General features: G+C 31.8%; 3 protein-coding genes across 6 annotated transcripts; 1 reads left to right on the forward strand and 2 right to left on the reverse strand.

Annotated features, from left to right (window-relative positions):
- Positions 1–66871: 66871 nt before the first annotated feature.
- On the reverse strand, positions 66872–81230 carry LOC148279974 (uncharacterized). 4 transcript variants are annotated; one of them, XM_088229120.1, is made up of 7 exons: positions 81144–81230; positions 77057–77143; positions 74912–75040; positions 74045–74410; positions 72432–72629; positions 69132–69563; positions 66872–67063 (listed from the first exon to the last, which is right to left on the reverse strand). In XM_088229120.1, exons 2-7 carry the CDS (start codon positions 77111–77113, stop codon positions 66998–67000), a joined length of 1248 nt encoding a protein of 415 aa, XP_088085246.1. In that variant the 5' UTR covers positions 77114–77143; positions 81144–81230; the 3' UTR covers positions 66872–66997. The 4 variants fall into 4 exon arrangements, with proteins under 4 accessions (XP_088085246.1, XP_088085248.1, XP_088085247.1 ...); XM_088229122.1 differs by having other exon boundaries at positions 77057–77119; positions 81144–81228; XM_088229121.1 differs by lacking the exon at positions 81144–81230 and adding an exon at positions 80840–81123 and having other exon boundaries at positions 77057–77119.
- LOC148279975 (telomerase reverse transcriptase-like) lies at positions 77673–79650 on the reverse strand. Its single transcript, XM_088229118.1, has one exon. It carries the CDS (start codon positions 79525–79527, stop codon positions 78052–78054), a length of 1476 nt encoding a protein of 491 aa, XP_088085244.1. The 5' UTR covers positions 79528–79650; the 3' UTR covers positions 77673–78051.
- Positions 81231–82573: 1343 nt separating the features above from the next.
- Positions 82574–99694, forward strand: LOC148279976 (thiamine transporter 1-like). Its single transcript, XM_088229123.1, has 7 exons — positions 82574–83466; positions 90511–90641; positions 91485–91629; positions 92892–93016; positions 95063–95221; positions 95994–96217; positions 99190–99694. The coding sequence occupies exons 1-7, from the start codon at positions 83232–83234 to the stop codon at positions 99461–99463; spliced, it is 1293 nt and encodes a 430-aa protein (XP_088085249.1). The 5' UTR covers positions 82574–83231; the 3' UTR covers positions 99464–99694.
- The last annotated feature ends 44485 nt before the right edge of the window (positions 99695–144179 follow it).

Below are 144179 nucleotides of genomic sequence, written 5' to 3' on the forward strand. Positions count from 1 at the left end.
TTTTTATTTTCAAAGAAATAAAAAATGATAAAAAACTATGACAGGTCAAGAACCTTGTAAATGCCAAGACTTCCATATTCTCTTTTCAAAAATATTTTCTTTCTCTATTCCAACAAATTTAATAAAAAATATTTATATTTTATGTTTCTTTTTTACTTTTTTGTTTTTTTTAAATATTTTATTTTCATTTAATTATTTATTTTTAATTATTTTATTACATTTCATATGATGTATTGCATTATAAATTGTTCACTGCTGTGATTACAAAAAGAAAGGTGAAATGTTCTTAAATAAATAAATGATAATAGTTTTGAAACCGGTCGATAAAAAAAAAAAAATGCGAGTATATGGTTAAAAACAAATACGTTTTTTCATTATTTTAATGTTAAAAATTTGATTTGTTTCATTGTATTTTATTGTAGTGTAGGACCAAAGACCCTGGCATTTTATTTTTACGTTGCTTAAGACCGCGACACCTTAAGCAAGACTTTGCGACCCAAAGGTTGGAAAACACTGTTATAGATAATGAGGTAGGTACTACGGTAGGGTTGCCATATTTCGCTAGGGTCTCGTCGGGACGTTCTGCAATTTTATGAAGTTTTTTCAGAAATATAATAGAAACGTTTTTCCTACATTTTATGTATGCTTCTTGCGGAAGAAGTACCGCTGGCCATACTTTTTCTATGACTTAATATTAACGTAATACTGCAATATTGATTCTACAGTCCTTGGCAGCAGACGACATTTTTTATCGTTTCTTTTTACTGGGCCAACATTGATGATATTATTTTTTCCACTATGGTTTTATGAACAGAAATGGAAATAAAATACTTACTCAATTTCAAAAATTGTCAAGAAAAAAGCATTATTATTTTACAGAACCTATCGACTTCAACTCTGTCGAGGCAAGATCAGCTACTATGAAGTTCTTTAGATACATCAATTGCTAAAACCATTTGCCAACTTTAAAAAAAAAAAAATATTTGAACATTTATTTATTAACCCTTACGGATTATTATTGTTAAGGATCTGGGCGTTAGATTTGTGAGCACTCTGACATTTCATGAACACATAGAGACAATCAGTGGTAATGCACTGAAGATGTTAGGATTGGTTCTGCGTACTGCCAGGGTTTTCGAAAATACCCGCGTACTGAGAACTCTTTACAACTCCTTGGTGCGAAGTAGACTCGAGAGTGGCTCGATGATTTGGGGGCCACATGAACTGAAGTACTCTCTTATGATAGAGAAAATCCAAAAGAAGTTTCTGAGATATCTCTACATGAGAGAGTGCGGGTATTATCCTTGGCTCCACCCGACTGAGTTTCTCCAGGGTACGCTTGGCTACAACAGTTTAGAGACTAGAAGGAATGTGTACTTGACTACACATTTTTATCGATTGTTGCGCGGTATGATCGATAATTCTGAACTAATGATAAGCATTGGTTTGTATGTTCCTGATAATTACCTAAGACAACTTCAGCATAGATTCTTTCATATTTCGATATACAGGACCAACCTGCCGATGGTTACGCCTGTTGGAAGAGCTACCGCTATGATAATATGTACGTATTGAATATATTTTTGTAATGTATATGTTATATTTAAAATAAATGAGTTGAATTGAATTGAATTAAATAATTTTCACATTCATAGTCAGTGCGGCCGTGTAAGATTTTTGTTGATTAACAGCGTTGCATTGTATAAGTTTAAATCAAGACATTATAGGTTTCATCGGGACGTCGGGACAGAGGGCACAATAACAGTGACAGTCCCGATATATCGGGATGGATGGCAACCCTTAACTACGCTTATATTATCACGCTTGAAATTATTGGTGTATTTGCGGTCACAAAGTGACGAAAATTTTTAAAAATAACACTTAAAAAACGCCCTACTTTTCGGTACCTACGAAGGTGGTTAAAGTTACAATCGCGAAACACTAATAAGTTAAAATTTTGCGTATGTTATAATTATCTTTGAATTCCGAAAGCGGTCAACTTGTTATGAAAATTCTTAAGATGAGAGTTTTCTAGAACACCCATAGTCTGTTTGTTTAAGGTAATTGATTAACTTTTGTGTGGCTGTGATGTCACACTAGTCGACATAGGACGCAAAACTTGATATATCTCTCTTATTTTTTTAAATGATGAATTCGTATTTTTTGTAATCTTCAAATGGACATTTTCACACCCAATTTGGAAAGTAAACGCACATTTGTATAATTATGATGAATGTTATTACAAAAAATATTTATCCTTGCTACGCGAAGAATAAATGTCCGCTAATTTAGCGACACATCTATACACCTTATACAAGAGAGAGCACGAAGATAGAAGTCATAACAAGGAAGACAGAGACGCTGTTCTGCGGTAGGTGTCGTCTAAAACAGATTTAGTATTCAGTCGGTTGATGATAATGATGGGGGACGCACGCGAGTACCACGAGCGGCGTATTTGTGATTTATTTTTCTATAACAGGGCTAAATTATATGTTTTTTTGCATAAATTATGGAAAAAGAATTTTTAAACAGTATTTCTATATGTTTTTTTATTTTTTTTCAACTATCCGAACTTTAGAATATTCCGTCTTTTACTAGTGGTAACACGATGTTACATCACCGCGCGCAAAGGGATTATTTACCACAGTCTTTCAAGAGTTAATATCACATTCTCTGTAGAGATAGTGCAGCTAAATGGCGCTCTATTAACATATTATCTTACCGTTTAAACATTCCCACCATCAAAAACAAATTTAATAATTAGACTTTTCACACCTTTTTTACTATCCCTTTTCATTTTTATAATTTTTTATTTGTTTATTTTTCCATACATAGAAATTTCATTACAAAAATACACTTAAAAAAATACATCTTAAAGAAATGCCCACAAAGACTTTAGCGTCAGAGCGTGGGCCATTCAGTTTTTAATAATTTATAAGTTTATAGCATATAAATATGGTATGACGTAACCATGACAAGAAAAACAAGATAAACATATACTGATATTACAAAAACAGGATTTATTTGTAGTATATATATATATATTTTTTACATGATTGTACGTATTGAGATGTCAAAAAAGCCGGCTTTGTACTATCTCGGTAGATAAATACCGACGAAAGTTAAGCATACCGTCCTGGTTATTGTCAAAAGTCAGATAAAAATAATGTAAAAAGTGTATATTTTGTAAACAATGTAGCGAGCGATTCGAATTAAACAATCTCTGTCAAAATTTATTGTGGTTCCAAAACTCAAAATTAAGTGAGTAAACTATGATAATTCCAAATTTAATAGTCTAAAATTCATAAAAATGTTGTTTTCTGATACAAGACTATAGCAACTCAAAATATCATAATCTTGAAATATCACACAATATGATTTAAGAAAATTCAAATTCAAAAATGCCAAATTGTTTTCAAAATGTTTTCGTTTTCTTGTATAAGTATAAAATGTTATCATTTAAAGACCCCTCCTATTCATATTGATCATAATGAGCGTAATCCATTCCGTATTCGTAAATAAAGGCAAAACTGAGAGACGTGAGCAAATAACGACAACCGGTAAACGTCAAAAAATGACGCCATCTTGATTATTCTACTAAAGTAAAATGTTTTACTCGCCAACGTTGGCGGGTAAAATTTTTAACTAATGGTTAAAGACTTTTACTATCCACCGTTAGTTGCTATGGATGAAACAACCCATTTTGTCCATTTTTTAATATTACTACGGATTTTTTACTATTGTGGCGCCTCCGTCATAAACAATCCTCAAGGACCTACCGAGGAGCGAAACCACGCAAGCGAACGCAGCTCGTTAAGTTACTAGCCTGCGGCTCGATACCCAGCCGGAAGTAGAGGGCGACAAGAACAAAGGCTATAAAAGGCGCGAAGTTCAAGGCCCGTCCTTCTCTCCTTGTCCGAAACTCAACTGCAGTGCTTCCTCACATAAAATTAGTCTTCTTTAAAACACGTGTTAGATATAAATTCGAAGTAAGTTAGATTTTATTGAACGTGTAATAAAATATCTTTGTATTACACGCCAGTTTTTCTTATAAAATAAATAGTGTTATCCATGTAAGTAAGCCGTTCTTATTTCTTGTGTGATAATATATATGTGAATCCTTTTCCCCGCCACCTTCTGAAAATAACGTAGTAGGGTGTTAAGCGAGAGGCCATAAGGCACCGACGGGACCGATTGCAGGCTCCAGCAGGGACGCGAGGCCCCGAGCGGACAGATGCAGGTAAAAAGGAAGATTGCCTAATCCTACCTCACGCACACGCTTGTGCGTATAAAAGTTACACACAGCGTGTACAGAGAGACCTCGACAGGTAAGCCAAACGCCACAACCACCCACACTATTACTAAGGATCAAACAACCGGGCCTTAGACTTGTAAAAGTTTTTGAGCTGGTAGTTTATCATATAATCAATACTTCTTCATTATTAACTCAAAATCCCACCTTTTTACTAACTAAACACCTTTCCACGATGATTTTAGTCTCTTAAAGAACGGTTGTCTTTTAAAAGTGACTCAAATTCCACTCAACTGATTTTTTTAGGGTTAGTGACTTTTGGGTGAATGGCGACGATTTGCTAGAATAACTCCATTGCCAGATCATTTAATTTACGTATGGTCTCGTGTTCGAGCCTCACCTCTTAAAATTTTCGTAGCCATCCACATCAAAATGGATGATTGATACCAATCATTACAGGGAAACCGTAAAACTGGCCGTGAGGTTTTATTGTAGGCACGTATATTTAATTGCGTAAAATTCCTCGTTTGATGTCAATAACAATTCGGATCAATACAAGTGCAAAGCTAGTCGACATATTGGTTAGCGAGAAATACTAAAACCGGAAACTGTAAAATCAAAGGACCCGGGTCGACTCCCAAAGATGGAACTTGTTTTATTTAATCACACGCATACCAAATTAACATTGCTCTACTATTCAATTCATTTATTTGGTTTACAAACAACAACACGACAAAAAGGGTTGACTTATTACCTCCATACGTTTAGATAAGACACTGTTAAAACTAAATACGTCAATCGAAGCTAAACTGGCAGTGAACAACGGAGTTTTAGTCCCAACACAAGTGGAATATGAAACTGGCAGAGGAAGGATGAAGGCCGAGTGAACGCGGTTGAAATGCGAATGTATGGGAAATCAATGTATGACAGGGTTACGAATAATGAAATTAGGCAAGAGTATAGATCTGAGTCAGTCATCATTGACAAGATTAAAAGAGGGTCTCTGAGATGGTTTGGTCATGTAGACGAAAGAATGGTAAAACAAGTATTTATGGCGAAAATAAACGGTAACGTGAGACGAGGACGACCAAGGGAGACGTGGCATGATCAGATAAACCAAAATCTTAAGTTTGTTCATGTCAAAAACAGGCGGAACCGAAGGGTCTGTATGACAAGATGTATGAATGTGGAAGAAACTGGAAATGTGTGCCAGGATAGACGTGGTGGTCCATTTGCTCTGCCTACCCCTTCGGGAAAATAGCGTAATGGTAGTAGTAGTAGTAGTAGTACTGTTAAAACAAAATTGGATAAGATTCATTAGAAAATTATGCCTTGATAATGAAGCTTGTGTTAATACTATACCAGGCGTTATATAGGCGGCATTTGGTTTTTACTATAAAACGCCTGTGAAGCATCTATTCTCCTCTACGGATGCGAATCGTGGTACCTCACTAGGGCTCAAAACAGAAAAATTCTGTGTTTTGAGATTACGTGTCTCAAAAGAATTTTGGGTGTGCGGTGGTTTGACTTTGTGAGGAATTAAGTAATAAGAGAACGGACGCAGCAAACTCCGGTGACAACTTTCGTCAAGCGGAGACGATACAGTTGGCTAGGCCATATATTGCGGATGCCTCTTAAGAGCCTTAACCACGCTTGCCTACTTTACAAGGCATCAGGCTCTCGACGTCCTGGACGTCCACTGCTGACTGTTGGTCGGCAGTTTGTGTATGAACTTCGGGACGAACCTGACTTGGAAGGACGCATAGGAGTTCGCAATTGGAGGTTTTTTGTGGATACTATATGAACGGACATGGAATGATGAAAGAAACTTGTGCTGCTTTGAAACTGGTCAACACAAAAATAAAATAAAAAAGGGTTTAAAAACAAAGTTACTTTACATTTATTTTATTTACTGTTAATATAATTTAGGTTAAGTTCGATGGTATATTATTTATTAATATTGGCAATCCAATGACATTTGTAAATCTTTGGACAGAGAAAATTCAAATAAATATTTAGGAATTTATATAGATGGGAATTTAAGATGGACTAATCAAATCGAACATATGAAGAATAAATTGAAAAAACAAATATACTTTTTGAAAACTATAAGAAATAAAATATGCCTAAAAGAACTTGTAAGAGTTTATTATGCAATAAGTCAATCAGTTTTGGAATATGGAATAATTGGATGGGGATGTGCAAATGACACACTGATTTAACAAATAATAATTGCACAAAATGCTTTAATAAAAATTATCTTAAGAGTCCCAATCAGAACTAGCTATCTCGGTATATTCGTAAATCTTAATGTTACATCTGTAAAACAACTTTATGTAAAAGCTCTGTTACTGTACGCACACAAACATTATTCTCTACCTTCTATAACTCCTTCTTCAAATACAAAAGTTACTAGATACTCCATCCTGATGCTGCTAAAAAAAAAAAAAATTAATACAACCTTCGGTCATAGAGGATTGGCCTACTACTCAGTTAAAGTGTACAATCTACTTCCATTATCCATAAGGACAATTAGTAAGTTCTCACAATTTAAAATTGCTGTTAAGAAATGGATAGTAGAGGTGGGTTGCACACGGATCGGTGAGTGGATCAAGCCAAATAGGTAAAATGTGTGTACTGTTTATGAAATTTGGTCTATTGGTCTATATAAATTTGTTATATTTTTTATGATTATTTTAGTTTATATTATGTCAATGATAATTAGGTTAATTAGATAAATTACGTTTGTTTAAAATTATTATTATATTAACTTTGTTAAACAACTAATTTAAGGCATGTTTCATATTTTGTAAAATGTTTCCCTCGGCACGGGACACCCCCCCCCCCGTGAGGGAAAATTATATTGTATAAAAAAAATTACAAACAATGTAAAAATATAAACAAATAAATTAATAAGGGCCAGTTGATAAGCTTTAAAAAAATTGAACGAAAACATTTCTAATAAGGGAATATGACGTTTCAGGCATTTATAGGGCTTGTAACTTGTCATAGGCTTGTTTAAATGGCCATTTTTCTCACTGCGTAACATTCACCTTTCACTCATATGTTTTGTTCAGATGTTTTCAATAAATGTCAAGTAATTTTTCATGGTAGATTACAGGCGACCATAAAAATAATTCACGATTTGATCAAGTATGTTTAACCTACATTTCAAAAGTAGTGAGATACATAATTATTTACCTACATATCAAAGGCTATTTGAAAATAATACGCGTATCACTCTACATAGAATTAGATCTGCAAAGTAGACTTTCCTCAGTGCGTAATTCGAACCCAGAAAGTGAAAATTTTACTCGGTTATATTATTGTTTCCACTGAACCAAATAGTAAATAAGCTTTTTGTCACGTTTTTTAAACAGAGTTCTATTTTTATTTTATTTTATTTTCCCATGTAAAACAAAACGCATTTAAGAATTATTATAAAATATCTCGCTTACATTTTATGAGCACTACCTAAGTGTAGTTACCTAGTAGTTATTGTACATGTTAGTAAGAGTGAGTATAATCTATATTATATACACGTCTATATTAAAAAAAAAATTTAAAAAAACACTTTAATTTTGAGTTACACTTCAATCGGTTTTGAGGTTACTACCTTGTCGTCAGGAATTAAACTAACTTATAATTACACTCGTTGCTATTTATATTATGTAATATTGTATGAAAGAGACAGAAAAATGAAAGAGAGAGAAAGAAGATAAAATGAATCATAACAGGAATATTTTTAAAAGAGGACTCACGTAAATTTAATGTTAGAAGTTAAATTCAAATGATAATTTATTATTTGAAGTTTTTGATTAATGGCTTTACTTATTTTAAATCGTTCTAAATTTTTTAACGAAAATTTTTTATTGATTTGCAAAATTTCTACACCCGTTTCTTGATGAAAGTCATGGTTTTCGAATATAAGATGATTTGCGAATTCTGAAAAATTAATATTACTGACACATTCTATATGTTATTTGATTCTAACTTTAAATTTACGTGAGTCCTCTTTTTAAAAATGTTCCCGCTATGATTCATTTTATCTTCTTTCTCTGCCTTTCTTTCATGTTTCTGCCTCTATCTGTTTATAATATAAATAGCAACGCGTGTAATTATAAGTCAGTTTAATCCCGGACGATGGGTAGTAACCTCAAAACCGGTCGAAGTAAAACTCAAAATCAAAGTGGTTTATACAAGTTTATAAACATATACGTGTAAAATGTCATACCGCAAAGTGAAAAATGTTTATGATCACAATAATATATATAATAATGGTGTGTGTGTGTCAGGCGCATGCGGTACTACTGTAATCAGTTGGAGTAATCTCCAACTCTTCAGCGTCCACGTCGTGAACCCTGGGCAATAAGATCACACTCATAACGGTGTGGTCACATCAGATAACGAGAAGATGAAAGCCGAGTTTCTGGCGACTCCAAACCCGAACCAACCAACTAAGGGAAGGTAACCCTGACGGAAAAATCTACCAGAGAAAGGAACGGGAAACAACTCTAGTAATCTTTTCCCAGGAATCACTATGGCGAGTACACCCAACACTCAGTTGTCCTACAAAGAGTTCTCAGTAGGTGGGTATTTTCGAAAACCCTGGCAGTACGCAGCAAAAATCCTAACATCTTTAATGCATTACCACTGATTTTCTCCATGTGTTCATGAAATGTCAGGGTGCTCACAAATCTAAAGCGCAGATCCTTAACATTGATCGTCAACGTCAGGGGGACCTGATAAGGCACTGCAAGAAGAAGAAGTATTATCCAGATTCCAGCATATACAACTAGATACCTCAATATTCAACATATAAATTGAATATACATTCATTGTTATTATTATAGCACACACAAGAATATGTTTATGTGTGCCCTACTTCAAAATTCTAAATAAACAAAAAAAAAATGTACTTTTTCTTGTACCAGTTGGTTCAATCAACAATGCCCAGACTTACATATTTCCGTCTTTAAAATGTTGTCCATCTCTTTTTTGAAATGCCAATCTTAATTACTCTCAAAAAGGTGAAATCCAGTCTTTATCTACAAACATTTGGCGAAACTCATGATACTGATGATATCGCAGAAAATAAAATGAAGTCGTTTTTGGCTGCAAAGGCCTAAAATTGTTTTTTATTTTGTTTTTATTTATGGAAAATAGATTATTAAACAATACACCCGCTATTTTTTTTAAAATTTAATATGTGTGTTTCAAAATATCTCGTATTTTACTTAATGTAAACAATTTAGCACCGTTTGCAAAGTTGATTATTTAGCACAGTCTCTTGAGAGTTGAAAATCAAAAGATAATTGAAAAACTGATTTTATTTGCGGAGAAGATTGTAATATCATCCAGAGGTAATTGAAATTATTATTAGTTATTCGATCACGTAGGCTTACCTGTGAATATTTTAAATCGCACCTTGTAATTATGTACCTTTTTAACGCACATACATACATATTAATGTACTCGGTTAGTTCTAAAAAATAATCACATAAATTAGTATGTATTTTGGTTCTAATATGATGGTAAAAAGCTCTTGTGGTCAAAAAAGTCTATTAACATGATAATTTTACCAAAAAATGTGGAAGATTTTACACACTAGACAAAAGGTGTAAAAACTCCAACATTTGTGGTACAGTAAAGAAAAACATGTTTGAGAAGGTAAAGTATTCATAGGCGCTATCCAGTTTTTCGGCAATCTTTTATTTTAATATACAAATTAAGATTGTTTGGCATCTGATAGTTTTGTGGAGTTACTTGCAGATTTAACTTTTTGTGATAAATAGAATACATGTACCCTACCTTCAGAGTGCAGAAAATCGTACTATGGAGAGTTTTATTGCCTACTTTAGAGTATCAGTTTAAAATCCGACGGTTGTGTTTTTCAAAAGGAATGAAGCAAAGTTTTCTATTGCGATCTTTTAAAACACAATATAAAAAAATGAAATGTAGATGAATAATTGAAGCAATTTATAAGAACCTGCTGACGAGTTGTATGTATATAACTCAGCAGGACTTTAATTTAAGACTATTTTGTAATAATTTTTTTCTAGTATTTATTTTAATAAATAGTTTGTGTCAATTGAAAAAAAAAAAATTCTTTTAGCACTAAGTTCAAATGAGTTAGTTAATCGGCATTGGGTGCCGACTTTTTTTTTGTAAAGAAATTGTTATCCGAGAATTAAAAATATATTCATGCAAGTTGTTGGTACTGTTTTTGATATAAAAACATTATTCTAATTTAAATATTTTAAACGATTTTAACTAAACACTAACCTAAATAATTATATTATCAAGCATCAATCAATCAATCACATTTTTTAACATCTCTTCAACAATCGAATCTGGGTAAAAATGAATACATTTATCGAGTATGCTTGTCATACGATAAAAATTTGAGCGCAATAGATCTTTTCAGCGAAAGAAAATACTGTTTTAAAAAATATATCAAAATTGGAATAGAGACGTAAGAAAAACGAAAATTTCAGTTACTATTTTTTTATCGTTTTACATATTTTTTTTGTTTATTTTTTTATTGGGGATATCAACAGTAATACATGTAACAAAAATATAAAATATAAAAGAAGAACCATAACATGAACATAAAAATAAACAACGAAACTCTTAAAGAACTAGAACATGTGACTTACCTAGGACTCACAATGGACAGACAATAAAAATGGACAAAACACATAGACGGACTCACTAAAGTAATGGCATCACTACATAGCCTCTTCTACAAAATTAAAGATTTTATACCAAGAAAGGAAAAAATTATGATGTACGAAGCCTATGTCAAAAGTAAATTGAGTTACATGATCGCCTTCTGGGGAACTGGTAACAATACAGACATAACAAGAATACAAAGACAACAAAATAAAATTCTTAAATTAACATACAACCTACCCTACCTGACCTCTACGACTGAACTGTACAAAAAAACACACCAGTTTGACATAAACTACTTGACTAAAATTGAGACCTTAAAAAATGTGCACAAAATAACACTGGGAAACATACAAGACGAAGACATAATATTAGTCGAAAATGCTGACATACACAAATATAACACCAGACAACAACAACACTATCATATTGAAAAAGCAAAGACAAACACAGGACAGTCAAAAATACTACATAATGGACTTAAACACTACAACGACCTACCTTACTACTTGAAAACTTTTACTGGAGACAAATTTAAAATCAATCTGAAAAAGCACATGATGACTGAACTAACTAGACTAGACGAGACATAAAATGACTAGACAATATTAAATTTCTAATGTAACCCCAACGGGTTTTTTAAAATTGTAAATAAATAAAAAAATAAAAAATAACAAATAAAATATACAGAGAATAAAACCAATGACAGATATCCACAGAAATACATTATATACACGTACAATACATACTAGTGTGTTTGTGTGAGTGTAAGTGAGTGAGAGGGTGGGTGAGTGGGTGTTATATTGGAATGAGGGTGGACATGTGATGTGTGTAAATATTGCACAAGTGTCAAGTATCGAAAATATAAATATATATATAAAGTATTAAGAATTAGAGATAAAATAAAATAAAATAAGATAAGACAATATAATATTTAAAAAATTTAGTTTGGTTTAATTAATTAGTAATTAATTAGTAAAAAAGTTTATATTAGTTTATTTAATTAGTTTACATAATTTTACTATTAATTATATATGATATGTAGGTACGCGTATGTATGTGCACTAGTGTATGCCTTGAGAAGTAGGAACCTGAGCAGCCTGGCAGTACCTACCGCATTGCAACAATTCACAGATTCCATTTTCAAATAAAACTGACAGCTGTATTTTTTCTTAAAACAAAAGATGTCTTCTGTGATCCGCACTATAAACTAACAACAACAAATAATATTCGTACCGCTATCTTGCTATTTAAAGTTACCGCTAAAGTGTCAGCATTATTATCATCACCGCATTCAATATCTAAAAAGACTGATGCACAAAGCAGAATAAGAAAAAACCTTACATCCGCATCATTCCCGCATTAATATCTGGTGGAGCAAGGGGGAACACTTCAACACAGGTGAGTCGATTTCCATTGTATATTAAGTGGCAGTAAACGTTCTTAATAACGTGTGTGTTGGCTGACCTTGTTGGACCATATAGGATCTGTTCATGCGCTCTCTAAGCTATCGAGGAATTAACTTTTGCGCCTCTCTCTCGCGTCACCAGTATGCGTATATGTTCATGTGGGTATATGTATGTATGTATGTATGTATGTGTATGTATGTATATATGTATATAAATGGATTTGTGTGTGTATGTATATGTATGTTTGTTGTATGTGTACATTTATTGCTCGTTTTTATGGGCACAACTTATGTTAATGCCTAATACATTTAACAAGATTTTTTTCTTAATTTGTTGCAACATTTTTGCGAATGGAATGTGGAAGTCTAGACATTTACTGTTCTTATAACCTGCCATTGGCTGGTTTAAGTGGCCATTTTCAAACTGTATAACATTCCCCATTCTGCCTATGTTTAAACATCCACATTTCCTCAACTCTTCCATCCGTTGACTTTTATGGAGTAAAAGAGCTGAAACCTATATCATGTGGGTGAGATTCATCCAGCTGAACCAATTAACATACTAGGCAAAGCTTGAAAACAATTTTTTTAATTTTATACTTCTTTTTTTACCAGTTAGTTAATTAAACAATGCTTTGAGTATGTCCAAATGCTTGCAGACTGGCTGGATTTCTTCCCTAGGGAGTTATTTAGATCTAAATGTGTTGCAACAGAGAGGAAAACATTTTTGAAAAGGGAATATGGAAGCTTAGATTAAAATAACTCCCTTGGGATTAAATCCAGCCAATTTGCAAACATTTTGACATACTCAAAGCAATGTTGAAGATTTTTTTAAATTGTTTTAAGAAAATCAATTATTAACATCAATGTACTTAAATTTACATAAAATTATGATATTTGTTTGAATAAAATTATTCCAATTATTTTCATGTGAAATACGTATTTATTCTCATGACATATTAAAGTTTTTTAGAGTCGCGAATAAATTATATTTACTTTAATTAATAACATATTTCAAATGCTAAAAAGAACACGGAAAATGACGCCAAATTTAAATAATTTGAATGACTTAATCTTCTTGTAAGCGTACTTTCTTTTAACACATTGGTTGCAAATCATTAGAAGCTTAAAAAGCTCAATCGAAACTTAAACAACAAATGATTTTTAAAAACTATAAATATATACAACAATATTTTTAGTATGTCCAAATGTTTTCAGACAGGCTGGATTTCCTCCCTAGGGAGTTATTCAGATCTTAATTTGTTGCAATAGACGGAAAACATTTTTGAGAAGAGAATATTGAATTCAAGGCATTTACAGGGCTTATGACCAGTCATTGGCTGGTTTAAGTAGCCACTTCACTCACTGTGTAACATTTACCATTCTGCCTATGTTTAAACATTCACATTAAGACATTCTTAAAACATGTTTGTTCGTTCCTTGAATTATAAATTACTTCGAAAAACGGACATTTAATTGCGTTATTCCAAGGTTGGTCAATGATCTCGCTTAAACCACCATTTACATGAAAGATCTTCAAATAAAAAAAAAACTTTTGAAATATCTTTTAAATACTCTATAGTGTATGTTAAACGGGGAAAAAAATGCGTAAAATATCAATGAAATAATGTAAAAAAAACCTGTCTTAAATAAATGTATCCTACCGAAAAGTCTTTAGACTTAGTAAGTAACAATTAAACGTAGTTATGCAGAAAGCAGCCAGTTTACAATTTAATCTAATTTATATTCATGTTATCGGGTGCAGTAAGGTCAATGCTATGTTCTGCTAAAAACATTTAGGCCACTTTTTTTACAAAAAACTGTAGTTATCGACTTCTAAAAAATAGTTTCTATCACAAAACAAGCATTTCTCAATTGGCAGAAAACACCCAAAGCACTAGAAAAATCTTACGGTACTCAAAAAATCATTAATGCTGGTCAAAAACGTTATGAGATTATTGTTTGTAATACACAAAAACTAATTTATTAATTAATTAATTAACTGTGGTGTAGATTTAATGATTCACTCTTTTCACAAACGTGCTATTATCTCCATGGCTGGCTGCTTTCTGCATAACTACGTTCATTTGTAATATGTATTTTTAAAATATCAAATAAGCGCTGTTCTGCAGCACTGAAACTGAAACCAGCCAATGACAGGTCATAAGCCCTGTAAATGCCTAGACTTCCATATTCCCTTCTCTTAGATGTTCCATCCTTGTTGTAATTTGATAATATTATTTTACAAATAAAAAAAAATATTTTACATATTTTACACAAACTAATTACGTAATTGTATTATTTAACATGGAGAATTACAAAGTTAGTGCCTTAAATATTAATTGCACCATTATTTCTGCTTTGCGGGTCTGAATAACTTCAATTAAATAATTTAAATCAATTAAGTATGTGAAAGAAAACTTCTAATCGTTAAGTTGACTGACTGTATTCATTTTATAAATTAAAATATTTAATACGAACTGTGTCACTAAACACATTTAATATTCGAGATTTTGCTGTTGCGAAATTAATGCAACTTATTAATAATTGTTAACGTTTTTCCGTGCAAACTGAGTTTATTTCACCGTCTATTTATTTCGCGTATACCTTTTTAAAACAAAAACAGCAAAAAGGAAAATGTGTCTGAATAATTTTATGTTTGTCTGCAAGCTCTGTATGCAGAATTACTTTTAGTAGGTCAAATTCATTATCATTATAATCTTAATATAAAAATCAAACACTGATTTGCGTCCATGCGTTTCGTTGAATTAAAAAAAATAAATAAAAAAATGCACAATTGTTTTATTCATTTATTAACGGACTTTTGACATAAACTTTTCATTCTAAAAATGGTAACCACATAGGGTAGGGTGGTATAAGAATGCGTGGTTTTGGGTTTTAAAATTAATGCATTGTATGGGACTCGTTGCACATTATTCACTCAGTGTGTATCAATTAAATTTTAAAATGCTTTTTTTTTTCAGAATAAGGTTTAGAAATTTACCATACTTAAAAAAAATATATATAACATTTCTCGTCTTAAATATTTACAAAAATATTTCGAAAGTAGAAATAAATTATTACTTTTTTATTTTAGTTTTTATTATCAAATTTCTAACCAATCTCTTTGCTGTACACTTTTCAATATAATTACAAGTTTTAAATTATTAATATTTTTATACCTACGCACCCACACATACGCACCCTCTCCTTCTTTTATTCACACACACATACATTCACATACACACGCATGAATACAAACGTCACACTCATACAATTACGTAAACATTTTCTCTTAAATATTATTAGATTAACAATGATTTTTTTAACTGACCTAGTATTGTTAATATATTTTTACTTATTGTTTTATGTAATAGCTCTAAAAACCCCTAATAAAATAAAATGAAATGCAAATTAAACTTAAAATTTGAGAAAAATAAAAATAAGTTTATTTTAACTCTTCGCTATCTGGCTGTTACAAGAAAAAATTCGAGAAGTCTAACTCTTACCCATTACAACACATAATATAAAAATGTTAAAAAGTCAGTCAAAAAACATTTAAAATACGGACTATCAAATAACTATGGGACTTTAATACAAAAAAAATGTAGAATATTGAATGGAAAACAATGTATTTACAAAACTTTCTTAAGGCAAAAACATTAAATTACGTGCCATTAATGAAAACCTGCATTTTTATGAAAAAAACAGGTAAATATAAATTTAATGACATTATATTAAAAACGATAAAACAGTAAATGAAAGTAAACAGTATGTGAAAAAAAGCATAGTAAAATAATAAAATTAACGACAAAAGAAATGACATAATGGTTACGTATGGTTGATTATGACAATGAGACTTAATCTTGTGCAAAATCCCTCGCTGCTTCAGAGGTAGTTTGTTATAAACATTGTGGAATTTATTCGGTATCCACTGCTTTAATATCAGCAAACCGTTGAATTTCGTTGAAAGCAGAGTATTATTACTGCCCTACAGGAGTACTGGTGTTTTAGAACAAGCTTTTTCAGTAGTATACCGGAGGGCTCCAATATTAATAACATGAATATATGATCAAAATGACATTCATAACTCAATTTTGCCCAAAATGTGACTTCCAGCCTTTCAGCTTTAAGGTACAGATATTATAATACAATTTTAAAAAGAACGTTTATTTATATTTAATATAAAACATGAAAATAGTTTTTTTAACTTACAAGGCTCACGTTAAAAAATGTTGTTAGCATGTCGGTTCGCATCAGTACTACTGGTAAATTCATGTTGTACTAATGTAGAGCTCTATGTACCATTGAGATGAGATGTATTAAAACGATTTCATTATAAATAAAAAAAAACACATATATTTTATTTTATTTTATTAATTTTTCACGACCATAAGGCTTTTAAATACGTGAAAGTTATATAAAATATGAGTATATAAATAACATAAAATTTAAAGAATACAATATAAAGCAACAAAAGATAGAACAGTGTTTAGAAGTAAAGTTAATATAAAAAAAAGAAGATGAGTTTACAAACAAAATAAATTTTAAAAAAAATACTATATAAAGAAATAAAAGGTAGAAACAGTGTTAAGAAGTATAGTTGGTACAAAAATAAAAATAAATAGATCAGTGAATTAACACCTTAAATTTGAAAAATACAATAAAAGTATTAAAATATAGAACTGTGTTAAGAAGCTTAGTTGGTTTTAAAAAAAAAAAAATTTTTTTTTTTTTTTAAATAAGCTAAAAAAATGCAGTCAAAGGTTTAATGCAGCTTAGTACATAATGTTATAAAATACAATATAAACATAATATTAAGTTCTATTTTATATGGAACATATACATTGATATTTAAAATTTACAAGACTCACGTTAAAGACATCGATGTTGTGAGCATATTGGTTCGCGAGTACATGCATCCGCACTTCTGGTGAATTTGCGCTGTAATTGGTCCATGATGGACCGCAGTAGAACAGAGTATTACATCGGGTAACTCGACCAGGCACTCGCACATTAATCAAATTGATAAGTTCACAACAATCGAACATTGATATTATTATTTTAAACACAAAAATTAAGTCATTTTCGTCTGTTTTCTTATGTTTGGATGTTTAAAAAATCATTTAAGTATGTTTAGTTTATGTATTCAATCGGTATACTTAATTTAAAATTGATAAAACGCAAAAATTTATGCTGAACTCTTTCGATGTCCTTAACATGAACCCTGTAATACGGTGACCATATAACTGAGTTCTACTCGAGTTGACTACGCACTAGGGCAATGTACAATATTTTCATTATTTTTATAGACTCAAAATCCCGCATTGTTCGCAGCAAAAATCTCAAGGTTCTCATGCTCTTATTTGTAATTTTTTATAAATGTTTAATAAAACTTAGTTTTTCGTCAAAAAGAATACCTAAGTTTGTCATCTCTGTAACTTTTTCTAACCGTAATGAATTTATTTTATAAATGAAAACGATGAGATTCCTGTTGCGGCAGAATGTCATAATTTAGCATTATTCAATATTAAGACATTAATTATTTTTTTCACACCAATTATACAAATTATTAATATTTGATTGCGGAGTTTCACAATGATTAATGTCCGATATTTTTTTAATATTTTTTTTAATGTTTTTAAAACATCATCTATACCTGCATCTACAAACATTTATACCTGCATCTATACCTAAAAGCATCTATACCTGTATTTACCTATTTTATATAATTTAAATTTAAATATCACTCGAACTAATCCTATTTGATGGTGATTTGATATCATTATGTGAATGAAATAATGGTATGCAGATATGTTTGAAATAATTAGATTAACTGTCATTACCTGGTGCGTCTATTTACAGCACGTAGAACTAGAAATATGCAGATATTGAAAATTATTTTGCATATAGTAACACCAACTCGACATTGGGCATGATTTTTTTATTTTATTTGAGTAATAACTTCATTATATATATATATGTGTATGTCATCACTGTCATACGTATTATTAATATAACTTTTGATCCCATTTTCGACATGTATTATAAATTTTTATTATTTTTATTTTTCTATTATTATTTTGTATATTTTGTAAATTGTTTTGATTATTTTGCATATTGTTTTGATTACCTGTATATTATTTTAATATGTAAATAAATATTTTTGATTTATATATCGAAGAGTCCCGACTTAACACGGAATTTTCTAACAAGTCGGGACATAAAAAACATATGATTGTGTCTATGTAAAATTGTGTATTTTGTGCATTAAATAAAAAAAATAAAAAATAAAAATAAATTAAAAAATTAAAATTATTGTTATTCTTAATTTATTTACGGACTTGTTCAGTCTTTTTATTTACAATACTATACAATAATGTTTTTGGTTTGTCCAAATTTTTGTGAACAAGAACTGGATTCAACCCCCTAGGGAGCTGTTAATAATAACATATTACAACAGAGATACAGAAAAATTTTCGAGAAGGGAATATAGACGTCTAGGCATCTACAGGGCCTATGACCTGTCATTGTCCGTTTTAAGTGGACAACTCACAAACATCAACAGATGGAATAATTGAAGGAATATGGATGTTCAAATATAGGCAGAATGCTGAATGTTACACAGTGTGTAAAGTGGTCACTTAAATCAGCCAATGACAGGTCATAAGCCATGTAGATGCCTAGACTCCTATATTTTCTTCTCTAAACTGTTCTCCATCTCTGTTCTAATATGATAAAAATATTATACAATGAGGGAGTTCAGAGATTTTTGTATTTGTTAATCAAGCTAACCAAAAAAAAATAATATTTTTATTGCTCGTTAAATGCAGCCCTGGTTTAAATAAACAGTACCTTGTAACTATGGGTACGTTTTCGTGTTACTACTTTTAAAAATATTTTACTTTATAGGGCATGTCTATGTACGAGTATTATAAGTCAATGATTTACTTGCATCAAATTCATTCACAAAAGTCTATTTACATGAGAGTAGTTTTATAAATTTAATAACATTAAATAAAATAAATAAAAAACAAACAACTTAAGCATTACGCCGTTTCCCTGTAGGAGTAGGCAGAGAGGATAAAATGCCATATCAAATTACATTACTTTCCTTTTTCAGGATTTTTACCTGAGAGCAGTCATCGAATTAAAAGCCTTCTTGACTCCTACGACTGAACTATACGGCGAAAAAAAACGCTAGTTTGACATAAAATGCTTTTCAATTATTGAGACGATAAATAATGTACATAAAATAATAAAGCAAAACATTTAGGACGATAACACACAACACAGTATGGTGACATGCATAAAAATGATACAATACAACAAAAATAGTACAAAACTAAGGACAATTGCAGGACAGTCAAAAATACTATGCAATAGACTTAAACACTACAATGACAAACCTGACAGCTTAAAAATTATGTTATACAGAAATTTGGGCGCCACTTAACACAGTAGAAATATAGGATTTCCTGTTGTTTTACTAAATTCTTTTAATAATTAAGATTAACTTTAGAATTTAAATCAGCATTAAAAAGTACATGATGATATTTTTAATTGAATCGGCATTCACTTCGTAACACTTCATTGTAAATTATTATGAAAATAAAACTTTGTTATCAGTGTTACACAATTTTATTATTTTACAAGAACACAACTATAGTTTCGGGAGAGCACTCCTCCTATCGACGGGTGATATAAAACGTTTTATAAGAGTTTTGTATCACCCGTCGATGGGAGGAGTGCTCTCCCGAAACTATAGTTGTGTTCTTGTAAAAGAATAAAATTGTGTTACACTGATAACAAAGTTTTATTTTCATAATAATTTAGTACATGATGACTTTACTAACCAGAGGAGACATATATTATGTCTCGATCTTACACCATGTTTATATAATCGTATCGAGTTTTAATAAATAATAATAAATAAATAATTAAGTCTACTTTTCAAGTGTTCATTATTTTTTGGCCATTAATTACATTTAATGAAGCATGAATAAATTAATATGTAAATAAATTAACACATAATCGAACATGCGTCTCCGAAAAGGCAGTCGCGTGTACAAACACATATCTTAAATTTTAAGCAAGATAACATTATTTTTAAGGCAGACTAAATAGCAAAGTGATATTCAACTGATTTGCAAGTTATAACGGGTGTTTTTTTATCGCGAATAATACTTAAATTAATAATGGGACATCTCCTAAAAACACTTCAGAATTTTGAAAATATTTAAATACTTAACTACTTTTTTGCATCGTGTTAAATCCTTTAAATAAATTTAATATGCCGTCCCGATTCAGAATATAATTATTTCATTCCAACTAATATTAAAACCGCACTTTATTATTGTTAATGTGGTTAATAATTTAAATAGCGCCATTTTTGTGAAAATCACCTCAAGGTCGCTGTACAATAAATATCCCAACACATCTTGCAGCAAGCTACATAGCGCATAGACGGATGGGGTTCTATATTCTCGTTTCCAATTATAATTTCATTTAGTAATATATATTTAACAGATAAGAGCTAGATTACAGCATGTCTTGCGGCTACAGAGCGCATAAGCGGTATGAAGCTTATAGAAACGAAAAAGTAAGTGGCAAACTCTGTTGTCAAACATTTTAATTGATGTTTTTTAATATAAGGAAAAAACCATTTACCGAATTTGATGTATACCGGTTTCGAGACGTCGAACAAATGAGATGTTGAAATTGTAACGATTTTTCAGAGTTTGCCAACATTAGAATCACGATTTTTATAAGGGTACAAGACTTAAAACTTTGCATTCAAATACTAAAAAGGACTTAAATTAAACAGCATGGAGGTGTTTCACATTAAAAAGCTTTGAAAAATAATAATTCCTTAATAAATAAATCAAATGTTTCAATATAGCCCCCTTTTTTTTATTAAAAATTAACCAAGCATGTTACTTTCGTCGGCCTCGTGGTGTAATGGTCAGCGCATTTGCCTACCATGCGAGAGGTCTTGGGTTCGATTCCCGACATGGTTGAAATGAAATATATATTCAAAAGGGCGTTTTCACACCAGAATATTTCAAAGTCCGCGGACTGGTACCTGAAGCGTAAGACTGATCATCTTACCTTCATGAAAAAAAAATGATCAAAATACGCTGCGATTATTGTACTAATGCAGTGCCTTATGCACCGTTAGATGCGAAAAGGGAATGATGATGATGATGATGTAGCTTTTATCTCCTAGCCCCTCCTTTCTTAACCTCCCCCCCACATTCTGCAACATATCGCTAAATTTTATTAACCTAATTATAGTGCATGTTCGGACATGATGTTGTTTGCATCCCATTTAACTCTGCATGCAATTTGTGTTTTTTCATAAATACTATGTGTATACTACGGTGATCGGAAAGGTGAAAGTGTAGTTTTGTATTTACATGTTGGTGTAGTGAGTGTCCTGACGAAAAGACGGTACGTTTCGAAACCGGTAGACGTAAAAATCGTTTAGTGGTTATATACTAATATTTACTAACATCTCATTAATATTTGCTTCCTTCATCTCAATTAAAAGTTGTATCAATAAAGAAAACACCCCGATATTGTTAGCCTAAATCATGTTGTTTTTTTTTTCTAATTAAAGTCAATCTTAATATATTTCGTGGGAATAATTTTGTTAACGTTAAATTTATACTTCTAGGAATTTTTAATAGTTTTTGAAAGTGTATTTACCGTCATTATTCTTGCAAAATGTTACTTTATTTATTATAATTGTTTTTCTTGGCCTAATAAAATATTATATAAATCTAAATATAACGGGAACCAAGTAAATACTTGTCTTTGCACCAGTATTATATTTATATCGACCTTGTTGGGCGGTCTCTGTGCCCAGGCAGAAGAAGTTTGAGTGTGAAATAAAACCAGAAAATTGGACGAGGCTTCTCGACTTTTTGACTCGATGGCTTTTCTCGGGTAAAAAAACCTGAATAAGTAATATAAAGAAACAAAAATACTTTATTGTAACAATAGCGACCTATCATTATCAAATTGCACCCTTAGAACGAAAACGGTTTAACTAAAAAAAAGTTTAAAATGAATTAAGATCATAACACGACTTTAATTAACATTATCCATCTTTCTGCAATTAAAAAAACGCATTATTCGGGTGGGAGTAGGACAAAACTGTTACATCGGTCAGAATTTAGATTTCGTGTCAGTACGGAAGCGACGCTATTAGTGTTGTCTCGATATTGCTGTGTGAAGGACGCAACGCAGACAAACACATAGTGACTAAAAGCCGGTTGAGTTGATTTTATTCCGATCCAAATAACAAGTTTTTTATTTAATGTCAAAACAACCTATTTGGCTATGAGTTTGTTTCGTTCGGACTAACCGATAATCTTAGCGACTAATTTACGTTCATGTCGTTTTGTGAATAAATAAAAACATGTGTTTGGTGACCTGATCTGACCTATTAAAAATGATGTAATTACCTTATTTATCAAAGTGCTTTTGTTTGTTAGTTTTTCATCAATCGAATACTCATTACAAAAATATCTTGGATAAACTTATTAAAATAGTTTTTATTGTGCTTTTTTTTTCATAGATTCATAGTTGAATGCCTTTGGTATAATTTTAAACTCAAAATTTGGTGTTTACGACGAAAGAATACGAAGGTGTCACAATTTACATTCTTCTTTTGCAGTTTCCCAAAAAGTAAATTTTTTGAGTTGAGTCGTTTTCATCCTAAAGGTGCGATATGGTGTCCACAAAGAGCCTATAAGCATATCTGTCAGATGCTAGATCCTTTGCGTCCGACGAGGTTAGGTTCGCGTCCCTTAGTTCTGACATAAACTTCTGACGAAAAATCAGCAGCGGACGTCCAGGACGTCGAGAACCTGATACTATTTAAAATAGGCAAGCGCAGTAAAAGGTATCTGTAGGCATTAGCAGTATATTGCTTAGCTGATCGTACCGCCTCCACTTAATGACAGTTCTCACCGGAGTTTGCTGTGTCCGTTCTCCCATTCCTTCATTTTTTACAAAGTCAAACCACCTTCTCAAATTGTCTAGAGAGATCTATTCTCAAAACTCAGTATTTTGCTGTTTGGGCCCTAGTGAGGTGCCACGATTTGCATCCAAAGAGGGAACTAGGTGTTATGCGCACGTTATGTAGGCGTCATTTGGTTTTTGCTAAGGAAATATCCAATCTCTAGACAGCCTTCGAACTGTTGAATGTGGCGCCTGGTTATCCTAGCCGCACTTACAGTTATTTTTTAAAGCTGCCATTTTGGAACTATTGACCCTTTCGACGACTTGGTTTGACAGTCAGGAGAATTTGACGAAGTGTTACTCAGTACATGGATTTTTACAATATTAATTTTAGAACCTTCGCGTGCGGAGTACCTATTTATTTTATTTTATCGATGAATGAATCTCACTCACGAGATAAAGGTTTCAGCTCTTTTACTTCACAAAAGTCAACAGATGGAAGACTCAAGGAAATGTGGTTGTTAAAACATAGGCATAATGGTGAATGTTACACAGTGTAAATTATTATGATAAAAATTATAAATAAACTTATCAATGAAACTTCTTGGTGTATTTCCCACTTTGTTGTATTTCGCCATGTGTTCTTTTCTTGTTCTTTTCCCACATTTAAATAATAAAAGCTTAATCCCAATTTCGGTCCCAAAACTCCCAAAAATGAACTGTTTAGCAAACTAGTTGTAAATATTTATGTTTTCTGTCCCCTGTTAAAATAATTATTTGATCTTATCTCCAAAAATGTTAAGAATAGTATAAAACTGTAAACGTTGTAAACAATGGACCAGTCTTGAAGATTCCTACTTAGGCGAAAGCGCTCGTTGATAAAAATTACAAAATGTAAAACGTAACCAAGAATTTTTATTGATAAGTTTATTTATAATTTAATCATAATTATTAATTAATTAATATTTATTAATTTAACTTAAATTTGTCTTTTTTGCTTACCGTAACATTTTATTTACTTTGTTTGCTTTACCAAATTTATTTCATAAGCTTAAATCTTTTCATTTTTTGTTTATATGATAACTGTTTTTTTAATACCTTTGTTATAATTGTTTTTTTTTTTTTACTTTTAAAACTTTTTATTATATCCTTTCCTACTAATTTCACATATTTTTTCTGTATATTCTGTGTTTATTATTAAGTACGTAATCATGTATTTTATTTTTATTTTTTTGTAATAAATAAAATGAAATGATATTTTTTTCAGAATACGGTTTTGAAATTTTACATACTTTTAAAAAATACAATTTATAACATTTTTTGATTTAAATTTTAACAAAAAGGTTTCAAACTTTTTACCAAGCTCTTTCTTGTACCCTTTTAAAATAATTACAAGTTTTAAACAATTATTTTTTATACTTACGCATCCACACACACGCACCCTCTCTCTCATTCATTCCGACAAGCACATGTACCCTCTTCCTCATTCATTCACGCATATACACATTCACATACACATGAATACAAACGTCACACACATACAATTACACACACTCTTTTCTTATATATTATGTGTCATTGTATTTACAGTGGATTTTTTCAATTGGCTCTAGTATTGTTAATATTTTTCTACTTATTTTGTTTATTTAATAGCTGTAAAAATCAAAATTAAATTAAATTAATTAATTTCTTTTGGGCGTTAATGAACAAAATAAATAACTATTAACTATGGAGTTTTATCGAGAAATATCAACAAAAAACATCAATATTGTTACACAATGTATAAAGTAGCCAAATAAACCAGCCACCAAAAGGTTTAAGCCCTGTAAATACCTAGACTTCCATATTCCCCTCTCAAAAATGTGTTCCCCCTCTGTTGCAACAAATGCATTCATATGTTCGTTTCAAAAACAGAAAATGACTGTACGATAAGTAAATCATGGCAAAGCGCATTGTGGGAACAGTATGTAATTCCATTGCAATTGTATGCGTTATTATGTGGAACTTATCCTTAAATTATATTTCTACGTGACCAATTTTCTTATGAAAGCATAATGTATAGATCAGAATAAGTGGTAAATGCATTATACAGAGAAATCGTTTGAATATGTAATTAAGTTTACACATGCAGTGCCCTATGCACAACTGGGTGTGAAAAAGGGGAATGAAGATAACGCGTCATACGCTTTGGGTGCAAGCCAGTGGACTGAGAAATAATAATTAAAAAATATTTTAACAGCGAGGGAAAACGTTTTTGAGCAGAGAATATGGAAGTCTAGGCATTTACAGGGCTTATGACCTGTCATTGGCTGGTTTAAGTGGCCACTTTACACACTGTGTAACATTCACCATTCTGCCCATGTTTGAACAGCCACATTTCCTCAACTCTTCCATCTGTTGACGTTTGTGAAGTAAAAGAGCTGAAACCTTTATCACGTGGGAAAAATGTTTTTGTTCTCTATTGAAATAATTTTTAAATGAATAACTTCCTAGAAAGGATACCCAGCCAGTCTGCAAGCATTTGGACATACTCAAACATTTGACTGTTGAATTAACTACCTGGTAAAAAAAGAAGTATAAAAATTGGAAAATGTTTTCAGGCGTTGCCTAGTATGTAATTTGGTTCAGCCGGGTGAATCTCACCCACGTGAAGTCATTTGAACACATAGGTTAAATATCTTAGTTTATTAACCATTCTTAAGTTAGTTTATTAACATTTGTTAATTGAAGTAATTACTTCGAGGTGATTAGTCTATTTAAGTTGACAGTCAATGATTACTCCCAGGTATTTTATGCACCATTCAGACTTCATATTTTCGCAGTTATTACATATGTCAAGATTACAATATTTATTATGAAACATTACATTAAGGGAAAAAGAAGGGGAAGATGATTTTGAGTTGTAAAATGGAAAAAAAAAATTTTTTTACAATTTAGCGAGAGACGATTTCGATCTAACCACTCTTCGATAATAGTTATACATATTTTTGGCTTTTTTGAAAGTATTTTCCCAGGTATCACTTTGTACAATTATTGCAGTATCATCTGCATAAGAAACTTATTTACCAGGGACAGCTATATTACAAAGATCATTAATATATATATATATATATATATAAGAAACAACTTAGGGCCAAGAACCGTTCCTTGTGGGACTCCATGTATAACAATCTTAGTATTACAAACATTAATTCCGATCCTGTTACATTGCAGTCTATTTGCTAAGTAACTTTCAAAAAACAACAAGCGCTCATTTTTTATGCCAATTTGACGTAATTTACTTTTTAAAATTCTTGATAACTTATTTTAATTTGTGTATATTTTTTTATAAATAAATAATAAAAATTAAATTTAAAAAATTCTGACGCACTGACCATTTGACCAAGTGAAATAGAAATATTGGATTTAAATTAATTTCACGAAATTAAAAATTATTATCGCTAAAAAAAAACTCACATCTGTTTAACGATAATTGCTATGCATTATTTACAATAAAAAAAACTAGCCCACCTGTGGAACTAGAGTGGTTATAATATACTTGTAGGTAATAAACAAATCGGCTTACTAAGCATCTTTATGTAAATTTGGCCACATAAAACGCATGATAATATATTGAACTCGTTATAATTTAAGCCTGTGGTGTGATAAAAGGAAAATAAATCATACAAGTTTGCCATTATCAAACGCCGCGCTGTTATTTCAAAATCAAATAAATTAAGATTCAATTAAAACAATCATTTTCTGGGGTATTTTCGATAAAAAAATACATTTCAAAGCTTAAAATACCTAAAATATAATCCTTTTTGAGCAACAGATTACGCGTCTTGTAATTAAGACGTACATTAAAAAAAATATTGATATCAAGACACATGCCTTACTGACAGGATGCATTAAATCATTAAAACAAGTTCCGAAATAATCGCATTTAAAGTTTTCTTATTATTTCAACACGTTATTGCTCCCAAGTTTTTATATTTTACACTTCTCCTGAAAATGGCCTTCGTTTTAGATAACTTAATGTGTTCATCCAGGACATTGAACACCATTGGGGCCACAAAAAAGAAATTTCTCTGAGCAAAAGGCCTACGTATTTTCGGTATTATATAATTAAAATTACAGGAAAACCTCGTACGAGCATTCATTGGTAGATATATAAAAAACACTGTTGGTGTTAAGATAAGTTGTGTCTGTTATTTTCTCGTTTAAAAATAAGCACCAAAAGTACCTAAAACAAAATGGTAAAAGTTATAAGTCATCCGAAAGAAAATTATCTACTCAAGGAAGGAAGTTAAATTATTATTATTATGGATAACTTATATAGCGCCATTTTCGTAAAAAAAATACCTAAATAAAGGGCGCTTTAATGTTACGGGAAATTGCGTATAGCAATATTTTCTTACACACAGTAAAAATTAGAATATTTTATTTTACGGCAAAGTTTTTCGAAAAAGTATGAAAAAAAATTAAATTAATGGTTTTAATAAAAATGACATACTTTAAAATGTCACAGGTTCTTGTGAACAATGACAAATCAATTATAACGTTGTTTTGTGTTGTGATTTGTGATAGATTTCCGGTTTCCGGGTAACAATTTAAAAAAACTTTAAGTGTATTTTGACAGCTACGGGGTTCTACTTTTAAATGTTAGCACAACACTGCGACGACAACTCGTAACGCCACGGGTGGAGTAATTTCTAATTACAATGTATGCGAGCAAAGTAAGGACTTGGAAAAACAGGGATGAAAGTAGGCTGAATGCTGTCAAAATGCGATCTCTCAGGCGAATGTGTGGTAAAGCTGTGTACGATAGATGCACAAATGTTGAAATCCGTACATTATGTAAGGCTGAGACAAGCATTATCGACAAAACCATGAAAGAAGCTCTGCGCTGGTTTGGACATGTAGAGCGAATGGACAGCTAAAGAACGGCTTAGAATATTTACTGTGCAAATGTTGATGGATGCAGAAATGGAGGAAGACCGAGAAAGACATGGCATACTTGAAGATGGACATGTCAAAAGTCGGAATAATTGGCGCGCGTGCATGAGAAGATGTATGAATGTAGAGAAAGCGAGGTCTGTATGCAAAGATAGAGTGATGTGGCGTTCTATCTTCTCTGCCTATCCTTACGGGAAAACGGCGTGATGTTTTGCTGTTGTTGTGGTACAAAACTTTTCAAAAATCATAAATTTAAGTTTAAAACATTTTGGCTTAGTCTAAAACCACTGAACTTATTCATTCTAAATATTAATCACGAAAAAATGTCCGAGTTCATATTCCTATCTTGCAAGAGTTACATCGCTACGTAATGTTGTGTTATAATTTCTCGATATACTATATAATTTCAGTGTTTATGTGATATTACATACTCCGATGTCCAGATCTTGCATTACGTGTTTTTTTCTGCCTCGTGTATGTAATTTGGGCTAATATTATTTCACTTATTCGTTATAAAACTGTACCTCAATACTTAATACGAGATGAACCTCAGAATGTGGGTTACATTACTCGGAGGCTCACGGCTGTCTGTTTGATCGTTTTACGAATAACTCTAAATATTACGCATAAAACGTGAATATAAAAATGTTGATCAAATTCGTGATTTCCGTTTAAATATTGGTCAAAGTTCTTTCAAAACTCTCATTAATTTGTGATGTTTTCAAGTCAAAGTTTACAACACTTTTTTTTACTTTGACTGTTATTGCGTAGATAAAAAGACATTTATTTTTAAGTAGGATTAATTTTCTTCTTCTTGCGTCGCTCTCATCGGAGGCGGTCGACCATCACTTGAAACTCGTCTAGATCCTGGATCATTCCGAAGAGCATTGTAATATCTGGTGATTTGGTATGTATTGCAAAGTACTGCTTAAGATTCTTGAGCCATGATTTTCTTTTACGTCCTATACCCCGTCTACACCCAAGTATACACCCTTTCGTTCTTTGACATATGTTAACAGTTCTCAATATTTTAGAATTGAATGCGAATTAATTATGTTTCATTACCGGTGTCATGTAAGGTTTTGCCTCAACCAATATTTGGGTACTTTTAAAGACTTCGTGTGCAAAAACTAAAAGGATTATGTATGCAGACAATTGGTAGAACTCCATATTAAATTTGGTAATATATCTAAAATAGAACAAGTTTATTGGATTATAATTCTACTTTATTTTTTTAAATATACAAAGGGTATTTTGTGACGCGTTTCGTCTTGTTACTATATTTTCAAACAAACTAACATAAATATATACAAAGTTTCATTAAATACTAAAAATATATGCTGTTTCATAATTGTGGATACAAGCCAAAATAAGTAGAGTAATTATTTATTCATTTTAAATTACACTAGTTTAAATATTAATGAACTTATTAAGGCTTTTTAGGCTATGCCAGTGTCAAGGCACAATAAATGACAAAAAAAATACATGGTAAAATTAATTAGATTAAATTATAATGACATGTGATGCAATAGAATAACAATCCAAGAAAAAAGGTTTTAGTAATAAATAATAAAAATTCCAAAGAAAACAATTCAAAAAAGGTTATCAGAAATAATTTTTAAAATATAAATTATACAAATTAAGAATCACATATAATCGAATATACAAAATAATGGTATTAAAATCAACAAAATAATAGTAAAATATAGTAGTATTAAAAAAAAAACAAAATAAGAGTATTATTGAAATCAACAGAAAAAGAATATATATATAAAAAACATAATTGAAATGATAATTGAGATATGTTTTCTAGAAACTCACTCAATACAACGTAATTAAGTAATAAGTAATTAAAAATCAATTAGGGTATACTGAGTATATTTTAGAGGTATATTTTGGTTATATTGTGGAAAGCCTTCCATTATTTAGTTTGTTTGAAAATGTCCTAACAAGACAAAACGCATCACAATATACCCTTTGTATATTTTAAAATATAAAGTAATATTATAATCCAATAAACTTGTTTTATATTGGATACATTACCAAATTTAAAACTATGACTGGACAGCCCGTTTTATTGACTATCGGAAATATGTTGTCACAAGCGAAAAGAGGGTTGCGAAGTGACGTCTTAGCGCTGCGCGTAGGGGTCTAAATTTGGGCCTGTGTGGGCACGGCGCGCTCTCTATCGCACGATGATTATACTCTACGTCTCTTATATTAGTTACCATCTAACAATTCTTCATAGGTTAGCTATTTGTCTTTATGATTTCTATGAATAAATGTTACTTACTTTCTTATTGGGTCCGGACTTCAGACCTTGCCACTCCAGTGTGCAGCGACAGATATCACCTTGTCAGAGGCCATCCTCAAATCATTTACATCACAAGTTAACTGCATTTGTGGACACCGCAGCAGATGAGGATAATCCTGGACCTCTCTACAATTGCAGTTCATATCATCTCCCTACAGAAAACCCCACCTCAGCTGATTGTATTTGCACCTAGACACCCCTACCCTTAGTCTATTGAGAACTTTCCACGTAGGAAAGTCCAAAATGTGGGCAGTTTTTGTGCTTTCTGGAGGCATTATCTAGAGCCTATCGCCAAGTTCCTCTCTCCACGGATCCTTTCTGCGTTTTTCTGCAGAGATCTCCAAATCAGTTGTGGCTTCAAAGCCAAAAAAGAGTTTCCTCAAGGAAACTCCTTGATCCCAGTCTCGGAAGAGCTATTCGATGGCCATAAAGGGGGTGTTTAAGGTCATGGATCTGTTTGTCTCTCTGTGTCCACTGCTACGTTTCTTCTGGTGTTGGGTGGAGCAATTCCTATTATAGAATAAAGTTTGTGCACCGGTGTGGGTTTTGTGGTGGGGTGGTATGGGCAATAAATGATATGTATACTCGTTGCGTTATTTTCTTTCTTTCGTTTCAAATTTATTTTTGACCAACAAAACAAAATAATCTCCCAATAATACGAGCAACGTATGTAATTTCGCATTCACGAAATCACGATCCAACGTGAGTATCAAGAATACCTGTATTTTTCCATTACATTCAGTACCATTTCGTTGGACACTCGATCAGTCCATGAGGTACCCAGCCTATCCACCCTTCCACTATATACAAGAACACAGAAATCCGCCCGGACACAGAAAAAGTCATCAATATTACAGTTTAATTATGAACGCTTAACAAGCTTATCGAGATGTTAGATCGGGTCATGTCTCCAAGTATGAAATTCGTTTTTGAAGGCGCATTTTTTGCACCTGATAATTTGATTCGATACCCTAGCAAATGGGTCACTGGGATTTAGAAACGGGTCCCAATATTTACGGTGTAAGTATAAATATAATACAAGTCACGGTGAATTGGAAAATAGTATCTAAATTAAAATTTTATGAAATCAAGATATGATGCTCATTCGTGCTTGTCAAATCGTTTAGTAGACGAGATTATTACTAAAAAAATCTTAACTCTGTTGTATACAACAAAAAAGTGATCAGATACTGACACAGAAAATATGGTGTCTTCAAATAAACTTTAAAGGGAAACGCGGTCTAAATTTTCTTCATACAAACGTATTCCTGTATTTTCACCCTGGATTATGGTACTTTTGCAATGATTTTTTTACACACTATCAGAAACAAAAGACAGTGATACTCTAATCCACAAATTTCATCGCTTTCGCGACATCTTCGAGACAGGTATCTTTATTATGAAATTCAATCTATTTATACAAAACAAAGGATAGAGAATTTAGAATTATATGACAGTTAATCAAATAAAATTGTTTTTATTTTAATGTTTTAACGCTTAGATCAACTACGTCTACGGCGAGAGAAAAAGTTCACTTAAAATCCACTTGTTCTCTAAGTCATTTGAATAAATCCGTTATTGTTTGAATTAAATTACAAATGAAAAAGCTTCTATTATATTTATTTATCGATATAATCACTTTTTTAAGCGCCCTTGAGGTATTATATTACTAAAATGGCGCTATATAAGTTATCCATAATAATAATATTGGAAATCAAATCCGAAACCTCATGCAGGGCAATAAATGCGCTAACCAGGAAAAAAGCGAACATGCATTAGTAATACTTTTAATTTCCCACGCTAAGTTAACAAATTTCGGATGCTAATGATATTTGATAAAAAAAGAAATTACGTCAATCACTTTCATCCTATATTGAATTTGAAAAAAATGTTGGTCTATTTTCTTATGTTACCCACTAATATTTATTTCTAAATTCATTAAAAAATTATGGCGTGTAATCGGCACACTTAATGATGTTTAGTTTTATATTTTAATAATGTATTTATAAGCACCATTCAAAGCAAAAAATACTCTTATAATTCGTTCAAGTCGCAGCGGCCATGTCAAAGATATTCGAAGTGGTAAAACTGATATATTTTTTTACATTATATTCTTGCACGCGTCTAAGATTAATTTTGAGTGTGCGTCGGTTTTATTTTGTAAGCAATTGTATCACAAAAGATTGTATTACTATCTAACATAACTTAAATAAACTATTTTTATGGTGCTTGACAAATAAATTCGAAATCAATGTGAAGAAACGCCAAATCACGAGATTTCACGGGACTCGGGGTCCAATAATGTTTGATTATTCTATTGGCAATCTTGTCTCCGTTTCCAAAATACGTGATATAGGTATTATTTTCGATACCAAATTATCCTTCATCAGTCATATAAATAGCATTAGTAATGGATCACTGAAAATGTTAGGTTTCATAATCAGAAGCACTAAAGATTTCAAAAATATTGGTGCACTTAGAATAATGTATATTTCAGTTGTTGGAAGCATTTTAGAATACAACTCTACAACCTGGGCTCCTTAATATTTTAGGGCACCAATACTGCATTGAAAAAGTCCAAAATAGTTTTTTTTATTTTCTTGATCAATATATTATTTCATAAATGGTACGTGTTTTTTTTATTCTATACAAATCTACTTTTATTCATCTAATAAAAGTTATAACAACAACAACAACAACAACAAACCATCACGCCGTTTCCCCGTAGGGGTAGGCAGAGAGGATAGAACGCCATAACACTCTATCTTGGCATACAGACCTCGCTTCCTCTACATTCATACATCTTCTTATGCACGCACGCCGATTATTCCTACTTTTGACATGTCCATCTTCAAGTATTTGATGGAGTTATAACAAATAAATATATAATAAATAACCACCGTAACTCTCTAAAAAAAAAGACTAGCTCTTGTGCTTGGAGAGTGACTTACGCTGTTGTTAACATTTTACAACAGAGATGAAGAACGTTTAAGAGAAGGTAATATAGAAGTCTAGGCATCTACAGGGCTTATGACCTGTCAATGGCTGGTTTAAGTGGCCAGGGAGTTGAATCCAGTTCTTGTCTACAAAAATTTTGACAAACTCAAAATATTGTTTACCCTGTTGTAATTATTTATTTATAAGAATTTATTTAATTTTGAATATCCGAAAAAAACATAAAAGATTTTTAAAAAAAAACAGAAAATAATAATGCATACATACTGATTGAAATTGAATGCGTTTTTTACACTGGTTCAAAAAATTTATTTTGAATTTATTTATTTACATATATTAGTTTTAATACTTTTTAGTTCATTGGGAAGATTATTGGAATTTATACACCTTTGAAGGTTTTTGTCTTGCGATTTATTAAAAAAGTTATAATACCTCCACGCAAAGTTAAAAATATTATTTCAAATCCGATAGAAAATAATTTAGGAGTACCCCAAGGCTCAGTGCTAGGGCCCATATTTTTTATCAAATACATAAATGACATCGGTTAATCTCTAAAATATTGTAAAATCCAACTTTTTGCAGATGATGCACTGGTTTACATATCAGGAGATAATTATGATACAATGATAAATACAATTAATTACGATTTATCAAATATATCAAAATGGTTAAAAGTAAAAAAATTGAAATTAAATATATCAAAAATTATATTTCATGTGCCAGCAGTTCGTACGAACTATGCCCAGAACTCTCCACTTATACGTTTTGCTAGTGAATATAATTTGAACTTTCCCCTTATTGATCCATTTGATTGTAAAAAAATAACATTTAAAATGCGCGTCTTAAAACATTCTTTTTTGTCTTATACTTAGTTTCAATAATAAAGTTTTATTTTATTTTATTAAATTTTATCTCTATTTCTTAATATTTTATATATATTTATATTTTCGATACCTGACACCCTCTTTCCAATATAACACCCACACACCCACCCTCTCACTCACTTACACTCACACAAACACACTAGTATGTATTGTACGTGTATTTAATGTATTTCTGTGGATATCTGTCATTGGTTTTATTCTCTGTATATGTTATTTGTTATATTTGTATTACATGTATTCAATCAATATTGATAATATGGATATAAATTATGAGAACGAAATAAAGTATCTCGGGGTCTACTTGGATAGATATTTAAATTTTAAAAAACATACTCAATATGTAACAAAAAAAAAATCATTTATGGGAAGATTACGAAATGTAAAAGATTTAAAAAGTAGTATTCTTATATATAAAACAATAATATGTCCCAACATAAATTACTGTTCTTCCATTCTTTTTTTATGTAATGAAGGAGAAATTCAAAATACACAAATTCTTCAAAATAAGGCAATGAGGATTATACTAAAAAATACATATATTCTAATGTATAAAGAATGCCCAAAGAAATTGGCTTGCTCACATTAAAGCAACAAATTTAATATAATGTGGCAATTTTTATACATAAAATAATTAAGGAGATGAATAAAATAACAACAATAATAAAATTTAACCAACAATGTCATACATATGAAACAAGGTGTAAAAAAAAGATAAGATTACCAATGAGGAAAAAAAACAGAATCTCAAAACTCATTGTACAAGGGATTGAAGCTGTACAATGAGTTACCTGAAAAAAAAATGTAATTGAGAAATTTTGATAAAAAAATTGTAATATTATTAAAAGTTTATATTATTTCTTAAAATGTTATGAACTAACTTAATAAAGCATAAATAAATAAAACGACGCGCTAAATTCGGCGAACGCGCATTTGCGGTCGCAGGCCCTACGGCATGGAATGCTCTCCCAGCAGAGGTGCGAGGCTGTGAGAGTGAAGCGATGTTTCGAAAAAAACTTAAAACCAACATAGTCTCTAATATCAATAAATATTATCAACATCATCATATCAGTTGTTCTCTAATATCAACAGAACAAGACTCCATACCACATTTAATTTGCCAGTACCTAGGACTAACTCAAGGAAAAACTAATTTTTCTTTAGAGCATGTCATTATTATAATACTGTTCTCTTCGGTCACGTAGACATTTTTTATCTCTCCTATTTGAAATATAGAAGATTTCTTACAGACAAAACACCCGTTTAGTTATACGATGTCAGTAATTATTTATGTACTCGTATGTTCATTATTATATTTTTGTACCTTTTACATTATTTTTTTTAACTTTTTTCTTTTCTTATTCTTTAAATTTAAATTTATCTTGTTTCTATTTACTTTATTTTTATAATTGTATATAAGTATATGTATTTTTATTTTATTTGCAACTTTTAAATGCCTAACAATTGTTAATTGCTTTTATTTTGATACCGATAATGTACTTACACCACTGTGGAAAATTTTTATTGACTGTTTTCACAATTTTCGTTTATATATATTTTTATTTTTTGTATGCAATGTATGTAAAAATTGTTGTTTTTTTCAAAAAAAATAAAAAAATCATTTGAGTAAATCCGTAGCATGACATAACAAAATAAATTGTTTTTGTTTAATTACAAATGTAAAAGCTTCAATCAAATTTATATATCTATAGAATCACTTTGTAAAGTGCCCTTGATATTAAGAAAATGGCTCCATATAAGTTTTGCATAGTTTTAAATAATACTGCATAAAATTATATTTTAAATTTTTTAAATTGTTTGTTAATATGGCGTCCCAGTTCATGAGAACCGGCGCTGTCAGTTCATAAAACATTTGTTATCCTTTATGCCTCTGACGGTGGAACTCAAAAAATGTTCTACATCTTCAGTCTATAGCCACCACTGGACGAAAACTTCTTCCATCCTTCTCTACGTCAAACAGTCTAAAGTTCGACATCTTTTGTTCCAGAGAGATTTTAGCATTTAAACGCCACGCTGTAGAGCGGGTTGGCGTAGCAGTTTTGTTTGTTTTTAGCAGTACTGATGTTGATTCTGATGAAGCTGCCGCCGTTATTCAGATTTTCTTCTAGTCAATTTGTTCCCAGTTTTATGGTGCTGGAAGCTCACCATTTGCCCTCTTCCTATCTGCTACAACACTGATGATAATATCAGTGGTTTTGGCCGGGGTTTACGGGGTCTATGACCACTCTAGTACGATAGGGAATAGAACTTATTAGTAGACTTACTGGTGTTATATACAACATGGCGTTTCTTATCATTTTTTAGGCACACGCTTGGCTAAAGATGTTCTTCAGGAGCTCAATCACAGATGGCTATCGACATGCTAAAAAACGTGCTAAGTATTTGAGCGATCACCACGAACAATCATGAACACGCTGAAGTTATCGCGGTCGCGTTGCAAAACGAAATTCAACTTCGGTCAGTTCAAGAGGATTGGTTGAATCTCGCACACGCCTTCTTTCAATTTTTCTCGAGTGCCGTATTGCATTTAGCCGGCGGTCGGCAAGCCAAATGTTAAGAAAAGCAGTCGCCATAGTAATTGTTTGTAACTTGAAAACGAAATAACAAACCGGCACGAGATTACACGCGTGTTGACTTTTTTGATTTGACGTTTGACCACGGACTACGGATACGGAACTTATCTATGGCGTTTTGCAACGCGACCGCGATAACTTCAGCGTGTTCATGATTGTTCGTGGTGATCGCTCAAATACTTAGCACGTTTTTTAGCATGTCGATAGCCATCTGTGATTGAGCTCCAGGAGCTCAATCACAGATGGCTATCGACATGCTAAAAAACGTGCTAAGTATTTGAGCGATCACCACGAACAATCATGAACACGCTGAAGTTAAAGCGGTCGCGTTGCAAAACGAAATTCAACTTCGGTCAGTTCAAGAGGATTGGTTGAATCTCGCACAGGAACTTATCTATGGCGTTTTGCAACGCGACCGCTTTAACTTCAGCGTGTTCATGATTGTTCGTGGTGATCGCTCAAATACTTAGCACGTTTTTTAGCATGTCGATAGCCATCTGTGATTGAGCTCCAGGAGCTCAATCACAGATGGCTATCGACATGCTAAAAAACGTGCTAAGTATTTGAGCGATCACCACGAACAATCATGAACACGCTGAAGTTAAAGCGGTCGCGTTGCAAAACGAAATTCAACTTCGGTCAGTTCAAGAGGATTGGTTGAATCTCGCACAGGAACTTATCTATGGCGTTTTGCAACGCGACCGCTTTAACTTCAGCGTGTTCATGATTGTTCGTGGTGATCGCTCAAATACTTAGCACGTTTTTTAGCATGTCGATAGCCATCTGTGATTGAGCTCCAGGAGTGTACTACAACAACTCTACTAACATAATTGTAAAAAACTGCTAACATATCGCTTATTTCAAATTTCAAAGCAGTTTTTCGGCATTTATAAATAGATTCAAATTATTTTATACCTGTACTTGTTTCGATACAGACAATTAACAAACAGAAAAAATGATTTTTTGTAATTTCCCTGTCATTCATTCTGTAATTGCGTCAATTTTTGAGCAATCATTGATGATCGGTCATTATAAAATTATTTAAAATTAATGAAAAAAATCCTTTGTGATTAGCGATAACCGTTGTATATTTAACGTATTTGATAATCTTAAATAGTTTCTGTCTCACCTCTTCTAAACGGAGACGAATCGACGTATGGCGCAATTAAAAATATTTGGGTCATTTTCGAGCCTAGTAAAACAGAGATTGACAACAATATTTAATAATAAAATAAATGTTTGCATTCTCGGTGATTTTTTTTAAAGTCGTAAATCTCAATCAAGCACTGATTTTTGAGCCCACCAGTATAATTAACTTTTTTTTTAAATATAAAATCATACTATTAGTTTGCCTATTTGGGGAATTTTCAAACGAATAAGACTAGGAATTTAAATTTATTTAAGTAGACTAGGAATTTAAATTATAATTTAACGCATCATGCTTGGAGTGTGCACAGATTATAATTATTAGAAAAGCCGATAGTTGAGTGTAAGACAAGGCGGTTACTTAATGATAGGAAATTGATAATAATTTATTATATTTAATTATAAATTTAATGTATGGTGTTCTCTAATGCTCTTTTCTCGTACTTTTTAATTTATTTAAACGCCTTGTAGGCTCTTGCATGTTTTACATATATAAATATAAAGTCAGACATGTATTTTGCAAAAAGGAAGCAAATAAAAATAAATTATAACGAATAATGAAAATATCAACAAAAAAAAAACAAGTTTATACTCGTAGTAAAAAATATATGGGTATATATGGAGTACAGACACATATATATTGCATTATTGATACATATTATGGAGCTCATAAGTCAAAAGTTTTTGTCATGTTGTTTTTTTTAATGACGGGAAGTGTGAAGTGAGATAGATACGATCTTCAAAACTAGACGGGAGTTAACTTAAGGAAATATTGTTTATTTGTTTTTTCTTCTTGTTTACGAATCGCTTTTTTAATTTCTACGATTTGCACCGTAAACTCACTTTAATTTTCATTGTTAAAATAAAATAGGATATAATTAATTAGTTAAGTATACCTTGATAAAGAAGCTTGTGCAGTTTTGAGACCGGTCTATAGAAAAAAGAAAGTGGTTAAAACATGGTTATATTTTTGATGTTTGAAGCACTCTGTGGAACATTATTATTTAATCTATTAAAATAAAATCAATTTGTTTTTATGCATCGAAATTTTACATACAAACAAAAAAGGATATTCACTTAAATATTGGAGATTAGAGAGGCTGTAAATCAAAATATAAATATGATTAATAATCAAATAAATCTTAGTAATAGTCCTATTTTAAATCTGTTCCCTCTCCCTAAATTCACACACAAACCCCATCTCCTCTCTACTTCCGTAGCTACGCCCACTCTACCCTCACTGTGAAAATTTTCTATATATGTTATGTTAGTTTGTAATTAACCCTGAAGAAGGCATAGTATTGAAGAAACTAGTTGTTTGTCAAATTATAAAAATATAAGTGGTACATAAAAACAAAGTGATTTTATTTAAATATATTAAAAAACATGGTTGTTTCAAATTTATTTCATTAAAATTATATAGTTTTTTAAGCTCGCATACCAATGTTTGCCTGTCTCATTTTGTAAGTGAATAGTTGTTTATTTTTTTAACGTTTGAAAAAACTATCTCGTTTAGTAGCAGAATAATAATGATCGTTACCTATAATCATAAACGCGAAACCGGAGGAGCCAGAAAGACATTGACAAATATGTTTCAAATTATATATTACCGGCAATTTAATTTGAAGAACCTTTAATTGCTTTCTTGAAATCAATTTTGATACCTGTTTTTTTAGTTTTCTGCCACACAACCGGAACAAATAGAACATATAATTAAACCGTTATTATTTCATTTTGATCAAATATACGCGAGCATATCGATAACCGAACAAATAATAACAATAAATATTAAGGAAATAGAACACGCAATCGGAAATATGCGGATTCCGTTTTAAATTTTATCAGGATATAATTAATTACTAATTATATATTATTCATATTTATTTATGGTTAGGCCGTTTGATAATGTGCCTCAGCGTAAATAAATTCCTATACTGGTCTCCTTTTCTCTCGCCAACTTCAATCCTGTCCCTTTCGCACCTGTATGAAGTTCCGAAGACTATTTAATTTATTATTGTGTCACCTGGGCTGTGTTTCCGCTTGAAACTCAAATTAAATACACGTTAATCGCCAAACCAAATTCTATATAAACGCATCGTTTAAAAATGAAATATAATTAAAACACATTTGAAAAAATTATTTAAAAAAGGTTGACTGAATTAATAAAAGATAATAAATTGATTCACCACAACTAATTTGGTTTTATGGAAAATAGAAGCACTCAGGATGCTATTGCAAAATTATCCACACATATTCATAATTCATTGGACAAATCATTAACATGTATTGGTATATTTACTGACTTAAAAAAAGCATTCGATTGTGTATCACACAATAAACTTATATCAAAATGAAAAGATGTGGGAATGGGTGGCAAAACCATTGCATGGCTAACAAGTTATCTATTCCAACAACCACAAATGGTAAAAATAAAATATACATAAAGTCAAAAGGAGACTTGCGATTTCGGGATACCTCAGGGTACGGTGATAGGTCCGCTTTTATTTATTATCTATGTCAATGACATATTTTGTCAAAATTTAAATTTAAAAAAAATATCATATGCCGATAATACGTTTGTTTTAGTTGAGGGAGTTAGCTGGAACTCAGTAAATTTAGTAGCTATTGACAAAAAAATATTATCTTTAAATACGGAAAAGACAAAAATCATCCTATATTTTATTAACAAAACAAATTTAGATTCAGTAGTAAAATTAATTATTCACCAAAGCGGTTGCAACAAAACTAACTGAGATCTTACATGTTCAGTACTTGATACAACATATAAAATTAAATATCTCGGTGTATACATAGACCAAAACTTAAAATGGAAACACCGTATTTGTAAACTAGTTAAACAAATTAGAAAATGTATGTACATATTTATTTGATTAAGGAATATTTTAAAAATCAATAATTTAAAAATAGCTTATTATTCAATTGTATAATCTTTGTTATAATATGGTATTGTAGGGTGGAATGGTTCATACGCCAATATTTTAAAATCTCTTAAATTAGTACAAAGATTAATTATAAAAGTAATTTTATAGGAACTCTCAACATTCAATACGGAAAGTCTATTTAAAATATTTAAGGTTCATACAGTAGACACTCTTTATAAAATAAATTCTATTACACAAATTTATAAAAAAGAAAAAATAAAAGAATTTGAGATAAATAAGTCACTCAGATACCAACATAATATTAAAATTCCTAAATTCCACACAAGTCATGATTAAAATAGCTTTGTCTTCAAAGGTGTAAAAAAATATAATAATCTTCCCAATGAACTAAAAACTATTAAAAATAATGTATCAATAAATAAATTTTAAAGTAAATCCAAAGAAATTTTTTGAACACGTGTAAAAACTACATCAAATTTTAATTAGTATAATGTATTATTGTTTTATGTTTTTTCTTTATATATCCTATTTTTTAATTTTTTTCTCATGTACTCGTATTTAAAATTACATAAACTCTTAAAATAAACAATAAACAACTACAACAGTGTAAGTCGCTCCAAGCACGAGAGTTAGTCTCTTTTTTGGAGAGTTACAGTGATAACATTTACTAGATGTGTAAAAGAAGATATACATAGATTTTTTTTTTAAACATGTACCTTTTAGGAAATTTATTATTTTAAAAAAACTCTTAACTTAATTTCTGTGATAAGGAAGATAACATCAGTGTGGAGTTTTGCCGCTATTTTCCAGAATACAAGTTTACATTAAATAATAAATTGTCGTAGTCACGACGTACTGAGTTAGGAATCTAATTTTAATGTGTCCTGGAACCAATGCCAATGTATTGGGTTATAAAGTGGTATAATAATAGCTTCAGTTAAGAAAAGTGCAATTTTGAAAAATCGCAAGATATATCTAAACAATAGGATGGGGAGGCACTAATAAATCGATATTAAAACCTCTCGAATTCGCTCAAAAATCAATCATTAAAATAATTCAAAAAATGCCCTTTAGGTACCCCAGCGTCAAGTTATTTGAGGAATTTGATATCTTAGATATAAGGCAATCATATATTTTCAGAATAATAATATTTGTGAAAGTAAACTATTCTATCAAATCCCAAAAGGAACACTCTCACACTACCATAAATCAAGCAAGAGGATGGGTCATGGGGTCTATCATAAACTCTAAACTCGGGAAAAGAAATTTCAGGTTTCTGGGCCCCAAAATATTCTATATGTTACCCAAAGATTGCAAAACCATGACCCGGATTCAATTTAATAAATTTGTAAAAAATTGGTTACTGGGTTTAGATCGATAAAAATCGGAAAATTTACTCAAAATACATCCCTAATTAATAAATTAATATTGTATAACTGTATAGTAAATTAACAAGTTGGTAGCAAAATTCTTGATTATTTTTTGCATAAAAATGTCTGCCTTAAAACAGGTTATACCTAGATAGGCAGACTAGACATGATCCAGAGAAATCTATTACCTAAGTGTGTAGTAGATAAAGTAATTGTTATTTTTGTTAATTAACTATGATTATTATTATTGTTATTATTATTATTAATATCGAACAATCAAAATGTTAGCTATTGAATTATTTGAATGTAAAATTCTTAGAGCTTAAAGATAAAGAGACACCTCTGCTCTTTTAGGCATAAAAGATAAATTTGAACAATATTACGTCAACGCATTAAGACAATAAATTATTAGCGTGTATAAGTAGATGACCACTAGAAATAACCACCGAAAAAGATGTAATAAATCATTATTGTGTGAAAGAAAAAGGAATACAATACACATTGGTAAAAATGTTTTTGGCCAAGATACAAAATTGGCCTTCATATTAAATATAACCCAGCATAGCCATAGTTTTTAAAATAATAAGAGACAAAAAAGCATAGAATTAAGAATAGTCCAAAAGGAGCGTAGAATCATATTTGAATACATCGGACTGTGTCCAAAAATAACCCCACTTTGCGCCACTTTAACCACGCGCATGCGCGAAGGCCGCGTAATGTTGCCAGATCGCAAAAAATAGAATCATAACACAAATGTAGATAATCGTATTTTTTTATGTTAAGTTCTCTAAAATTTTATTGTACACGCGGAAACATTGATTGCACAACAGAGTAGATAAGTAAAGGGTCATTTAATAAGAGTAATTGAATTAATGAACCTTGAACTTTAAAAATGTAGCAAATTTTATTTTACATAAAGCCGATATTTTTATGTCATGTTAAATAATATTTGATGAGCAAAGTAGCGTAAATTAAGTACCCTAGCAACACTAACAAAATGTCCATTTTGTTTTTTTCGACAATCTGACAGATGGAAAAATAATTGAATATTTAAGTAATGCATTTGCTACTTTCATATACATTTGCTACTTACACATGGAATGTGATCCCACCCTGTTTCTTTTTGATCCTAGCAGTATTTATTTGGCACACAAGATTAATTTGAAATATTTTAAGGTTTTCCATTTTAGGTAAATCAAGGTTCAGTTTTAATCCCTTGAACAATGAGTTTTGGGACTCTATTTTTTATGATTTTATTAGATATTATGAATTAATTTTTGCAAGTAAATCGTTATTTTGAAAACCAATCCGGATATTATGTCGCCCGCTACTGTAATAAATATTCACATTTATTTCCAACAAGATTGTGATCCATCTTGCTTAGTACTATTTGTTGTGCGCTCATAATAAAACACATTTTATAGCTAAATTGGAATGCGGTTCCTTGAATGGGCTTTCATCCTCAAATTAAAGTTAACCCTCTTGACGCTGATTTCATAATGATTATTTTTAGCATAAATTAAAAGTAGTAATAAAGTCAGTAGTCTCCGAACGTTTCAGCCGAAACCGAATTAAGTATTTTATTCTAATTTCTGCCGAAACCGCACCTAAAAACACCTAAAATTACGGGTTTTTATTATTAAACTTTATGAGTACTTTATTAAATAAATAAAAGGCATAAATGTTATTTGTTTATTTTTAGCGCTTTTTGGTTTGTTCTTATATTATACATATTACTTATAAATGCAACACTTCAATTTACGCTATAGGATCATTAACTTATTAACTTTAAAGGAATTACAAAAATGTAAATATGAAAGCACGCAACTACACTGGCTAAGTATCAGTCATAGAAGACACATTCATTTGTTATCATTTCTTCTTCTGTTAGACCAGTTAATTTTATTCAAATTAATAAATAATAAAAACGATTCTCCTAACCTACTTGAAAGACTTCCATTCCGTGTGTCATCTAGACCGACAATACAAAATCTTCAAAACGCGTCAACAATCTATATAAAACAATCTACAATACCTAGAATATGCGACCAATATAACAATATATTTACCGAGGCTGATATTTTTTGTGACAATATATGTAAATTCAGATCGAAATTGTAGAAATTTTGAAAGAAGCAGATATTTAACTTTATTATTTTTATTAAATACATATTTTTTCATTTCGTTTCTTTTACATTTATTATATTAAACATAATTAAAATTATTGTATTAAATGGTGTGTGCATGAGTTTCTTACACTAATATACAAAGAAATTGTGCAATATATGAGTACATACTGTTTGTTTACCTAATACAATAAATAAATAAATTCACAATATGTTTAATAATCCCATTTCGCCTGTTTATCTGAGAGAGCTCTTCCAACCTCTATCACAACATGGGCTATCTCCTCGTTTTAGTAACGAGAGAACCCTTTTAATACCCATTCACCGCTCTCATTTTCTTGCTTCCTCTTTTACAGTAGTAGCTGCTTGGTTGTGGAATAATCTACCCACTAATGTTCGAGATGCCCTTCTTTATTGAAATTTAAATCAAGATTGAAATGTCACTATCTAAATGTTTAGTTTGTCCTTTTCTCCTTCTTCTTTCCTTCCCATCCCCTCACACTCTTCGTTGTATAGTGTAGACTTTTATTTGAATTTTATTTAAAATTATTTATGAAATTATAAAATTCTGTATAATTACGTAGAATATGTCTATGTACTTGTTATTTTCTCAAACTGAACGGTTTGGATAGGTTGAAAAAAATTGCCTTAAGGCAATATGCCTGGCCTTATATGTAGGTATATAAAGCATTGTTTAAATAAATTAATAAAAAAATATCATAGACCTCACGAGAACTTAAAATCACGAGCCTTAAGATGCACCCGAGTACAGCCAAACGTAATCCAACCGCAGGTTTTGGCTGAGCCAAAGTTTCGGCTAATTTTTTCCGAAACCAAAGGCACCGTCGGTCACTTAAAGTTAATATGAAATCACAATCAAAGGGAAATCTTGTTTATCGGTCTTGTAAAATCTTCTTCTTTTCCACATCTCGCTCTTAGGAGCATGTTAGCTCTGTGGAGCATGTAGACATTACCAAACGTCTTCAGCAGATCCTATCGACTTGATGCATTCTAGGTTTTTGATTTTAATCTCAATTATGTTTTTTGTGTTACTAATACATTATGTAAATTTTATTTATAGCATTTTCTACATGCTATAATTATGTCGGCCTTAATTCAATGTGGTGGTCAATGCGTTTACCTGCCACGCAAAAGGTCTCGGGTTCGATTTTCTACATGGTTGACATGACATTTTGATTTAAATCGGTGTTTTTACACATGAATATTCTCATAGTCCCTGGACTGGCACCTGAAGCATTATACTGATCATATCAACAAAAATGACCGCTGCAATTTTTTTTTTTCAAATAATTAAAGGTTAGACCAATCAAAGGTTACCGAGACACGAAGAATATTTTTTTACCCTGCCTCCACAGGAACAATATGCTTAGTTTAATTTGCCGCACCCCTTAACTCCTCCTACCGAGATACCCATGATCCCACAAATTGTTTAAACGCCTTAAAATTTTCTCTGTTAGAGAAATGATTTATGTTATAGACAGATCTCATTACTTGACTCATAAATGCGATCATAGTGTCTTTTTCATCTTTCATAATGCCACACTGCCACAGGATGTTCTATAGAGTGGCGCCCATCACCACACAAACTCTCCATGACCCGAAACCATTTGTGCAGTGTGATAATCAAACGCCAAAAAAAAATTATCCATTCTGTCACACAAGTCCGGCATGAAGGACCACATCCATCTCCCAACTTTGCTGCCACTCGTGCATGGATCTTTTCTTTATTTTTTTAGATAATAAATAGCTTGTTGTTTAGACGAAGAAGCCATTTGCCTTCTTTCGGGCCTCAGTTCAACTTCAAGAGTCAAAGGTATAATAAAGCCATGTGTTGTGGCCAGTAGTTTGATTTACGCGACAGTTATTCCCGGTTAAGAAAGGATAAGTAAAATCGACTCGTACCTACACAATAATTACATTCGTTAATTAATGTGTAGTTGAATGTCGCGCCGATAGATGGCGAGATGGTTTTTCGCTTGACGGGCAATATCGCCTGATTTGCGGCGGATGGGTTGTTGTTGTTTCGAAAACTCGTGAGAGAGATTTGTGTTTATCAAGACAGGCTTCCTCTTAAAGATATTCATCGCTGCATTGTGCTAATCCAACCCAAAGAAATCATCTCAGTGAAGTATTCACCAAAATAAAGATCATCACATACGCCATAGGATATTCTAAGGTCAGTTTTTCTTCATCTTTTTTTGACGGGAAATAATTTTCGTATGTTGAACTGCTGGCATAAGAACAACTAACGCATCGCTTTAAATAAAGTATAATAACAAATTACAACAGGGATGGAGAATACCTTAAATAAAGGAATATGGAAGTTTAGGCATTTACAGGGCTTGTGACCTGTCATTGGCTGGTTTAAGTGGCCACTTTACACACTGTGTAACATTCACCATTTCGCCTATGTTTAAACGTGCATATTTCTTCAATTCTTCCATTTGTTGATTTTAGTGAAGTTAAAGAGCTGAAACCTTTATTGTTGTGAAGAAAATCATCTGACTGAATTATTTCACATACTAAGCCCTGTAAATGCCTAGACTTCCATATTCCTTTATTTAAGGTATTCTCCATCCCTGTTGTAATTTGTTAATCTTAATGACTCCCGAGGGGGTGAAATCCAGTCTTTTGTATAAAGACTGGATCTTTTGTCTACGAACATTTGGACAAACTCAAATATTGTAAAGTATAATAAGTTACACGCACCAGAGCTTATTATACACCGTGTATTGATAAAACATAGCATTGAAAGGGTTACGCATAGAAAAACAAACAGAAGCGCGCCTAACAGACTAACAGGGTCAAACACGCGGTACACGCCTAAGTTTGAAGCAGTTTTTATGCCTGGTTTTACGATCGTACCTGCAGGCTTGATCACAATTATTATTCACCCAGTCCTCTATAAAAACTTGATTCGATGCTCCATTTTTTAGCCGCACTTAATTTCTGTGTTTGTGAATTATCATTAAACTCTGATGATGGTCGTTAAATTTGTTAAAAAAGGAGCTGAGACCCGAGTTTGGAGGGACAATCGTTATGCGAGGCTGGAATGGAAGTAATTGAATATAACTAACTGTAACGAGCCGACTATTTCCCCTACCGATAATTTTTTTAAGCGTGTTCTATCAACTTTAACACTAACAGGCCAATGATGTTCTGAAAAAAAATTATATCATAAAAATAATGTATGTATAATTTATAGAGCGCCATTTTTGTGAAAATCACCTCAAGGGCGCTGTACAATAAATAAATATCCCAACACGTCTTGCAGCTACAGAGCGCATGGGCGGTTGGGATTCTAGTTCCTCGTCTCCAATTATGATATAGAACAATTATGATATATATGAGCTAGATAACAGAACGTCTTGCAGCTATAGAGCGCATGGACAATAAGAAATCTAGCTCCTATTTACATTTTTTTTTATTTGACAATGAAGTTTGGAGTTTAAGTGATATTTTAATAACGAAATAAAAATCGAATTTACAAAGTTGGAAGTTAGATAACAACAAGTCTTGCAGCTACTGAGCGTATGGATGGTTGAAATTCTAGACCCCATTTACTAAATTTAGATATTTGATAGTTGATAACATTTACATAATATGATAAAAATAAAATGATAGTTAACATCACAAAAAGTCTTGCAGCTTCAAAACGATAAGAATGATTTTAAAAAGTTAATAATAAAAAATAATTTTTAAAAGCGCAATAATAATACATTGAGCAAAGAACTAGTAAGTATGGCAATTAAGTGAACATGTAACAGCACAAAAAGTAAAATATAAAAAAACTAAACAAAGATAGCATTCCTTAACTTATTATTAAGGTTAACAACAGGTTTGGTGTGCAGTAAACAGGATCTATTGTTCTTTTCCTAGTAAATAACTGTAAAAACACTTGGTTCACATTTGGCTGTTCCCTGGGAGATGATAGTAGAAACGCATCTGTGGGCGTAGTGTAGAGTGTAGGTACCAAGGAATATATCCGCTTCTTTTTAATTTTGTTTTTTATTACTTATTATTATTACTTTACTTTGATTAAGATGTCAGATAAACTTGTGTATTACTTTTGATATTCAAGTAATTTTACGTGATACAGGAAAAAAGGTATCATTTGTATTTTTTAATGAACATAGATAGGTAGCACTTTATCATACAGAAATTGTTTTATAATAAATAGTTAAATTTCGGCACTTGATCTTCGCAAATAAATACTTTTTTTAAACAGTTTTAGCAGAAGCACAGTTATAAAATCACTAGAGTTTGTGGCGTTTGAATATATTTCGGTTAGGTTAGGTTAGAACAAAGCGTTGAATATAATAACGTTTATAAAACAATGCTTTAAATTAATTATCTCACTCTTTGTTTATAGCATTTTCACACCTTAGCGACTAAACTCAATGTTTATAGTAATTTAACACATATTTGTGTATTTTAAATTAAAGTTGCAGAAAGGAACTATATTTCACACCCAGCCCGCTCGGAGGCTGGGTGTATACGACGATATCGTGGTTATATAAGTAAAAGTGACCATATGCAAAAATGACGAAATTGAGATTATTGACTTTTTGTCATCGTATTAGCATAATGCTTGACTGGTAAAAATGCCAAGTCGATCCGACACTCCAAAAAAAATATTTTGTAAAATATGTGACCATTTGATAGAAGCTCACAGATTTTTCACAAGTAAAACTGACCAACACACATAGTCACTTTTATTAGTAAATTTAAGACCCAAAGAATTGACCAAGTAACAGTTAGTCCATTTTACTTGTAGGTGATGTCACCAGTAAAGAGTTAGTTAGAGTTAGTAGTAAGAAGTTAGTAAGTTTGTATACGTTTTGTATTTGACAGATACGGTTTTTTGTAGAAAAAGTTAATTAATAAAATTTATTGTTTAGATTATTACGTAACACTTCTTAATTATTTGTTCCTAATAGCCGTTGAGGTTTTCACCCGTAGCCCTAGGCGTTTAAGAGATCGCGTTATATCCCGCAATACTGGGTCCTCACCCGAACTTAGCCACCTAAACACTTCGATTTACTGAAATAAAAGGTAGGTACCCACCCGCGCGACGTGGACGCCCTGAACGAGAATAGGGAAATATCACGTTTTTTAATACATTTTTAAAGTAATAAAGGTCTATGAAATACTGTCAAAAACAATTGGCTAATTATAAGTAGCATAAATAATATTTTTTAATTTGTAATTTTAAAACCCCGCAAAAACGGTCATTCCATTAGCCACGCCCTTAATACGTCACGATTTATGTTTATTTGTTCCTGCCATTCAAATTTGTTTAGAATATTGTCACGAATCCTGACGTCACAATTGTCAAGGACAAACATGTTGCGTTTTTCTAGCGACCTATTTTAAAAAAAAATGTACAAAAACATTGTTCCACAATATCCAAATTGATTTTGAAAATACAATTAATTATTCTAAATCCATATAATATATTTTTATCGGTTATTGTAGTATGTGCTATTTTCCTAGTACTGCAGTTTGAAATTAGTCCGAAGAAGGTGACTCAGTCCTCCAGAAGCCGGATTAATGGTCTCGTTTAGGTATGACAGGTAAATATATGCCCACAAACTATCGCCCGTGACCAAGAGTTTTAATTTTCTTTCCATTGAGACAATATCATAATTTATCGAAAAATCTATTGCAAGGAAGGAGCGGGTGCAGCGAGATCTATAAATATTATAGATCTTGCTGATAACGGATGTTTAAAATGGAATTAAATTAAGCTGGCAAGGGGAATACATTTTTAGTGCCATTCGACATAGTCTACCTATGAAAAGTAATGTTGGTTACTTGCGTCTCAAAAATAGAACCACGATTCGACAAATGGTTAAAAAATAAACAGGCACAGCCTTCTCACTGAAATAATTGTTGTAATGTAGGACCTGAAGCCCTTGTTTTTTTTATATTTAGAATAACACTGCTCTCCACAATAATATTTACGACCACAGTCAGTTGCCCGATACGGCTTCTTTGTCACGCAAACTTGAGTGGATTTAAGATAATTGATCAAGAATTTAAACTCAATAATTTTCGTGCTTTTAAAACCACCTGTGAAAGGACTCCCTTAGATTTTTTGATTGATCCGTTGACGATTAGGAAACCGGAAATCTTCCACAACTCTCTAACCATTGGTTGATTTACATGAACAAGTGACGTCGTTCAAAGTAGTTCATTTTTGTTAAAATATTTGAAATTATTTTTTCATTCATTTTTGAAAAACTTTGCTGTACAATTGAATGCTCAATTTTTTACCGCGCGTTAGAAAAAAAAATTGTAATCAATTTCCCGTAGAGCTGAAGTAGGTACGAAACTAAATAATACCCCGACGCATAAGAAATTTTTATTTTATGAAAATGATTAATACCATTGCTTACCATTAAGTGCGACGTGCAATTACCGAATTAATTTACCCTTTTGGGGATTATGACGTCAGTAACGTTATTGCACGAATTTTATGACCCGAATTAACAACAACGATATGTCGTTGTTTAGCAGTCTAAGGGTTAAACTTTCATCATCACCAGTGGTGCTACAGCCCGTTGTGGGCCCTGGCCTCCTCCAGAATTTGTCTCCATTCGTCCCTGCGCCCCGCGGCTCTTCTCCAGTTCGTCAGGCCAATCGCTCTAATGTCACTTTCCACATTATCCAGCCATCTTAATTTTGGCCTGCCTCTGCTTCGTCTGCCTTCCGGAGTGGTATAAAGAATCTTTTTTAGGGTACGGTTATCATTCATTCAGTGCACATGGCCCAACCATTGGAATCTTCTTATTTTGATGAATTATGCAATTTTGGGTTCGCCATACAGTGCCTCTAATTCATGATTGAGCCGTCTCCTCCACACTCCGTTTTGTTTGATAGAACCAAAAATCTTCCTTCATATTTTTCTTTAGAATTTCGAAGGGTTAAACTTTACGTAATTATAAAATAAATGAACCTTGGAAGGCATATTCTAAAAGCATGAAAAGACTGATAAAAAAAAAGATAAAATTTTTAGTTTTTACGTTTATTTTTTTATATGAATTAATTTTTAAAAAGACATGCTTAAAATACCCATAATAAAAAGTTAAAGAAGCGATTGTTTGTTTTTTAAGCGATTTTTCATATAATTTTGTTTTTTTTTCACCAGAAGCTAGTGGGCCCAATTATAGCAGTGAACTGCAGCACAAAACACTTAAGCTTGAGAAAATCACATTAATTTATGTTTTGTTTTCATCTGGAAGCGTATTAAACAGCTAGTCACCTCGGGCAGCAACAAACTGGTGTAAACACCTAACTCAGTACGACTCCAGGAGAGGTGGTAAAGAAAATTTAGTGAAGATATTAAATTAAAAGTAATAAAAAAGCAGTTTAAAAGTGCGTGAGCAAACCCGTGGTGGCTAATAAAATCGCGATAACCTAAATTTAGTTTTTAAACTTTTTTAATCTTTACAAAACTTGGCTCTTAAATGAATTAACAGATCAGCTAGAATTGATAAGGAAAAGGTACCCGAGCTTTTTTAAAATCAAGGATGCCTGTCCGTAAATGATTTTCTATGGCTCAATTTTGTTACTAAATATCGATTTGATAGTAACTACCAGAAAAGGTATACAGATACAAGGCTAGCGCGACGTGAAAGCTTGCCAGTACCAAGGTTTGTAAACAAGTATGGCCAAAGAAAACTTCATTATAAAATTTTCAATAGGATTCCTAAGCAGATCTTAAAAGAAAATGTTGAAAAAACTTTTATGAAAAAAATAATTAAATGGCTAATATGTAACAAGGCTTTATTTTGATTATTCTTTTATGTTAACAGTCATCTATCTAAATATTTGTAAATAAATTTTGTGTAAAAATACGTATGCTTTTAGTTCTTAATAATGTTTTTATTACTTTTTAAATTTATATAATTTCTCTAAAGTATTTCTTTGTAAAAGAAAAAAGAAACCTGCTGACAAGCCGGTTTCGCGGTTTAGTGGGTTTCATAATTTTTCATTTTTTATTTTCTGTTCGTATTTACCTTCTTATATAAAATAAAAAACGAGTTTATTGACATTGCTTTTTTGTATAAGTGAAACCGATAGGAAGATCCAAGGTCTTCAAAACGTTTTTCAGTTATGTGGAGGAAATACTTTCACAGTGGTGTAATTATTGTTAGTGTCCTAAACGGGTACGTCTTGAAACCGGTAGACGTAGAAAAGTCGGTATGCGATTATGTACAAATATTTATTAAAAATTTTAAAAAGGGCTTTTACAAAATGGCCAAAATGCTGCGCGTGTGCGTACAACGCATACAAAAAAGAAAAGCGTGCCGAATACGGAAAAAACTGAATTCTTGTAGAGCAGTGATGGGTAACCTACGACGCGCGTGTCAGTTATGACAAACCAATACATTTTTGGTGACGCACCTCATTTACGGTCGATATTCAACCAAGAATTTAAAGACAGCATCAGGGCCCTGATTATAATGGAAAAATTGGGAAGTTTTCGAACAGATGGAAGAGTTGAGGAAATGTGGAGGTTTAAACATGGACAAAATCGTGAATGTTACACAGTGAATAAAGTGGCCATTTAAACCAGCCAATGACAGGTCATAAGCCCTGTAAATGCCTAGACTTCCATATTCACTTCTCAACAATGTTTTTCCTCTCTGTTGCAATAAATTTAAATATGAATAACTCCCTAGGGAGAAAATCCAGCCAGTCTGCAAGCATTGGGACATACTCAAACATTGTTGAAATAATTATTTTTTTTCAGTTTTTAATAATAATAAATATTCAGTTCTAAAAGACAACTCTTTCATTTATAAAGGCAGCAAAAATTATTTAAATTCTTACATCTGAACGTGACACGGCACCCGGGTCAAGTCATGTTTTTTTCAGAATTTTGATATGCCGCGCCGAGCTAAAAAGGTTGCCCGTCACTGCTACGGACTGTGGAATTTAAATTAACTTCAATGTGTACATTTGTACACATTGAAGTTAATTGTATTTATGTTGCGGTTATATTATGTTTTTGGAGAAGTGACCACAGTCGTTAGTTACAATACAAAAATAACAATACTTTTTTTATGTCCGTAAACCGATCGTACATCAAATAATGTTTAGCGTTGAAAGTAATGCTGAGAAAGTGCTATTTAGAATACACACAAAATAAATTTACATAATTACTATGAGAACATTGGTAGACCTACAAATAATCAACTGTCTGACAGACGTTTACATATATTTATAATGAGAAATGTATCTTTTTATATACAATTCTTCTGTACGTGTGATGTCACTGAACTCCTAAACGACTCAACTTATTTTGTGCGGTTTTCAGCGAAATGTAGAATTTTGCGCTGCGTGTGTTCGTAGATTTAAAATTTTAATCGAATCGGTAAAAAAGAGGCTAGAAGCATAAATATTTTTTTCATCTAGCTACCAGGGTTGCATTCGACGATAACGCACATACAAAAAAAATGGAAGGATGTTGTTTTTTTTTGTTTAAAAAAGTTTTTTTTGAAGGTTTACAAACTGCTGCAAAACTATGCAGCAAACATTCAATACATTTTTGAAAATTGCATTCATGAATAAAGTGCATCCCTGTTTGTGAGAAGAGCCGATTCCAACATTTGCAAAAAGAATTCTATATTTGAAAATAATTATTTTATGTTTTGGAATTCAACCATAAACAAGTACTTTGGTACCTACTGAAATTTAATATTTGAAAATCAATAATTTTTGGTTTTGGAATTCAATCATAAACAAGTATCTAGATGCCTACTTATCAATGAAAAGTCTTTTTTCAAGCTAATAGTAGGCAAGCCGACGTTCGGGTAGGACAACGTCTGTCGGGTCCGCTAGTTTCTATAATAATCAATAAACTGTTTTTAATGTGTTCTTTTTTTTATTTTCATGTATTTCTTAAGTTTTGCTTATATTACATAGTATATAAACAAATATTTACACTTACTAATTCTTATTCTTAGTGGTGGGGGTCAGTGCTATGCACGCTCCTGACGTCACTGCGACGTGTGAAGATTTATTGTGACGGGTCCCTGTGAATAGTTCTCACCCTCCAAGCCCAGGTCTATAAAGAGCCTGGCTACTGTGTGGAAGGCGACAGTTTATATTTTGCTAAATCTTCCCCTCCAAGCCCAGATCCGTAAAGTATCGGGCTATTGGGTAGGGGGCGAGCTCTTTAACATCCTCAGGTTTAACCAGTGGTCCTCCGAGGATGAGGCTCTTTTTATGATGTAAAGCATCACATTCACATAATATGTGTATAAGTGCTTCCTCATCTGCACTGCAGAACCTATGTTTAGAAGTTTCGGAAAAGTTCATTCTAGCAAAGTGTTTATTCAATCAACAGTACTCTGTAAGGGCTCTAGTGATAACCCTCACTTGGTTTCAGCTAAGCAGTTCCATTGCTTACCTATCTATTTATATAATTTTACAGTAAACACAACATTTATTTTCAAATTCATTCAAACTCTTTTCATTCTTCATACATTCAGGCATCTCTTCATACATTTTCAAACCTTTTTACAAAATACAATTTTGGGATACTGTTTTTTTTTAATGGCAGTCTTACTCTATCCTTATTTCTAGTAATATACTTACGAAAAATATTATTTAACACTATCTTAATAATGAAGTATTTGGGCATTCGATTGTTAAAAATGTAAATATGAAAACAAGCATATTACGTATTATATCAGTCTTTTTTTTAATGCTATCCAATCGAGTTCTTCTCGCATTTTTTTATTTTTTATTTGAAGGAAGGATCGAAGGAAGACGCAGTGCAGGTAGAAGGCGCATCTTTTGGCTAAAGAACTTGCGTGACTGGTTCCATTGCAACAAACAGTCCTTGTTTAAGATAGCTGCCAACAAAGTGAGAATTGCTACGATGATTTCCAACCTCCACCTGGGAGAGAAACAATAAGAAAAGTAGGTAACAAATAATGATTTATTTCACCTTAAGTGAAATATACATCTTTTTGAAATATATACACAATGGTTACTAGTTTAAGAATTAAAGTTGTTATGCAAATTATTACAACGTCTTAATTAGTTATAGTACTGAGAGGTTGTTAAGTTCATTTATTTCCAAATGAAAACATCCATCTAACGAGAGGAAGCCGGTATTTTTTAAGAGTTATACAATTGTAGAATTGAAAAGAGGTGTTTTTAAATATAATAAATACATAACAACTCAAACTCAAAACTTTAACTTTTTTAGTCATCCCTCTGTGGAATTTCACAAAAGTCAACAGACGGAAGAGTTGAAGAAATGTGGATGTTTAAACATAGATAAAATTATCAATGTTACACAGTGTAAAGTGGCCACTTCAACCATCCAAAGACAGGTAATAACTTTTGATTTTGAATTGAACACAAATAAACAGTAATTCAAATTATTTGTTAAAAAATTGCTTCTGGATTTGGGTCCTAAAAACTGCTTTGAGATGGTCCAAACACTAAAATAGTAGTCTATTTGAACTCCAAATTATTGTTACGTGTCTGTTTTTTATAATTTATGTTTGTATCCAAACAGTTTTTTTACTATCATTTTAAACATTGTTGCATATAGAGTTTTGTGCGGATGTTGGATGTTGGATGACCGGCAGCTGGCCGATGTAGAGGAGCCAAAAAGCCCGCGACGCGACGGTGGCATGCTTCTCGGCTCAATATCTGCACAGTATATGTGTGTACGACTGATCATCTTACCTTCATGTGACAAAAATTAACAAGATACGCTGCGATTGGTGTACCAATGCAGTGCGGAAAGGGAATGATGATGATATATGTGTATTATGTTACTAATATTACTAAAATTACGAGTATGTGTACAATTATTATTTCATTTATTTATTTTATTTATTAATTTACACGCCCTACGGGCTTTTTCATATATTAGAAATTACATTCAAGTGCAGCAGTGAAACATAAGTATGAAAATTTAGTTAAAATTAAAGATAATATAAGAAAAGCTAAAAGATACAATAATAAGTCAAAATCAGGAAATGTACCAACATAGGTGTAGGGTACATAGAAAAATATTTAATAAATTTACGTATGAAAACATACACACACACATATACATACATGCATGTACATATATATATATATATACAAACACATACATGCACATACATATATGTACATACATATAAGTTTATACATTATTATAGAGATACATGAGAAAAAAAAAAATAAAGAACAATATTAAGAAATTTTATACAAATTAATTTATAACCTTTTGAATATTTAACCTATATTTATATAAAGACAGACGAAATATATTAACTTAACCATACTCGTTACCTAGCCGGTGTAATCTAGGTATTAGTGAATTGTAATAATAATTGTGACTGCCAGAAGATTCAAAAAATAACGTTAGCTGCCGAGTATTTGTATTGATTTTAATATTTATTTATATATCCATGTGTACATCTATGCATACATGTATGTGTGTGTATGTATGCGCATATATTATTATATATGCCAAGTACTGTAACTGGAACATAATATAAAAATAATGTAAATTAATTCCTCGACACGGATTATGCCCAGTGAGGTATTCTTAAGAAAATGTGTATAATTTTATGAAAATTTTAAGCATTTTCGTTGGTAACGTGTAATTGAACAAGTTTAGAAAAAAAAATTGCATATTCTATTCTTCATACAGAAAACCTAATTTTACTTTGTCGATAAAATTGAAGATAAGTGTTTACTTCCCATTGTAATACAGGCCCTGAACAAACACTCTTCATCGGTACACATCGAGGCGGTTTAAAGTTTAAACTATCATCTATATTTATGAAAGAAAATGTGTATGAAAATTCAAAGTATCTTCGTCGGTAACCTGTAATTGAATATGTTTGTAGGGTCCATAGTCCATAGTCGATGACACACACGTGTTAAATAAGTTCACCTAAAATAGACTAATGACCGACGATGCAATGTCATCATTTTCAATCAAATCCAATACATTCGTAAAATGCAACTCTGAGTATTTCACATGAAATCGGAGGGCATCGTTCTACAGTACATTCACATCTCTTCAGTACTCTCTTACGGACGTTACTATGTCCGACATCATTTTTATCAAATATTTAATGTGTAATTAAATGGGAAATAAATAATTGTATCAACTTCTAAGGCTATTTTTTCTGGCTACGCTCCGACTGGTGTAGAGGCTCCTCATCACGCCAACCGCGAACATCTACATGTTTGTAAGAAAAATCTAAACATGTTCTATTTTTCATGCACAAAAAACAAAAAATCACGCCGTTTACCCGTAAGGATAGGCAGAGTGGATAGAACGCCACGTCACTCTATCTTTGCATACTGATCTCGCTTCCTCTACATTCATACATCTTCTCATGCACGCGCGCCGATTATTCCGACTTTTTGACATGTCCATTTTCAAGTATTTGTTAGATTTAGTCATGCCATGTCTTTCTCGGCCTTCCTCTATTCCTGCATCCATCAACATTCGCAACGTTAATATTTTTAGCCGCTCTTTCGCTGTCCATTCGCTCTATATGTCCAAACCAACGCAGAACTCCTTTCTTGGTCTAAACAAAACTTAATTTTACTTTGTAGACAAAATTAAAGATATATTTTAACTTCACATTAAAATAGAAGCGCTGGGCCCCGATTACAATGGAAACTTAACATTTATTTAAATTTTATTTAAAAAGTAAAACCTATATTTTTACCGACGCGACGATAGGTTACCGACGAAGATAATTTAAATGTTCATGCAAATATACTAATTTTCGTATAAAAATATCGTTTTTTTTTTATAGACAGCTTGACCACCACATACATACCGCACACCGCATCTGAGGACACAAGCTCCTTGGCGGTGCCCACATACACGGAAAATTTGGTCGTTGCAATGTAGTAGTCTTAGCATCTTTGTGCTGAAAGAAAGTAATCCAGAAGTACATAATATGCACTTCATTGGATTAAGAAAAGAGGGAAGTGAATTCTTCACTGACTGGGATTAATTTGACATGATCGATTTGCCGAAATGATTACAAAACTTCATAAAAGCCTTGAAATTATTTTTAGAAGCCACCAGATCTGTCCACAGGATTCGACAGTACCTATAACAGGGCCATGGATAGTAGCGAGCAGCTCCATTCGGTAATCATAGAGAGGAGGAAAGGGACAAGACCACAGGATGTGTTCAGAAGACTGATTAGGATATCCGCAGCAGCACGAAGGCGAATCAATAATTTTGAAAACAAATATTTTTTTAATAAACTTACCGTGACCTGATAAAAACTGCGTAGTTCAGTGATCGGGGATAACCCAAGAAGATTTTAAGCGCTGACGGATTGAAGGAAAAAAAAAGGTAACTCTGGAAGATTCCCATTGCGATTGCCAAGCATCAAGACTATTAAAAGACATTATTTTTTATATTCGATCAAGAATTTCATCTATTTTTGATATTTGAAGCACTTACTTTGTGGAACATTATTATTAAATATATTCAAATAAAATAAAATCACTTAGTTTTTATGTAATACTAATATTTTTTTATAATTAGACAGCCAACTAGTTTCGGCAATACTATGCCTTCTTCAGGGTTAATTACAAACTAACATAACATATATAAATTTTTCACAGTGAAGGTAGAGTGGAAAAACATCACGTACTTTTAAAACTAGAGTTAAAGAACATATGAGATGTCTTAAAAACAATATTTTTTCTGAGTTTGCTGACCGTATCCCAACAAATAGTCACTCATTCAACTTTGAAGATGGCATCGAAATTCTACATACAAACAAAAAAGGATATGCACTTGATTATTTTGAAATATTGGAGATTAGAAAGGCTGTAAATAAATAAAAAATATTATTAATTATCAAATATATATTAGTAATAGTCCTATTTTAAATATGTTCCCTCTCCCTAAATCCACACACAAACCCCCTCCCTTCTCTACCCCCGTAGCCACGCCCACTCTACCTTCACTGTGAAAAATTTATATATATATATATTATTTTTTTATTCATAACAAATAAAAATACAATATTACAACTAATTACATTTTTTTACATTAATCAAATACATATATTTACATAACGTTTCCCATTACGTAAAAGAAAATAAACGATTCTTGTGTACATAGTGGGGAGTGACTTCTTACAATAGATTATTTTATTTTAATCAATAATATTTTTAGAATAACATAAAAAAATTACAAAAAAGATATAAACGATGTTTTCAATCAGTGTTGCATAAGGATCTGGTCATGTCAAAAGCAGACAGAACCGACGGGCATGTATGACAAGATGTATGAATGTGGAAGAGGCTAGGATTGTATGCCAGGATAGACGTGTGTGGCGGTCCATTTTCTATGTCTACCTCTACGGGGAAATGGCGTAATGGTAGTAGTAGTAGTTACATAAAGAAGAATTATAAATGTAATTTTTTACTTCTTTCTTAAATATATTGTATTCTTGACTGTACTTTTTATTATCTTTGTTCATTTCATTAAAGAAAAATATTCCTCTGTAAGTATAATGATGTTGTGCAGTAGTTGTTTTTAATTTAAGAATTAAGATATTAACACCTTGTTCTAGGTCGCGTACTTACGTTTTGAGACCTAAAAATACCACTATTTATTTTATATTAATGTATTTGAAGCAAACAATTTTTTTTTATATGGCAATTTTATATCTAAAACCTTAATTTTTTAAAATAATTGAACAGTGGGAAAAGTAGACGGTTTTTTCAAAATAACTTTTATAATGAATTTTTGTATTTTTTCAACCGGTAAAATATTTGTCTTAAAAGCACCACCCCATCCGATTATTCCGTACTGTAATATGGATTGGGCGAATGCTAAGTAAATTGATTTTAATTTTTCGATGGTTAATATATTCCTTAATCCAATAAATGGAAATATAAGTTTTCTCATTCTATTTACAATATCATTTATTTGCTCCTTCCATTTTATATTTTTATCAATTATAATGCCTAAATATTTAATGCTATTTTTTTCAGTGATTTAAAGACAATTATCATTATGAAACTGATATCCTTAATTGCATTTTGTTGTGTGGATACAAATATTTATAGGAGGTATAATTTGTTATTTCAATGTAAAAGTGATGTAATATGTTTTTTCAGTATTCAGAGACAAAATATTGTCATCAAACCATTTTTTTAATTTATTGATATCTATATTTGATTTTATATTTACTTCGTCCCATGAAGATCCCCTTATAATATGTTCTGTTAGTTTGTAATGAACCCTGAAGAAGGCATAGTATTGCCGAAACTAGTTGGTTGTCTAATTATAAAAAATATAAGTGGTACATAAAAACAAAGTGATTTTATTTTATTTTAATATATAAAGAAACATTTATATTTTCATTTTTCATTTCTTTATAGACAGTTCATTCTTTCCATTGTAATCGGGGCCCTGGGCTGGTATTCCGAACGCGTTTACGGCGCGCTATAACGCGTATATAGTACATAAAAACGCGCCATACCGCGCTATAATTGGGTTCGGAATACCAGCCATGGTGGGTATAAATCTTATCCTGTAAAATGAGTTGTATTAATTACCGGAGCACGATATACCTTTTGTACGTATTCAAGTCTATTTTCCATTGTCAGAGAACAAAATAAATGAATAAAATGTCAATATGCATTATAATTTCAAATAAAAATCCACTTTCTGCGTCGGTTGCATTCTTCTCATTGTCACATCTTTTTACTTATGATAATGCTTCCGGATTTGCTAAGTTCGGTTTAGTATGCCAAATGGCCGCTTTTTGTGCGGATCGGTAAACCACGAACCAAACTCGGAAAATGGGCCACCGGTCAACTGTTTTCGCTCCAACTTATACTTTTCACAAAAACGTTAATTTCTTAATGCTGAATCGTACAATAAAGTAACAAGCAGAAATCGTCAATATTGCGGGTGGAGTGTTTTTAAAGTTGGTTTATTTGTAATTTAAAAAAACTTTTACAGATTACCAGGAAAACATACAAAATGATAAATCAATTTATACACGCGTTTGTCTAATGTTAATGTAAACAAGCGATTTGAAACGGAATGTTGCGTCTCATAAAGCGAAACAATACGGACCAGAACGGACACCAAGTCGTTGGAACAATGGGCATCATCCCTCCAGAATCCCCTTCCAGGAATTATCAAGCAGCCACATGGCGGTGGTATCTACCTACTACCTACTGTCTACAAAAGCTACTCTTCGAACATATATCTTTATTTTAAATTTGTTAACCATAATGTTGAAACAGTGCTTTATTTTTGGAGTTTTTTTTATTGTATACTTCTTGGCATGAACACTTGATAAATTTACTACTATGCTATATATTTTTTTTTTAATATTGATATCGTTTTAAGTTGCTAGAATTCTACTCGTCCGTGCGCTTTGTAGCTGCATAACGATTGGTAATCTAGCTTCCATATGTAAATGTTATCAACTATAAAATACCTAAATTTTGTAAATGGGGTCTAGAATTCCAACCATCTATGCGCTTAGTAGCTGCAAGACGTGCTGTAATCTTACTCCGTTTTACTATTATTATTTACTTTTTTTTAATTCCAGCAATTAACTAAATTTCTTGGACAATTTTTAAAACGTGTAAATGGGGGCTAGATATTTTACCATCCATGCGCTCTGTAGATGCAAGACATGCAGGGATATTTATTTATTGTAAAGCGCCCTTGAGGTGATTTTCACAAAAACGGCGCTATACAAATTATCCAACCATGTTTATATAAAATAATAAAATGTATAAATTGTAAAAAAGATTCAATGTGTCTATGTATTTGTAATTTTCTCAAACTGAACGGTTTGAGTAGGTAGGAAGAAATTGCCTTATGGCAATATGCCCGCCCTTATATGTATATGTATCTTAAATAAATAAAATACCGACGCAATTTCATTCTGATACTCTTCCTTTAAAAAACATCAAAATCGGTTTAGTTTTGGGGAGCGGAAAACAGGACTCGAAATGTCGTTTTTTGGTCTTTACCAAATTTAATATTTCCCTCTTTGCATAAGTTCTGTGCGTAACCTGAGATCTGGACGAGTGTTTTCGACTCGATGGAAACTCGGGTAAAAATAATGAAAAGGGAAATCGAGTGCAGATATTCGTGGAAGATCCTCGATCCTCAATAGGAGAGCCTCGTGACACGTTCGCCTACCTTGTTCAATTGCTGACACAAATTGGCAATCGTTGTATATTACAAAAACTGACCTTTCTCATTGCCGTTTTGAATTTCGTCAGAATATTATTTAAAAAGATGTTGCAGAGTCTAGTGAGATGTCGAGAGTATCTATTTGATTGTATTAAAGTCAGGGCACGATCAATGGGTGAATTTTTTACTGCATTTGTACTGTACTTCTGTAAGTGTGTGAAAAAGTTTGGTGTCTTGTCCGCCTAGGAGGAATATTCAAATTAATCGAGGAGAGTAGGTCTGGGCAGTCAATTTGGCCGTTGAGTATTTTATGTATAAATAAAAGGTCTGCCAGTGCTCGTCGTTTTTTTAAAGACGGAAGTAGGTGACACGTATTACTGTTGCCATATTTGAAATGGAGATATTTTACGAACTCGTCTTGAATGTGTTCTATGCTATCTATTGTATATCATGTTTTATATTGCGGATTCCATATTGTAGATACCCATTGACATGTTAATACACATAGATATGCCTTGTGCCCTCAAAAATGATGTCACTTAATTCCAGGGTTGCCAATTTGTGGGGAATTCCCGGAACTGCTGAGAACCTCAACTCGATTGAGGATTTTGTAGGGATTGCTATTATGCGAGGAAAATGCAGGAATTTTAACATTTTACGATTTATTAATTTATCTTTATCTAACACATCGACAGTTTGATGGTAAATGACTAAAACATCAATTATGATTAATGAAATCGATATTTTTTAATAGCAACACAATATTTACTTATAATAGTAATTCGGATATCCTCTTTTTAATGGAAAATGAAAACATTTTTTAATTTATTTCAACAGAGAGGGAAAACATTTTTGAGAAGGGAATATGGAAGTCTAGGCAGTTACAGGGCTTATGACCTATCATTGGCTGGTTTAAGTGGCCACTTTACACACTGTGTAACATTCACCATTCTGCCCATGTTTGAACATCCACATTTCCTCAACTCTTCCATCTGTTGACTTTTGCGAAGTAAAAGAGCTGAAACCCTTCATCACGTGGGTGAGATTCATCCGGCTGAACCAAATCACCTACTAGGCAACGCCGGAAAACAATTTTCCAATTTGTATACTTCTTCTTTTAATGTAATTCAACAATGTTTGAGTATGTCCAAATGCTTGCAGACTGGCTGGATTTCCTCCCTAGGGAGTTGTTAACATTTAAATTTGATAAATGTAAATGCCTAGACTTCCATATTCCCTTCTTAAAAAGGTCTTCCCTTTCTGTTGAAATAAATTTAAATATGAACAACTCCCTAGGGAGGAAATCCAGCCAGTCTGCAAGCATTTGGACATTATCAAACATTGTTGAAAATGAAAACAATGACAATCAAGTAAGCCCATTAGGTATTAGTACAAACGACTGCTTACGTTTTGTTTTATTCTCCTTCAAAATAATAACGGTTTTGTGTAAAAATTTATAAATGGTTGTTAAAAGTTTTTGATAAAAAAGCGCGAGATAATCCTAAGGTAGATTATTATCTAAATTTGTTTAAATTCTTCTTAAGAGCCCACAAACGTCCCCTCGAAATATCAAGGATGATTAGGCCTCAAGTCTATTTTGTTTGAATTAAAAAATATTGAAATATTATATGTCCATAAATGGCAAAGTTACCGGTAGTGGACCCTCGCTACACTCACCAGCCAGTTTGTATTTCATGTTATAATATCTACATTATATTAAAACTGTTCTTTCTTTCTTGAGATAATTATGAAGGAAATTTGTGGGGAATCGGGACTTTATTTTCCCCCCATTTGGGTAATTTGATCTAGATTTTTGAGGAATTTGGAAAATTGGCATTGGCAACTTTGCTTAATTCATACCTAACGCGTATTCAGTTGTTTTTCGATCTCCAGCCAGGCGTGACGTTTAAAATAGCAACCAAAACGCCTGCTTGTGTCACGAAAGTGTGTAAAAACAAACATTTATTTATTTATTTAACACTTTATATACATATACAATATATATACATATAAGGGCGGGCATATTGCCTTAAGGCAATTTCTTCCTACGTACCCAAACCGTTCAGTTTGAGAAAATTACAAATACATGGACATATTGAATCTTACAATTTTATACAAAAATTAAGAACAAAGATTAACAAAATAAAAATACATAAAAAAATCACACCTTACTATGAAGAGAGGAGAGCTACATTCTCATGTAGCCATTAGGTCTAGGTAGGTACATTACATACCTAGATTCCCATGCATTTTTCTTTGAAGTGATTTTGGTGTTAATATCTGCAGTGATAATAAATTATAATAGGTTTAAGTAACCACGGCGTAACAAGAATCGTGAGGAAGTTCAGTGCTACGGATACAAAAAAGTTTTTTTCCACACGGTAAAAATTAGAGCATTTTATAAAGAACTTCAACCCTGCGGGAAATTGGATACCTGCACTTTTTTTTCTTATGCGCGGTAAAAATTAGGCAAAGTTTCTTGAAAATGTACGAAAAAAATAATGAAAACAAACTACTTTGAACGACGTCACTAGTTCATATGAATCAACCAATGATAAGAGAGTTGTGAAAGGTTTTCGGTTAACGGTAAGACAACGGAGTAATCGGCAGAACTGACCGAGAAGAAGCGGAAGAGGACTTGGAACGTCACACGCGGAGTAATTTCAGAAACACACAACTATAGCGCTGATAATTGTCTTCGTTTAATAGTATTTTAACTAATGTTAAAACCACTGAACTTCCTCATTTTACGGCGAAGTTCTAAAACGGATGAAAAAAATTGTAAAAAAGAACTACGTTAAATGACAATAAGAGATTTTGTGAATCAACCAATAATCAAGTGTTGCAATAGATTTACGGTTTCTGGGAAGCCAACCTACCATCTGGACAACGTAACAAATCGTAGCGATGATAATACGTGACACATGAAAATAAAAAACGTAATTTTTTAATTAGTATGATAATCAATTAACAAATAAAAAACCACTGAACATACGCATCGACGAAATTCGTTATGAAAAGCGTTACTACTGACATCTGTTGACAATTTTAAGAACTAATCAATTGGTAACCCAAAAAAAAAAAAAAAAAGGCTCAAAACTGTTTCTATTGAATTATTTATTTATTTATGGAAATCATACTTTTAAATAAACACTATATATAAGTGAACAATTTGAAGAAGTAAGACCAATTACAGATTCTACATTTATATTTATTATGAATATAGAAGGAGAGGTGAAAAAAATAATACTAAAAAACGAAATATTTCAAAATTAAATAAAAAGTGTATAAAATGGAGAAGACGTGGTATAGTGCCGTCCCTACTCTCCTCTTCTCTTCTCTCCTCTCCTCTCTCTCTGTTTCCATGAACATTTATGTTTATAACTAAAATTTCACAACCGGTAGCCAATCACAAACAACTATCGACGTGCTTAAAAACATGCTAAGCATTTGAGCGATCACAATGAACAATAATGAACATGCTTAAGTTATCGCAGTCATAAGTCAACAGGTGTGTAATCTCTAAGTCAACACTCAAGTCAGTTTGTTTTCTGTTTTCCTTGTAAATAAATACAGTTAACTGGCGAAAAATCAGCATTTACTATAAAAGATAATACAATACATTGAATTTGAAAAATAGTAAGAAGTATCTAATACAAAAAAGTGAAAATTAAATTACAATTACTATGGCGACAATATGCAATGCAATAATGTTCTTAATGAAAATAATCATGTTTTATTTCACGTGTTCATATTTATTTGACATTTAATCATCAGTGTGGCCAGATATGAAGCAAAATGTAAACGCATGTAAAAAATTAAAATCCCTAAATTAATCACTCTCTGGGGGGTACAGAAGATTCAGCATACCACCTGGTATTCTGACCGGTATTGCGCGCGAAGAGATCACTCTATTAACGTGTATTTATTACATAAATACGCATTCTTTTGCGTTCAGAATATCACCCCAGGAGTATTATTACTCTGATGGTTAATCCGTTAATGTTATTTTGACCATAGAAAAAATTCATAAAATTAGTAGAATAACCAGAAGAGTGAGGTAACAAGTAGAAATTAAAGCGAGGATCAAAAGGCTGTAAAAATAACACAATTTATTTTTTAAAAAAAAATTATTTAGTAAAATACATAGTACAAAAATAAAATATATAAAAATCTGTAAGCTTCCTCATTCTTTGAATCACAAATGAATTAATGAATCACAACTGGTACTTTTCAATACTCTTTCCAATTGTTTATGTCTCTGAATCTCCACTGTCCATTTGCCAAAGTAGATCTATTCGAGAACATAATGTTTTGACCTAAAAAAAAATAATTAATCAGTGCGTAATAAAAACAAGTTTCGAAAATAAAGCGTGAAATAATTTGTATGAATCTGGCGCACATAAATAAGGGATAGGTCTTTTATTTCACAAAAATCATCATCAAACCCTTACGGCACCTGATGTTATTAGTAAAGTGCAGCATATCTCAATCACAGGTTACAGGAAAGCCAGGTGATCAGTCTTACGCTTCAGGTGCCAGTCCAAAGAAAGTGAAATATTGCAGTGTAAAAACACCTTATAAATTATACACAAGCGTTTCTTATAATCTTGTTTGTTATAATATGTATCTAACTATGCATTTCTTTCAATTGTTGTGCGGTACTGTCGTTAACCCAGAAATTATGCGGAACATTAGCTTATATGTTCTAGATACCTTAGACAGAGTCAAAATCGACTATTCCACATTCCAATATACAGGACCAACCTATTTTTTTTTCTTTGGGAATAACCTGCTATTTAGGGGCTTGTCTGCAGGTGGGATAGGGGGAATATGGAAGGAGGTAATGAAAAATACACCACAACACCCGGACCAATTAAGAAAACAAACTTTCTTGGATTTTTTTCTTGCAACTGGCGGAAATCAAACCCGCGATGTCAGTTTCACAGTTGGCCGTCTAACCAACTACGCCACAACCTGCCAACGGTTATGCCTGTAGAAAAGGCTACCTCTAAGTTGAACACTATTGCTTTGGACATTGATATTTTTCACGTCTATGAGAGAGTTTTTTTTTACAAAATTCTCGTATTTTTTAAATTTTTTTTTAACATGTTCTCAAGATATTATGTATGTATGTATATACAAATGTGTTATTTTTTAAAAATATGTATCATCATCATCATCATTCCCTTTCCGCACCTAATGGTGCATAGGGCACTGCATTGGTACACCAATCGGAGCGTATCTTGATAAAAAAAAAAATTACATGTAGATAAGATGAGGGACTATGAAATATTCTGGTGTGAAAACACCCTTTTGAATAAATATTTCATATCAAATATATCGGGAATCAAACCTCGAGACCTCGCATTTGGTAGGCAAACGCGCTGACCATTACACTACGAGGCCGACACATCAAATAATTATAGGAGATTTATATATGAATATATGATTTTTATTCAACGAAAAAAAATTAAACCAATGCTAGAAAAAATTAAGATCAGTATTGGGAAACAAGGACGGTCAAGAATGTTGAATAAAACCAGGATGCGTAAGCATCTGAAGCATCAAACTCGATTTAAAAAAATTAATGAAAAACCAGAGCGTGTCAGTATTTTTTTTTTTTTTTTTTTATATGGGAGTTGCTTTATTATTTACCTTGCTTATAATATACAAGGTTTATATTTCAAAAAGTAGATTTTTCTGCAATTAAATATCTTAAAATTTATCTAAAATATTGGGATCAGGAGGGATATATTAATGTGGGCTAATCGGGAACTTCTCAGCATTTGCTCACGTGGAGAGGAAACCAATTAAAACTCTTCAGGAGAAGCCGGCCTGTTGGCAGTAGTCAACAGGCCTGCCGTTCCACTAGAGGAGTGTTCGGCATTTTGTTCCCTACTTTGGTTTATTTTACCAATTTCCTGCGCTATATTTATCATGTATGATGAGGATTATCATGTAGTAGGTGATTTGGTTCAGACGGATGAATCTCACCCACGTGATAAAGGTTTCAGCTCTCTTTCTTCACAAAAGTCAACAGATGGAAGAGTTGAGGAAATGTGGATGTTCAAATATGGTCAGAATGGTGAATAATACAGTGTGTAAAGTGGCCACTTAAACCAGCCAATGACAGGTCATAAGCCCTGTAAATGCCTAGACTTCCATATTCCCTTCTCAAAAATGTTTTTCCTCTCTGTTGAAATAAATTTAAAGGATTTCATTGGACTAGAACTGCAGTTATTTATCAAAAAATGAATTCAATCCAGATGAGACTTAAACCGTCCAAAGCCTGTGTAAAGCCTAGACTTCCATATTCCATTCTTTGAAATGTTTTACCAAATTTATAAGGTAAATGAAGACATTTGAAAAACTAAAATAACTCACCTTTAAGAAATCAGAGTTTTTTGTAGCCATACTGTTGCATTTCATCGAATAGAAGAATGACACTATCCAACTTTTTGCATTTTTCTCTTTTGTTTTTTCCATAGAACTCGGATCCAACATCCATTTTAACTCATTTACCAGCTTCAGCATGACGTACTGTTCATAAGCCGATAACTTAGCGATGTTTTCACCTTTGGACAATACATTTCTCACTTCAGAATACCTACTGCAAGAATTACAACCGTCAATAGAATACCCGACAAGTTCACAAAGTGTACTGTGAAGTATTTCTTTTGCTAGTCGAGTTGGGAGGAATGATGGATCCGTTTCGATATCCACAGGATTACATTTTATAATCATACACTCCGCTATATATAGTCTATTGTGGAAATGCGTAAAGTTCTTGAGAATTTGACTCAACAATCCGCTGACCTAAAAACAACAAAGTAAAATTGTCAACCCCCAGAAAATAATTGTCAGTTCATTTATTTATTTATTCATATTTTTTGCTTACAAACAATAATTAATAATAAAAATAATGTGACCTCACTGGGGTTTCCCGTGCCGAGGACACTTAACAATATATTTTTTTTAAATTACTTTTGAGAATATACAAAGAAGACTAACTTAAAAAAACGAAGATAATTAACAAATATTTATACAGTTTAAAAAGCAAGGTATTTATGTACATCTATATTATTTATATTACAAAACACACAATGAAAATAACAAAAACCTAACATAAGCTATACACTTGTGTAGCAGTTGATTCGATATTGGTTTGGGCGAATGAGACAATCCATTTTAATTCTACCTAGCTCCACTATACATTTTTTTTATAGCCTTTTTAAACATTTTCTCGTTACTAATTGTTTTAATAGATGGTGGAAGTAGGTTATAGATTTTAATTGAATAATACTCAAAATGCCTTTGTCCGAAAGTGGTTTTAGTTTGTATTTGTTTAAGTTGTCTATGTGTTGAGGATCTTTATTATTATATTTCATGGTTTAGCTCTTCGTTCTTCGAATATAGAGACGATGAAGGAAACAATTTTTCAGGTAAGAAAAAACTGATATTCCATTTATTTGTTTACAACGCCTTAAAGTGGGTTAAGATTATATCTGTACCTCAGAGGCGGACGGATGCAAATCCAGATTTTGATGAAATGACATTTCGATTTTCGTATCCAGTTTATGATCGTGTCCATTGATTTTGAAGAAATGTAAGTCTTATAATGAAAAAAACCAATGTACTAAGATACTGAAAATAGAAATAAATGATATCAACAATATTTTGAGTTTGTCCAAATTTTTGCAGGCAAAGACCGGATTCAATTGCCTGGGGAGCTGTTTACATTAACATATTACAACATAGATGAAGAACATTTAAGAGAAGGTAATATAGAAGTCTAGGCATCTACAGGGCTTATGACCTGCCAATAGCTGGTTTAAGTGGCCCATATTTTAACATCTATATTCCTTCAATTCTTTCATCTGTTGATGTTTGTGAATTTGCCTTCTCTTAAATGTTCTTCATCTCTGTTGTAATATGTTAATGTAAACAGCTCCCCAGGGAGTTGAATCCAGTCTTTGTCTGCAAAAATTTGGACAAACTCAAAATATTGTTGATAAATCCACCTGGTCCATGAAGAAGTATAGAAATTGAAAAAATAACATTTTCAGGCGTTGCCTAGTATGTAGGTGAAATAATTCAATTACACGAATCTCACCCGCATAAATAAAGGTTTCAGCTCTTTAACTTCACAAACATCAACAGATGAAAGAATTGAAGGAATATAGATGTTCAAATATGGGCAGAATGGTGAATATTACACAGTGTGTAAAGTGGCCACGTAAACCAGCCATTGACAGGTCATAAGCCTTGTAGATGCCTAGATTTCTATATTACCTTCTCTTAAATGTTCTTCATCTCTGTTGTAGTATTTTAATGAATGGTATAAATTATTAGAAATCACTTAGAGAAAGTAGATTCTTTAGACTTTGGTTGAACATTTGATGTTTGGATTTGCATCCGTCTGCCTCTGAGGTGCAGATATAATGGTTACAAGAAGAGATCCCAGACGAATGCTCGTACGCGATTTTCTTAAATTTCGAATTATTTAATACCAAAAACACGTATGACTTTCGCTCAGAGAAATTTCTCTTTTGTAGCTCCAAGAGTGTTTAATGTCCTGGATGAACATATTAAGTTCTCTAATACGAAAGCCGTTTTCAGGAGAAGTGTACAAGTTTGGATTTTGTCTAAGAGAAGAGACCATTGCAGGAGACTGCTGCGAGACATTGCATAGATTTATATATAGTACTATTAAGTGTTGTCCAGATGTTTGTTGAAATGTATGTTTATGTAATAATTTTTATTTGTAGTATTCTTTAATAATATGCAAGCTTCCACTTTCTATTTTGTTGTATCCCAACTCAACACAGGGCTCTTGGCCTCATAGAGTTAGGGATACGTTACTATTTTTTTGTAATATTTATATGAATAAATTAATTAATAATTATTATTATTATCATTATGTAGAAAGTAATGCTGATATTGATATCTTTAAAGATACATTAAATAATTATAGGAGAACTCATAAGTAATTATAGGAAGTTTCATAATATTAATAGAATTTAACTAAGCTTGTTCATTAAAAAAAAATCATTAAATACTTTTTTCACTTAAATATAAAACAACTTTGTTATTAACCACTTGCTTTTTTTTCTATCAGCCAATTTCAAAGCTACACAAACTTTTTTTTTTTTTTTATAAAATAAATATTTGCGTTCTTATGATTTACCCAAATATTTAATTTTGAGGGCCATTTTCAACGAGTTGTAAATAACTCACTATTAGAAAATGGAATCAAGTTGGGGTAGAGTGGGATTCGAACCACGGAACTTTGGTCCGGGAGTCCAAGACACTAGCCACAGGACCACAACCCGATACAAATCACTTCTTTATCAAGGTATAATTAACTAATGAATCTTATACTATTTTATTTTAACAGTAATTACTAAATATTATCAAATAAATATACATCTATATAAAATATGCATATTTAAAAAAATTAAATTTTTTCGAGTTTTGTGTACATGTTGTGTTCACAAATTGATGAACAATATCTAAACATAACAAATTTTTATTATTATACCAATGCCATATGTATTGTTTGTGAAAAATAATAAAGAAATAAAAATATTAATATGGGGGTTGACGAATACAGAGGATCCACTGAACAAAGAAAATATTTCAAGAAAAAAATAGTGATTCAAAAATGTTTTATGATCTACTCACAGTTTCTTTGGTTTGTAAATCTGGTGTGACATTTTGGAGAATTTGACAGAGAACTTCTGGTACAGTGACAGATGTAAACACCAATCGACATCTCACATCGAGCAATACAGCAGTCACGAGTAACATGTGGCACACTACGTCATCTAGCTTGATTATTACTCTCTTATCGGCGTACATTTCCGTAAGTGTTACAAGAAGCTGGAAACAAACACCAGAATGAAATTTTTAAAGTATTTTTTTACAAAACAGGTATTTTCATTTTATTTATTGATTAGTTTTTGTCTCCACTTTAAACAAAAAAGTACTTTTTGATACATATATAATGGGCTATAATTGTTTTTCTAATTCTTTAAAATTATTTTTATTTATGGGAAACATATTCGATAACCATATTTGCCGCAACAAATCGGTTTCTTAGAACAGGCATTTGTCCATATAGGAACCGATTGCAACATTAGGCATACTAATATTTCTGGCATGCCCACCCTTCATATACTGAACCTACATTATAATATGTTAGTATAAATTTTGGATAATATATACCTTTATTTATTTAATAACATTAATATTGTATTTACAGTCCTTAAAATGTAACATGATTAGAATGACAGTTGTCAGAAAAAGTGACGACATAACTTTGTAGTAACGTCAAAGGAGTTATTTATATTGACACATGAAAAATCATTTATATCTGGCAAGTTAATTTATTTGTTTAATACAATGCTTGAAATATAAATCAACATTAATATATAAAATCAGCTTTAAAACTGAAATAAACTTAGTTATTAACAACGTTTTTACAAGGTTACATCATTTTGCAAAACGTTAGAGATGTGACAAATTGATTAATGTAAATTGATCGAATAAAAAAATAATTAATTTGATGTTGTTTATGTAAAATGTATAAATGTCTTATTGTTTGGTGAATAATTGTGTTAAACACACTATAATAGGCTTGTTTTTGCGTTTTTTATATCAATTTTCGGAAACAGAGTCTCATGATTGCATGAAATAACTGATAAAATCGATTTGATCAGTGATCAGTAATTTCCCATCACTAATGAAATTAGTTTGACAGCTGTCATTCTAATCAAGCTATATTTGAAATATAGTTAGCACAAGTTGTGTCTGGTTTTTACAAAATTTAAAAATAAGCAACAAATGTAAAACATCTTATGTTTTACAAGATATTGTGTTTACTTTTACGTTACACGTATTATTTTATTTGAATAAAAGCCTTCAAAATGGCATGTCATGTAGATGAAAGTGAGCATTTTCAACACGGCCTTCTGTTTGCGATATTTGTGCAGTGTCCGATGAAGATGCTATGAATTATTGACTAATTTGTTGTAAAATATTGAAGGAAAATACATTATTGATATTTTTTTTGTTTTTTTTTGTTCTCTTCATTTTGGAAAAAAAGACACAATTTATGTTAACACCCAATATAATCCCACACCAATCACAGGAGATTATCTTCTTTTTGGTGTGGTATTTCATTTCGGTTTTTCTTTTATAATTTTTGCTTTAATATGTATTACTTGTGTGAAAATTCTAATTGTTTATAAAGCATATTAAATAAATATGTTTTTAAAATATTCTCAAAAACATACACGGTCTAAAACGATTTGCAGGTGCTCTTGACTCTCACACTGCTCCAATTTCGTGATATAATTCATCACAAAGTTTCTTCTAATTTTTGAAGGTGGATCAATCAAATTATCTATGCATAGTTTAGTAATGTCAATTCCTGGATTTTCCGCAGGAATGGCGTTGGAACTTTTCTCGATATGAAGAACTTCTAAACATGAAGATATTTCTTCTTTATCGATACTTTCATGTTCTTTCAACAAGTCATCCAACAGCAAATCATTCTGCAACTCTAATTGTCTATTTGCTGCGATGAGATCGGCATCCGGCATTGAGAAGTGAGATGTATTTGAGGTGTTTTGAGAAATATCGGAAATATTCACAGTACTCTGAAATACAAACAAGTAAATATAAGATGTTTATTTATGTACTTAAAGCATGATTTTTCTATAAATGGTCCTCTGACGTTTTAGCAACTATTAATAATAAAACTATATATAATCCAAATCTTTTCTTAACTTTTCACTGCGGTAATTACAATAACCAAATTCCAAATATTGAATGTAATTGTAAATCGTCGGACAGAGTAGATTCAATTAAATATTTCGGTATTTATATAGATGGGATTTAAGATGGAATAATCAAATCGAACATGCTAAAAAAAATAATTAATACAATTTACTTATTTATTTTTTCAAAATCATGTCATTAAAAAAATAAAGTAAGTAAACATAAGATAAAGACAATACTATTTTAAGAGTTTTTTTTTTCTAAAAATGCACTTTTTATTTAGGTAATTCTCAGATAAGAATATAACAATATTTTTCAATATATTCCTTTTATTGTGCTGTGAATTTCAATAAAATTAAATGAACTTGAATAATAATTACATCAGTTGTATTTTCTTCCTGCTCTTGGGATAGAATTCTTAAAACCAAATTATTTTGTTCATCTTCTAGTTTTCTTCTTGCAGCTAATACAGATGTGTCCGGCATATTGAATGATCGAAAATTTGAGTTCTAAAAAATAAACAAATATAAATGAATTATTAGATTTTAATATCAGTTAAATACATATAAGTGATAAATTTTTCAATATTTTTTACGAAATTTAATCTTTATTTGTGAATAAACTGTTAATTTGAAAAATTTCAAAATATTATCCATTGTTATCTATAAATTTGCACCATATATTATAGAAATTATAACATCGACCTATTTTTTTATCTCTTCAATTGTTAAAAAATGTGTCCAGGCTCTCTAGACATTCTTTGATGGCCCAACAATGGTATAACTCAACTGCAACTCATTTAACCTAGAAAGAGTTCGGCGAAAGTTTTTAAGCTATATACAGTTTAAAAGGGGTAAACCTGTAGATGAAATTTGCTACCAAACTTTGATGTCTGAGTTGAGGTTACCATCGCTCTCCTCCAGAAGGACAATTGCTGACCTCACTTTAATGCACAAAGTGATATGCACCCTAATAGATTGCCCAGAATTACTGTCCCTGATAAACTTTTGTGTACCAACAAGGACCACCAGACTCCGACACATGTTCCAGTGCGAGTACAATAGGACAAACTTCACCCACCATTCTCCCCTCCCCATGTGAGCATCCACAGAACAGCTAATAATTATGATGAGCTGGTGGATTTGCTCCACACCACTCCTGCTGCAATCAAATCAGCTATCCTATCCATCAAATGGCCATCCCCTCAATTTTCCTCTTTTTCATGTGTTTCTCTACTCATCTTCACTTTATTTCCTTTTTCTTTCTTTTTTAAAAAAATAATTACATGTTTAGTGTAATAAGTGTAATTTTATTTTATGTTATTTTCTATAATGCTTTATGTACTTTTAACTGTATTATGTGAGAGCCCTCGGGGCGTTTATTAAATAAATAAATAACTACTATGCCCACCAATTCACCTGATATAGCCCCCTGCGACTTTATTTTACTTCCCGGAATGAAAAGAGACATGAAAGGAAAACTGAGAAAAAAATAATCTATTAATGAAATAGAAGATGGGACCAAATTGCATAGAATCTCCACTCAACACAGAGTCGAGGAAAATTCAGAGGCATGGGTTGTTCCTGTTTGTTACTAAAAAAAAGAAACTACTAGAAAAAATATTAAAAAACAGCTCTAATGGAAAGTATTTTGAAGGTGATAAAAAGTTTTTTGTAAAATAATTTAATACATAATTGAAGTACAATAAATGTATTTTCTTATACAAAATGACATTTTTGCATCATGTGCCTGATCATGATAATGGTCCATTAGTGAGCGAAGTTACCGACTTCGCGCTTGCACCGTGTCTATTTAATTATATCTTCGGTCGGCGTGCATTACTGGCAATCTGCAATTTTGACAAACATTATATTTTCATATTGGAGGATCTAGAACTCTTATAGGATGTTCCCTAATCATACGATATGTGTGGGACCTAGAGTCACCCATACGACAAAAACCATCATATTATTACGAAGTTAGCTACAGTTAACAGGAATTTCAATTTCACTTTTTCAATACAACAAGCCGTAGGTACTCAAGTCGAGAATTGTAAGAGCAAACCGAAACCGTCTATCACAGGTTTGTTGTTAAACTAAAAACCAAACCAAAAAATTGGAACGATTTTGTTCAATGCAATAGAGCTAATGGGCTTCTCTAGTGAATTATTACTCTGAGCGTGGGACCAATAGTAGACTTGCTGAAGAAGAATAGTACCGCGGATCGGAGTAAAGTATCGGATTTGTTTTCAAGAACAGTTTTTTTCGTCTGTTGGAAAAAAAATATTTATTAGATTGGCGGTAATGCACGCCGACCGACATATCATTGCATATAGATACCACTTGTGAAAATGTTACTTATCCTTTAGGAAGTAATGGTTAAAATGGAGCATTAACCATTAAAATTAAAAAGAAATCCGCTGTAACTATGAGAGTTGAACAATTAATTTCAAACATAATTTAAACTCGAATTATATGGAATAGAAAAGTGGGCAATAACTATATTTCAAATGAAAAAATGTTTACCTTTATTGGAGAATTAAAGTTGACTGCAGGAAGGTCGTCATCGTCGTCCACTTCCATTTTAGCCTATATAAATCCTCGCAAAATCAGCTAGTATTTTTAATTACAAGCACATGAATAAAATAAATAAATATTGTATAAAATAATAACCAAACTATTACGAATATTTACAAAAAGTCACTTTGACAGGTTGAATTGTGTACATTCCATAGAAAAAGTAAAAACATCGATAAAAATGGCGCCAAATTGAATAGTATTTTTTATTTTTCATTATTTGATTTGAAATACTATTTACAAAATCGAGAACATGAAAGTTACGAATAACAATATTATAATAAATAATACATATCCATAAATAATCAATCATTCGTGCGAAAAAAGAAACAAGTATAAAAAGAAAATAAAAAATTGTTATAATTGAAATATATTACAATAGAGATGGAAAACATTTTTGAGAAGGGAATGTGGAAATCTAGGCGTTTACAAGGCTTATGACCAGTTATTGGCTAATTTAAGCGATCACTAAATACCTTCAAAAATTTTGCAACATTCACCGTGTTTACATTGTCCACATTTCTTCAAGTCTTTCATAATCTGTATAATTTTCCATAATAAAAGAGCTGAAAACACTATTGATGTCGGTAATATATCAGTTTTGATAAACAAACTCCCTGGGGGACAAAATCTAGTAGATGTCTACAAAAATTTGTACTAACATAAATTAAATACCTACCTACAAACAACATATTATATAATGATGATTCAAACATAACATTGTTTTTATTTGTTAAATGAGATTTTCATTTTCATTTGACTCCTGTTTCTTTTCTAACCAGAATTTTTCAATATTTAAATAAAAAAAACTTATAATCAATAATAAATAAAGCCATTAATTAATTATTTTATGATTTTAATTCAAACTTATATCTATAAATCATATTTAATGTAAATATATTACATTATATACGATTTTTTTACAATTATTTCAAATTTATTATCTATTTTACATAAGGCTGAAAACCATTTGGCACTTTGCAACATTTATTTAGGTACTGGACTACATTATGAGAATGGCACACCTCTTTAATTGCTAAATTAATTGGGACACCATTTCTGTCTATACTTCGGTAGTGTGATTTCCATTTACCTTCAAAGCAATTTGTTTTCTTCATGGCGACATTTATTAATTTAGAAAATTCAGAACAGATGTTAGATTTACAAGCAAATAAACTTAAAGCTTTGTAAGCTAGGTATCTCAAATGATTTATACAAATATCAAAGCTCAGAGTACTCGGTTTATTACTGAAAATTATTTTCAAAATAGCATCACACATTCTAACAGCTACTTTCCTTTTAAAAACATTGAATATGGCTTCAGCGTCAAAACAGGGGTTATTTATACAGGTTATAGTTGTGATTGTACAGAATTTATTTGCCGAAATGCAAAGGGAAATAAAAATATTTTTCCAGACAGTGTCTGCAGAGTTAATTGTCAAATTAAAAAACAGGGGTGTCAAGGGAACTGTTGTTTGGGCGATTCTATTTTCTAAAAACTTTACTGGTTCTGAGATACCACTACTAAATGAAATTCTGTAGCAAATCTGACCGTTATAAACCTTTTCATCTCTTGTAATTTCTAATTTATGGGTATTGAAAACGTAACCGAAAAAGGAGATGGTAAATGATGTTTCTACACCTTCATAAGTAAAATTACAGATGGTTTTATTGGCATTCGTTCTCCCAGAAGCAATCATCGTTTTGAGGAAGTTTAATGCAGTTTTTATATTATCAGTTACAAACAAATAATCGTCAACGAGACGCACAAAAAGATTAGTTGCAGTTAGATTTGAAAAGTCGGATAAATTCACTGAATCTGAATTATTGTAAAATATTTCACAGAGAATAGGAGAAAATCTCATCCCTTGAACAAGACCTCGGTTCCATTGATACGCACAGGAGCCCATTCTAACAATAACTGGTTTTCTTAAATCTGCTATTAATTTCTGATATTCTTTGGCAACCATCTTCTTTATATTTAAATTCCTCTCTCTTTTTTGAAAATTATTATGTAATTTGGCTAAAATTTCCCTTAAAATATCCATATTCACCGAGCCAAAAGCATCTGTTAAGTCAGCTTTGACAAAATAAAGCTTAGGCTCACCCTGTTCTTTCCAATTTCTAAGCAATTCAAGATATTTCTGTTCGAAATTTCCTGAAGTAGAAGTTGGGTAAATGCATTTGAACATCATCCTTCTACTTCTGATAACGTTCTTTTCTAACGCACAAAGTTTCTTGTATCTTATAATAACACGAACGGAAGAATTGGATTTTAAAACTAATCTCATGACAGGAAGTCTTTTGAGGAAAAATTTTCTTTCCTTTCTTTTATCAACTGAAATATGTTTCTTACATTTGGTACCTAAACTAAAGGAATCACATTTGACAATATCACCCTTTTTAGTAAGATCATACATAAACCTATCACTTAATTTCTGCCAATCTTCTTTGAAGTAAAAATAAAGTTTTCTTGTTTCTTGGGAAATTTTAGTTACCGTTATATAAAACTGAATAGCGAGAATCGAGCAGACAGTATTTTTTACTAACCAAATTAAAACTTTACAAAGTATATCTTGTTTCATCCTTTCATCGCAAATGTTTTTAAGCCAGAGAACTTTGTCAACATCCCATTTATGTAATATCCTTTGAAATGTAACATATTGATGAAGCATTCCTTTCAAAATGTAACGGAGCAGTTCATAAAAACACTTTTTATTTTTGTTGGAACCATAAAAATCAGAGGGAACAGTTTTTTCCATAATTATTAACATAATTTTAGTAATTTCTGAAATATTAACAGATTCAAATTCTTTATTTTCTGACTTCAACGTTGTAAAGAAAATCTTAAAATCATCTTTGGATAGTTCATAAAAGTTGACTCGTATATCAAATAAAATTTTACAAATATCAGACACAAAATCATGATTGTTTTTCACATTACTATTAGAACATTCTGTATTAACAACTTTAAGAATATTATTTATGATACGGCCAGGATTAAACTCTTTTTTCACCAAGACATTAAATTTATTGTTAGAAGTGCCACGACAAAATGATTTATTGCAATAAAAATTAGAAAAGCAAATAGATTTAGAATACTTTGTAGAGGTGTGGTTTTTACTTAAACTCATATTTATAATCAATTCAATAAAAAATAAATAAAAAAAGTAAATTTTAATACTCAAGAACTTTGGTATTTTAAAAATATTTGTAAAACTCGTACACAAAATAAATATTAATTTACTTAGCAGAATGTTTCAAACATGTTGAATTTAAAACACAATAAAAAATGCCTACAAGTAAGTTATAAATTTTAAAAGGCAGAGGGCTTAAATAATAAGTACATAAATTAATTATTTAACTCAAATAAAGATAAGTGGCAAACTAAAATATTCAACATAGTTATAAATATAGAAATATTGAGTTAATTAATAAAAGCACAAGAAATATACATTTGTGTGTATTTAGATCATCAATAAGAAACGTATATCAAAAGCTTTAGTATAAGTATATCTGTAAATTAATTCCGCATACCAAATAATGCTTTATCCTTCAAACACAGTTTGTACTATATAATCTGTGAACACAGTAAGTTCTAAAATAAAATACATGAATGGCAATTCTCTTCTGTTAGCAAGTTTAAACATGACTACATTTTAATTTATTCAGACAGAACGGTACAATAACATTTTAGAAGGGGATGCTAGATGATAGGACATAGGTACCTACCCCTTCTAAGACCGCCAAAATATTCACCCCTTAAAAAACTCAGGGCTTCTTCTTCTTTTAGACAATCAAGCTGTTGTTTTGTATAATTTTGCTATACACATAGGTAATAGAAAATATAATCGCTGAATATGAGACAACATACAAATAAATAGCACATTATTTAAAGAATAGTAACGGATGTATGATAGTGCAAACACATTAATACAGTACAACTGAAAGTTAAAAATACTGCCATGTAACAATAAAATATATTAATTTAATGAAATTATTTGAAATAAACATTATAAAAACATAAAGTACATACACCTAACCCAAATAATCTAAATCAAAACTTGAACTGTCAACTGTCAAACAAAGAAACAAATGCGAAATATGTATGAACACAGACTACAGATATCTGTGTGTATGAATGTGTATGAATGTGTGTGTATGAATGTATGACAGCAACTTTTATGGCAATTATTTCAATTTTTATTTATACGGGTAGGTTTTGAATTTTTCAACAAAATATTTCGCATTTCTCAAACGAATGATCTAAGACATCATAAACACATTTTTTGCAAATAAATTGAAGGAAAATTAGCAGAAATTCCACACATAAATCAAATATTTTTTTTTATTATGCATAAACAAAAGCCTACACATAACTATTAAAACTCATTATTAATTTGTGGTAAACGGTAAAAAAAAATTTTTTTTTGTAAAGTTTTGCTGTCTATTGTTTGTGAACATATTTTTATTATTCATTGTTTTTTCTGTTTTTGCTGTTTATGTATGCTTATTGTAATTATTTGCAAATGCAAGTAACTTGTTTTTAGCTGATAATATTATCATATTTTGGTAAAACCCTAATAAAGAAATGAAAAAAAATAAACATAAAAAAAATTAAGTGATAAATAGGGTAGTTATTCAACTTCAAGTTAACTATATGGCTAAATTCTAATTTTTGTGTGACAAAGAGGTAAATACTTGTGTAAATTGCTAACCATGGAAACAGCGATTTGAAATATTTTAACAAATTACGGTGACATACTGTATTCAAACGAAGACGTTTTGGTTCGTTAGGCAGTTAGTAGATACATACATAATATGAAGCCAGCCCAACTTGTAAAATATGTTACTTCCTTACTTACTTTTGTTCAGGCAAGAGTAAAAATAGTTTTTATTTCAATAGAAAATTGAGGCGAAGTCTTTTATATATTTATAATTTTAATAATTGAACGCTGTACGAATATAAAAGTTTTACACACAAAGGTTATTTGAAGTCCTAACAGAAAACGGCAAGTTAATGTGACGGTAATGTTGTGAATGCCTTCCAAGAGCCCGCTTTAAATAGAGTAAAATTCTTTAGATCAAAACGTCTTATGCTAACAATAATTCATATTAGAACCATGTAACTGATACAGAGAGCGCACAAAACACTGAAGGCTATTTGAAAACATCATTAAATATTTTTGTAAATGCTCTTAGGCGTATATGTGTAATTCAATAATGAAATAAAATATTTTATTATTATTTGACCGATCCACGCAAAAAAGACGGATTCTTAGGTACCTACTAGATTGTCCAAACCACCACTCACACTAACTTTTTTTCAACCGATATTATTATTGGGCCTCAATAAAGAGGGAAAAAAATATTTGCCACGCGTGGCAGTGCTTAATTGTCGTTTGTCGTTTTCATAGTCTATGGTGGTTATTTTAGCGGTAAAGAAAGACTGTCAAATGTCAAAATGACATTGGAACGATTCAAGATTCAAGTTCGACACCCATGTGAATTTGTACCCGCGTGTGTGTATAATGATAATCTCTGCCCGTGAGTTTCATTCGCGTTACGTGTTACGTCACGTGCGTTTACTTTAGTGAAAAATTCGATTTTACATTGGCCAAACTTTCAACAGTGTACTGTGTTTATCAGTAAAATCGTCCAGTGTCAAATTTTGTCTGAAAACATTGAGTACTTTTGTCATTTTCAAATGGATCCTTACTCTCATAAGACAAGTGTAAATGCATGTTTGGTTATGGGAGACTGTAATCATTGGATTAGATTAAAAATATTAACGCATGACGTTTGAATGGATTGATATTCAATTTCGTCAGCGAGTCCATGACGTCGAATCATTTAAAATCTCAGACCGGTGAATGAAAACTAATGACGTCAGGAACGAAAATCTAAATGTCTTAAAAAAATAAAGTGTACCTTCACAATTTTACATCGTTTCTCGTGATATGCAGCTATATACATAATGCATTTGATTGCATCAAATCATTCGGTTTTCGAACTTGGCAAAAGTAGTTCGTCAGTTTTTGCGTGACGGCTGTAAAAAAATCAAATTCAGAATCTGAAACAAAAGCGCGGGTTTTTTTTTCGCTGTTAAAAAAATCAAATCGAGATGCAAGAATGGCTTAAAGTTTCGTTGCTGCTGTGCACTTTTGGTCTTGTGAGGGAAATTCGACCGTCTGAACCTTACGTATCCGAATTTCTTTTGGGGCCATGGAGGAATATCACAGAAGAAACCCTCAATAAGGATGTTTATCCTGTGGGAACATATTCTTACTTATCACAACTTTTCATAGTGTTCCTAGCAACGGATTATTTGAAATATAAACCATTCATCATATTGTCAGGTACGAATTCACAAATTATTTCAATTTACCATATTTAATTCAAATTGTCGAGCGAATTAATGTAATAAAATTCCTTGTAATCATAAAACACGTATTTCATTAATATTATGAGTTGCAGGTGACGTACAATCGTAAAATATTTTTTATTTAATAGGATTTATGTCCTCATAGAATTAAGAATAGTCCAGAAGGAGCGTAGAATCATATTTGAATACATCGGACTGTGTTCGAAAATCTCCCCACTATGCCCCACTTTCGCCGCGCGCATTCGTGATCTCGCCGCGTAATGTTGCACGATGGGAAAAAAATATAATCAAAACACAAATGTAAGGTTAAAAAAAAAGCAATCTGTTAATTTCTCTAAAATTTTATTGTGCATGCGAAAATATTGATTGACACAACAGAGTAGATAAGTAAAGGGTCATTTAATAAGATTAATTGAATTAATGAACTTTGAACTTAAAATATAAAACTAATTTTTTAATTTTTTTATTTTTATTTATTTACAATTTTAAAAAACCCGTTAGGGTTACATTAGAAATTTAATATTGTTTAGTCATTTTATGTCTCGTCTAGTCTAGTTAGTTCAGTCATGTGCTTTTTCAGATTGATTTTAAATTTGTCTCCAGTAAAAGTTTTCAAGTAGTAAGGTAGGTCGTTGTAGTGTTTGAGTCCATTATGTAGTATTTTTGACTGTCCTGTGTTTGTCTTTGCTTTTTCAATATGATAGTGTTGTTGTTGTCTGGTGTTATATTTGTGTATGTCAGCATTTTTGACTAATATTATGTCGTCGTCTTGTATGTTTCCCAGTGTTATTTTGTGCACAATTTTTAAGGTCTCAATTTTAGTCAAGTAGTTTATGTCAAACTGGTGTGTTTTTTTGTACAGTTCAGTCGTAGAGGTCAGGTAGGGTAGGTTGTATGTTAGTTTAAGAATTTTATTTTGTTGTCTTTGTATTCTTGTTATGTCTGTCTTGTTACCAGTTCCCCAGAAGGCGATCATGTAACTCAATTTACTTTTGACATAGGCTTCGTACATCATAATTTTTTCCTTTCTTGGTATAAAATCTTTAATTTTGTAGAAGAGGCTATGTAGTGATGCCATTACTTTAGTGAGTCCGTCTATGTGTTTTGTTCATTTTAATTGTCTTTCCATTGTGAGTCCTAGGTAAGTCACATGTTCTAGTTCTTTAAGAGTTTCGTTGTTTATTTTTAACGGATAGTTTTATATCATGTTAAATAATATTTGATGTTTTAAAGATAATGTCGGTCAAATGTCCACCACAGAGTTGTTTAATCCGAGGTCCAATTTTCATTAGTTCTCTCATTAGATGAGCATTGTTGGGTAAAAAAATTTACTACCCTGGCAGCACTAACGAAATGTCCATTTTGAATTCTTCGACAATCTGACGGATGGAAAAATAATTAAATTTTTAAGTAATGTATATGCTACTTACACATTCATTTGCTAATTACGCATGAAATGTGATCCCATCCTATTTCTTTAAGATCCTAACAGTATTTCTACACTTTAAAAGGACTCAACACGGCATAGTTGAATTCAAATCAGGAGTTGCGTACTGAGCGACGTCTACAAAGAAAATAATGGGTCAAAACGTAAAACTACTCATATATGAGTAGTTCAGTCGCCTTCTGTTTGATGCTCGTATGCGGTTTCTGGACTATTCTTTATTCTATGGTCCTTCTTTTGCTTTTATAACAGCCTGAACACATTTCAAACTTTGGGAATTTTCTTTTATTCTGTCATCTCGAAACCACATCCGAATGACAGCTTTTATCATATTTATCTTGGTGGTGCAGTCTAATTTTTGTATCCTAGATTTACAAATCGCTCACAAATTTTCTATAGGGGTAAGGTCAGGTGAATTTCCAGGCCAGTCTAAAAGAGTTATCTTTTTTTCATTGAAATACTTGAGCATAAACTTCGATACGTGACAAGGAGTCCTGTTGAAATACAGCCCCACCATTAGGACAACATTTACTCAGTTCTGTACTCAAGTGTTGCTCCTATAGAGCTTTATACTTTAGGCTATTCATCATTCCTTCTATTGGTATCAAAGATCCGGTCCCCATATACGAAAAGCAGCCCCAAAACATCTTCTTCACGGGATATCTCACCGTTTGGTCAATATTAGCCACAGTAAGTTTTTCATCCTCACTTTTTTTAACAAATTTTGTGCGATATCCCTGCACGAGAAAGTGGGTCTCATCTGAAAACAACACCTTCCTCCAGTCTTCTACAGTCCATTTGGTATATTTTCTAGCCCAAATGATCCTTTGCTTCATCATACGTGCCATCAGGAGTTGTTTCTTCTGTGGTCGAATTGCTTTCTTCCAGATTCAATGAGTCTTTTTCATACTGTTAAGTCATGTATCATCACCCCAGTGGCTGCCAAATCTCGTTGAAGTTCGTAACTTGTTTTTCTGAGGTTTAACTTACTATTTCTGATTTAAAATATTTCATCTCGGACACTAGTTTTCCGGTTACTTCCACGTTTCCCAATTCTCTTTGCTTCAACTGACCCTGTTTCTCTTTTCTGCTTAATAATCTTGCTGACTGCTCCCTGACTCACAAAACATTCATTTACAATTTCCTTCAGAGTCATTGATGTATGTTCACTTTAGGTTGTAATCTTTTCCCTTTTCCTCGGCGTGATATCCATGATTTAAACCAACTCAAAAACACTGTGTAATATGCAATCAAATTATAAAATTAGTCCTTTATTGAGAAAATGTAAAAAAAAACAACAGATAGTACACGAACAAACACCAATATGAGCTCCCAAAGGATTAATGAACGGTAAGTCATAATTTTTGGCGCTAAACAACTGTCAAATGGACCTCCGTGGTGTAGTGGTCAAGACGCTTGACTCATGCACGGAAGGTTCCGGGTTCGATTCCCGGTGAGAACACAAAAATTAAAATGTGATTTTTCTCAAGCCTGGGTGTTCTGTGATTTAATTCACCATTGTAATTGGGCCCCCTGGCCTGTTGTGGTGCAAAAATAAAATAAATAAATAAATAAAATCTCACCCGCATGAAATAAAATAAAATATGAGTGTTGCTATACGTAAAAAATGACGAAAATTACTCTTATTCCATTAATTCGCTCAATACTGTATGTGTATAGTAAATATAACAAAAACATATACTTTTTTTCACAATACTCTCCCAACTTTTGCAAATAATCTCTTAGGATCGTTGATGTACAATTATAAAATTAATACATGTACAACTTATTTTTTATTGTATTAAATATTGTATAAGAAATTAAAAAAATTCAAAAAAAAGATCAATTGGAATTCTATAATTGAAGAAATATTACATGCTTGTGAAATTGTATCGACGAATACCTACAAATTGTATGTTTTCTAGTATGTATTATTGTTGAATTATATTGTAAAGTTAAATAAATATGTTTTTTTAATTAGAAATATCCACCACAAAAATTGTTCGCGGAACAACAAAGGTTTAGGTTCGGTTAGGTTAGTCAGTAGTGTCAAAATTAACAATAGTTGAAAATGTATTTAATTACTTATTAAATTTATATTTTAATAAATAATTGTTGTTATTGAATATATATTACAAAATAATCATGTCCAATTAATTGTTTTATATTGATCTGTGTTCAAAAATTGCAAATGTCAAAATCTTCAAAGTTGTTTTTCTCAGTTTGACGCATTTAGACTAATGGGGGAGTACAATTTGGCAATGGACTCATGTAAACAAATTTACTTGTATTTATAAAGATAAAACATTGACTTTAATTTGAAGTTTGTTTGTTTTTAAAATGCATTATGTGAATTTATTACAGTGGAAGCTTTGGATTATTTAAATTTATTTTTTCTTCAAAGCAATTTAGTTTGTTTTTACAATGCATTATGTGAATTTACTACAAAGGGGCTTTAGATTACTTTCAATTTATTTATTAACATTTTGAAAATCGTAGTTAATTTAAATAATTAAAAATAATGATTTCAAAACAAAAATAAAATAACCAAAACAAATTCAATAAACAAACAAATTTACTAATAGATAATTCTTAAAGATAAGTTAACAAATTTCAACATCAAATCATGCTATCATTTTTCTACTTCTTTTTATTTTCTTTATCTGTACAGTTATATTATGTAAGTGATTATTGATATGGCTGATATCCGCGCGTGTCAGCAATTTGTCATTAGTTATTTGACTGTTTTGATAGTCAATTGTATACACACAGGATCGTTATTTAATTTCAGCACTGTCTTAAGACTATAGTAGGTCATATGACAGTTGGCATTGATTTCTGGATCAAAGATACATAGAAAGGAATCGGGTTGTGATCCCGTGGCTATGTATGACTCACTGATGAGAGGTCCAAGGTTCGAACCCCACTATAAAGATGTTGATAAATTCACCTGGTCCATGAAGAAGTATACAAATTAAAAAATAAAAATTTCAGGCATTGCCTAGTATGATGGTGAAATAATTCAATCACATGAATCTCACCCACATAAATAAAGGTTTCAGCTCTTTAACTTCACAAACATCAACAGACGAAAGAATTGAAGGAATATAGATGTTCAAATATGGGCAGAATGGTGAATGTTACACAGTGTGTAAAGTGGCCACTTAAACCAGCCAATGACGGGTCATAAGCCCCGTAGATGCCTGGACTTCTATATTGCCTTCTCTAAAAAATTCTTTATCTCTATTGTAATCTGTTAATATAAAAATGTGTATATTTTTTCTTTAAAAACACTGTGTTTAAAATATATCTCTTTATCTCATATTTTTTGAGATTCTACATTACTAATCTTAGTGTTTGTAATTAGAAACCCGGCACATCTCTATCAGAATATGTTTAGTATAACCATTAGCTCAGGTAAAGACAAGCATTACTTTAGTCTTTTGTCTGTAATTAAGATAATTACTTATGATTATCATCAGAGATATACAATAAGCTTTATATTATCTGATTAAGTACTAACCAAATGTCTCTGTATGAAGAATGATAATTACTTTCACTGCATAATTTAATTTCAATGCCAATATCAGAATCCCTCTAAATAATGAGTTATTGATTTTCAATTTGCTATATTGTCTGAGGCAAAAAATCCAAATGATTTTTTGCTGTTTTCAATTGAACGGAACAAGCCGCATTGATTGGTGTGTTTGAATTTCGAAATTGACTAATAGAATAGAAATTTAGTACCGAGAATGAATCATCGCCTCTAAAGAAGCAAGCAATACCCTGTATATCCCTAAATCCCATAAAATGGATGAGATATACTCGATTTGCTAAAAGGCAATATAGCGAATATGTAACTGCCACTATTAACTTTGTATAGACCCATACGATAGTAAGATAGATTTTCTAATACAAATCAACAAGACTAAATAAACTGTATTTAAATGTATTTTTTATCTTTTTTAAATGAAATTGCAAGGTTTTTGTCCCTCTTGAACATTTTGGCAAATTGTTCTTCCGCAGTATTGAGCTAACATAGACAATATCGAGGCTATACTGACAGACTGCATTAAGTCAACCGTCTTTTTTATAATTATTATTAATAATACACTAGCGGCTATTAAGCTGATGCGTGTATATCAAGTGTACATGGTTATTAAACATTATAAATTGATGTGTGCATCTAGTTAATGTTAACTGAACTAGCACCAATCACTTTCTCAGGAAGGCCATTCCATTTTTCCACAACTCGGTTTGTCAGGAAGTTCTTTCTGGGGTTGGATGAGAAGGAGGTAGTGTTCAGTTTCAATGAATGACCTCTGAGATGGCGGTTTTCATTCATAGTGAACATTGATTTCAACTTGGGTACATTATATTGCTCAGTTACGATTTTGAACATTTCAATCGAGTCACCACGCTGCCTCCGCTCTTCCAGTGAACTTAAACCGAGCTCCCTTGAGCTGTTCTCATGTGATTTATTTCTTAGAAAAATTACCATTTTAGTTGCTCTTCTCTGGACTTTCTCCGATATCTAGTTTATCTAATTATATATTTCTAATTATTATTATTTAAGATGTTGATTACAAATTTTAAAGATTAAATAAAGAATAAAGATTACTCTTTCAAAGCTTTAAAAAATTGTGGGAGAAATAATGCATTGAAAGAATAAAAAAAGCTTTAAATGCGATTATCTCGAAACTTGTTTTAATGACTTAATGCATTATGTCAGTAAAGCCTCGAAATTTTCATTGGACATAGTGTTAGGTTGTTGTTCAGCGGTAGTGTCGCAGGCTTTGGATTACAGCCTCACTGTGACACAACTTGATTCCCATTTATTACCATGGTTATTTACGACTAAAATGAAAATTATAACAATAAAAATAAGTGTATAGTTTTATTCCACTTTTATTTATAAATTTGTCTGTCTTTGTCAGTCAATTTGTCAGTCTGACGATGCCGGTCACGACGAAACCCGGTCACTGGTAAAAAATTTACAAATAAAAGTGAAATAAAACTACATACGTATTATTATAATTAAAATGCAGTTCCACCAAGAAATGTCAGTAGAAAAACTCAATATATACATGAAAATTATTATTGGTGGTCAAAAATATAACTTTGTACTCAACTTCAACAACAAATAAGTAAATAATTCATAGCATCTTCACCGTACACTGTGCAAATATCGCGAGCAGCTTTGGTATCTTTATTCCCTCGATTGGACATGAACAGAAAGAGGTGTCGATAATGCTCACATTTGGCTATTTGAGATTCCATTTTGATGGCTCGTTATCAAATTAAATAATATATGTAACAAAGCAAACACAATATCTTGTAAAATGAAAAATTTTCTTTCGAATGATGTATAATATTTACCATTTTGTCCAACATTTGTTGCTCATATTTAAATTTGGAATAAAACGGACACAAACTGTGTTAATTATGTTTACAACTAATACATAAAATACCTAGCATCAGCGTCCGACTAGTTTGTGTCTTGGGCCTTAAGTCCAATGCTTTTCTACAATCATTTGGACATACTAAAAATATTATTTTATTTTGGTTTTGCAGGATTCTGCGGAATCATAATCTACTCAATTCTTCTATGGACCAAGAGTTTAGCATGGCTTCAAGTTTCTCAGTTTTTCTATGGCCTCTACATAGCTACGGAAGTCGCATATTATACCTATATGTATGCAAAGGTAAGCCACTTTAAGTATTTTTGGAAAGTTATAATAATAATAATATTTTCCCTTTAATAATAAGGAAAATTTTTGTGTTTTTTTAAAAATATATTTTGTTTCCTTTTTTAATTACTATAAAAAAATACTATTTTATCTTTTACAGAATATTTTATTTTTTCTTTCTTATGTTACACAAAAATATTATAACTGTCCGTTATTTATTATAGGAGCAAAAATTCATTAACATTTTCTTGTATACCCACGAACAGGCCATGCCTTTGTGGGATTTTTTTGTTTACTATTTTTACTATTAATATGTATTTCATTGCCATGTAATTATGCTTTATTTTTTGAATACTCTGTTTTATCACTTATGTTTCTTGTAAAAAAACAAAAAAAAAAAGTGATTTTACAAGTGAATAAACACAGTACGGTGCTTCAAAGTGGGTACCCACCAAGAACGATTGCAAGCACAAGAGCTAGTCTCTTTTTTGGAAAGTTACAGTTTTAAGATTAACTAAATATATAAAAGTAGATTGTAATAGAAAAAAAAACATGTATCATTCATGGAGAAGTAAACAAAAATGTGTTTTTAGTCGTTAACTAAAAAAAATAATATTTTTAAAGTACCTAGTTATATTAATTACCTCACAATATGAATCTGGTACACTGGAACCTACCCACAATTAAGTATTTGTTGGATATTTTGGTTTTCCTTAAATTTTTCCATACCTGATTTGTTGTTCATTGTCATTTAGAACTACCGAGTTCTTGACACTCTCATCCGTGAAATATAAGAGAAGGTTTACATCATATTTTCCTGCCTAGACTCATTAGCGTTGGCATTTTTGCTGCCCTCAGGTGGACGCAGACAGGTATGACAAGGTATCAAGCTGGAGCCGTGCGGCAGCCCTGGTTGGGAGGTTTCTCTCTGGAATTATGGGGCAACTCCTGGTATCATTTAGTCTTATGGACCTCCGTCAACTCAACTACATAACATTATCCAGTAAGTTTCATGTGCACAAACGTTTGATGTAAATGTAACACAAGTGCAGTACAAGGGAAGTCCCGGAAGTACCCGACGTGACGTATAGATGGTGATGTTTGATTAAAAACTACTGTGTTTAAATGTTCAAACCTTTAATCTCAAAACCCTCCGGCTTTTATGAGACCCAGTTTTAAAAGTCACCTTTTAACCATTTTTTGTGAGTTTTTCAGTATTATTTACTCTGATACAAGTAAATACAGTTTTTGTTACCATTCAGGTTTCCAATATGGTCATGAGAATAAATGACAATACCCGACAAAAGTTATTTTGTTCAATTATAATTCAAAATATCTGAGAGCACTCAAATCCTTAATTTGAAGTAATTAGAGTCAAGGAAAATGTCAAAATTTATTTTTCATTTAATCAATTATTTTCAATTTTACTGGGTCTAATTGGATCGACCTCCGGTGGGTATGAGTTAAAAAGCTTAAGTTTAAAGTTTCAAAAGACTACATTGTCTAGTATTTGTTTGACAGACATCAATAGTGAATGCCCTCGGTGAATATGTAACCATGGGAAAAATCAATCATCGTTATGTGATACAATACTGAAAAGTCTCAGTCCAACCAATATCAAAGCCAAGCTAGATTCTTCTCTGGGGGAGTCTGCTCCTTTGTTTACAACAATAAAATATTGATTGACCGAGTTTAAACGAGGCTGTACGAGCTGTCGAGACGAACATCGCTGTGATCGACCACCAAACGAGGTGACCGCGCCAGAAATGGTGAAGAAAATTCACAAAATGTAATAAATCAACTATATTTAAGTTTGTAATAAATATAAATCATTTATATTTTTTAATTTATTTCAACAGAGAGGGAAAAAATTTTGAGAAGGGAATATGGAAGTCTAGGCATTTACAGGGCTTATGACCTGTCATTGGCTGGTTTAAGTGGCCACTTTACACACTGTGTAACATTCACCATTCTGCCTATGTTTGAACATCAGAGTTGAAGAAATGTGGATGTTCAAACATAGGCAGAATGGTGAATGTTACACAGTGTGTAAAGTGGCCACTTAAACCAGCCAATGACAGGTCATAAGCCCTGTAAATGCCTAGACTTCCATATTCCCTTGTCAAAATTTTTTCCCTCTCTGTTGAAATAAATTTAAATATGAACAACTCCCTGGGGAGGAAATCCAGCCAGTCTGCAAGCATTTGGACATAATCAAACATTGTTCATTTATATTTTACTTATGACGGTTGTTTTTACTTTCAGCTCAAATATTAAGTATTATATGGGCTGTTCTGTTACCGTCAGTAAAACGGAGTGTGTACTTCCATAGAGAAGTTGCTGTTCCACTAACTTCTGAAACTAATATACCTCCCCGTGCTAATTCTCAGGTATGAATATTAAGCATTTCCTTTTGCCTTAGTGGTCATAATAATTAATATTATATTTTGCTTTTTCCACTTAATTCATAATTTTCACCGATGGTCGGGTTTTCTTCTGACAAAAAGTACCAGGTCAGCACCACACAAACGAACTAAGAAAAGGATACTCGCAAAGGTTTGCTTTCAACCTGATTAAGCTCAACTAAAATCAAGTGAATTTTGTTTCTTCCTGATTGAGTTTAGATCGTTGCATAATTCTGTTATAAACAACTCACCGAATTTTTTATCTCATAAATAACTCGTAAATGAAACCAAATGATAGTTATCATTACAGCCCTTGCAGGGCACTGCAGATTGAATACACACCTTGCTAGAATAAACCTATCTGAAACTTCAAGATGTAGGTTCTGCAGTGCAGATGAGGAAACACCTATACACATTCCATGTGAATGTGATGCCTTCAAATACAAATAAAGCTCCATCCTCCGGGGACCACTGGTTAAACCTGGCTCTCTCCTACCTAATAGCCCGATACCTAAAGAATCTGGACTTGGAGAGGAGAGATTTAGCAATCCGAGAACACGTGTTCTCCACTCATTAGCCAGTCTGTTTTAAAACCTGGGTTTGAAGGGCAGAAACTAATTTACATCTGCTTATTAATTTATATTATGGGGGACCCGTCACAATAGATACACACAGGTCGCAGTGACGTCAGGAGCTTATATAGCACTGACCCCCCCCATCAACAAGACATTATTAGACAGGTGTGAGACTATTAAGCGTTAATTTAGTACTCGTAGTATTTTTTTCTTTTCTTTTAAATTTACATTTAATTACTATTCATTTTGTGTTCGAGAATCTTTTTTAACTTACTGTGATGCTACTTGTGAAAACCTGTAATTGGCTTATTTGTTATTTGTTTTGTTATATAAATATGATATAATTATAGCTGTTGGTTATCCAAATAAATAAAATAAAATAAAATAAATAAATAAATAAATAAAAAAAAGAGATTATAAAATAATCTCTCTAAAAATTTAGTTTCAACAAAAAGTTTGTTTAAAAAAACATTTAAAGTTGAATAATTTGTTCTATTTTTTTTTTCTTGCAACCAATTTCAACAAAAATGCAACTATTTCTTAATTTTTTTAATACTCTCTCCAATGGCGCTACAGCCCATTTCGAGCGTTGGCCTCCTGCAACTTTGGCCTCCAACTCTCTGTCCTCAGCCACTGTCTTTCAATTTGCCAACTAGAGAAGCTGCGCTGCATCCTTTCTCACTTCATCCTCCCATCTCAGCCTGGGTCTTCCCACTGATCTCCTTCCTCCTGGGTGTCTGCTCAATTATCTTTAGGGACACGTGAATCTGTCATTGGCTGTACATGTCTGGCCCATCCTAATTTAAGCGACTTCTCATGTGCCGAGATTGCTTTTTGTTTTTGGTACGTTTTACCCTAAATATAGTTGAAGTAAATGTCCGCAATACTTTGTTTTCTTCTCAAAATAGTTTGTTTGATCAACAATTTGCGGGTTCGTTGATCTACCACACCCCCGACCTATTTCGAAGTGGATGAGAAAAAGACTTTATACCTTATTTTTTTTACTTGTATGCACTTCTTCCAGCAATGCTCCAACATTTCTATAGCTTCATGTTAGAACATTTGTCTGACCCCTGTCAACCACTCATCTACGCAATACATAACCTCCTCTTGTCGTCCAAAAAATTATTTCCACTCAAATATTCCTCGAGTTTTGGGAATAGCCGGTAATCACTGAGCTAGATAGGATAAATGGGGGGTGTTCAACCAATTCAAATCCAGCTTCATGAATAGCAGCCATTGACACTAACACCGTGTGTGCTGGAGCATTGTCCTGAATTAACAATATGCTGCAGCATTTGCTACATAATACACACACGTCAACTCTGACTGGTAGCAGGTCAGGGGTGGTACGTATTAATCAACCCTCGTATTTTGAGTAAGTCTAAATATTTGTAGGCAAGTACTAGATTTTACGCCTAGAGAGATTATTTATATATTTAGCGTGTGTTTTCAGCTTAATGGCCTCCAGTTACTGTGGGAACACGCTCGATCAGCGTACTCCAAGCCAACCGTACTGGGATGGTCTCTGTGGTACGCTGTATCTATGGCTGGCTTTATGCAAGTACAGTCCTACATGCAGCTGTTGTGGCAGGATATTCAGCCTGATCAAGAGGTTTGTCAAGTCCTTGCTATTATTTCATTTTTTAACCTTTCTCTTGCTGTTCCAAAAACATCCGCGCGTCACGGTGCTGTGTAGTCATTAGTCATTGCACATGCAAAAAAGAGAGATTTTAATTGCATAAAATGGAATATTCATAGGCTATTGGTTCAATTATTTATAGTTGAAGTCAAAAGTGATAATATTTTTGACCTAATTGCTAAAATCATTTTTAAAAAAACCATCAGATCATGCTCGTAGCGCGAGCGAAAGAACCGCCCCTGAGGAATGTCGGAAAACTACTAACTGGCGCCTGCGAGAAGTACTAGAAACTTTCCTGTTCAGGCATATGATGCGTGAAATTGTCTGTCTCGCTTCTATACATGTATTATTGAGAGTGAGACGTAAATAATGTGCAAGACAATTATATATTAGGATTACTCCTTTGCTACGTACTCCGCAAAATCCGAAACTTTCTATTGTATTGGTTATCGATTTTTGATAAAATGCTTCTTCTGTTCCTAATAAGCATTAATTGTTTATTTAATAACAAAGTATTTTAACCGATTCGTAAATGTATAACTAAATATATAAGAAAATCTTATCCCATAATTTATTATATGTATGGAGATATTAAAGTTATTAGATGCAATGTGTACTAGCTACACATCCCTGGGAAGGGAGAGTAAAAAAAATTGTCTTAGTTTGATAGTCTATTACAAATAAAAAAATATTTAAAAACCACTGAACTTTATCATTCAGTTAAATTTCTTTATGATTCTCCTAGAACCTGTACAACGGTCTGGTGGAGGCTATCCTCACCGTGCTGGGGGCCCTTGCAGCCCTGGGGGCTAGCCGCCCGCTCCCGCGTGCCTACCTGTTGCCCGCGCTTGCCGCCCTGGGCCAGGCGGGCGCAGTGGTCGCGGCCACTCTGGCCTCCTCCCTCTGGCTCAGCTACCTGGGCTACATCCTACTGGGCGTCATCTACCACTACATGATCACCCTCACCAGGTACTGGGAGAGATATTGGTGCATAGCTCTCATGTGTATTAAATTTGGTGTGAAGTTAGAGCGTCATGTGCACGTCGATTGGTTTATTTGCATTCATTATGAAGCTCTAGCAATTTTTCCATACTGGATTTGTTTTTTGTATGAAGTTATAGTAATTCCAAACGCTCTAACAGCTGTAGAAAAAGCTTTTATCTCGCGCATATACAAAATAATATGCAAAATAAAAGTATTTTCTAGGGCCGCGAGAGCCGTTCAGAATAGCACTGCTGATTTGTTTCATCATCATAATTCCCTTTCCCCACCTAATGGTGCATAGGGCACTGCATTGGTACACCAATCGCAGCGTATCTTGATAAAAAAAAATTCTTACATGAAGGTAAGATGATCAGTCTTCTAGTGTAAAGACACCCTTTATAAAATAAGTATTTCATGTCATTCATGTCGGAAATTGAACCCGAGACCTCCTGCATGGCAGGCAAACACGCTGACCATTATACCACGAGGTCGGCCAAGAAATGAAATAAGTTTTTTTTTTAAAACTCAATATTAGACGGACACTGTTTGAAGATGGCGGCATTCAAATAAGTGTTAGTCTAAGTATGTCATACAGCCGTCGAGCGTAAGAGTTTTTTTGTTGTTATTTTTTTGAGTTACGACTCTATTTTATCAGATCAGTGATATTTGCATACAGTTCCTATAAAACTGCAGCAATTTTTCCATAGCAGATCTTTTTGCATATTTGCATACAAAAGTTTCAGCAATTCTTCTACACCTGATCTGTTTACATATTTGCAATCAGAATGAAGTTCCAGCAATTTTCCGGCTCAATAATATTTTTTTGCTATTTATTTTATTAACATAAACGGAAAATCTGCCTTTTACAAACATTTATAATACCAACATTTTTGGCTTAATATATACATTTTTTTTAAAAACATAAATTTCCTTATACCCAAGATTTATAAAAAAATTAAACAAAAATTATACAAGATTTATATTTAAAAAATTAACCTAAAAATTATGCAGCATATTCAGTAGAAAGTTTAAATAATAAAACATTTTACAGTAATACAACAAGAAAATCATAAGTACTGTTTCATACAGCTGGGCAAAGTGAACAAAAAACTGTATATATTATGAAATGCATGAATAAATAAATATAATTATCATTGACCATCTTTGAAAAAGTTCAAAAGGTTTGTTCTATAGGAACAATACCCTACGCTAAATATATCAGACACGTGATACGTCTGTTTAATACGGCATTACAAGTATACACTGTCCGTGAATTGATGCTACAAAACGGTGGCACCTGTCTAGTCATTCTTCCAGGCGCCCTGAAGTTGATGAGAGATAATAGTTCAGGGCAATCCCATATTGAATTTACAATTTTGAATAAATTTAAAAGGTCTATAATTTTTCTTCTATTTATTTATTTTATATATACGGCCTAAGCCCATTACAACAGTTACATGAAGAATCATAAATGAAAGAAACTGAACGAAAAGAACATAAAACTATTTAGCAAAGACAAACAGGGGCAAAACAATAATAGTATACAATATATTAAAAAAAACGAAAGATCAAAAACTTTGAGCTAAACCATGCCAATCCAACTTCATCCCACACTGTTTAGTCGCGTAGAGATCTACGAAAAGCCGGAAGATCTATCCCAAAAAATTCCAAGTCGTGTGATGAATTGACTAATCTACACATTCTGGACATTGGGGCATAAAAACCAAAGTTGCTCTTAGAAGATTTTATAAATAGCAGATTTTGACTTCTGGTGACACGGTTGGGAACATGAAAAGAAATTGATTGCAACAGAGATGGGACATCACTTAAAGCATTAAGTATTTTGAAAATGCATGTAAGGTCCATCTCAGTTCTACGTCTCTCCAATGAAGACAGATTAAGAGATTGCTCTATTTCATAATAAGAATAATTACCCCTTTCTAATCGGAGCAACCATGCCACTTTTCTAAGAAAACGGTGTTGGACAGACTCGATATGGTCAATATGAGTCCTGTAGAATGGAGACCAAATAGGAGAAGCGTATTCTAGATGGGGTCGAACTAGTGAGCAATAAAGAATTTTGATGGTATTAATATTTTTGAAGTCCGCCATCACTCTATTGATAAAACCGAGAAGTTTGAGAGATTTGTTTACAATATTATCAATGTGTTCACGATAGGAGAGTTTACTATCTAAAGTAATGCCAAGATCCTTTATTGACGAAACCATTGAAAGGGAAGTATTTTTTAGTTTGTAGTTGAATTGTATAGGTTTTTTTCGTCGCGAGAAAGATATTATTTTACATTTGTCAATGTTAAGTTGAAGACAATTGATGTCGCACCATTCATTAAAACAATTAATATCATGTTGAAAAAGAAGACAATCACTGGGAGATTCAATCAGTTTAAGTACCTTGTTGTCATCAGCAAAAAGCCAGAATTTTGTATTTCGAAAAACATATCATTTATAAAAATATTAAATATTCTATGGTTAAGTTTTAACAAATTTAATGTTTTTAGTAAAAAATCATAATTTAAAAATTCATGACTGATTCTAAGTTTAAAATAGATTTTTTTTGAACTCTCAAGAGAATTTTGGTGACAGTTGTAGTAAGGAGTCCATATCGTAGAGTTATACTCTAACTGGCTTCTCACTAATAAGGTATACATCAACTTCAAAGTGCCTATGTTTTTGGATTCCTTAGTCACACGTAACATGAAGCCTAACATTTTTAGAGATTTACTAGTTATATTATTTATGTGCCTAATAAAGGATAATTTTTGATCAAAAATGATACCCACCTCAGAAGTTGAGCCTAATTGCCCCATCAAATAAAATTGGGTTTTTTTATTCTAAAAAATCTCATTATGTGACATTTTTTGATATTTAATTGTAGTTTATTGGTGGAGCACCACTGGAACATTTACTTAACTTATTGCTCTTCTCTTTTCTTTCAGTGCCGAAATTGCTCGTAATCTCGTTTACGACAGTTGCTTTGGGCTCGTGTTTGGAATCAACACGCTCGTCGCTGTCATCCTCCAGTCGATACTCACTCTTGTAGTCATATCAGAACACGGGTTAGAGCTCGACATAAGGGGGCAGTATAAAGCTTACGCAGTTTGTTACGTAACTGTGGGAGTTCTAATATTCCTGATCTGGCTGGGATTGGTGGTACATAGCTGTCGACGCAGGGCGAAGAAAACGACTGAAGAAACTATAGAGGCTTCTTAATTAATATCAAATTCCATGAACCCACAAATTTGATGTAATGAAAACGCTCATTATAGATTGTATTCTGTACTGGAATTGATTTAAGTATTAAAGTTGTTAGATTTTTATTATTTCAGACACTGATTTATTTATTTTCAAGTTTTATAATTACACGCATACAATATTTTTGTTATTTGAAATTTATTTATTAACCCTTACGGATTATTACATTCATTTTACGAAAATAATAAATCATTTTTTATTCATGCTCTGTTGTTGATAATAATACTTTTTACGTCTTTTGAGAAGTGTTTATGGTAATAATAATATGTATATCAATCGAAAATACCAGATGATAATTAATATACTAGTTTTTAATAATTTATTTCAATTTTGTCTTCTTCAAAGTAGTTCTGATCAGATTTACATATTGCACGTGTGCCATCATTTTTCCACTGTACAAAACACGTCACGAACTCTGTTGTTGAGAAGATATTCGGTTGCTCCTGCGATTTTTATTTTATTTATGCCAAAATATCCTTTCAATGCTTCTTTGATCTTCAGAAAGGGAAAAGAGTCATAGGGAGCCAAATCAGGTAAATACGAAGAATGTAGCAAGACTGGTCATGTTTTTGTCAAAAAAATAATGAAGCAGTGAAGAGTTAACCGTTGCATTATTGCGAAGCAAAATCTAACAGTTGTCGGTCTATAACTCTAGCCTCTTATGGCGGGTATTTTCATAAAACTCAACGATACTCCTTATTGACCGTACGGCCTCTCGGCAAGAACTCACAATGCTCTATATACCCTTGTAATCGAAGAAAATTGTTAGGAAAACCTTCACTTTTTAACAAACTGGCAAGCTTTTATGTTGTTTGTTTTCAAATTATCACTATAGTTGATATGAAAGTACGATTATGAGCAGAACAGGGAATATTATAGTTTATAAAGTTACCACTCAATAGAGCCCCGTGAATGCTTAAATTTTATATTCTCTTTTTATAGTCTTAAGCATGATTATAATCACAACTGATTTAGAGAAAAAAATGTTAGTCAAACTTTGACTTGTCATATTGTCAGCGTTCAGGCAAAAGTCAGTAACCCTAAAAAAGTCTGTTTTGAATTGAATATGTAAAATTATGTACTTTAAGAGGTGAAAACCAAGGTTACTTAGAAAAAAGTTACGTAAATTGAATTTATTTGTGGTTTGTGAACAGTGATGTGACTATCAATAAAATCCCAATAAACATAAATAACCAAAGGCAGATAGAATTTATTGACAATTTTTTAACCATTTTTTAAGTATGACAGTTCTTCCTAAAAACAAAGTTTTGTTTGCGTTTAGATATTTGAAAAAACACATAAAACAGCAAACGTGCTAAAAAATGTTTATTTATATAAAACATTATTTTTAACCACAAAATTTTATAAATATTTTTAATATTACCTTACTGTCCATAACTCTTTTGGGTTGCATTGTCCGGATTATAAACAAGCATCTCGCAAAACCAAATTTTAGCCACCTTGCTACATATCTTCAAAAAAAACAGCCTCGATTGTTTTACCTACCACGATGCAGAACCAACCTGCCAATGGTTATGCCGGTTGGTAGAGCAATCTTGCTTCTTAATCGCATCATTACATCACAGTTGGATAATTTATATAGCGCTATTTTTGTGAAAATCACCTCAAGGGCGCATCGCTTCGGATGTTGACATATTTCACGACAGTGGGCCTTCCCTTAGGAAAGCACTTTCTAACTTTTAATTTTTATTTTTACATTTTGTTATATTATTTTAATAACATAACTACCTACTGTAATGTGTGATCTTTTATTGTATTTAGAATGAATTGGGTCTTTTTTCTGTAATGTTCTAAATATCTGAATAAATAAATGAAATGAAAATTAAAAACCTTCCAGAAATATTAAAAATGACGTGAAGGAATCGTGTTGTATGCATAAAGCTTCCAAAACACAAATTTCTGGTTTTTCCTAGTTCTTCAAACTTACAAATTGCGATTTCTAAAAACTGTATCTTTTGGGTTAGTGATTTTTGCATATTATTTTTGTCACATGAAACCAAAGACTTATTAGAATTTATCAAAGTTTTTTTTGTTTTATTAAAGAGTTACACAATGTTGTTAAATAAAAACATTAGGTAGGTACTTAATTAACAATCTTTACCCTTGTTTTTAGTTATTAGGTTGTTGAATTTTATAGTTTTACAAAATAAATCATTTTTACTTAATGTTATTTTATTTCTTTATTTTTAATAAAAAAATATATGTTGATTTGAACTCGTAACAAATTATTTAAGTATGTTTTGGCTCAGAACTCAAATGCCGCCTTTGAATAAGAACACCCGGATTACATTATACACCATTTTTATTCATCAAACATAAAAATGCTTAAGAATGTTTTGAAATTCTAAGATGGTTTGGTCGTGTGGAAAAAATGGTAAAACAGTAAATATTATTATTAATTTTAAGCGAGCAGCTAAAAGCTGATATGCTTCAATCTATTTCAACAAAAGTTAGTTGTTGCCACACTTTAACCTTTCCGAAACAAATCTAGTCCATTTTTAAACCCATTGAGGCTACACATTAAGATTAGCTCTTGTGGTAGCTTATCAACAATTATCCAACCATCAACAACCCTATTGCTCAGGAAATGTTTCCGTGGATTTAGATTGAATCTTGTTTTCTCCAGCCTATAACTATGACCTCAAAGACGAGCATCTTGTTTAAGCTTGAACATAGGATCCAAATTTGGGCAGCTGTAGTGACTGTTGAGTATCTTGTATGTCTATCAGGTCACCCCTTTCTCGCCGTTCCTGCAGCGTCGTGAGACCGTTTTAGGGTTGGCGACAAAATGGTAATATACGGGGAGAATGAATGGTAACACAGGACGGGGACATCCAAAAAAGATATGGCAAGATCGAATAAACCAAAATATCAAGTCCGGTCATGTTAAATCAGACAAAATCAAAGGGTGTGTATGACAAGATGTATGCATATGGGAGAAGCAAAAAAGCTTCCAGAATATGAAATAGGGTTGTGGTAGTAGATGATTTTTATTTGTCGAAAATATAAATATTGACCTTTTATCCGAACTCTTGTCCGGATTGCCAAATATCCATATCGTTATTAGGAAATAAAAATAAAGAAGTTTTTAATTAAAATCTAATTGTGCAACTTCGCTGGAAATACTTAAGTAAGTTTTTAATGTGATTATAATTCGCTGTGTTATTTGAAAAGCCATAAAATCTGATACTTCTTAATCTGGATAGTTAAGCCTTTTACAGCAATTTAATTAGACTTTTTTTTTTAAATACTACTAAGCTGCTAGACAGATGTAGCAGAATTTTTAACAGGCATAGGTATGAAAATATATACATTTCTAAATAAAATAAAACTAATAACATTGTACAAGAACAAGAAAATTGAAAACAAAACACAATTAAAATCGTATTATATTCACCGAGCCATTTTAATTTATTTTTCGTTTTCATAGATATATATATAGAATTGGAATTCCAGAGGATTTTTGGAATGGATTAAGACATAACCTTTTGATCACCTGTTGGCAAGATGATAACGATCTTTTTATTATTCTATCAATTTCCATTGTTTATTTTAACATTTTATTTATTAACCCTTTAAAATGTGTAATAAAATGGACAAAATTTTTTATTTCAAAGGTATTTATTTATTTGACACTTTATATACATATACAATAAATATACATATAAGGGCGGGCATATTGCCTTACGGCAATTTCTTCCTACCTACCCAAACCGTTCAGTTTGAGAAAATTATAAATACATGGACATATTGAATCTTACAATTTTATACAAAAATTAAAAGCAAAGATTAACAAAAATAAATATATATATATAAAAAAAAAAAAAAAAACACTACTATGAAGAGAGGAGAGGGGATGGGAAGGAAAGAAGAAGGATAAAGGAACAATTTAAATATTTAGATAGTGACATTTCAATCTTGACTTAAATGTAAATAATGAAGGGGCGTCTCTAACATTAGTGGGTAGATTATTCCACAATCGAGCGGCTACTACTGTGAAAGAGGAGGCAAAAAAATTAGAGCGATGAAAGGTAGGGTGTACTTAAAAGTTTAGAAGCTACTGCAGTAGTGATGAATGATGAATTTACTGTCACATTAGTGATTGTTTTGCTGTAATTTTTCTAGTTATTAAGTTCCATCTTCCTTTTAATATTTTACTGTAAGTTTATCTTATCTATTTAAATAGGCGCTATCAGGTTTTGGTGGGTTTTTTCTGTTAGTGACTGTTTCAATTTATGTTGAAATTTTGTTAGTTTCGTTATATGTTTATTATTATTTGATGTTATTATTGTAGTTATATTTTTGTTGTGTATTGTTTGTATCTATATTGTTATTCTTTTCTGTTTGTGTTGTTCTTATGTTTATTGTAAATTAATGTAACTTGTTTTTGGCCGATGTTATCATGTTTTGGTAGAAGGCCCTAATAAATGGAAAAAAAGATTACCGATATACTGATATCTTTTGTTAGGAAATACAAACATTATGAAATTTGAGTGGAAATACTGGCATCTTTTGTCGAGTAGACACACTGAAACAAAATAACGTCAATACCGACATCTATTGTTGAATAGTAAAATCATTTGAATTCTTTTTAGTGGAGGTTCAAACCTGAGTGATGTCGGTAAAACAGACTCGTTAATTTAGGCGGCAAATCAGCTGTCAAATTAAGTTTCCGGCCGGTCGATCTTTGGTTCCTTTTTGTTTCGTTAAATCTTCTCGGCCTTTCTTGACACGATGAGAATAAATGTAAAGGCATAGTAATCTTATCTAGTCGCGGGTTCTTGACCGCCCGTAACCTATAAAGGCTTAAGACAGTAAAAAAACGAATATGACTTTAACTGCTTCTTTAAAAATATATCTTCTTTCTTGTGCATTTAGGGTTGCCAAAATGTTCGTAAGCGGTGGTATAATGGATTCTTAGTACAATCGTACAAATAAACCTACGTGGGGGTACCTACATCATTATACAACCACCCTCCATGTTGTTTTAACGTACCCACGATAAGAAATAAAATAATAAAAAAATACATATATATATTAGAAAAAATCAGCTTGTCAAGTTCATTGTTAATTCACATTTTAAATGTAAAATAAGATATCACTTTACCCAAAAGGTATTTAAATGGGTATTAAAAAAAACTTGATAGACATCATGTCAAAAAAAGAAGTTTATAAAGGTAGAGGAAGTAAGATCTGTTTGCAAATATAGAGTGGTGTGGCGTTCTATCCTCTCTGCTCTTCCTTATGGCGAAACGATAAAAAAAAATATTAAGTAAAATTAAGTTTTCCGTATGAAAATCGGGTTGTGGTCCTGTGGCTAGTGCCTCGGACTCACAGACCCAAGGTCTGCGGTTCGAATCCCATTCGACCCCAACTTGATTCCCATTTTCTAATAGTGAGCAATAAATATACAACTCGTTGAAAATGGCCCTCCAAATTAAGTATTTGGGTTTGGGAGAACGCAAATATTTCTTTTTACTAAAAAAAATAAATAAACTTCGTTTACAAATTTATTTTTCTAAACATGTTCAATTACCAGTCACCGACGAAGCTACTTTGAATTTTCATACAAATATACACATTTACGTACATAAATATTGATATTAGTTTATACCGTCTCAGTATATACCGATGAAGATAGCCGTTCAGAATCGCGGCCCATGTCGGGAATCGGGAATCGAACCCGAGACCTCTTGCATAGTAGGTAAACGCGCTGACCATTACACCACGAGGCTGACACACAAATAAAAAACTGAATGTAAAAGTTAATCATACAAACAAAAAATAAAGACAGTGTATTTTAAAAATGAAAGTCCATAAATCATAAAGCAGTATAAAAACATTTTCTAACCATTTTCGCTATGAAAATATAGTTTTATGTATCTTTTTTAAATATATAATTTTTATAATAAATAAGATTCTTAAAGAAATTTTTATCATCCTTATTTTAGCATATTACAAAAGAGAAGAAAATATGAAAGTCTAGGCATTTACAGGGCTTATGACCTGTCATTGGGTGGTTTAAATGGCCACTTTACATATTGTGTAACAATTACCACTCTGCATGTATATGAACATTCATGTTTCTTCAATTCTTCCATCTGTTGATTTTCGTGAAGCTAAAGACGTTGATTTTTGTGAAAGAGCATTTATGAATGCGGGTGAGATTCATCTGACCAAATTATTTTATTTACATGCTGTAGACAATGCCTGAAAATCTTTTAAAATTAGTATGCTTCTTTTTGGATCAGTTGGTTTAATTAACGATTATTTGAGTTTGTCCAAATTTTTGTAGATAAGGACTGGATAGCAAGTTATTAAGATTAATTCAACAGAGTGAAAAAACATTTCAGAAGTTCGTTCTTTAAATCTGTTTATCTCTGATGTAATATTTTACTCTGTAGGGGAAAAATCTTGGGGGTGAAATCCAGTACATGTCTATAAAAATTTGGATAAATTCAATACATTTTTGACTCATATTTTATTTACGAGCACGTCAACCGGTTTCGAGTTTACTACATCAGCGTCGGGATATTTTGATATAAAAAATAAAATGTTTGAATATTTATCAAAAATTTACTGATTATTACAAAAATAATGTCAAAAGTAAAAGTATGTTTTAATTTCTGTTTTTTGTTGGTTGTTTTTTTAAAAATTATGTTATTTATCAGAAATATGTTGAAATAAAATATACCTACTCTTATTGAGCTATATATTTTTTTACAATGATAGAGAAATATCACGATTTTTTAAACTACGAGTATTTTAAAGGAATAAAGGTCTATGAAATACTGTGCAGGAAAAAAAAAAGCTAATTATTTAAAAATTATTATTTGTTATTATTATTTATTTGTTTTAAAAGTGTTTTAAGTATGTCCAAATGCTTGCAGACTGGCTGGATTTTCTCCCTAGGGAGTTGTTCATATTTAAATTTGTTGCAAGAGAAGGAAAACATTTTTAAGAAGGGAATATGGGAGTCTAGGCATTTACAGGGCTTACGACCTGTCATTGGCTGGTTTAAATGGCCACTTTACACACTATGTTAACATTCACCATTTTGCCTAGGTTTGAACATCACTTAAACCAGCCAATGACAGGTAAAAATCCCTTCTCAAAAGTGTTTTCCCTCTCTGTTGCAACAATTAAAAAAAATATGTTTTAATTTGTAATTTTGAATTCTCGCAAAAACGGTTATTCCATTAGCCACGCCCCTAATACGTCACGATTCATATTTATTTGTTCCTCTCCATTGATTTTTTTTATAACATTATCACAAATCTTGACGTCACAACAACTAAGGCCAAACACGTCGCGTCTTTCTTGCAACGTATTTTTATTAAATTTATTTTTTATATTTATGCATTGAAAAATTTTCACCATATCCATATTGATTTTGAAAATATAATTAATTATTCTAAATCCATTCAATATATTTTTATCGGTATTCGTAGTATGTGATATTTTCCCATTGTAAATAAGTGCATAAATTAAAATTTTAAAATATTATTATGAAATCAATTTAAAAGGTATTAGTCCGTTTATGTTTTTTTAAATTATTTTGTAACTACGACTTTAATTGTACTACGAAGTTTCTTGAAAATGCATGAAAAATTAATCAAAATAAATTACTTTGAACTACGTCACACGTTGCGTTCTTCTGAATTAATCAATGATACAATGTTGTGATAGATTCCCCGTTTCCGGCAAGCTAACTCACCAGTCAGGACAACTCTTCGACGACAACTAGTGACGTCGCGGACGGAGTAATTTCAAGATTACAAAACTTTAAAAAATCAAAGCGTGACATAACATAAAAATTAAAATAGTAAAAATTAAGATTAGTTATATAGTAGGTACAAATAAAAAAATAGTAAAAAAACAACTGAATTTAATCTACTATGGCGTTGTTATGTGTTATGATAGACTTCCGGGTTCCGGGTAGCCGTTTTTCCAAAGTTTAGTGTATTTTGACAGCTACGGGGTTCTGCATTTAAATGGCAGCACAACTCACAGACGACACTTCGTGACGTCACGGGCGGAGTAATTTAAAAATTAAAAAACTTTAAAAAATCACAGCGAATAATCGCTATCATAATATATGATTAAGGAATGATGACTATTGTCCATGCGATGAGATTTCTTCACAGAGTATCGAACATCTGTTATTTCAGTGCCCATTTTTCAGTATGCAACGCCATAATCTTGAAGCAGAATGCAGGAAAGATGTAATACCCTTAACAGATATCCACACTGTAGTTAAAAGTAGTTATCGCGCGCCATTGTTCTTGAACTTTGCAACAATGGTGATTGGATTCATAAAGGTAAAACACCAAAATCAGTGATCGAACATCCCATTTCCAAGACAAACAAAAACGTTTTTTTCCGAGTACGCCTTGTACATGACACGTTAGGCTACTGAATACAGGAGTCCAAATATATATTTAAAAAATTAAAAATATATAAATATGATACTACGCCGACGACACTGTTTTGCTGGCGGATACCATTGCTGATCTTTAGGAGTTGTTAAATGCATTTGGCGAACAACTGGGTTTAACAATTAATGTTGGCAAATCAAAATGGATAACATTTGGCCGCCTTGATTACTCCGCATTTTCTCTCGAATTATAGGGTATTGACATTGAAAAGGTGGACAAATTTAAATACCTCGGCAGCATTCTAACAGAGACCCTCGACCCAGATATAGAAATTAAATGCAGATTTGAGACAGCTAGAGCTGCTTTTCATAAAATGAAATCCCTCTTCTGCAATGATAGTCTCAACTTGAAAATAAGGCAAAGATTGGTAAAATGTTATGTGCGGTCTGTATTGTTGTATAGCTGTGAGACTTGGACTCTGAAAGTGAACACTATGAATAGGCTGGAGGCTTTTGAGATGTGGTTGCATCGCAGAATACTTAAGATATCTTGGATAGACCTAATAACGAACTCAGAAGTCTTAAGTCGAGCTAGAACGAACAGAGAACTCTTAACCACCATAAAAGTTCGTAAAATTTCATATCTGGGGCAGATAATGCGTGGAGAAAAGTACCACTTGCTTCATTTAATTTTGAAAGGCAAGATTGAGGGTCACAGAGGGGCTGGAAGAAGATATATGTCCTGGCTGCGAAATATACGAGACTGGACTGGCTTCAGGACTGTGGGGCAGATTTTCCGGGCAGCACAGGACAAGGAGACTTTTGCCAGAGTGATTGCCAACGTTGGGGATACCTGACAGGGCACAAAGAGAAGAAGAAGAAGATATGATACTGAAAAATAAACGTTTTTTGGCCAAGTTTAATAGCCTATTAGCAAACAAAAAACTGAATTTCGATTTTGAGATTATACCGAGTTATTCGAATGTTATTGTAAAAATGTAATTACGCAGACCCGATTGGAGGAGTGACGTAACACGTATGTGCAACGGCAACGGCAACGGCAACATGCAGGTCTGGTAGGAAATAAGTATGCAGTAACGAGCGATGCATGCGATGAACTTCCGTATAAAGAGGTGCGACCTTCGTTCCCGAATTATAATGTTTATTTATTTTACTTGCTGAGGATGTATCCGCGCGAGTACCCACGTTGTGAGTTTTATGCCTCACGGGTTAGTGCACTCTGGTGCTAAAGGTTCTCAAGCTAATCGCGAACAGGTAATCATAAATATACGAGATTCTATACAAATTAACGTGAAATATCCATAGATCAAGATTATGCGTTGCTGAGATGTAAATTGCGACTCAGCATTGAAATCATTTATCTACCTTAGAGGATAAAAAACGGGAGTCTAGTTTTTTGTCGTTTTGAAGTTAAAAATGCAGAAATTATCGCAATAAGCTATTTTATACGTATTTTTTATTTATTAATTACATTATACATACATTTGTTAAGGGCAGAGACACAGTTTATAGCGACACAATTAGGAACGACCCATGTCTGTGAACTTGCTCCGACTCACTAGAAAATTCGTGTTGAGTCGGGGCACTTGTAATGCATTCATAACCATACATTCATACACATATATACATATATATTCGCACATACATATTTTTATTATATTTTATACATACATATTATTTTATTTATTTATTTATTTATTTACGGACAAAGTCCATTATAAACATTACAATTAAAAGAAATTTTTACAAAGGAATAAAAAAATATAAGGAACAGAAATAAGCAGCAAAGACAGATGATAGATTTTTTAGATTAAGTAAAAAGCATAGGCTAACTATACAGATTCTTTAGCTGATTTGTAAAGAAAGACATCCTTACACCATAATAATCAAGATCTTGATGATCGTTCACCCGCCTGATCATTCTGGGCAAAGGCGACTGTGCACCATAATTGGTCCTGTAGTGACCGAGGAAAAGCATTTCATTATTTCTTAGTCTACGGGTGGGAACGTTAAAAAGAATCTTTTGCAAAATTTCAGGGGCATCAATGAGACAGTTCATAATTTTATACATGCAGATTATATCTGCAATGCATCTGCGTTTTTCAAGACTTGATATGCTTAAAAACCTCTCCATATCAGAATATGAATAGTCTCCTCTTTCCATATTAAGTTTATACACATCATTGATACTTTATACATTATTACATTTTACATTTATAAATACATATTAAACTAAAATAAAACAAGTCCACTTTCGACATAAAAATGCATTTTTGAGTTAAAATAAAAATCCGCTGTGTTTTAATGCAAAAAACATCAGTATTCCCAGATACGCTATTTAAATAAAATAAAAAAAATATTTGCGTTTTTATGATTTACCAAAATATTGAATTTTAAAGGCTATTTTTAGAGTTGTAAATGACTTACTTTTAGAAAATGGAAATCATGTTGAGGTAGAGTGGGATTCGAACCACAGACCTTTGATCCGTGGGCTCGAGACACTCACTCGCCACGGGACCACAACCCTGATTGAAATTATCTCATTTGGTTCAAAATTAATGATGTTTTAGAAATCACACAATCACAAAATATTTTTTTCTGAGCATTTCGTTCAATGCCACTCTCGTGGTTTATCCTTTAAGGCACACATTTTATTTTTAAAACAAGTTAAAAATTCTAGGTGGAATTTCATTATAATTTATTATGGAAACAAACAAACGCTAACGCCGATTCTCTGTGTGGGTACGTGTTTGATCAGCTCAATGCCTTTCAGGTATTGTACACTGATAGCAGAGGGAATAATAGTTTAGTGGACTGTATGGAAATTGTTACTCACTTTTAAAGTTCTTCCGATTGTTTCTTATATGGAGCACTTCACTATTTCTGCAGCGCAGATACCGGTATCGTGTAGATGATGATGAACTGTATAATTTAGCCTGTTTATACAACGCTCACTTCACTTTGTACGAAATATGCTGACGCAGTATATGATAAAGATTTATCAGAGAGACAACTTTTCACATGTGATTTGCTCACAGGACGGTAGGAGAACACGAATTTGAAAAAGGAAGGATTTGGGTAGGAACGGAATGTTTACAGTATTATATGAGTTGCCAGTTTAGAAAATTTAAATTCAATACTTAACAGTACGTATAGATGATAGAACGCCTCATCACTCTATTTTTACATACAGACCTCGCTTCGACTGCATTAATACATTTTCTCACGATGATTAATACGACTTTTGAGATGTCTCTCTTAAAGTATTTGTTATATTTGGTCATACCATGTCATTTCGGTCTTCCTCGTTTTCTGCATTTGTCAACATTCACATCGTAAATCATTTTAGCCGTACTTTCGCTGTCCATTCGTTCTACATGCCCAAACGAAGGGAGTACTTCTATCTTGATTTTGTCTCAGACTTGCATTGACTTTATTTAAATCTACAAATTTGAAATAACCAGTGACCGGTTTCATCGTCATCGTCATCATCACGGTATTTAATTACAAAAACAGTAAGGAAGAAAATTCGTAATTTTGTATTTTTTTTTACCCAACTTCAAGGATTCGTTGGATTTGTTCATTATTATATTATGACTCTGTTCTATATTTTATTTCTTAATAATGTTTTTTTTTTAATTTATGTTGTTTATATACACATCTTCTTTTTTTTATCAACTTTACTTCTAAACACTGTTCTATCTTTTATTGCCTTATATTGTAATAACATATTAAAACCGAGACGAAGAACATTTAAGAGAAGATAATAAGGAATTCTAGGCATCTACAGGGCTTATGACCTGTCAATGGCTGGTTTAAGTGGCCACTTTACACACTGTGTAACATTCACCATTCTGCCTACATTTGAACATCATATTCCTTCGATTCTTTCATATGCTTGTGAAGTTAAAGAGCTGAAACCTTTAATTATGCGGGTGAGATTCATCAAATTGAATTATTTCACCTACATACTACCCAACCATTGTCAGGTCATAAGCCCTGTAGATGCCTAGACTTCTATCTTACCTTCTCTGAAATGTTCTTCATCTCTGTTGTAATTAATATAGACAGCTCCCCAGGGAATTGAATACAGTCTTTGTCTACAAAAATTTGGACGAACTCAAAATATTTTTGTTATATTGTATTCTTAAAATTTTATGTTGTTTATATCGGATCATCTTTATATATTTAATTTCTCTGTACGTGTGATGTCACCGTACTCCTCGATTTACGTGCGGTTTTCAGAGAAACATAGATCTTTGAGCTGTGCGTGTTCGTAGATATTAAAATCTTCAATCGAATATGTAAAAAAGAAGCTAGGAGCATAAATGTTTTAGTCATCGATCTACCAGGGTTGCATTCGAGGAGAATGCATTTGCAAAAAATGGAAAGATATTGTATTTTTTTGTATAAAAAAAGTTTGTTTTTGAATGTTTACAAACAGCATTGGTTTTTTGTGGATCCCAATCAGATTCTTAATTTCTTATCATTTCTGCCCATTTATTTATTTTTATTGGATTTTTGGTAACGCTTGAATAATATTAAATTGAATACATTTAAAAAAATCGTATTCCTACATAAGTACACCCCTTTGTTGGTGAGACGAGTAGAGCTTGACGTTTGCAAAAAGAATGCCATATTTTCTATTTTATATTTTGGAATCCAACTATAAACAAGTACCTAGGTACATGCTAATCAATGAAAAGTATTTTTCCAAGCTAATAGCAGGCAAGCCAACGTTCGGGCAGGACAACGTCTGTCGGGTCCGCTAGTGTTTTATATAACTTGCATGTATGTAAAAAGCCTCATGGGCGTGAAAAAATAAATAAATAAAATTAGTGTTTTTGAGAACCACTGAGTTTTCCAAAATCACGGTCCATTTCGAGTTTATGGATTCGGTTTATTACTACACACTTCCACTCACAAGTTTAGGGTTCACTATTCTCGAGTAAGGATCGAAACTTAATAAAAAAAATTGGCGGCCTCCGTGGCGTAGTGGTCAAGACGCTTGATTCACGCACGGAAGGTTCCGGGTTCGATTTCCGGTGAGAACACAAACATTAAAATGTGATTTTTCTCAAGCCTGGGTGCTCTGTGATGTAATTCACCACTGTAATTAGGCCTCCTGGCCTGTTGTGGTGCAAAAAAAAAAATGTTAAAATAATGTCTGAAAATTCGATTATTTGTGATTTAAGAAAATTTAATTCCGATGGATGGATAACATCATTATAATCACAATCTAAAACAATAATACAAAATCATCATTATCGAACTCACCAGCAGCTAGTCATGATATGTTATTATTTTGCACAGCAAATAAAAATGTCTGCCTTAAAACGATAAGATACGAGATAAGATACTTCTTTAGGTAATGCCACTGCATGACATAACCAATACTATTTTTCTGTTCACACACATTTGGTCATAATATTCATAATTACAATACGCGTTATTCAAGGAATCTTCATGTGTCTAAGTTTGCTCAACAAAGTTTGGCAGTAGGTCCTTGGAAAATATTGGCCATTCTATAGCCTGATGAGCTAAGACACGAAAAACTGAATAAAAAATTCAGAAGTGTCGCAATTAAAAAATATTTCTTAAATATTTTTTATATTGATAATTATTAATGTAGTTTATATAAGATGGTGTTTCATGTTTCTTATACAGTAATGTTTTCTTTTTATTTCGGGTGTATTAATTTGTATGATATTATGTATTGTCAAAAAATGTTTTTTCTTATGTACGGTCCCAAATGAGTTTCTAATAACTCCTGGGAGTACAATATGTAATTTTTGTATTATATGTTTTATTAATAATAAAAAATAAAATTAAAAAATAAACAGGTTGTACGTAGTTAAGATGAGCTAAGACACGAAAAACATGATAAGTAGTAATGTAGATGGTAGATATACCAAAAAATGTAAAATGGTAGATATCGGAACAGTAATGTTGTTACTAAACCATTACAATTGTTAATTTAATGTAAATCTAAAGAAATTTTTTGAACACGTGTAAAAACTACATTAAATTTTAATTAGTATGAATGTATTATTGTTTTAGGTTTTTCTTTATATATCCTATGTTTTTTTTTTCCGTCCTGTCACAGTTATTATTACAATTCACCAATATCTAGACTACACCGGCTAGGTAACGAGTATGGTGAAGTTGATATATTTCGTCTGTCTTTATATAAATATAGGTTAAGTATTCAAAAGGTTTTAAATTAATTTGTATAAAATTTCTTAATATTGTTCTTTATTTACTATTTTTTTTTCTCATGTATCTCTATAATAATGTATAAACTTATATGTGTGTATATGTATATGCATGTATGTGTATGTGTATGTAAATATATGTACATGCATGTATGTATATGTGTGTGTGTATGTATGCATATGCATGTGTATGTATGTGTGTATGTTTTCATATGTAAATTTATTAAATATTTTTTTATGTACCCAAATACCTATGTTGGTACATTTCCTGATTTTTACTTATTATTGTATCTTTTAGCTTTTCTTATGTTATCTTTAATTTTAACTAAATTTACATACTTATGTTTCACTGCTGCACTTGAATGTAATTTCTAATATATGTAAAAGCCCGTAGGGCGTGTAAATTAAAAGGAAAACAAAAACATTTACTAGATGTGTAAAAGTAGATATGTATAGAATTTTTTTAAAACATGTACCTTTATGAAATTTATTAATAAATAAAAAATAAATAAAAGTACTAAATTTATATTTTTTAAACTAGCAACATATGAGACTGTCGTCCTTCCGTCCTGTGACCAAGTCACATATTGTCACAAATTCTTATCATCATATTTATTAATTTATTCATTTAAAACTTCAAGTACAAAGAATAAGTACTTTGGTTGACTTATTGCTAAAAGCTTTTGTACTAAAAAATCTTCCAGCCACCCGAAAAACAGACTGGTCAAAAGAAGAGATTGATCGAAATTTTGAACTAAAAAAACATAAACATGTTTCATAAGATACATATATACGTTAAAATAAAATGAAAAAAAAACAAATTATCTAAAAATAACAGCTGTTTTTTATATTTTTATTTAATTTATAAATCAAATAACACAAAGTATTCTACAAGTATAATACGTTAAATTATCCCAGGAGTTACAACAACTCGATTCGGGACACAAATAATATTAACATTTAAAAATATCACATATTGAGAACAACAAAGAAACAAAGCAAGTTTAGCACCTTTATAACTAAATATAGCACAACAATAAAACCTTCTCTTACACAAACAGAATAAATATATATAAAAAAAACGCTTTTAAGAATAAAAAAAAGTACTGAATCTACTAAGGGAGATAAGGTCATTAACATCACATGCCATGCAGATGATGCTGCCATAGTGATGATGAGAACATATCCATCTCAGTTAGTAAACATCTGGATGGCTAAGAAAAGTCGTATAGTGCAATGAACACATGATTATTGGAAACATAATTCGGACATACAAAACGAGATGAGGCTTGCACATATTAACATTCATAAAAATATAAAAAAAGTACATTTTGTTATAATGGGTGGTCCAACCATAAATCACGATGTTAATTGTAAATAAAACAAAAAGCTTTCAGAGAATTATCTTAATTTTTTTTATTGTGATATAAAGATCTATGACAATTATGTGTGAAACAAAATATCGGCCAAATGCTCGCCACGGCTTCGGTGGCATATTTTCAATGACGCTGAGGCATAATTCAGGTTTAATGTCGTTAATGTGTAGAATTATTTCATCCTTTAGCTCTTGAATTATTCTTGGCTTGTTGACGTACACTTTTTCTTTTAAATATCCCCAAAGAAAAAAGTCCAACGGTGTCAAATCATCTGATCGTGGCGGCCAATTGACATCGCCACGACGTGGCCAACACGGCCATTGAATTTCTCCCGCAAAAGAGTAATTAATTCGTTGGCTGTGTGGCAAGTGGCACCATCCTGATGGAACCACATATCGTCCAGCTCCATATCCTCAATTTTTGGGCTCAATAAGTCCGTTATCATCTCGCGATGGTGAACACCATTCACGGTAACTGCTTGGCCAACCTCGTTTTCGAAGAAGTACGGCCCGATGACGCCATAAACACCAAAAACGCCAAAAAAACAGTAAAAACTCAGAGGTCAGGATTCTGGGGATATATAATAATCTTTCAGGCGATTCTTGAAAGTAGCTAGAGAAGGTGCATTTTTTATATGAAGAGGTAGCTCATTTCTGCATTTTGCATCGGCATAGTTTCGGATTAAGTGAAAAGTAGTGTTACATAAATTGCTTTCAACGTACATTTTCTCATCATCAACACGTTACTGGTATTCGTGAAATTATAAACCGAGAAGTGCTTCATAAAAGAGAGGTAAACGGAAGAATTAAAGCAAGTACCACATTTTTATACAGTCCACACTATCTACCACAGTTATCAGTTCACAAAACCACTCAAAGGTGATGAGCTGACCAAACAAGTAATTATCAGTGGCGCTACAGCCCGTTATGGGCCCTGGCCTCCTCCAGAATTTGTCTCCATTCGTCCCTGCACCCCGCGGCTCTTCTCCAGCTCGTCAGGCCAATTGCTCTAATGTCACTTTCCACATTATCTAGCCATGTCAGTTTTGGTCTGCCTCTGCTTTGTCTGCCTTTCGGAGTGGTATAATAAATCTTTTTGGGGTATGATTATCATTTATTCTGTGCACATGGCCCAACCATTGTAATCTTCTTATTTTGATGAATTGTGCAATGTTGGGTTCGCCATACAGTGCCTCTAATTCATGATTAACCGTCTCCTCCACACTCCGTTTTGTTTGACCGCACCAAACATCTTCCTTAATATTTTTCTTTCAAATACTAATACCATATTTTCATCTCTTTTGGTCATACATGACTAAACAAGTATTATTATTAATTACAACAGACATAAATAACACTCTACAAAGGCAATAGAGAAGCCTAGGCATCCTCGGGGCTTATATTTTCAGGCGTTGCCTAGTATGTAGGTGAAAAAATTCAATCAGATTAATCTCACCCGGAACAATAAAAGTTTCAGCTCTCTTAATCATTCGGTAAAAGGTCTCTGGAAAATATTGGCCATTCCGAATTTAATAGACTGCCCGATGAGCTAAAACACGAAAAGTTAAATAGCAAATCCAAAAGTGTCGCAATTAAAAAATATTACTAATTTTTTCTTGATAGTGATAGTTATTAAAGTAATTTATTTAGATGGTGTAAAAAAGTACTGTGTTTTATGTTTCTTGTATTTTGTTTTAATACGATTTCGGATGTATTAACTATGTATAATATTATGTTTTGTCACAAAAATGTTTTCTTTTTTTGTACGTTCCCAAATGAGTTTTTTTTTTCAATATCTACCATATGTTTTATTAACAAAAAATATTTTAAAAACTTAAAAAACGTCATAATCCATAATCTTAACGCTCCTATATACTTCCGTGAAAATTTTCAACGCTTATCAGTTCGTGGTTTATCTTTTCGTTCTAATTCTTAGCGCACCCTCCGCAATTCTTCTTTCTTTTTTTTTTAAATGTATGTTAGAGTGCATGCGTGTGGGTGTAAATATAAAAAAGAATATTTATGGGAAAGAGGATATAAGTGGGGGCTTGGTAAGAAGATTGATTGTTAAAAAATAGGTTAATACATTTAAAATCTATTTTAAAATATTTTTGTTTTTTTGGTCTTACTGAAAATATTCTTAAAAATGTAGAAAAGATCAGGGCAAGTAAATATTATGCATCAATATTTCACCCCTTTATAAAAAAAACGCACCCTTTTAAAGTTTACTAGAAATGTGTTTAATTTATTACACGCCATAATATTATACTATTTCATATTTATTTCGTCCTATTTTTTTACCCGGAAGAGATTCTTTCATCCTCTAAAAACATTCGCCATTTCAACCCTTTAATAACTAATGTTTTTTCCCTCAAATTTCAATAACAATATCCCGAGACAATCTAACAGGTAGATATTTTTTATATCCACTTTTCAAGAACCTTTTTTTGTCAATTTCAACAGGTGTACAAAAACAAAATGATGGTGGTTGAGTTTCGCTGCTGTCAGAATGGCGTTACTTTTGCATATACAGATATATTTAAGCTAAAGAAATTCATAATAAACTAAAGTTACCAGGAACCAGTTAGTAATATTATTGACTTATTTTACAGAGAAAGAGCGGCTAAAAGGATTTGCAATGCGAATGTTGATAGATGCAGAAAACTAGAAAGACCCACAAAGACTGGCATGACCATTTTTAACAAATACTTGAAAATGGACATGTCGAACTAAAACTAAAATCGGAATAGTCGTCGCGCAAGCATAATAAGACGTTTGTGTGTAGGAAGTCAGGTACGTATGTAAATACAGACTGAAGTGGCATTCTATCCTCTTTGCCTACCCCCGTGAAAAACGGCGTGATGATGGTTTGCTTGTTTGTAAATTTACATAAAAAGAAGAAAAATTAACAAAATGGCAAGTTTTTTTACTCAAAATGATAAATTCTCAATTTGAATTATAGGGTTTGCAGAAAAGATGATATACGACAGTAGCAGCTAGAAAACTATGTAAACTATGTACATTTGGACACTATCAACAACAACAACAACAAACCATCACGCCGTTCCCCCGTAGGGGTAGGCAGAGAGGATAGAACGCCATAACACTCTATCTTGGCATACAGACCTCGCTTCCTCTACATTCATACATCTTCTTATGCACGCACGCCGATTTTTCCTACTTTTGACATGTCCATCTTCAAGTATTTGATGGACCTGATCGTGCCATGTCTTTCTCGGTCTTCCTCGTTTTCTGCATCCATCAACATTTGCATCGTAGATCCTTTTAGTCGTTCTTTCGCTGTCCATTCGCTCTACATGTCCAAACCAACGCAGCACCCCTTTCTTAATTCTGTATATAATGCATGTCTTAGCCTTACACATTTCACGGATCTCGACATTTGTGCACCTATCATACATCGTTTTACCACACATTCGCCTGAGGGATCGCATTTCGACAGCATTCAACCTACTTTCATCATTATTTTTCCAATTCCATACTTTGCTCCCATACATTAGAGTTGGAACTAGAACTCCGTTGTGAACTGCTAGTTTAGCCTCCTGCGATAAACATTTGTTTGCCAAAGTAGATTTTAGTGCACCGTTCACCCTGTTCCCGGCACTCACCCTCCTTTCAATATCTTTATCGGCCTTTCCGTCCCTAGTAAACATACTTCCCAGGTACACAAATTCTTCTACCTGATTCAGAATATCTCCGTTCACGCTGGGACACTATCAAAAATATAATAAACACTTATCTATAATTTACCATACAAACATTTTTTTTTAATTGTGCATTTTAAATTTCTCTATTTATTTTATTTCACATTTTTCTCAGATTTTATTTAATTTTTAATCTACCAGCAGGCAGGTCGTAAAAAACGGGATAAACTTTCGAAAGGTCATGCTGTTTTGAATTTTGGATACGTTGTATGTAGCTAGGGTCTTATTAAAAATCTAGTTTTCCTATTTGGCAAGCCCGTGCGCGCGTCAGTATGACCGCTTTTGTGCCACTTTTTTAGATTTTTTGCTAAACTCTCTCTGGGTTCCACCAAAAGTATTTTGGTGTAATTTGATGAAGTACTCAAATTTTTCCACAATTTACTCGTATAAAATATTTTTCGAAAATTAATACTTACTGAAATACAAATATTTTTTTCTTATAATAAAATTGGTGACAAAACTCACTTAGGGACTTACGCATAAACCTGGTATATCTGTCATACCGCTATAAAAAGGATAATATCCCCGTCCGTATTCTACCACTATGTCTAGGCGTAATTTTATACCAAGTGGAACTTGGTATAAACTTATTAATAGGACACTTTGGTTTGAGTACCCTTATTAATTGATTATTAAGTTTATGACTTAGGTATTTTGTTTAAAGTTTATATTTGAAGCACTAACTTTGTGGTTATTCATTATAATAAAATAAATAAAACAACTTTGTTTTTAACCACGAATTTTTATTAACATGATCAAAATAAAAAAGGAATCAATTCATTAGTTACGTAAACCTTGACGAAGAAGCTTGTTTGCTTTGAAACCGGTCGGTGGAAAATAAAAATTAGTGGTTAAAAACAAAGTTGTTTTATTTATGGGTATTTTGTCTTTAAATTAAGATAAAAAACAGTGTGTTAATGTTATAGTTTTCCCAAAATTAAAAAAAAGAGCTTTGAAGCTCGGTATTCCGTTAAATATACGGTTAAGAAAAACTTTTTAAATATTTTTATTTAAAAAGATACGTACATGAACCATGAACAGAAGAATATAAAAGGAAAAATAATTAAACTCACTAAACCGTAAATTTATTTATTTTATTAGGTAAACAAACAGTATGTACACATATATTGCCAGTAAAACCGTCATGTCAGAAGGTTTTTTTTTTCCCTTTACAAATAAAAAAGTGAAATAAATTAAAAAAGTAATATTAACATTTTGAAGATTTTTGAAACGTATTTTTCACACAAAATATAAACACAAAAAAGAGAATGTTAACATAAAATAATAATCAATATAAAACCTTGTTACATATGAGACATTAAGTTATTTTTTTTCTTAAATGTTTTGTCAACATTTTCTTTTAATATTTTCTTAGGAATCAAATTGAAATTTTTTAAAATAATGAAAGTATTGTAAGAAATTTTGTGTTCCACAAAAGAATATTAGATTTATTTTTGTAGAATGCATGGGTAAAGAGTTGTTGAGCAAAACTCTAAAAAAGTGACAGAAAAGTGGGGATATTAACGCCCACGCGCTTGGCAAATAATAGGGCCTTGGGTAAATACATCATATCCAAAATCCAAAACAGCATAACCGTGAAGGCTAAATGAACTTAGCCACTGGAATATATAGTAACAATATTTTAAACATCAACACAGAGTATTTGAGGGGATTAGAATTAATTAGCAGCAAACTTAGAAATCTCCTTTGAAGAAGTTGCGAGGTATTTGCTAAAAACTTTGGAAAAAGAATTGTGAGATTTGTAATTATGCTTCACCCAATGGAGAATGCTCAGTTTGCGGTGTCAAGTAGTATAATTGAAATCTAATTTAGAGACGGTTTCGAATTACGCCATTATTTAGGTAGGTAGGTTCTTATGTATAGTTTATTTTGACGTCAATAATTAATATATTAAGTTTTTCTATTGACATTTCTTGGTGGAACTGCATTTTAATTATAATAATAAAAATACTTTATAGTTTTATTCCACTTTTATTTATAATTATTTTAATAATTTTGTACTTATTTGTAATTCTTTTATAAATTATAAACCAGTCTGACGATGTCGGTCACGAGGGGACTCGGTCACTGGTAAAAAAAAAAAATAATAATTATAAATAAAAGTGGATAAAACTATAAAGTATTTTTATTATTATAAGTCAATAATTAATTTTCCGTTCTTGTAAAGATTTCTACTAATAACTTTATTTTTTTAAATTTTATTAAAAACTAATCGTATAAACACTTGGCTTTTCATCGTTAATTTTTAAATATAAAACTTAGATTATTTTATTTAAGGTATGAATATTAATATTCGTGTAGAATCCACCGCACCACGCAATGCTCATAAATGTTTAATATAATATTGCAGGTAAACAATGCAGACAGACTACATGTTGATATCAAATTCTTATCCTTTGTATCGTGCATCCTTTGTGTGGAACATTTTGGTCCCGAAACGTCCTTTTTTAGGGAATTTAATAGACGCGGATCACAACTTAAAAAATATAAGATGACTATCTAGGATCGTGGAACAGGTAAAAAATCGGCGATATAAAAGCCAGTTTTACACCGACTAAACTCAAATTAATTTAATATTTTTTTTATTTTATTTCATTGGAAAGCCAACAGACATTTATAAGATAAAATTATATTAATTTATTTATTTATTTAACTTTTTGTACATAATGTTATTTGTACATTGGCGGGTTTATTGCCAAATGGCAATTTCTTCCAACAAACCAAAAAATAAAAGTTTTATTTTTATAATTCAAGTTACATAACATATTCAATAGAAAATTAAGATAAAAAAGCTTAAGATATGTAAAAATAGAAATAAACGTAATAAATTACCTTAAATCGAAACTATTACTCAATGGGAAAAAGGAAAAAAGAGGAAAGAGGAAAGGAGGAGAGATTAAGGAAGAGAAAGGAATGTTTCTTCAGACGTGATTTAAACAGAGATAATGAAGTAACATATTTGATGGTGGATGGGAGATGATTCCACAGTCGAGCCGCATGGACACTATATTAATTAGAGAAGAAAGAGGAATTGTGGATGGGTTAAACTATAAATACATATCAAAAAGTTTTATAAGAGGCTTCCACATAATATTGTTATTGCAAATGTTGTCACATAAAAATAATACATAAAATAAAATATCTAATCATTCAAAACTTATAATATTACTAAAAATGTAAATGAAATACATATTATTATAAAAATATCTACTTTAGAATATTAGTCACACCGTTACTAATCTTTATATATATATTTCCTCTGTACGTGTGATGTCACCGTACTCCTCCTAAACGGCTGAACCGATTTTCATGCGGTTTTCAGAGAAATATAGATCTTTGCGCTGTTCGCGTTCGTAGATATTAAAAACTTCAATAGAATATGTAGAAAATAAGTTAGAAGCATAAATGTTTTATTCGTCGATCTACCAGAGTTGCATTCGAGGAGAATGCATTTGCAAAAAAATGGAACGATATTGTTTTTTTGTTTTTGAATGTTTACAAACAGAATTTGTTTTTTGTGGATCTCAATCAGATTCTTTCCTTAAATTCCTTATAATTTCTACCCATTTATTTCATTTTATTGGATTTTTGGTAACGCTTAAATAATATTAAATTCAATACGTTTTTAAAAATCGTTTTCCTACATAAGTACACCCCTTTATTGGTGAGACGACCGGAGTTTGATGTTTGCAAAAAGAATGCCACATTTGAAAAAAATATTTATTTCATGTTTTGGATTTCAACTATAAACGAGTACCTAGGTACCTACAAATCATTGAAAAGTATTTTTCCAAGCTAATAGCAGGCAAGCCAACGTTCGGGCAGGACCACGTCTGTCGGTTCCGCCAGTTATAATATATAATACAACTATAGTTTACCATGACAGTGTACATTTATTTTGTGCCTCCATACAGAACTGCTCATAACTCGCATAATATAGGCTGCGGATTCAAGGCGCAACATCATAACTTGAATTATTTTTGGAAATTTCATTTTTAAAGGAAGTTAAAGATATGTTATTAATATCGATACAATTTGATTTCGGATTAAACTTATTGCAGGTTCTATTTACAAATGAATTTTAAAAAGATTTAGTGGAACATTTAGAAATTTTAAATGGAAATTGGTTTCTGGTCTGCGTTACTGGGATTCTAAAATTAATAAGGGATAGAATCTTAGGGCAATCTATCATGTTATTCAAAGTTTTATTTATTCATTTATTTTATTTTTTACTAATAAATTTCATAAAAGGTACATGTTTACAAAATGCACTTTTCTTAATTGAAGCTATTATTATACCACTTTATAACCCAATACATGCACTGGTTTCAGCAGGACATATTGAAATTAGATTCCTAACTTAGTACGTCGTGACTTCGACAATTTATTATTAAATGTAAACTTGTACTCTGGAAAACAGTGGCAAAACTCCACACTGATGGTATCTTTCTTATCACAGAAATTTATTTAGAGTTTTTTTTTTTTATTAATAGATTTCATAAAGGGTACATGTTTTTTAAAAAATTCTATCCATATCTACTTTTAAACATCTAGTAAATGTTATCACTGTAACTCTTCAAAAAAGAGACTAACTCTTGTGCTTGGAGAGTGACTTACACTGTTGGAGTTGTTTATTGTTTATTATAAGAGTTTATATAATTTTAAATACGAGTACATGAGAAAAAAAAATAAAACATAGGATATATAAAGAAAAAACATTCATGCTAATTAAAATTGAATGTCGTTTTAACACGTGTTCAAAAAATTACAGAAGATTTACTTTAAATTTATTTATTGATATATTATTTCTAATAGTTTTAGTTCACTGGAAAGATTATTATAATTTTTAACACCTTTGAAGACAAAGTTATTTTGACCATGACTTGTGTGGGATTTTGGAATTTTTATATTATGTTGGTATGTTTATTTTTTCTTTTTTATATATTTTTATAATATAATTTATTTTATAAAGAGTGTCTACTGTGTGAACCTTAAATATTTTAAATAGACTTTTTGTATTGAATGTTGGGGGTTTCTTTAGAATTACTTCAATAATTAATCTTTGTATTATTTTAAGAGGGTTTAATATATTGGCGTAAGAACCACCCCACCCTACAATACCATATTGTAATTTTACTTCATAAAAGTCAACAGATGGAAGAGTTGAGGAAATTTGGATGTTCAAACATAGGCAATGGTGAATAATACACGGTGAGTAAAATGGCCACTTAAACCAGCCAATGACAGGTCATAAGCCCTGTAAATGCCTAGACTCCCACATTTCCTTCTCAAAAATGTTTTCCCTCTCTGTTGCAATAAATTAAAATAAGAACAACTCCTTAGGGAGAAAATCCAGCCAGTCTACAAGCATTTGGACATACTCAAAACGTTGTTAAATATTTCATGTCAACCATGCCGGGAATCGAATCCGAGACCTCTTGCATGGTAAGCAAACGCGCTGACCACTACTCCATGACATTGACAAGCGTATTTCTCATGTACCTAATCTAAAAGAAAAGTAAGCAAAATACACATTCAAAAGTAAATAAACATACTTTCTCTAATGAATAATAAGTAAAAAGAAAAAAAACGATTTAATATATTTTTTTAATAAAAAATATTTTAAGTATGTCCAAATGTTTGTAGACAATCTGGATTTCTACCCAACAGAGTTCTTAATGTATACATTTATTGCAACAGAGAGAGAAAACTTTGTAAAAAATAAAATGTGTTTTCATGCGTTGCCTAGCAGGTGAAATAGTTCAGCCAGGTGAATCTCACTCCCATCAATAAAGGTTTTAGCTCTTTTACTTCACAAAAGTCAACAGATGGAAGAGTTGAGGAAATGTGGATGTATAAACATAGGCAGAAAGGTGAATATTACATATGACATGTCATACCCTGTGTGTGCTTGGTTTTTCTTATTCCTCCAGTCAGTATTTTGCGAATAATATTGTTGAATATTGTTAATGAATTATTGATTTATAACGATGAATGTAGGTTCCAAGCTGTCGAAATGCGATCTCACAGGGGAATGTGTGGTAAAACGATTTATAATAGGTGCACAAATGTCACGATCTGTTAACTATGTAAGGCTGAGACCAGCATTATCGACAGGATTAAGAAAGGGGAGTTGCGTTGGTTTGGACATGTAGAGTGAACGGACAGCAAAAGAACGGCTAAAAGGAACTACGATGCGAATGTTGATGGAAGCAGAAAACGAGAAAGACCGAGAAAGACATGACACAATCAAATCCATCAAATACTTGCAGATAGACGTGTCAAGAGCAGGAATAATCGGCCTGCGTGCGTGAGAAGATGTATGAATGTTGAGGAAACGAGGTTTGTATGCAAATACTGAATATTGAATCGAGTTGTTGTTTTATGGCTAGTGTCTCGGACTCATGGATCAAAGGTCGGTGGTTCGAATCCCACTCTACCCCAACTTGATTACCATTTCTAATAGTGAGTTATTTACAACTCGTTGAAAATGGCCCTCAAAATTAAATATTTGGGTTAATCATAAGAACGAAAATATTTTCTTTTAACTAAAAAAAAAAGACATAGTGATGCGGCGTTTTATCCTCTCTGCCTATCCCCACGGGAAGACGGTGTGATGGTTTATTTGTTTGTTGGTTTGAATCAAAATATTGTTGATTTAATCAACTGGTCCGAGAAGTATAAAAATTAAAAAATATTTTTAGGCTTTGCTTAGTAGGCAAAATAATTTATTCCAGTGAATTTTACTCACACCAATAAAGGTTTCAGCTCTTTGACTTCACAAAAACCAACCGATGGAAGTATTGAAGAAAATTAAAAAGTACTTACAGAGGAATATTTTTCTTTAATGAAATGAACAAAGATAATAAAAAGTACCGTCAGGAATACAATATATTTAAGAAAGAAGTGAAAAGTTACATCTATAATTCTTCTTTAACACTGATTAAAAACATCGCTTATATCTTTTTTGTAATTTATATACACATGTTATCCTAAAAATATTTTTAATTAAAATAAAATAAACTATTGTAAGACGTCACTCCCCGTTATGTACACAAGAATTGTTTATTTCTTTTACGTAATGGGAAACGTTAATGTAAACATTTGTATTTGATTAATGAAAAAAAATGTATGTAGTTGTAATATTGTATTTTTGTTTATTATTAATAAAAAATTTTGCATAAATACGTACCATACCCACATAATTTTGTTTTATTCGAGGATTGAATCAAATGACTGTACATTCATTTTTATCTTCACAAATTTTTGACACAATCTAAATATTATCAAATGCGTTTTATTTGATGTTGCTGCCTGTTACTATGCATTTAAAAATACAATATTGTAATATGTTTGATGAATGAAAAAAAATGGTTGAAACGTGTTTTAGAAAACGTATTTCGGAAGTACAGTGAGCAGTATGTTCACCATATTAACCTTCCGGTTTTGCTTGTTTAGTCCTTTTTGAGGATCGTAAAAACGTCCTTAATAAAAACTCAAGAGTGGATAGTGTAGGTACCTAACCAATGCAAGCAATCTGTCTCATATTGTCATTTTGTTAGTCCAGGGAGGATTCGTGGAGATCATCAAATATGATTATTTTTGTATTTTTTAACAACACAACAACAACAACAAATCATGACGCCGTTTTCCCGTAAAGGTAGGCAGAGATGGTGGAACGCCACATCACTCTATCTTTGCATACAGATCTCGCTTCCTCTACATTCATACATCTTCTCATGCACGCGCGCCGATTATTCCGACTTTTGACATGTCCATCTTCAAGTATTTGTTGGATTTGGTCATGCCAAGTCTTTCTCGGTCTACCTCTATTTCTGCATCCATTAACATTCGCACTGTAAATATTCTTAGCCGTTCTTTCGCTGTCCATTCGTTCTACATGTTCAGACCAGCGCAGAGCTCCTTTCTTGATTTTGTCGATAATGCTTGTCTCAGCCTTACATAAGGTACGGATCTCAACACTTGTGCATCTATCGTACATAGTTTTACCACACATTTGCCTGAGAGATCGCATTTCGACAGCATTCAGCCTACTTTCATCCCTGTGTTTTTCCAAGTCCATACTTCGCTCCCATAAATCAGGGTCGAGACCAGGACTCCGTTGTGAACTGCTAATTTTGCCTCTTGCGACAAACATTTATTTGCCAAGGTTGATTTAAGTGCTCCATTCATTTTGTTCCCAGCACTCACCCTCCTTTCAATATCTTTCACAGTCATTCCATCCGTAGTAAACATACTTCCCAGATACACACATTTATATACTTGTTTTAGTATAACTCCATTCACAGTGATTTCACATTTAGTCATACGTACACTTCATTCAAAAACCATCACATTCGATTTATCGACATTCATCAGCAAATCGCTTCCCTTGCATACATCGTAGACCTTTGTTACCAAGAATTGTAGTTCCTCTTTGTTGTTAGCAAGAAGCACGGCATCGTCAGCATACAAAAGACAATTGACATTTAAATCACCCATTTTTGCTCCCATCTTTCAGTTTTTTCATGCAGTTATCGATATACACGTTGAACAGCCATGGTGACATCACACATCCCTGTTTCACTCCTTTATGAATGTCAAACCACGATGTGTATGATCCGTTTAAATAGTCTTTATTCACAAAAAATATAACATAATGCAACTTTAAACATTTTTTTTAACGTTTCTTATTACTAAAAATAAAATGCATCGTTACTATAATGGGGAGTGACGTCTTAACACGATGTACTGTCTATTTTCTATAAATAAATAAACACATATTCCTAAAATGACAAACAAAATAAAAAAATAAATAATATTTTTAATAAGCGTCATAGATGCATAAGGGTGGGCTGAAAAGTAATACACACAAGCTTGTAAAACACAAACAAATACAAATCGTCAGATCGCGGAAAAGTGTATTAAAGTACAATTCTTAATATTATTTTTGTTCAAAGCATTAACTTTGTGGTCAAATTTTTTTATTCATATACAGGATGTTCATTAAGCCCTGTCACATCCGGAAGTGCCAATATATCCGAAGATATATTGGCACATTAAAATATTTTTTTAGAACGAATAATTTAAAAAAAAAAAACATATCAAAAAAAGCAAATGGCTGCTTACTTCTGTAGGGGATAAGCGAGGAGGGGGAGGGGGGAATATTATACTGCGCCGCGCTCCCCTCACTTCTCCCCTGCAGAAGAAAGCAACAATTTTTTTTTTTTAATATTTTATTTCTAAAAACTTTGTTCTAAATATTTTTATAAATATGCTAATATGTCTTCTTACCCATACTGATCACCGTGATTTCGGATATGACAGGGTTTAAAAAACACACTGTGTAAGCACTGATCGACTTTTATGCCTACCGGTTTCGAGACGTACCGGTCTCTTTGTCAGGATACTCACAACACCAACATGCAAATACTAAACTTCAAAATTAACCAGCCGTGTAATTTTCAACCTCCTAGCCCCTCTCCTTCCTAACCCCTACTCCCACTAATTTTGCAACATATCGCTAAATATTATAGATTTATTTTCATCTACTTCTACTGTTAATTGTATTTTAGGGTGAAAAGAATTTAGCAGGTTAAGGAATAGCTTAAGTTGGCGATCATTTCCTGTAAACAAGCACAGAATATCGTCTACAAAACAAAGTGATTTTATTTTAATAAATTTAATAATAATGTTCCATAAAGTAAGTGCTTCAAACATAAAAAAAATACAAATAATTTATTCCTTTTGTTTACCCGAAAGAAATGGAAAAAGCTTGTGCAGGGTTAAAACTGTAAACTTAAAACTGTATTTACAATGCTAAATATTGTAAAATTAGTCGGACAACAAAAAATCATGTTTAAAAAATATTTTAAAATCTTATTTCAGCGGCACTAAACTTCTTTATTTTGTTAGTATTTCCACGTACTGCCAATGAGAGTCACTTCCTGGCGCGTGAGTGGATATTTATTTTTTACAATGATGATTTTTTGCACATGAGCATGCGCTAAAACGTCACATGTTTCTTCAGTCTAGTGCCCATTGTGAATCACAAAATAAATAAATAAAAAATCGCGTAATAAAGGTATATCCTGAGAATAGTATTTGCATCCTACAGAAGAAAGGTCCATTACACTAAACCTGGGCTTTTTACTGATCAATAGTTTTGTAGTTTAACATCACGATTATTTAAAAGTTTTTGAGCATATTTTTTTTAAAGTTTTGTTCCATTCTTTTTGACATGTATTCTAATTTTTAAACTGCTTTGCATGCCTTTAAGAAAATGTTATTTTTTAATTCAGCTGTTGCCCACACATATTCTAATGTAAATTTAAACATTAAAAGGTGGAAATAACAAAATCTAATGTACAATTTTGAACAACAAATAATTCAATACTGATATTATTATTTTGAATAAATACAGCGTCATTTTAAAAATATATCTAATACCCCAAGGGAGCTTTACAAAAGTAATTATAATATGTATAAGAAAAAGTATTTATTTTTTCAGGGATGTTTGAAAACGATGAATGTAAGGTTAAATGTAAGATCATTGTGAACATCTTTCTCTTCCTTAATCTCTCCTGCTTTTATTTTCCTCTTTTTTCCCTTTTCACATTGAGTAAAAGTATTGGTTTAATGATGTAATAACTTATATTTATATATAAGTTATTAATTTAAAAATACTTGGTACACTTCCACTTATTTATTTGACCAATTAGCGCTTTCACCCTCTAATGGGCATCTTTAGACTCGTGTAAATATAAGTTATTACATCATTACAAAGAAATTCCATCAAGAATTGACAATAAATAATATAAATAAAAATACAAAAAGTACTGATTTAAGATAATTTATATACAAATACATTTATTTCTATTTTTATACATGTTAAGCTTTTTTTGTCTTTATTTTATATTGAATATGTTTTAACTTAAATTATAAAATAAAACTTTTATTTTATTGGTTGCTTGGAAGAAATTTCTATTTGGAAATAAGCCCGCCAATGTACAATTAAAATTACATACCAAAAGTTAAAAAAATAAAAACATAAATATTCTGAATCAGGTATGAGAATTTGGGAAGTATGTTTACTAGGGATGAAAGACTGTTAAAAATATTTAAAGGAGGGTGAGTGCCGGAAATGGATGATCAGTGCACTTAAATAAACCTTGGCAAATAAATGTTAGACTCTGTTGTAAAATGTTAATCTTGAACCCACTCACCGCCATCATTCCCATCCCGCTAATAATGATTCATAGGGCATTACATTAGTACGCCGAACGCAGTTAATTTTGAAATTTCGGAAAGGTTCATTTCCGTAAAGTACCGGTCTATTAGGTAGGGAGCAAGCTCTATGACGTGCTCAGGTTTAACCAGTGCCCCCCGAGGAAGAGGCTTCTTTTATGATGTAAAGCGTCACATTCACATATGATGTGTATAGGTGTTTCCTCTCTGCACTGCAGAACCTACATTTAGAAGTTTCGGAAAGGTTCATTCCAGCAAGGTGTTTGTTCAATCTGCAGTGCCCTGGGTGGGCTTTAGGGATAACCCTAACTTAATTTCGGCTTAGCTTTATGAGGTCGAAAGCAAACCTTTGCGAGTACCCTTTTATCAGTTTCTTCGCATGATGCTGGCCAGGTACTTTTGCCAGAGCATTAAACTCTGCTTCCTGGGCCATGACCTGAGCTCGTTACCAGGAGCACATTTGGGCAACCCACAGTAATGCTCAGGGCCTATTGGGGCTGTCTCAGCTCCCAGCCTTGCCAATTCATCAGCAGCCTTGTTACTTTACTTTTAACTTACTTTCCAACGATTTTTAATTTTTTATCACAAATCCTATAATCTTTATATTTACTGTGCTTTGCCTTAATTACGTTTTTCCATATCTGAGAGCAGATATTGAATTATGTTTATTGTTACATACTTACATATTTTTCACATTTTAACATAATTTAAATTTGGTATTGTCTTTGTGTGTGCATGGGTGTCCTACACGAATTTACAAAGAAATTATGAATTTGTTTTGTGCGTACAGTTTGTTATCACCATAAAATAAATAAACAATATCCATTAACAATGATTTCCCTTTACTTTGTTCTACCTTACCTTTTTACTGTTATACAATTTATTCAAGTTGGCTAAGGCAGTTTATAAATAAATAATAAATAATAAATAAACTAACACAAATAAATGTTTTCCCATTTATATCAGATCCGCAGTGCTTTTCTATGTCTCTGAAAAGTATATTTAAATCGATCTATATTAAAATATTGTGGCGATAAATAATATAGTCAGTGATTAATTTTTATTTATTCCTTCATCGACCAGATTCGAGCTTACTACCCCATCATCGGAACTTAAATATATATAAAAAAAAAAAAAACAATTGAGGGTAGTAGAGTTAATTCCATTAACGATGTTTTTTTTTTTTTTTTAAACTTTGAAAAAAAATATGTATTCTTCTAAAATTTCTTGAAATAATAACGATAATTTATTGAACGTATAATCTTATACATCAACTAATTTAGTTATTATCTAGCTCAGATTTAATGTCGTACCTTCATTCGACCGGGGCCCGTAAGCCAAATTAAGTTTTCGGTGTGAAAAATAGAATATGTGTTATGTATATATTTTTTTCAATTATAAATAACCGACAAAGGTATTTTAAATTTTCGTACAAATTAATAAATTTTCGAACATAAATATCGATTTTAATTTGTACCGTCTAAATATGTACCGATAAAGCTAGCGTTTGTAATCGCGGGCCAGCACTCTGAAGTACAAATAATGACTTATTATTCCTAAAATATTTTCTAATTGTGTAGGTAAGGATGATAAATTGAATTATTCGGGTTTTAAAATTAACTTGTTTAAGTTTGCCAAATTTCTTAATCGGCTTCGTAGTGTAATGGTCAGCGAGTTTGCCTACTATACAAGAGGTCTCGGGTTCGATTCCCGACATGGTTGATATAAAATGTTTATTACTGGGACAAGTAAAATTTTATAGAATATATTCCGACTCGTAGGTTGAGAAACAATGAAGTACTGTTCATCGATCAGCATAGAACAAACTATGGCTTTAATTCTCCAACAACCCGTCTTTGTCGTATTGTTAACTCAAGACAAGATCTGGACGTTTTTGTTTCAAGTTTACAACGATCTAAACGAGCACTAAATAAATAGTTCAGATCTTGTCTTGATGTCCTTTATGTTTGTCAATACTTCTTTTATAATTTTTTTATGCTTTTAACTATTCTTGTATTGTAATATTCATCCCCATAAATTAATTAAATGGACAATGTCCGTAAATAAATAAAAGGGTGTTTTCACACTAAAATATTTCAAAGTTCCTGGACTGACCTGAATCGTAAGACTGAGCATCTTACCTTCATTTAACAAAAAATATTATATATAAAAGAAGGATTATAGCACCAAAGCAATGATTTTTTTTACACACTATAGATATTTACTATTGGCGTCTCCATTTTGTTTCGTATTTATAAAAAAAATATTATTATGGGAACTAGAATCATCCAAACCCGAAAAAGCACAGTTTTATCTGCTGTCTTCGGACGCACGGTGTACAAATATAACTACTTTTGAAAAACGCGAAACGTACTGACAGAGAAAATTTAATTCGGATACTCTGTCTAAAAAAATAACGAAATCGGCTCAGTTTTGAGGTGCGGAAAACGGGACAACGAAACGTCAAACAAACAAACAAATAAAACATCAAGCCGTTTCCCTGTAGGGGTTGGTGCAGAGGGGATAGAACGCTATATCACTCTGTCTTTGCATAGAGACCTCGCTTCCTCTAAAATTAAACGTCTTCTCATGCACGCATGCTGATTATTCCTACTCTTTACATGTCCATCTGAAGATGATTTACTTAAAGAAATTTAATGGGCTTGTTTGCGTCATCTGTTTCTCGGTTATCTGCATCCATCAACATTCGCATCGTAGATCCTTTTAGCCGTTCTTTCGCAGTCCATTCGCTCTACATGTCCAAACCAACGCAGCACCCCTTTTTTGATTCTGTCGATAATGCATGTCTCAGCCTTACATAGTTCACGGATCTCGACATTTGTGCGCCCATCATACATCGTTTTTCTGTACATGCGACTTAGAGATCGCATTTCGACAGCATTTAACATTATTTTTTCCAATTCCATACTTCGCTCCCATACATTAGAGTTGGCACTAGAACTCCGTTGAACGAAACGTCGATTTTGTCTATTCTAACAAAAGGTCTGACATGACATGTAAGTTTTCTTTTTAAAAACAATGTAAGAATACCTATTTATCAAAATTCTCTGCCCTCACAATTTATGAAAGCCGAAATATGAAAATAATAATGTATTCATACATATCTAATTCTGACTAAATACAATAATTGATATCAAACTTTCGAGTGTGTTCATTTAATATATATATACGAGTGTGAACTCAAATATAGCAATAGCAAAGCGTTGCGGGTTCAGCTCGCTTTATATAAAAACCATCCTTTTCAATTTTTCAATGGTATAACTCTTAAAAACATTTTTTTTCATTTGTTAAACAGATGTTTTCAAATGGAAATAAATACACTTAAAAATCTCTCAGCTCCATGACTAATTAAAGCGTTTTGAAAATTAGCATAACAACTTTAATCCCAATACTAGTAACCACTGCGTATTTAATTCACATTAATATTTACATACATAATTCACTGTTGATATAAATAATTATTTGTTACACAATTTAGATCTGTCAACACTTTGGTCAGTCATTACTCAAGACTGGTAATTTCTGATTATCTCTGTATCGAACTGAGCCATCGATATCTATGTATAAATACGTACAAATTTTACTAAAGAAAATTTTGTGAAATTAGGTGTACATTTATTAATTTATAAACCATTCATATTAGAACTACAAAGCTCAGTATAATTGAATATCCCAACTAGAAACCTCAGACAAAACTTACTCTTTCATACCGATAACCATAGAACTAACTATGGTTTTCATTTCCCTATGCTCAAAACTCTTAGGTCTGCCAACAAACATACCAGTCTTGATTTTTTTGATAACAAGTTGATTCTTTCAAAGATCACTGAATCAAATTCAATTATAAACACCTCTCTTCCGCTTCCACTTCCACCAAGTTAACTATGTACCATTGTGTCTTTCTACTTTCTTTTTTAATAATTTTCTATGTATAAATGTCCCTTATAATGCCCGTTGGGCGTATATATACATGAATAAATAAATATAACCCTTTTTCAAAAAAATATTACAAAAAATTATATACAGCAGTAAACGAATTGCAATGTTTTTTGATAACACACAATATGAAATATAATACACATACATACCAAATATACGTATTTGTGTATAGGTACTTATACATATATATAAATATACACACATACACATTCATATATACCATGCATATATTGTATAAAAAACAATCCAAATCTTTTAAAATAAAAAACCTAATTTTATTGCAATGGAATGCAATCAAGAATAATTGTCAATAAATAACATGAATCGAGTTTGTATAAATGTTGAGATTCTCTGCTATATGGCAATAGCAGAGTGCATTGCTCTTTCGCAGTACATAACATAGGCGGGATCAATGTGCGGAAGAGAGAAGGCTGTTTTTTTAATCGCTACCATAAAAAGAAAGTACGCAGGAAAGTGAAACTGGTCCCACACTTCCTGTAAGAGCGAGGGAGACGGAAAACCTGGAAGGAACTTTCTTCTAATGGCCGATCGACGCGTGCGAGCGAGACGAACACACGTGTCAGGTTTCCGCGTTGAGTTTAATTGCCCGTATAAAAGAGACGAATAGTGTTATTGACTCTTTTTTATTGGTAATGTCAATTTTCGAAACAATTTTGAATACAAATGCTTAATAAAAGCTAAAGCAAATAACTATCACGCCGTTTCCCCGGAGAGTTAAGCAGAGAGGATAGAACGTCACGTTAGTATGACCTAGCATACAGACGTCGCTTCCTCTTCATTAATGCATAATTTCATATTTTTGCTCCACAACAAGCCAGGAGGCCCAAGAGGGAAATATCACATACTACGAATATCATTAAAAATATGTGAAATGGATTTTAAAAAAAATATTTCAAAATCAATGTGAGTATTTTAGAGAAATGTTTTCATGTATAACTTTTGAAATAGAATTGTTTAAAAAAATGTCTCCACAAAAACGCGACATGTTTGGCCTTTACAATTCGTGACAATTTTCTATTTTAACTTAAACCGTGACAAATTTCTAATTCTAACCGAATCGTGACGTATTACGGACGCAGCCAAACAATGAGCCGAAAATATATTTTTTGTCAATAAAAGTACAAATATTTTTTTTTACTTTACAATATTTCATAGACCCTTATAAATTTCAAATTGTAAAAAAAACCTTATATTTTCCTATTACAGTGGTGAATTACTGCATTGAACACCAAGGCTTGAGAAAAAACACATTTAATTCTTGTGTCCTGACCGGGAATAGAACCCGGAACTCTTCGTGTGTTAGTCAAGTCTCTTAACTAGTACACCACTGAGGCCGTCTTTTCATCAACATATGACGTTTATTCCGACTCAGACTTGACGAATTTGCAAAAATGTAATTAAATTGCGAAACTGTTATTTTTTATTTGGGGGATTAATTTGAATTTTCCATCAATGTGTTACAAGATTTATTTTGAATAAAAGTTATAAAGATATTGTGCCTATGTAACCACTTACCGATATGTGGTTAAATACAAATATATACTCGTAGTTATGTTGGTTGAGATGTTTTAATTTTTTTTTATACGCCTCCACTCTTTCGCGAGTGGTTTTAGCTCTTAAGTTTGGAAAGAAGGTTTTTAAAGAAGTTCAGCGGTTTTGTAAAAATATTTTAAATTTGTTAATGGTCTATTAAACAAAGCTAAAAAGGCTTTATTTTCAGCTTTGGTAAGCTTTAAACTTTAAAAGTACAATATTTCACAAATAGTAAAATGTAGTTATCAACTTGAGCCAGAAACCTGGCGATTTAATATATGTTTCCTCAATTTATGTTTATTTGACGGCCGGCTTACGCACTAAGCAGTGGCAAGCGGTAATTTGTTTATAGGTAATTTACAAAAAAATATCATTATTTTGTACCTACATATAAGTACATTATACATCAGCAGTATAATTATAAATGGCTATTTTTTCTGCTGTTCCGTAAAAATCAACTCAAACATTAATAAAATTATCAATTCGCGATTTACGTAGCTTTGTTCCAACTATATAAAATACCAAAATGACATTCAGCTGATATTTTCATTATGATTGAAATTTCAACACTGATTATGGGTTCTTTTAAAATGAATAATACCAAAAATGGCATCTTTGAACGTAGTACATAATAATAAATCAACGAGATCCTATAAAAAAAAATAGTCGTTCGGAAATAATCTTTGAAATACTTGTTTTGAAAGAGATAATAATTAAGTAATATTAATAATCTACAAGTTTGTTTTAGCACTAAAAACCGTGACTGGGTTAAAGATGTAAAATATAGTGTACTTTTTTTGCATGGAGAAATAAGCTGAGATAATTGGCTAGTTTCATCGTTCACTGAGAAAAGACTGACTTTATAGATATATTTTTTTGTAGCTATATATAAACGGTGGTGATTTATAATAAATAATATTTATTTCCACATAAATAAAGTTACGATACAATATTCTTATCAAAAATCAAATATACTTAATGGTAAGCTGTACATAATCGCTTTTTTCCACGATTCGCCTTTGGCACTAACTAGTACATCATGAGATCTACTAAAAGATACTTAACACTTGTTTAGGATTCTGGTTCTTTTTCAGACACAGAACTGTATTCTCCGTCTGCCCGGACACGGCAACCTAACAAACTAACCATTTAATATTCAAGCTCAATTTTAATTTCTTAAACAGTATTTTTAAATTGATGTTTTTGTTGAGTGTGGATTGGATTTGTCATGCTTTCTTTGTGGGCGAGCAACGAGTGCAAGCGAGACGCAACATTATAGAAAACTTTCTTCCCACAAGGAAATTATGAGTGTGAGCAGGACGGCAGTTGCGTGATATTCTTTTTGTACATAATTCCAATAGTTTGTAGTTGCATGCGATATACTGTCAGGGGTGTAACACATTTTTTTAAATATAAAAAAAAAACATTATATAAAAAATATATCATATTTCGTTCTTATAATCTTCTTATTCTTGCGTGCTTATCTGGGTCTATTCGAATTTTCAGTTTTTTTTTTCTTTTTTATACCTGCAATATTTCTTGCAAATTTTTGCAGTACACCTTACAGCCCATGCGCATTTTCTAATCTCAAATGTCAAATGATATGACGCATGCCCTTTGACTAACTTGAATTTTACAATTTTAACCACTAGATCGTTAAACTTTACTGGGCACTCAATTTAAAATTAAAATACTTATATCATATGTTTAAATATAACAAATTACAACAGGGATAGAGAATACCTTAAATAAGGGAATAATGAAGTCAAGGCATTTACAGGGCTTATGACCTGTCATTGGCTGGTTTAAGTGGCCACTTTACACACTGTGTTACATTCACCATTTTGCCTATGTTTGAACATTCACATTTCTTCAAATTTAAATCTGTTGATTTTAGTGAAGTTACAGAGCTGAAACCTTTATTGTTGTGAAGAGATTCACCTGACAAATTCAAATTATTTCACATACTAGGCAACGCCTGAAAACAATTTTTCAATTTTTAAACTTCTTCGTTAGGTTTCATTACAATATTTGAGTTTGTCCAAATGTTCATAGACAAACTCAAATATTGTTTAAATATAAGTTTAAAATTTAAAATACTTCCTACACTTCCATTTATTAATTTGACAAATGAGCGCTGTCTCTATCTAACGGGCTTCTTGAAAAAATGTTGCAAGCTTGTAAAAAAATATTAACAAAACCATAAGGATCTTGCAAGCCACAAAAAATAATTATACATAATTGTTTTTAATACTTTTTTTCTTGGGCCTCAGATATCCTTTTTGATTTGGAATACATATTTCTAAAGTGACATAACTCGATTTTTTTTTGTTTTTACAAACTCTATCGACAAAAATGCCTTGCCACTAAATGTTACATTAAAAAGTTCAACGTGTCATTTACGTAAATGGCACTATTCAATATTTTACAGATTTAAACTCTGCCATTACATAGTTGGTTGAAGTAAGCCGATGAAAAACAAATTAACACAAGCGACATTTGTCCTTTGATTTTTAAAGTTAAGTTGCTACGCTTTTAATGATTTGATGAAGAATATTATCTAATCTCCTACGTAGTAAGAACTTCAAATCACCAATTTTTAAGGTCTGTCACTTGTGGAATATTTTTTATGTCCTTATAATTCTTCTTTATATGCCAATCTAATTTATTTTGTGAACGCGAAATTAAATGCGTTACTCTCGTTACCCGGAGATTCTTTTGTTTTGTCAGAAATAATGTTGAAATTAAATAAAGAAAAAAAACCTCTTGCATAACATTTATTCATCGAAATAATTTGTACAAATGGCTATCCTATGAAAAATGGTCGATGGTAACTAAAAAATGAAACGTTGGGCATAATTGTCGGACTAAGTTGACGTACAAAAGTTGAGTCGATTGTGGTGTTTGCAAGTGTAGTCGGAGAGGTTTGTTCAAGTTGTAGATCGTATTCTTGTTGCATATATGGAATCAGCCAAACATTTATCGGATCGTTGGGATCAACATTGAAATCACTACTAATAAATATTGGCATTGTAATGTCGAGCTCAATAAAAGTCGAGAGCATAAAACTTCCATGGAAACAGGACGACAGAATATATTGTACCAAAGCTATTTAATAAGCTTCCTGCCGAGGTAAAGAACTCTACCAGCAAAGAAGCAAACGATTGAAAGATTTTCTCATCAAAAATCAAAATTTCAAGGTGTAAAGTTGTGTTTATCCAGTCCAAATATATATTTAAAAAATTGTATTAGAAACGCGCCAATAAACTTGTATTTATTATTAGTTTGTAGATTTTGTTCACTTTTGTACATTATTTTAAATATATAATAAAAAAAAAAATACCATAATAATATCTCAGAGGCAGACGGATACAAATCCAGAATTTGATGAAATGACATTTCTTTTTTCGTATCCAGTTTATGATCATGTCCGTTGATTTTAAAGAAATTTAAGTCTTAAAATGAAAGAACCAATGTACAACGATACTGAAAAAACAAGTATTTGTTCTGAATTATTAGAAATCACTTAGAGAAAGTAGATTCTGTAGGCTATTGTTGAACATTTGACGCTTGAATTTGCATCCGTCTGCCTCTGAGGTACAGATATGTTCATTCAAATAAAAAGCAAAATAATTAAGTGCTCTATACACGACTGGGAGTGGAAAGGAGAATGATGATGATCTTTGAGTTTCTGTTCCTCGTGTCTGTTCCTCTGACCGACGGTTGCCGATCCCTCGGTGGAAGTGGTAGAGAAGTGTTTAGAAGCGGAAAGTAAAAGTGTATGGAGGTCGAGATGTCGAGATCGCTTCTGGTTTGCGGGGTTAGTGACCTAGGTCGGAAAACTCAGGCGGGTGAGGACTTGGTCTGAAGAGTGAGGCGCGTTCCCCTGTGCCTTGTGCGACTGTGCGTGCGCTAGAAACCGAGGAACTGAAGTATAGAAAGACTCGACGACGGCCCCCGTGGTGATGATTCAGATTTGCCTCACGCACTGAAGGCTCTGGGTACGATTCCCTTACTGATCACAATAAATCATGTATTAATTCAACAATGTTTTGAGTATTTGTTTGTTTTGGCTGATCTATGCCGCCGATGGGAGAATCTTACTGGATGCTCAAAATAAAACTTAAAAATAAAGAATAACTTAACGGAATCAAATGGCAATCATGAATTGTCGCATATAATAAATAAATTGTACATATTTTATGTAAATATGCATGTGTGTGCGCATGTATGAGTGTATAAGTATGTATGTGTGGATATATGAATATATATGTATGTATGTATATATTGTATATATATATCAATTCATATACAGTGTATATAAAACATCTTTTTGATCTATTTAGTACTTCTCCTGCTTTAATTTTTTTTTAAAATATGTTAAGTACAATGTAAGTCACTCCCTTGCTATTAAATTATTAAAGTGATGAAATAACTTTTCCATATTTGTTTATATAAATATGTGTATATACTTTTAATATCTTTTTTTACTGTTTCAGATATATTAAAGTACACATTGTAACACGTAAATTACGAACCTTTGAATAACTTCTGCTATAACTTCTTAAACATGTTTTTATCAACTTAATTATTTAACCTCTGTACTCGTATAACTGCTACCTATTTTTGTTTATAAACTTTATAATGTATTATGTTTTATATAAGCAAATGTGTATTGTAAAAGCCCTATGGGCGTTAAATATATAAAAATAAAATAAAATATGTGTATACCAGTAAAAATATATTTTAATGGTCAGTTCTTTCTATTAACTTGTAAATTATTATTATGTTTTGAAATAGAATTGCCTAGCTTAAAACGGGGTATGTACTTTTGTTAGCTAAGTAAAGTGTTTAAATTAAAAAATGTATGAATGTTTGAATGAATTTTGTAACAAAATTTATTAATTAAATTTACAATATATTATAAATTAAAATTTGTTGCAACAGAGAGGGAATTTTTTTAGGGAAGGGAATATGGAAGTCTAGGCATTTACAGGACTTATGACCTGTATGTGTAATCCACATGCCTCACTTAGGAGTTTAGGAGCCGACGTGGAAAAGAAGAAGAAGAGTACCAATGTACCTAAGTTTAGTCCAAATTTCAAGAGCCGTAATCTGACAGTCGAAAAGAAATTATATTTTAGTTACCCAAAACTTTTACATGTACTGTTTATCACAAATGCCTTAGAAAATAAATAAAACTTTTATTTATTTACTTATAAACAGATTGTTACACATTTTTTGAAACTCCATGGGACTAAAAGTCTTGTATTGAATTGGGATGAGTAATTAATTAAAATGGACATACGGTTATATCACTACAATTATTATATAGGATCAGAAACATGTTTAATAATTATGAAAAACGAATATATGGCCCATCAGTATGGTAAATAGCAAACTCAAACATTCGGAAAATCATCAAGAAGTTTCCCCCTCAAATCTCCCACTAAGGAAAATGTCGTCTTGACTCCTCTCTTGAAAATAGTTTTTGTCCTCGAGAGCTTCTTCCAAAATATTGAACACTCTCAGTGCAATGAAAGAGAGATATCTCTGAGTAAAAGTCGTACTGGTTTTAGGTATGACATAATTCGTGATCTTGGAAAATATCGTACGAAAATTTTGCTGAGATCGACCAGAAATGTGTTAGTAATTCTTTAAGGCACTGTTTTTGTCTAATTGTTTTTTATGTGATGCTTATTTACTTTGATTTTTTAATGTCGCGATGTTGAATGAACGGCAATTAAAGATGTCAGAATCCTTATTTTTTATCTGACTTTGTCAGCGATTTGCCTTCCACCTCAGATTTTTAAAATGTTTTTAAAATAGGATAACGTTATAAAATCTAATTTAATTTTTAATCTAAATTTAAATTTAATTTAAGTTAAATTGGAAAAACTTTGTAATGTACCAACCGTAATAAAAAGTTTAAAAAAAGGTATGATTGTAAAAAAGAGGTGTGTTAACTATTTACGATGTGTTGATTATTCAAGGCTAGCTTCTACTTCTACCAAACATCACATCATATTTTTACCTTCACTTTTAATCTACAAGTACCTTCACCTTTCTTTCTCTTATTTCTAACCTATCACAACATAATAAATTATTGTACAATGTTACTAGAAAATAACTCTCCCATAAAAATAACACGAGACTGATTGATTTTAAATACCTTGGAAGCATTCTAACAGAGTCCCTCGACCCAGATATAGAAATTAAATGCAGAATTGAGACAGCAAGAGCTGCTTTTAATAAAATTAAATCCCTCTTCTGCAATGCTAATCTCAACTTGAAAATAAGGCAAAGATTGGTAAAATGTTATGTGTGGTCTGTTGTTGTATGGCGTGAGACTTGGACTCTAAAAGTGAACACTATGAATAGGCTGGAGGCTTTTGAGATGTGGTTGCATCGCAGAATGCTTAAGATATCTTGGACAGACCTGATAACGAACTCAGAAGTCTTAAGTCGAGCTAGAACAAACAGATAACTTAACCACTATAAAAGTTAGTAAAATTTCATATCTGGGGCATATAATGCGTGGAGAAAAGTACGACTTGCTTCATTTAATTTTGAAAGGCAAGATTGAGGGTCACAGAGGGGCTGGAAGAAGACAGATGTCCTGGCTGCCAAATATACGAGACTGGACTGTGGAGCAGATTTTCCGGGCAGCACAGGACAGGGAGACTTTTGCCAGAGTGTTTGCCAACGTTGGGGATACCTGACAGGGCACTAAGAGAAGAAGAAAAAGATAGATTTTTTGATAAATTTGATCTTTTTTTAAGTTCAGTTAGAATGAAATATATCACTGGTAATTTGGCAACATAAAAACAAAAAAAAATGCCGTCACGCCGCTTGTAGGGTTAGGCAGAGGATTGAACGCCACATCGCTCTGTCTTTGCATACAAATCTCGCTTCATCTACATTTATACATCTCCTAATGCACGCGCGCCGATTACTCCGACTTTTGACATGTCCATTGTCCATCTTCAAGTATCAAAAAAATACGCAAGCAACTAAAATAAAAAATGCATATTAAATCATAATCAAAATTCCCTTTCCACACCTATTGGTGCATATGGCACTGCATTAGTACACCAATCACAGCGTATCTTGATCATTTTTTGTTACGTGAAGGTAAGATCAGTCTTACGCTTCAGGTACCAATCCAGGGACTATGAAATATTCTGATGTGAAAACATTATTTTAGATAAACATTTTATTTCTTCCATGTCAGGAATCGAACCCGAGACCTCATGCTTGGTAGACAAACGCACTGACCATTGCATCACGAGGCCGATGAAATCATAGCTACAATATGTAATTGTTCCAAATTGAATGCATATTTTGCGATTGTATGTTTCGGACCGCCCGGTACTTTCTCCAAACCTTTCCAACTTTCTCCTTAGGGTCAACAAAAAGGTAGGTACCGTTTGTAAGTGGGTTTATATTGGGTGGTACATAACACATAACTCAACTTGGCCGTTCTACAATGATTACTGTTATTCCTTCAAGGTTACAACGAAAAGATTAAGTGGATTAAAATTGGGATACATATTTCGACAACGATTAACATTATTTTTTACTTTCGATAAAAGAAGGCGAGTAATTACAACATATAAAAAAATCAATCATCCTTTTTTTAAAATGTATTTATAATAAATTTGTTTAAACACTTTATATACATACATGTATAGTACAGTATATACACATATTTATAAAAAAGGCTATATTTCCTTAAGGCAATTTCTTCCTACTTACCCAATCCGTTTGATTTGAGGAAAAATCTTTGTTCATTTGTAAACCAAATGAACATTTTTTTTTATATAAATCTAATTAAATAAAATATTAAGGTATTTTTAAAAAGTAATATAAATTAATTAAAGAAATACAAAAAATCTTCGGCCTCGCGGTGTAATGGTCAGCGCGTTTGCCTACCATGCAAGAGGTCTGATATGAAATATTTATTTTAAAGGGTGTTTTCATACTGGAATATTTCATAGTCCCTGGACTGGCACCTGAAGCGTAAGACTGATCATATAACCTTCATGTAACAAAAATGATCAAGAGACACTGCGTTTTCTGTACCAATGCAGTGCCCTGTGCACCACTAGATGCGGAAAAGGAATGACGATGAATGATGATGATAGTAAAATTAATTAAA

Source organism: Micrasema longulum, unplaced genomic scaffold, assembly GCF_059751315.1.
Source record: "Micrasema longulum isolate JH-2025_06_02 unplaced genomic scaffold, ASM5975131v1 h1tg000636l, whole genome shotgun sequence".
Taxonomy (NCBI): Eukaryota; Metazoa; Arthropoda; class Insecta; order Trichoptera; family Brachycentridae; genus Micrasema; species Micrasema longulum.

Bases quoted from the DNA above. Each gene is read 5' to 3' on its own strand.
- LOC148279974 (XM_088229120.1), bottom strand. From the start codon at position 77,113: ATGGAAGTGGACGACGATGACGACCTTCCTGCAGTCAACTTTAATTCT. The intron at 74,411-74,911 runs GTAATTATTATT...TTTGTATTTCAG, and splicing joins AGGAAGAAAATACAACTGAT to AGTACTGTGAATATTTCCGA. The intron at 67,064-69,131 runs GTGAGTTATTTT...ATTTTTTTTTAG, and splicing joins AAAACTCTGATTTCTTAAAG to GTCAAAACATTATGTTCTCG.
- LOC148279975 (XM_088229118.1), bottom strand. From the start codon at position 79,527: ATGTATGATCTTACTAAAAAGGGTGATATTGTCAAATGTGATTCCTTT.
- LOC148279976 (XM_088229123.1), top strand. From the start codon at position 83,232: ATGCAAGAATGGCTTAAAGTTTCGTTGCTGCTGTGCACTTTTGGTCTT. The intron at 95,222-95,993 runs GTTTGTCAAGTC...TGATTCTCCTAG, and splicing joins ATATTCAGCCTGATCAAGAG to AACCTGTACAACGGTCTGGT. The intron at 96,218-99,189 runs GTACTGGGAGAG...CTTTTCTTTCAG, and splicing joins TACATGATCACCCTCACCAG to TGCCGAAATTGCTCGTAATC.